At 46.4% G+C, this 122,409-nt stretch overlaps 2 protein-coding genes and 2 long non-coding RNA genes across 13 annotated transcripts; 2 read left to right on the forward strand and 2 right to left on the reverse strand.

Moving 5' to 3' along the window:
- Positions 1 to 60,544: 60,544 nt before the first annotated feature.
- Positions 60,545 to 68,870, reverse strand: LOC128102537 (uncharacterized). The gene is made up of 2 exons (XR_008215449.1): positions 68,593 to 68,870; positions 60,545 to 62,441 (listed from the first exon to the last, which is right to left on the reverse strand). It is a non-coding gene; the product is annotated as an uncharacterized LOC128102537 (long non-coding RNA).
- A 138-nt stretch (positions 68,871 to 69,008) lies between these two features.
- On the forward strand, positions 69,009 to 74,437 carry Srsf6 (serine and arginine rich splicing factor 6). The gene is made up of 6 exons (XM_052726388.1): positions 69,009 to 69,243; positions 69,454 to 69,602; positions 70,866 to 70,990; positions 71,094 to 71,302; positions 71,456 to 71,539; positions 71,643 to 74,437. The coding sequence occupies exons 1-6, from the start codon at positions 69,137 to 69,139 to the stop codon at positions 71,986 to 71,988; spliced, it is 1,020 nt and encodes a 339-aa protein (XP_052582348.1). The 5' UTR covers positions 69,009 to 69,136; the 3' UTR covers positions 71,989 to 74,437.
- A 110-nt stretch (positions 74,438 to 74,547) lies between these two features.
- L3mbtl1 (L3MBTL histone methyl-lysine binding protein 1) lies at positions 74,548 to 118,427 on the forward strand. 10 transcript variants are annotated; one of them, XM_052726378.1, is made up of 24 exons: positions 74,548 to 83,129; positions 84,172 to 84,406; positions 85,096 to 85,197; positions 85,770 to 85,915; positions 86,230 to 86,447; positions 86,699 to 86,831; positions 87,039 to 87,189; positions 87,358 to 87,475; positions 88,338 to 88,431; positions 100,248 to 100,336; positions 100,822 to 100,926; positions 101,667 to 101,802; positions 102,124 to 102,215; positions 104,292 to 104,443; positions 104,853 to 104,929; positions 105,622 to 105,707; positions 105,874 to 105,984; positions 106,390 to 106,504; positions 106,864 to 106,963; positions 107,138 to 107,335; positions 107,443 to 107,492; positions 110,715 to 110,872; positions 111,310 to 111,372; positions 115,558 to 118,427. In XM_052726378.1, exons 4-24 carry the CDS (start codon positions 85,780 to 85,782, stop codon positions 115,690 to 115,692), a joined length of 2,517 nt encoding a protein of 838 aa, XP_052582338.1. In that variant the 5' UTR covers positions 74,548 to 83,129; positions 84,172 to 84,406; positions 85,096 to 85,197; positions 85,770 to 85,779; the 3' UTR covers positions 115,693 to 118,427. The 10 variants fall into 10 exon arrangements, with proteins under 10 accessions (XP_052582338.1, XP_052582340.1, XP_052582346.1 ...); XM_052726380.1 differs by having other exon boundaries at positions 74,548 to 82,105; positions 82,962 to 83,129; positions 85,096 to 85,915; XM_052726386.1 differs by having other exon boundaries at positions 85,096 to 85,915; positions 115,594 to 118,427.
- LOC128102538 (uncharacterized) lies at positions 90,088 to 100,327 on the reverse strand. Its single transcript, XR_008215450.1, has 2 exons — positions 99,240 to 100,327; positions 90,088 to 98,988 (listed from the first exon to the last, which is right to left on the reverse strand). It is a non-coding gene; the product is annotated as an uncharacterized LOC128102538 (long non-coding RNA).
- Positions 118,428 to 122,409: the final 3,982 nt, after the last annotated feature.

Raw genomic sequence — 122,409 nt, forward strand, 5'->3', positions numbered from 1 at the left:
TTCAGCAACATGGAGAACCCTATCCTTGGAGACATGCAAGCAGAGGCTTCAAGACTGTGTACGTGTCCAGCATCTCCTCCCATAGTTCATCTAGTCTCTGCATATATATATATATATATATATATATATATATATATATATATATCCAATGGTAAGATGCTCATTACTTATCAAGTTAGACCATCCATTGAGCAGCATCTCAGCTACTACCTGGAATAGAATACCTAGTAAAACTTTGTCATTTCATGTAAATTACAGGGTGGGTTGTAGAATGTCTTGTGAAACTCTGATAACCCTTCAGTCCTATTCACAAGGTTTCCAGGGGTGTAAATCGAGCTCCTGCTCACACTAAGCCACCTATGGCAGCTGAAGCAATGTCCTCTACTTCACAAACAAAAAAACATTCTAGCCAACACCAAGGGCAGAGTCAGTCAGGAAAGACACTTTGCCAGATCTGCACTTAAAGCCCAGAGCTTACTCCTACTACTCCAGTTTGTCCCTGTTTGGAAGAAGACCTTATTAACATGAGCTTCCCTATAGGCTTCCTTGCCTTTGAATTGGATTTGTACTGGAATTCTACCAGCTCATCCATCCACAACCACACTCTAGGGAAATGTTAGAACCAGGACTAAAACCCACCTCTGATTCCTACATTGGAGTGTTGTGAGAATCCCTTTCTGGGGAGAAATAAACATCTCCTCTATCCTTACAAGGCCCCAGTGACAAACCCAAGTATGACTGCACTGAAGTTCACCCTAAGGACCCCATGAGTTTATTGGGCTTACCTATAGAACATGGATGAGGTGCTACTTACAAGAGCATAGGGAGCCCAAAGCAACTACACTAAAATGTCTTCACCTGACATGGATGAGGGCCTCCCCACAGTCACAGAAATGGAGCCTCCTTCCTCTAGACTTCCCAGCCTACACATTCTAGCATCTCCCAAGACTCTAAAGTCATGGGCAAATAGGGCAGAGTCGCATACAAATGGCTGGGAGCCGTGACTCAAATTTCAGGTGAGAATTCAATGACTCTCTCCACCCTCTCCTTCTCTGACACAATGGTCAATAGTCAGTCAGCAGGCCCAATGGTGACCATCTCATGCAACCAGGCATGGCTGATCTGGTGAAGTTGGCAGGTATTTTGTCCACAGAACCACATTCTACAACATGGAGCCTCTTCATTAATTCAAGAATAATTTGCTAAGAGGTAACCCTGGAGCCCTAGCACAGGTCCCTAACTGGAGTGACCTTCCTGTATCGATCTTATTGTTAGAAATGCCAAACCTACAAGTCAGAAGCACCCTGCCCCCTTTGGGGTACTTTCCTCCCAGAGACCATCTAGATCTAAGATACCATAGAAGACCAGAGAGGGCAACAGACTTACCCAGTCTCCCTCTCAGCTCGACAAGGATCAGTCTACCAACCTACCTCATCCTGGACCTCATCCCATCCTGATGACACCACTTCCAACCAAAAGAAACCAGCAGTAAATTCAAACCATAGAAGCAAACTATTTTTCTCCTGAGGAGCGAGCAACAATAAAAAATCCTGACAATATCAAGCGTTGGAGAGGATGTGAGAAAATTGTACTTTTCTAGACTCCTGGTGGAAATGTAAATCACTAAAGCTCCTTTGGAAGAGCAGTGGAAATACCCAGGAAAATTGAAAGTGTGCATACCATAGAAGCTAATGATTCCACTCCAAGAGACATGTCTGCTCAGAAACTCTCCCTCATGGGCCTGGTGAGACCCAGGGCAAGAATGATGCCTGCGGAATTGTTTGTTATGGTGAAAAATTGGAAACAATATAAATATGCAACAGGATGTAAATGAGAAACTAAACATGGCCTCTCCGCATGATAGAATACCTGGCAGCCAATTGAATGAAGGGATTAGAGCTACATACATCAACAAGAAGAGAGGTCAAAAGCAAAACAAGTAGTGTGTAAAGAGACCAGGAATAAATCTGAGCAAATGTTGAGAAATGTCCTTATAAAGCAATACCGTGCATTCTCCCTTCATCATATATATATGACTATATATGAAAATACAAAGGTTTTCTAAAGAATTATTTCAAAAGGCATAGCTATTCATGAAAATCAAGATAGCATTGACTCTGAAAAAGGGTGAAGACTCAATTTGGAGAATATATCAACATCTATGTTTGTTCTCATGTATTAAATATATAAATAAAAATATAGAGTCATCTGGGTAGTGGCTGTGTCAATTCGTTGCTTTTGTATTTTTCTTTTATTTTTAACTTCTTGATGAAAGAAATGTAGAGGCTATTCTGAGGTGCTGCCCTCTGGGAGCCCCCTGAGCCAGCGTGACTGACCAAATGGTATTTCTTGAATTTCAATAATTCATTGCCCAAGCAGGGCAGGAGTGTCCAGTGCAGGCTAAAATCTAGCTCCCTCTATCCTGACTAGAGATGACCTTGGGTTTGAACAAAAAGAGAGAGAGGGCTTAATGCACTGAATGCTTCTCCACATACTTCAGGGAGGTGCAAGGGGGCTCTCACCCGGTTCAATAATTCATCAGCACCTCAGCAAGATGGGGTGAGGATCCCTCCACAGGCCACTCTGGCTGGTGTGAGGTGAGGGCTCATCCGGAGGATAGGAAGGAATATTCCATGCCCTATAATCATGAAAGAAAAGACAAAATGGGTGCACAAATCACACAGAGACCCTGTAAATATGCAGATCTCAGTGGAAGAGTGTGTGCTTAGCACAAACAAGGGCCCTGAGTTCAACTCCCAACATAGCGGGAGTCTGCAGGCTCTTCAGCATGCCTTGGGGAGAGAAAGTGGACGGGGTGAGTGAGTACTGAAATGCTACTTTTCTTTCAAGTTATCTGATGCTGTTAGTGGTTGTGGCCCATGGACCACACTTTGAGAAGCAAGTCTCTCCACTGCTCATGTCAACTGTTACTTTGTCCTTTCGCCTCTTCATCATATCATAAACAAGGACTTGAATATTGATAGAATATGACAGTATTGGGTCAAAAGAACTAGGAACCTAACCAAGGACCAAACCTAACCTATGTGCCCCAAAGACGGTGGCTGGTTGGACTAAGGCATCGGCATCCCTTTGTTATGGGTTGTGAGCTTTGTGGAGCAAAAAAGAAAAGAACAGGGTTAAAGCATAGAGTTTGGCTGGAGTGAGCAGCCATCCCTGTTTTGGGGGTTGCATGGTTCTAAAATGGAAACTGGCCAAGTAAAGTCGAACAAGTTAGTCACTGTATTAATTTTGTGCTTCTGTGACCAAATGAGGGCAGAAACAACTTAAGAAAATGTGTCTGGTTCACAGTTTCAGGGAACTGCAGTCCACCATACAGGGAAGGTATAGCAGAAAGGCTCTGTGCATGGCAGTGGAAGACTGAGGCAGTGGCTGTTCACACTGTAGTAGACCAAGAGAGCATGGATGGAACTAGAAGTGGGTAGTAACCTTCAAAAGTGGCACCTAGGGCCAGGCGGTGGTGGCGCACGCCGGGCAGTGGTGGCACATGCCGGGCAGTGGTGGCACATGCCTTTAATCCCAGCACTCGGGAGGCAGAGCCAGGCGGATCTCTGTGAGTTCGAGGCCAGCCTGGGCTACCAAGTGAGTCCCAGGAAAGGTGCAAAGCTACACAGAGAAACCCTGTCTCGAAAAACCAAAAAAAAAAAATAATAATAAAATAAAAAAATAAATAAATGAAAAGTGGCACCTAGGGACCTACTATTGCTGGCTATGCCCCACCTGCAAAGGGTTCCATAACCCCCAAACAAGTACCCTCAGCTGGAGACAGTTGAAACTTTAAGTCATCACAGTCACGTGACAAAACACAGCTTCAAAGAACTAACTGTGGTGGCAGAAATTAGTATACCATTCTCTCCAGGAAGGAGAGTAATGGGAGGTTTGACTAGAAAGATCCTGGGAGTTGTTGGTATTGCTGGTCCAAAGGCCATGATTCCTAAGGAACAAATATTGTGGGCTGAGAGAAATACATCTTCGTCATAAAAGTCCAGGTCCCACTCATGGCCTACAGGATATCTAAGACTGCAGCTCAACCCAAGGGTATTAAACCTACTTGAAAGATTAGAATTTTTTGACTCAATTATATAGTCCTTGAGTGTAAACTTTGTAGATGACACTGTTGTGCCCAAATGTCAAATATCATATCACGACACCAAAAAGTTGAACATGCCTGGCACTCTATACCACTGTCAAAACTCAGCATACTTGGGGCTCAAGAGATGGCTCAGCAGTTAAGAGCACTTGCTGCTCTTACAGAGGAAGTGAGTTCAGCTCCAGCACCTACAGGGTAGCTTGCAACCACCCATAACTCCAGTTACAGGGGATCTGATACCCTCTTCTGACCTTTGAGGGCACCAGGCATGCTTGTGAGGCATAAATATACAGACAGGCAAAACATTCATATACATAGAATAAAAAATAAATGAACACAAAAAAATTTTAAATAAGTTTCTAAAGAAAATTCATCATACTTAAAGTATGTACATTATCCCGCACTGGGGAGACTGAGGCAGGAGGATCATAAGTTCAAGCTTAGTGGGACACTGGCTCAAAAAAATAAAACTTGAATATCTTACTGTATGCTAATTATACTGCAATATCAACATCTAAAACAAAACCAGGAGGCTGCAGCAGGAGGGTTGTGAGTTCAAAGTCAGCCTGAGTGATGTAGTAAGACCCTGTCTCAAAAAGTCTTTAAAGTCAGTCTAGCTGCTGAAAGGCAATGCAGACAACGGAAGTGTGACTAGACTGTCTTTGTTATGTGCCTTTCCCTCTCCAGTGGCTCCTGCTTGTCCGTGCCCAGGCTTTACCACAGCCTCCATCTCCTCTCTGGACCTCCACCAGACTGACTCAATCCACGTCCATCCCCAGCTCTCCTGCCCAGCATTGTGGGAACAGTTCCCAGGACCCACAGGCCTCATCTTGCCCACAGCTGCCTGGAGAACCCTTTACAGTACAGGGACCCTAAGTTTCTGTCTCACGGTTGAGCTAACTTTTCCTAGGGAGGCATAGTACACATCTATTCCCCCAAGATAGGACACCCAAGACAGCCCAAAGTCACAATTCCACCAAGGTCCAACTTGGCAAATCAATACGTTTATTAGGTTTACTCATGGAGCATGGTGCTGAGTTAGTTAAAGGAGTGCTGGTGACTCCAAAAATGCTACAATGATGATGTCCCTACAGCCCCACAGATGGAGTCCCCGTCAGTTAACCTTCCATAGCATACATACTCTAACACCCCTGAGACAACAAGACTACATGCAGCCGGGGCACGATTACATACAGCTAGCAGGACAGTGCAGGGGTGGTGTGGCTGAGAGCTCAGGAGAGGGTCTAAAAACCCCCTTACTCCCTCCTCCTTTCATGAGAGAATATCAGTCGACTTGATCTTGAGTGTCGCTGGTGGACAGTCACAGCTGCTCTGATTACTATGGTAATGGCTGCTATGCTCAGAGGACAGAGTTCTACAGCACTCAGTAGATCTGGGTGGGTCTGAGAATTTCCATTCCTAACAAGCTCCCAGACAAGGCTCCTGGGACAGCAGTTTGAGCTCCAACAAGGCACTTTCCATAGATGTTTGCTAAGCAGACAAATGGGCAGTTACGGATCAGTGGTCCAGCCTGGGTTCCCGTGCTGGGTCTACAACTCTCTTCCTGGGAGAAATGTTTCAGACCAACCTTCCTTCCTTTGGGTTCCAGCACACTCATTCATAAGATAGGTGTAATGATACCAGTCAAGCTTTGTAACTCAGACCTGCAATCCCAGCTGAAGGAGGCTGAAGCAGAGAAGCACTGAAAATTCAGCCAGTCTGGGGCTGTAGATGAGTCTCCATGCCAGCCTGGGATGCAGGTGAGACGCTTTCTCACCAAAAACAATAACAAATTAATAATATAATAAGTAATACCAACCTCACAGGACTATGATATGGGTCCAAGTTTCCCCCGAGTTCCCTGATGCAATCTGTATCTAGAAATCCATCAGATCCACAATCTCCCAAAAAGCATGGACATTTAATTCCTTCTGGAATCCCCCAGCCATGACCATTCACAAATTATCTGAAAACTGACTTTATCATGTGGTAAAGACATGCATTCCCTCAAAATATCTCTGTGTCCAGATGCTGTGCTACATCCTAGGGCCTCCAAGGTAGGGGACAGGAATTCTTAGGCTAGTGCGGGATGAATATAGCAGATGTATTAGATACACAAAATTCATTCACCAACACTGATATGAAAGCCAGAAAGGCTTCCTTTGAAGGACTGAAGGATAAGCAAGAGCTCAGATACACAAGACATCAGGTTTCCCCCAAGAGGCCCACAAACATCCCAACACGGGACTCTTCTTGTCCTTCGGAGGGCAGTTCTGCACACGCAGCAAATGCTCAAAAATGTGCCATCATCAACTTGATCAGCTGGGTTTCCACAGGGCCTCCTTGGAATAATGCTGTATCCGACCATGGCCTGAAACACGAGAATTCTCAACAGCAGCAGGTCCTGCTCTGAGGAACCAAACCTCCCTTTTGCTTACACAGCAGAATGGCAATCCATTCACACGTGCACACTGAGAATTCTCCAGTTAACTCAAAAGCACAAGAGAAAAGGCCCCACCCTCTACCTGCCATGTACCCCAGTGGGCCCCCCTGAGCCACTAGGCCTCCATGTTTGGCTTCGTGAAGCCTGGGGTCCCACATGCTTACACTGACCCTATTCTAAAACCTCCTAAACACTGTCCCTGACGGAAACCAAAGAGACGAGAAGACAAAAAGACTTCTCCAGAAACAAGCAGAGTGGCTTGCTTTATAGCCTAGCAGTGCCTAGTATACGCATGTGAGCCAAGGTCCGCTCAGCCAACTGGGGCTTCAGCTTCCTCATCTGTGACAGGATACAATGCTGTTGCAGTTTCGGTGTGCTGTTGCCCACAGGCTCCTGGGTTGAACACTTGGTCCTCAGCAGGTGGTGCTGCCTTGGAAGGCTGTGGAACTTCAGGAGTGGCTAGAGGAGGTGGATCAATCGTAGAGGGCTTGGAGCTTTCATAGCGTGGCCCTCTTTCTACTTTTTGCTTACTGATTATGGATACAATGTGGCCAGCTGCCCCCTACTCCTGCCGCCATGCCTTTCCTGAACCCCTTCTTAAACTGTAAGTCCAAAGAGACCCTCAGTTGCTTCTTCTCAGGTATTTAACCACAACAACAACAACAACAAATAACTTACACAAATGCCATCTCTCAAAAGCATGGAGAAGATTAAGGGAGAGAGTATGGAAAGAGGCCATAGTCACTGTCACCACCCCTCCTCCCTCTGCCCCCTGGCAACTGTTAGTGAAGAGACGAGGCTTGCTGGGCAGGGTACTTCATGGCGACTCCATCTCTGCCCTCCCCTCATTACCTTTCCGTGAGGCACTGGAAGCAACCTTGTGAATGCCCAAGTCTTTGTGACTCAGCCTTGAGCAATAAGCTTGAAAATACCATTCCCTGAGCCCGAAATGGTGACATTTCCAATCCAGAGCATCTCACACATCTTCCTCCTGGGTTGTGTCTGATGGAAAACTCCCAAGCCATTTCTGTCTCCTTCTCTAGGGTCCTTCCTCATGTCTCACACCGGATGGCTCATTGCCATCTTAGAGCATGGTGACTCTTCTGGTCTTATTTAATCCCCTCAGCAAACCATGCTTGGGGGTGGGGCAAGCTAACACTCCAGTCAATTCAATGGCTTGGAAGTACCTGGTAGATAAGTGGCAGAGCGGGGCTTTGAACCAGGACTTCCTGTCTCCAGAGCATAAGAGAATTATCTTCTGTACTCATCTGATGCAAGCAAGGACGAAGTCAGGCTCTCTCTGACTTCAGGCCAACCTGTCTTCTACACCAGAGAAGGTTTGGGCCAGAACCCAGACAATGCCCTGGAACTCTCCAGCATCCACCAGACACACAATTCTTGTGGTGGGGCCAGGAACTCAGGTCCCCATCCTCGGATGAGGCAGCAGGACCTCCCCAGGCAGACTTCCTACAGAGCCTGTCTACAGCACCACCAGCAGCTGTCCATTGGACATCTTTAGTTCCCCAGACCCTACCCCAGGTGGACTGACAGATTTGGATTTATATCCCAGCCACCCTCCAGCTACTGGAAGGTTACTTGAGGTGCCAAGAACAGAATCCACTCTAGTTGACTTGTTCCTAGCTGGACCCTTCTTCCTCTACTCTCTCTTGTCCAGGCTTCACCCTGTCCTCTCTGGAACCTCACTATGCTTAACTACTTCCCCCAAAGCTCAGCATCTGAGCCTATCTCTGATGAAGCTCTCAGCCCCTCAGAATATCCTTCTTTCCAGACATCTCCAGCAGGACCTGTGCCTTCCTCCCTGCCCCCAACCAGTGCACCTTAGGGTCCCAGTGTACAGTAGAGAACCTCTCTGCTCCTCACTGAAGTTCCTGGCCTCAGAGGTAACTGTCCCTTCCTCTCCTCTCTCCCCTCCTTATCACCATCACTCCACCTGAAGAACTCTCCTTGCCTGGAGTTCAGTTCCCCCCAACCCCAATAAGTCCCAGAATCTTCTAGCACAGGGATTCTCAGCCTTGGCACTTTCCACTTGTGAACGAGATCGTCAAATAGCATTCTTCGTGGTGGAGAACATCTTGTCCACTGTAGGGTGTTCCCCGACCTCCACCCACCACATGCAAACAGCAGCACATACCCCTCAGCTATACAAAGATGTTTACAGGCATTTTCCAGTGTCCTGCGAAGGACACCACTGCCCCCATAGAGGCCTGGAGCAACGTCGGCACCCATCAGGCCCCTAACCCTGGCCCCAGTGGCAGTCACCCCACCCTGAGCTGCATCCCCCTCCTGGCCCAGCCATCTGCCCTCTCCACTACCCAGGTCACGAAGTGAAACAAGGAAGGAGAGGGCTGCGCCACACAGGCTGGCTCCAGAGCCCAAGCCGGCACACACCTCACTGGCCATCGGCAGTCTGCCTCCCTCTTGGCACTCCCCCAGCCTGTGGTCAGATGACAGATGCTATCTCGTCCCCTGTGTAGCATCTTCCCTGACTCTCCTGCTGGTTTATGTGCTCCTAAAGGCAGGAACTTTACTACGCTCCTCACCACGGAAACCCTACACTACATACAGACAGCACCAACACAGAAAGTGTGTACTAAACAGAGGGATACAAAAGGGAAGGGGGAAGGGATGAATAGAGGAAGAAGGGGAGGGAAGAGTAAAATTTTCCAGAGGAGGGGCTGGAGAGGTAGGTCAGTCAATAAAGCGCTTGCTTACCTTGCAAGCATTAGGACTTGAGCCTGATCCCCAAAACCCACCTTTTATAAAAGCTAGGCATGGTGACACCCCCCTTGTAATCTCAGCACTGGGGAAGCAGAGACAGGCGAATCACTGGGACTCAGAGATGACTCAGCCTAGTGCACTTGGCAAGTGAGAGACCTAGGACAGTGGGATCCTCTAGGCCAGTGAAAGACCCTGTCTCCAAAAAGAAGGCAGACAGTGCCAGAAGAATAACCTGAAACTGTCCTCTAGCCTCCAGGTGCATGCAGACATATGCACCTACACACACTTGAACTTAAAAGGGGACAGGGACAGAGGAAGGGAGGGAAGGGAAGGGAGGGAGGAAAGAGGGAGGGAGGGGAGGAGGAGAAAGGAGGGAGAATTGATCAAATGAAACAAGAGATGTCAAACACAGCATCTGTCATGCAATAATGGCAGCTAGTAAAAGGGATAATGCATCTCTATATCCACTGACATGGAAATATCCCTAATAAAATTGAATGTCTATTTATAAGCCCATCTGTGTATTTACACCCAAAGAAATGCTCACCAAATGGTCAGAATCTTTGTCACTGAGTAGTTCCGGGGGACTTGTGCATGCCCACTTTCACTTTGCTTCAGTTTCCTAACAGCAAGTTTCAAAAAAAAAAAAAAAAGAAAAAAGAAAAGAAAAGAAAAAAAACTTTACAAATCACGCTTTCAAAGAAAAGTCTCTTGATAAAATATTAGGTGAGGGCTGGACAGAGTGGGTACAGTGTTTCCTGTGCAATCAGATCCCTAGTGACCAAGTAAAAAGCCAAGTATGGTAGTGCTTGCCTAAACCTCAGTGCTAGGAGGAGGGATAGAGACTGGAGACCTAGGGGCTCATTGGCCAGCAGTCTAGCCAATCAGCGTGTTCCAGGTTCAGTAAGAGACCATGTCTCAAAAAATAAGGTGGAGGGCAATAGAGAAAGACACCCAACATTGTTCCTATAGGAGTGTTCCACATGTGTTCTCTCTCTCTCTCTCTCTCTCTCTCTCTCTCTCTCTCTCTCTCTCTCTCTCATACACACACACACACACACACACACACACACACACACACACACACACACACACACAAATGGAGGGAAGGACAATTCACAAAGATTGGCATCCCAATCAAAGAAATTTTTTATTTTTTGTTTGAAAAGTACTAAAATCAGAAGGAAATATACCATGTGCCAACAGCAACAGTTCTGAGGGTCAGAGAACAGGTCATCAGCTGACTGTGTCTCCTTTTTCTTGGTCCTTGTTTCCCAAATCCCTTAGCTTTGCACTTTCCAGTATGGTGGGAAAGCCAGTAGCCTCACAGAACTGCTAACTCTCGACATATGGCTGAGCTGACCAGAACCTAAAATTCTTATTTTATTTTTTCTTAATGGAAATCTTTTATTTTTATTTTTATTTTATGTGCATTGGTGTTTTGCCTGTATTTATGTCTGTGTGAGACTGTCTGATCCTCCAGAACTGGAGTTACAGTTTTGAGCTGCCATGTGGGTTCTGGGAATTGAACCTGGGTCCTCTGGAAGAGCAGCCAGTGCTCTTAACTGCTGAGCTATCTCTAGCCCCTAAAATTCTTATTTCATTAATTGAAGGGAAATGAATGGAAATAAATTTGAACATGCCTCATGGCTACTGTACTTGAAAGCACCCTTTCTGATGCAAACAAGTATTTCTATGCTGAGAAAAAGAGCACAGGGAATGATTTTTAAACAGCTAAATGAAAAGCTTGATTTTTTTTTAATTTATTTGAAGAGAAAATCCAAAAGCTGCCCCAATGCCTGGCCCAGTTCCAACCCAATGCTGTAGTCTACATCTGCCTCTGATGAGCTCAATGCCCCATCCAAACTTTCTTGGCAGATGCATCAGGCTTTTTCAGTCTTTAAAACAAACTAAAGGATATGTCTTCATTTCTTATTCAGCTTCTGAAAGTGAAGCAGAGTCAATGAACTCACACATATTCCATAGACTGACTTCCTTAGACCTCGGCAGAAGGTACTTAAGTGTGCAGATGTGTGCTGGTTTCTAAAGGCGGCCTTTCTGGGTATGTGGGGTGGGGGAGGAACTCCCTGTAAGTTTTTGCTCAATTTGTTTTAAGTTGGTAATAAAATCTATGAATCTGTGCTCCCTTTCTTCAAGAAAAAATGGAATTTTGATCCCTTTTAAAACCCTGAGCGCAACAAGATAATGGAGAAATCAGACTCAATAGAGCATTTCTTATCCATTTCGGAGCTCACTGTAAACATGATGATGCTACGCTTTGGGGGTCTCTGAGATTTCTTTTGCTATAAACACAGCAGCTCAGGTGGATTCCTGGCTAATGGCTGACATTTTGGTTGATTTTTGTCAACACATAGCCTGTCTGCTCTTTTGGAATGAAGTTATGAAGTTGATACCAACTTCCATACAAAGACCACCCCACTCTGTGTGAGAGAGCCTTCACACTAATCCTTCCCTCCTGGAGAAAGCTGAAGGAGGACGAGAAAGCATTCCTTTATGGAGAACTCACAGGTGCCAGAGGCAGCCATGCACAAAAGGGGTTTGAATAAGTCTCTCCCTGTGGTCCAGGAGTGATAGGCGTGGACAGAGCACCTCTGCTCAGCCACAAAATCAATACAAACAAAGCACCGGGCATTCATGTTTAATTCAGCACTTTAATGTGTGTATTTTGTAGATTCTGCATCCAGAAATGCAGAACAAGCTAATGAAAAATAATAACAATCTCAAATCACAGCACTCAGAGACCAAGCTTACCTTTCTAGAGAGCATGCTTTAAAAATCTCTCACTGCACCAAGAATTTCAACTGACTACAGCATTGTCCCACAGAAACTGGGCAATGTCTGGACATAAAGATATTTGACTATTGCACTGGGAGGGATATGCTGGCATTCAGTAGGTAGAGGCCAGGTATGACATTAGTCACCTGCAAAGCCCCCTCTGCCCATTGCAAAAATTCTTGATGCCCAAATACCATTGTAGTGCCGAGGGCAAGAAACCCTGCCACAGACATATGGCTATGCAGTGCTATGGTCCTTAAGTCATTGAGTCCACACTGTGCTGGCTCTTTGTTGTCCTGTAAGGAAGCAAGTCTGCTGTGGTCAGGCTCTGCCTGTAGCTTGGAGAAGGCTTCACTCCACATACAGAACTCTTTAAGCAGAGAGATTATTATAAGTTCTATTGATGAAGGAAATGGGGCTCACTGAGGTGAAGCATCCTACCTCAGTTTGTACAGCAGTTGACTGAGGTACTGAGACCAAGTTCACATATGAAAAAGCCCCATCTCAGACTTTCCTTTGTCTGTCCATTTGTTCCCTTTTAAAACAGGATTCGATTTACAAAGAACAATTAGGGATCATGGAGTAAGACCCTGGATCCTGGCTTCTAGAATCTGAGGGAAGCAGGGCTTTGGTCTGCATCCACAGCATCTGAAGTATTTCATTGTTTAATACTTTTCAATACCAAAACTTAAATTTTCAAGGTTGGGGAGTTAGCACAGTCAGTTAGTGCTTTGCAAGCACAAGGACCTGATTTCAATCCCTAGAACCTAAATTTTTTTTTTTTTTTTTTTTTTTTTTTTTTTTTGGTTTTTCGAGACAGGGTTTCTCTGTGTAGCTTTGCGCCTTTCCTGGAACTCACTTGGTAGTCCAGGCTGGCCTCGAACTCACAGAGATCCGCCTGGCTCTGCCTCCCGAGTGCTGGGATTAAAGGCGTGCGCCACCACCGCCCAGCTTAGAACCTAAATTTTAAAAAGTCAAATGTGGCCAGGTGGATCTCTGTGAGTTCGAGGCCAGCCTGGGCTACAGAGTGAGTTCCAGGAAAGGCACAAAGCTACACAGACAAACCCCATCTCAAAAAACCAAAAACAAAAGTCAAATGTGGATGGTCACATTAAGAAGTGTCCCCAACCTTGAAAATTTAAGTTTTGGTATTGAAAAGTATTAAACAATGAAATACTTCAGATGCTGTGGATGCAGACCAAAGCCCTGCTTCCCTCAGATTCTAGAAGCCAGGATTGTGTTGAAGGGGCTGCAGGCTGCCCACCTCCGGCACAAGGTAGAGGTGTCAGGGAAGGGGTGACCCCACCTGACAAGTGCAGCTCTGGAAGCAACCAGGGATGTCACCCCTTCCCACTCTATGTCAGGCATCTGTCCCTCTGCCTCCCAGGTGACTTCCACTCTGGCGTCTCACCACTGCAGAGTATTAACCTGAGGTGGTTAAGGGAGAGGAAAGGAGGCACTTTTAAAAGCCAAAGATTGACCGAGTTACCTGAGGCCAGGAAGAGGCTGCACTCAACCTGATGTCACAGCGTGGTCCTCCCTGTGGGCCCTGTGGCCCGCCTTGTACCACTTACTCTCCAGATAGGTGACAGACCATTCTTCTGGGTCAGAACTGGTTGCCCTCCCTAGAACAAGCCAAAAAGTGTCCCTCCTGCCAACCCACCAGATGTGTGGATTGGGGAAGCACCCAGCGGCCTGGGCAGCCAGCCCTTGTCTCGCACAGTTCCTGTCCGGATACCATAGATCAAAGGCCTGGGCACTGCTGTGTGTCAGAAGTGACAAGCAGTTTGCTTTCTGCCAGTTTTTGTGTCTTCTAGTCACTGTCACCCTTCTCTGGGGGACAGTAACATCCTGGTTTTAAGCTGTTTTTTGGCAAGTGTGGTGTGCTTTTGTAGATCCTCACAGCCCTGTCCTGGACTGTAGTGGAATCACCTATTTAAAGACACTATGTGATCTCAGATGTATATAATGGTTTTTTGTTTTTGTTTTTTTACTATGATGGAATTGTTTCATTTCTCATATTAATGTGAGAAACGTATGCCAAATGATCAGTTGATGTATGTTTTTTTTAATTTAATATTTAAATAAAATATTTGGGAGGAAACCTTGACCTTCCCTTGGTTCAAAAAAAAAAAGTCAAATGTAGGTCTAAAGAGATGGCTCAGAGGGTAAGAGCACTACTGCTCTTCCAGAAGACCTGAGTTCCCATGCTGGGTGGCTCAATCATCTGTAACTTCAGCTACAGAGAATGTGATGCCCACTTCTGGCCTCTTGCATGCATGTACTCACATGACAAACATTCATACAAACACACATACATAAATAAAAATAACTTTTAAATTCAGGTGTAGTGGTATATGTTTATAATATCAATGCAAAGGAGGCAGAGACAGGTGGATCCCTGGGGGTTGCTTAGTGAGTTTCAGGCCGGTCAGACACCCTGTCTAGGAACATTATGGATTGCCAGTGCCTGAGAAACAACAACTGAGGTTATCCTCTGGCTTCTACATTCTCAAACATTCTTGAATATGTAATACACACACATGTCTACTTGCACACACACAACCCCAAATACATATGTACACACATGCACACACACAAAAAAAACTTTTTATCAATCTGGTCCATCAAAATTAAGCAAATAGTTTAAAGTTTCTCACTTTTCTGTCTGTTTCTCCTTGTAGTTCCAGCTACACCACACACACACACACAAAACACACACACACACACAAACACACACACAAATATATATCTATATACCTTAGTTAAGGTGTCTATTGCTGTGAAGAGACACCATGACCAAGGTAACTCTTATAAAAGAAAGCTTTTAATTGGGGCCTGGCTTAGTTCAGAGGTTTAGTCCATTGTCATCATGGCAGGAAGCATGGCAGTATGCAGACAGACAAGGTGCTGGAGAAGGAGCTGAGAGTTCTACAACCAGATCTATAGACAGCAGGAAGAGAGACCAACACTGGGCCTGGCTTGAGTATCTGAAACCTCAAAGCCCACCCCCAGTGACACGCTTCCTCCAACAAGGGCACAACTACTCCAACAAGGCCACAACTACTCCAATAAGGTCACACCTCCTAATAGTGCCACTCCCCATGAGCCTATTTGGGTCATTTTCACTCAAACCACCACACCAGATAAGCTTCATTGCATTCAGAACTGTTTCCTTGTGGTTGTGAATTAAACCCTCCATCAATTTGTTAAATGATCCTCTTAATCTCATATAATGATTCTGTCCTAGAACTCTCCTTCCTCTGGTGACCCTGTTATGGCTCCTATCACCTTTATGTTTGTGTCTGGCTAGTGTGTCTGTGACTATTCTGCCTTATAATTTAATGAAAATAGATCTCCAGTGTGTTCTTCGAAGTTAATGTAGAGTTCATTGGAGTTAGAGTTACCCAATCTGAGATTTTAAGTTTTTTATTTATATATGTTTTCAGTGGTCTTAATTTCATTTTATTTTCTCTCCCTGCCCCCTCTTCCTCTCTCAGGTGCACTATCATATTCTGCTTGTAGACCATGGTTCTCAATTTCTTAAGTCCTGATAACTGGATCCCATCCCTTTGAGATTCTGAGTAACTGACGTGAGGTGCTTCGTGGACATTGGAAAATGTAAGAGCTCCCCAGGTGATTCTAATGAATAGCAAAGTTTGGAGACAACCTGCCTAGAATGGTCTCTGCAGAGGACTTGTTCCACATCTAAGAACAGCTCTGGTTTCATCATAAAAATCAATGGCATCCCCCTTCCCCCAGCTCCAGATTTAATACACCAGAGTTGGGGCTAATAATGCTGGGATTTTTAAATACCACAGGATTCTAATACTCAGCCAGGGTTCATATAGCCCTTAGCAGAGTTTGATGAGAAGATGTCAGAAATCATGAGGGAAGTTTTCCAACGTTATATTAACATCAGGAAGGCTAACTCAGAGCTCTACACTGTATGTGAAAAATAGAGAGAAATCCAGAAAGTTGTTATCTTAGCTAAAGTTACTATTGCTGCGATGAAACACCATGCAACTTGGTGTTCCATCAAACAAAAGCAACTTAGGAAAGAATATTTATGTTGCTTACTTTTCCATATCACAGTTCATCATCAAAAGGAGTCAGAGCAGGAATCTGAAGGCAGGAGCTGATGTAGAGGCCATGGAGGGGTCCTATTAACTGGCTTGCTGCCCAGGGCTCACTCAACCTGCTTTCTTATAGAACCCAGGACCACCAGAACACGGGTGGCCCCACCCACAATAGGCTGGGCCCTCCCACATCAATCACTAATTAAGAAAATGCCAACAGGCTTACCTACAGTCTGATTTAATGGAGGCATTTTCTCAATTGAGACTCCCTCCTCTCTGATGGCTCTAGCCTGTGTCGTTGACATAAATCGAGCCAGCACGATTGTGCATGCTCTTTGGCACTCTCTCTCTCTCTCCCTTTCCCTCCTCTCCCCTCTTCTCTGTCCCCTCTCTCTCATTCACACTGTTATAGTTGAATCTGAAAGTCCTCTTCTGGTTTATCTCAATGCTTGCCCCTAGCTGGTGGTATTATTTAGGGAGCTGTGGAATGTTTAAGAGGTGGGGCCCTAGCTGGGAAAGCCACTGGAGCTTTGTGTTTCTCTGCTTTGTGGTGTGATGTGAAGAGCCTCCTTCCTTTATATGTTCCCACTGCCGTAAATCAATTCTCCATGTTTTACCTGCTCCCACCGCCACGAATTCATTCTCCATGCCTTCTCCACCATCTTCACCGACTGAAATCTTTTGCTCCAAGGAGAGAATAACACTAGAAGAACGTTTTCTTATGTGAATTGATAAGATGAACATTAAATTTCTTTGATACACTTGCAGGTGTTTCATAGCCCCCATCCAGTATCCCTCAAAGTGTAGTTGATCAATATTACCTTGGAAATTTTTCAGACACTCTTAAGTTGAGCACCAGCCGTGTGCACTTCCACAAACCTTTTAGGTGATTCTAATGCACATTCGAATTTGAGATCCATTGCCCAAAGCATTAAAAAAAACACAGCAGGAAAAAAAAAAACAAATAAGAAACAGAACACTAAAGGACTTCTGTCCCCTGTTCCCTGGGAACTTCTTAAGCAGCTGACCACAGAGAATAGCCCACTCTCCCTCAGGTGGACAACCAGCAACCATAGCAACACAGCCACTCCTGGTGGATCTCAGCTCTCCACTATGAGACCATCTTTCCTTAATAAACAGAGGAGCTTCTATGTAAACCAGACTCTGGTATCCGTCGTCCTTTCCCCTGACTGTAACAGGAACCATCTCTTGGCCTCTTGCTTCAGAGTGCTAAGAATTTGATTTGCTCTGATGTTGTTTTATCATCTCAAATCAATGCATACCCTTTCCAGATCTTGATAAGCGACCACCTAATGGCCTGGGCTTTTGCCCATTGCTGTGCATTTGATCTCCTTAATGATAGGCCTCTTGAAGTCTATTGCACCAGCTTTATGGACGGTCACTTCAAACCGGTGGCACTAAATGAGCTCGGAGTAAGCAAGAGCCACTGATTTATTCTCCACAGATGACATTTTGTCAGGTCTGCTCTAATCCTGCCTCTAAGCTGTGAGTATTGGGGGTCCAAGTATACAATTTCATGTGGTGTCATGGTAGCATACTTTGTGCCATGGTGAGCCAGTTTGCCTGGTACTGAAAGGTTTTCCAAAAGTGAGACTTTCTGCACTAAAACCAAGAAAATCCCTGGGAGTAGCTCTCAACCAATGGGAAGGAGATCTGGTGAACAAAACAGATCCATGTCTGATGGTGGGCCTCTAACATAGCCCCCCACTATGAGCCCAGCCCTAGTATTCAGGACCATGGGTAATCTCCTCCCTTGGGAGTGGGCTACATCTGTGGCTCACTTCTAATAAATAAAATGCAGGTAAAGTAAGGTTGTGTCCCTTTGAGACTACATTACAAAAAAGACAAATTTGCTGGGTCTCTCTCGTGTTTTTCTTGCTAGCTCTGTGAAACCAGCTGTACGTTGGAAGACATTCTATGGTCAAGACCATGTTCTGAGGAGCTAATATCTCCAGGCAACTGTTACGGGTTGAATTTTGCTCCACCAAAAAAAGACGTGAAGTCCCATCCCTTCCCCAAAAATGTAGTGTGAGGTCCTAAAGTCCATGCCTTTAGAAAACGACCTCATTTGAAAATGTAGTTATCAAACATAAGATTAGTTAATGTGAGATCATATAGAAATTATCCTTTAAGAGTCCTGGAGCGATGGCTCAGCGGTTAAGAGCACTGACTGCTCTCCCAGGGGATCTAAGTTCAATTCCCAGTACCCACGTGGCAGCTCACAACTGTCTGTGGCTTCAGTTCCAGGGGATCTGACACCCTCACACAGACATAGTGCAGGAAAAACACCAATGCATAAAATAAAAATAAATAAATCATCAAAAGAAATCATCCTTTAATCCAGTATGATAGGTGTCCTGTAAGAAGAGAAGAGACACACACGTGTGCACACGTGAGCACAGGGGCAGAGTGAGGATGCCATAGCTGCAATCAAATGAACACTAAGAACTGTGGCCGTTGCCAGAATCCAGGGCAACTTGTGGCACAGATTCGCCCTCCCAGTCCAAAGAAGGAACCATCCTGACAGCATTCTGAACCTGGCATCCAGAACTGTTAAAGAAGACATTTATTGTTTGAGTCCCCGATGGCGGCATTTCATTATGGCAATCCCAGACAACAATGAGAACTTTCAGAAAGAGAGCCTCCTCATCACACACTGAGATCGTGATATGCCCAGTCAACACCTCAACTGCAGCATTCTGAGGAACTCTAAGCCAGAAGACCAACTAGAAAAATGAGGGATAACTTGGTTTTCAGCAACAGATAAACAATATAGCAGAAGATTGGTGGTCAGAGCAAATCTGTCAGCCTCTTGGGCTAAGCCCTGGTGTCCTCGGTAGTACTGCTTTCTACAACTCTTGGCTTTCTTCCTTTCTAAATCAATTGTCTACTGCTGTGTAACAAAACATCCTGAAACTTGATAGAGTAGTGTTTATTTGCTCATGATTCTGCAGTTTGGCCCCGTCTCTGCTGGGCAGTTCTTCTGGTCCTGCATAGAATCACCCATGACCCATGTGGTCAGTCATCATGCAGCTCCGCTCAGGTCTCTTAAAACCTGAAGCCCCATATATGGAGATTGGTGATGCCTGTTGGTGAGGACTTACTTTCCATGTGGACTCTTACCATTTAATAGTCTGGTCTGCTCTTCCTATGTAAGGGCCAGAGTACATCATGAGGAAAGAAAGTCCTGGAAAATGCATGATTTCGCTACTGTCAATCAAGAAAGCTAAGCAGGTCAGTCCAGGTTCTAAGAGTGGGTTAATAGACTCTACTTGATGTGAGGAGCTACAAGGAATTCATGGGTGTATTTTAATGGCCACATTAAAATACTTCCTTGTCTCATTTTTCTACTTTTGAATTGGTCCTTTTGGGGATCAACTACCATGTAATAAGCTAATTGCAAATAAAATTCTTTTCTCAAGATCTATTAAAGGCATCCAACCAGAAACCACCATACTCAGGGCTTAGCTGGGAAGTTATCTTATCATTCCATCCCTGCCTTCTTCATCCCAAGTATTCAAATTTATCTAGGAAAAACTCCCAAGTCTCTACATATGGTCTCAATATCCAACTCCATTCTCCAGGTCTACTAGGGATCTTCCAGATATCTTGAATTTAATATAACAAGTCAAATTCTTTATTTGCAGTATGCCACTCAATCTCCTGAGCCAGCTACCCCATCTCACTCAGCTCCTCAAGTCTACTTGCTACTACTCAGCAGCCCCTCCATCACTGTCTTAACTGGTGTGGCAAAATACCATGACCAAGACAACTTACAGACTTTATTGGGATCTTACAGTTTCAGAGAGTTGGAGTCCATGATCATCATGGCAGGAGCACGACAGCAGGCAGGTAGGCCTGGTGCTGGAGGAGTAGCTGAGGGTTTACATCCTCATCTACAAGTAGAAGGCAGAGAGAAAGCTTTGTGCCACCCCCAGTGACACACCTCATTCAACAAGGCCACATCTCCTACCTTTTCCCCCAATAGTTCCACCAACTAGGGACCAAGTATTCAAATGTGAGTCTATTGACGCATCCTCATTCCAACCACACAATTACCCAAAGATTCATTCCCAAAGCTGCTCCTTAACCTAGCCATCTACAAGCCCTTCTCTGAATTCTTCTCAGACTCCTCATCACTATGTCTGCCACTACCCCTCTCTCTTCCAGATGATGACATTAGCCTCCTAAGGGGTTTCTCTGCTTAGCTCTGCTCTCCCTGCTCCCAGGAAGCCTATTTTTCATAATTATGCCAACAGCCAGAGTGATCTCTGTGCTAACAAAAACTTTCTGATCTTATATTCCTACAGTTTTGCCCTTCAGCCCTTTTCCCACTGACTTCATTTTAAAAATAAAGTCTCAAGCTGTAGCCTTTCGTCACACCACTCGACCCACGCCCCGGTTGTCTGTGCTCCAGCATTATCAAGCTTCTTTATATGATGACTTCCTTGTCCTTCCTCAGAGCTTTTACATAAGCTTTTGGCTGGTATGTCCCCTCTAACACGACCCCGACTTTCCTGTTAAGTCTCCCAGTCACATTCCCATTCATCTAACCATGAGTAAAACAGTCAGTTTAAGAAACACTAGACAGGAAGCAGTTTTCCTTTCCATCTGCCTGGGTCTCCTTTGAAAATCTCTTATTGATAAATTTTCTGTCTCCAGTAGGGTGATCAATTATCCATGTTTGCCCAGGACTAAGGAATATCCTTATTCCCGGGGTATAAAACAAGTGAAATCCACTGAGAATCGTAGGCGAGCAGGAAAGGGTTGTCACTCTAGCTGAGATGTCTTTTTCCCTCTAGAAGCTGCTTGGATACCAAGGACAACAGCCAAACATTTACCCCCAAAACCTGCTGTCCCTCACTGGAGATTCTTCTGCCCCTTCCACCTCAATCTGCTACTGTCAGTTAGCAGCATACAATTAATTATTGACCACAACTAATTGCAATTCATATTTTATTAATTCTCAAACAAAAGGTTGGCTTCAATTAGCCAAGTGTGAAAATTTGATTTTGGTGGGTTGCACACAGGCCCATGGTTACCATCACCAATTAGCAAGCTCGTGCCCAGAAGCCTCATTAGTGCATACATTCATGACACACAAACGAAAATAAAAAGCCATGGCATCATTTTTCTGAATTCCACCAGAGACAAGGAAGAAAACATAGTACAGTTTATGCAGATTGTAAAAGCAATCATTACACATTACAATGTAAAACCCAACCACATTTTCAGACTGCTTGCCAAGAGTAGAATCCCATGTAAGGGAATGCCTTGCATAGAAATGTTGCCATATCTTGCCTATAGCTGGTGGTTAATAAATGTTTTTTTTTCTGTGTGTGTATGTGTGGTATATGTTTGTGTGCATGGGGATGCACATGTCTGTACAGAGGTGTACATGTCTGTGTAAATATGCAAGCAAAGACCAGCGATAGACTCTGGATGTCCTCCTCAATCACTCTCCACCTTACTTTTGAGGCAGGGTCTCTCACTGAACCTAAAGTTCATTAATTCAACTAGACTGTCTGGCCAATGAATGCCAGGGATCCTCCCATTTCTACCTCCCTGGTGCTGTGTTGCAAATGTACACTGCCATGCCCAGATTTTACGTGGGTACTAGGGATCCAAATCCAGGTCCCCAAGTTTGCACAACAAGCAGTGTACCAAATGAGCCACCTCCCCAGCCCTGATAAATTTTTGTTTGTCCAAATCATAGAATATTAGAGTGGCAAAGGTCCTTAGAACTAATTCTGTGTTAGTGAGGCTCAGGGAAGGGAGACAATACGACCAGGGTTTCACATCTACAAAGGACAGCTAGGACAAGAACCTTGCAGACCAGAGTTTTCAGCTTCACCACTCCTGATATTCTGGGTTGCATTTCTATATTGTAGCTACCCTTGTACTCTGTAGTATGCTTAGCATCCCTGACCTCTACTCACCATATATATATATATAAATGGGCATCTCTCTCTCCCTCTCTCTCTCTGTCTCTCTGTCTCTATCTCTATCTCTAACACACACACACACACACACACACACACACACACACACACACACACTAGTCATGACAAACAAAATTACCTCCAAATATTGCCAAATATCTGCATAGGGAAGGGAGGTATTGATTTGGTGCCTCAGAATCCCCCTTGGCTGAGAATCATCATAAATGTAGACCAGTACTTCTCAACCTGTGGTGCCCAGATGAGCAGTACCAGCATCACTAGGAACAGGTTCAAAATGCAAACGACCAAGCCATACCACTAGAAATCATGAGGGTGGATCCTCTCCCTAACAGGATACAGATACACAGTCTGAAAGCCACTGGGACAGGTTGTCTCTGGCCTCTGCAAGGTGATTTGTTCTTGTCTCTATTTCTAAATAAGGGAATTGAGGCTCATAAAGATCAATAATGATTGGTAACAATTTAGCAATGTCAGAGCCAGAATGGGAACAGGGCTCAGTACAACCCGGAAATGAGCTTTCTGTTTTAAGGTTCCTCCTTGAAGACAAGGCAGCAGGAATGAGGAAAACCAGAATCCAGTTTCAGCCTGTCTCTGCCAGACCATGAACACCACAGAGGCAAGGCCAGCCGGGCCAGGATGCCTTATGAGGTTCTCCGGGCCCTTCGAAGTCTGAAGAACAGGACAGAAACTTGGAAAGTTCATCACACCTTCCTAGATGTTGTGGGCTCAGTGGTCAATCAGACACTGCTATCTCCAGGCCACTCCCAGGTGAGAATCCTGAATAAAAAGGATGTACACACAGCTACCATTTCCTGGGAGCTTTTCTGAGAATGTTCCCCACTGTTTGTGGGATTACTACAGAAGCTGCTGTTTTGGGTACCAGGATTCCCCTTCCCTGGACACAGCTGATTGGCTTAGAGAGGGCGCTCTAGCTAAGTTGAACCAACTGTCCCCTTCTTGAGAGTTTCAATGTGGAACAAGGTGAAAACTGAATCCCTCCCTCCCTGTGGCAGTTGAAATTGTGAGCCTAACTAAACCAGCAATCCGGAGGCAGAGGCAAGCAAATCTCTAAGTCTACAAAGTTCCAGGCCAGCCTAGTCTACAAAGTTCCAGGACAACAAAGTTCCAAGACTGTTACACAGAGAAACTCAAAAAAAAAAAAATTGCAAGCCTATAACCGCGGAAGCTCCTGGCTTCTACCACGCTTCTCTCATAACAAGAGGCTTAGATCAATGTTTTTAAAGACCTTTTGTTGTTGTTGTTTGTTTGTTTGTTGCTTTTTGTTTTTAAAACAGGGTTCCTCTGTGTGGCCCTGGATGTCCTGGAATTTGCTCTGTAGACCAGGCTGGCCTGGAACTCAGAGATCCCCCTGCCTCTGCCTCCCAAGGGCGGGGGTTAAAGGCTTGTGCCACCACTGTCTGGCAAAAAAAAAAAAAAAGAGAGACCTTTTAAGGCTGGGGAAATGTAAAATGTTTGATGTGCAAGGTAAGGACCTGAGTTCAGATCCCCAGCATCTACAAAAAAGCCAGGCACAGTAGCCTTCCTCTATAACTCCAGCACTATGGGAGAACAGGAGACAGAGACAGGTAAACCCGAGGGCTTACTGGTCAATCAGTCTAGCCTGAAACAGAGCTCCAGGCTCACTGAGAGACCCTGTCTCAAAAAACAAGGTGGAGACAACAGATGAGGACACCTGACCTTGATCTTGGACCTCCACACATGTACACAGGCAAGGACAATGGTGTACAGACATGCACACAAACAAGTATATACCACACACCGAGGGTAGGGGAGAATAGAAGGGAGGGGAGGCGCCTTTTCACTTCTAAGTCTATGCAGGAGTACAGGTAACACTTTCTACAATTTTCAGGAGCTAAAGGAAAATGTACCACTGCAACCTTTACCCTTAACTCAGAATGTTTCTTCTGAGAAGTCCTTCCCATCTTCTCCATGGCCTATGACCTCTAAAAAGCGTTCTGATCTTCCTGGAGGAACAAGAGCCACCATGGCCCCCCTTGGCACCAGAAGTAGTTACTTGGAAGCCACATTGTGCCCATCAGCAAGACCTGGGACAGACAGCAGGATCCATATTGGAAGGAAGAAAGAAAATATTGCTAGGCAAAGGGGCTGTGACTTACTGAAGGTTGACCTTAAATTAACAAAGAAATGCAACCATTTGGGAGAAAATAGAGAAGAAATTTATTAGACCAGCTGTGTGACTCCAGGCCCTCCCTGCCTCAACAGGGGTTCAAATTCATAATCCATTTGTCACTTCCAAATCCTCAGCAACAAAAGTGTCTGGTATAGAGACAATATCATGGCTTTTTTGCTAGAGACTGGATGGATGGAAGGAAGCATGGATGGATGGATGGATGGATGGATGGATGGATGGATGGATGATGGATGGATGGATGAATGGATGGATGGATAGATGGATAGATGGATGGATGATGGATGGATGGAAGGATGGGTGGATGGATGGATGGATGGATGGATGGATGGAGGATGGATGGATGGATAGATGGATGGATGAACAGATGCAATGGATGGATGGGGGTGGATGGATGGATGAACAAATGGATGGAGAAATTATTAATGAGAGCATTAAAGCTCCTTAAAGGCAGACTAGGAGTATCCAGCTGTCAGATGAGGAAAGAGTTTATATTGACCCAAGGAGACAAAAGCCTGCCTTGAAACAAACCATCCCTTTGCCTCTCTGAGCCTCAGGTTACCTCGGCTGCACAAATGCAGGGCTGTCCTAACTTTCCTTTCTGCCCCCTTCTATTTCCCAAGTCTAAGGAAAATAGAGCCATTTCCAGCTCTCTGCAGAACAGGGCTCACTGCCCATCTGCTGGTCCTGTTTGCAGAGCAACATCAGGATGGGTGGGCAGTTGGGAGGTCTCCAGTTTATCTGAGAACATGGCTGCAGATGCATCTGAAAAGGGTGAGACGTGGGCCTCAAGGCAAGTGAGAAGTCTGGAGCATTGCCACTCTGTCCTGTCCCCACATACACCAGACCAGCCCCATTCCAACGGTGAGACTCCCCACAGGCATAGGGGGTGGTAGAGTGCCATCACACAACACCCCCACTATCACTGTATCCTGGTGTCAAAGACGAATGTTCTTAGATCCCAGGAAGCAGTGGGATGGTGCTAATGAACTGATGTAACTCTCCGGCCAGTGAGACCATCCATTTGCCCGGAGGTAGTCCACTATCTGACCCTCACTGCCCAGAGCACTCTTTGACAAAGATGCCCTCACGAGGGCGTCTGAAGTCTGTAGACATGAACTCCCTTCATAGTGCAAAGTACTAACAAGTCACTCTGACTGAGTACTCACCACGTCCCTGGAACTGCTCAGAGCTGCTCTGCAGTACTCTTGCCTGTCACCAGCTGAACCATGATGAATAAACGAAGGTACAGCTGGACCCGTTCACCTTCTCAGAAGCACACGGTGAAAAGGTGGCAGAGGTCAGAGGGAATTTTACTCTGTCCATAGGCAGGGGTGTACCACCAATGGCATGGCCCAGCTCTCAAAAGCCAAAGGCTCTTCAGCTTGTGTGTGCTCTTCAGCCTCAGTATACCCTTTTCAATGCCGGCCTTTTAAATCCTGCAAAGCCTTGATCACACTTTCACACTCCAGGCTCCACTCACGGTGTCTCCTCCAGACAGACCTCCTGACTGCCCTCCCAACCCAGTGAGACAGAATTAACTCTTCACTCTCTCATGCCACATTGACCAGAGAGGTGAATCCATCCAGACAGGAAGTATCCCACCTCAGGTCTATCCCAGCCTTCTGGCTTACAGATTTCTGGCAAGCAAACGCTTCCAGTACCTTGTTCTGCGTGGCCAGGCTCAAATGCCAGGGCCACAAGGGTTCAGTGACCAGTGAATGAACAGCCAGTGAACTGAAGTCTCATCGGAAATGCAAGTTCAACTTCTGGCACCCACCTGGATGTCTAGCAACAAAGGAATGGATAAGGGAACTGCGGTGTGCATCCACAGCGGAATTGTTTCTCACATATAATGAACCAAGACGTGGTTTACAGGAAAGTGGATACAACCGGAGATAATCATATTAAGTGGATGAAGCCAATCTCAGAAAGACACATCTCATATGTTACCTGCCACTTATGGTTCCTACATTACACATAGACTCGTGTATACGGACCCGCAAGATGACCCAGCAGGGAAGTATGTTTGCCTCCAAGCCCGATGACCTGGGTTCAAAGCCCGAAGTCCACATAGTGGAAAAGGAAAAACAACTCCTGAAGACTGAAGCATAAATACACCCACTGAATAAATGTAAAACGTGTCTTTTTCATCATGTATGGACGGGACTGGAGATCTGACTCAGCAGTTAAAAGCACTTACTGCTCTCCCAGTGGACCTAAGTTCAGGTCCCAGCATCCACATTTGGGACAAAAAGTAGAAGTGAAACTGTCTAGAGGGAAAAGACACAGGAGGGGGAGGGGAGCAGAAAGCGGAGTGTATAGAGGTACAAGTTTGTACAGGTGCCAAAGGTTTTTTAATTAATTACTTTTAAACTGAAATAAAAAGAGAGTTGGAGGGCTGGAGAGATGGCTCAGAGGTTAAGAGCACTGACTGCTCTTCCAGAGGTCCTGAGTTCAATTCCCAACAACGATATGGTGGCTCACAACCATCTGTAATGAGTTCTGGTGCCCTCTTCTGGCCTGCAGTCATACATGCTGTATACATAATAAATAAATAAATCTTAAAAAAAAAATTCTAAAAAAAAAAAAGAGAGAGAGAGAGAGAGAGAGAGAGAGAGAGAGAGAGAGAGAGAGCTGGAGAGTCATCCTCAGCTCAGTTAGTAGAGCGCTTGGCTAGAATGCACAAAGGCACCACACAGACCAGTCATGGTGGGGCCACCTATAACCCCAACATCAAGAAACAGAGGCAAGAGAAATCAGCCCAGAAGTTCAAAGGGAATTAATTTAGACTCCACCTTCTGTCTACTGTTACCTGTTCCCATGGCTACATTCCCACCAGTGTCTCCAGGGCTGAGGGGACTCATCGGGCAGAAAATGGCAGGTGCCCACAAGAAGGCACTCCATGCACATCTAGGGACGACAGGTGCCACGTCCACTGTGAGCTCTCAGTGGGGGCTGCATGAAGCCTAGGGGACAGCCAGGTGTGAAAAGAGCAGTTTATCTCAATTAAGTGCTAGGCATCAGAAGCGGAAGAACATGGAGCCAGAGAGTGGGGGGCTCTTCCTATCTGCCTCTGCTTCTCTCATCCCTCAGGGCTGTGTGCCTTTCACCTCCTCTCCCTTCCCAACCTGGAATCTACTTTCTGCTCTGTATGTATCTCCCCCCACCCGATGCCCCCATATCATCACACCCACCCCTCCTGGCCCTTCGTCTCCCTTCCCGAAGGAGCCCATGACATGAAAGCGAAGGATCCTGCTTAATATTTGTTTACTTGGGAACAGTGAGTTTTATGTACACTGATCTTAATTAAATTCTCAGCAAGCTTCTATTTGTGAATAGAGAGGCATTCTGCCCATGAAGGGGGCCTTTAAAATCTTGGCATCTTATTACCATTACACCCAACACTTGGAAGCAACACCCAGGCTTCAGTCTTTCATTTGGGGCCCATGAAACTAGCTGTGTTCTTAGCAGCACAGGTTATTGGCAATTTCACTCTGGGAGGGATGTGGCTTTCCTTTCAGACGTTCTAGCGCGGCGCTTCAAATGCCATGGTGACTCGCTGCTCCATCTGTGTGGGCGCCTGATAGATAAAATGCTCCCACAAAGTGCCAGCTGGGGTATCAAGCAGAAAACACTTGATTTCCACCCAAGCCAGTCTAGAGTCCTTGCCCTTCCTGTCATTTGCATGAGTCCCCGATAAATGATTGCACTCAGAAAGCACACTTCCTCCGTCTCCTGGTGTCTCCTCTAACTCCCTCTTCTATATAGTTTTCTTTGAGAAAGTCTCCCAAGGTCACCTTCCCCAAAGAGCCCCCTCTGGCTGCCTTGAACTGCCACCTTATCTTCTATGCTCCCTGAACTTTGGAACTCCTGTTTATAAGGCATGCAATTTTCTTGCAACTTATTTGTTGAAAGAACCTGGTCATTTGTCCTGATGTGTCCCACTTTGTTGATAGACTTTGTTGATTATACCCCTGTGGTACAAAAATAAAATGTAATAATAATAATAATAATAATAATAATAATAATAATAATAATAGAATAAGAAATAAAGAAGTGTAGGTAGATGTAGGATATGGAGGAAGATGGAGGTTTTGAGCCAGAGCCTTGTTATGTAGCCCAGGCTAGCCTCAAACTCAAGATCCTCCTGCCTCCATCTCCTGAGTGCTGGAATTAAGGGAATCCTACTGCACACAGCTTGAAAACACAGTAAAAGGGACTAATTCAAGCCTGGAACTCAGTGTAAAGATCACAGCTAGAGATATAAATCTGGGAGTCATCAGGATAACCAGAGTTATCTTTCTCCAGAGTCAGCTGGAGGGAGAGTATAGACAGAACAGAGGGCATAGGCAAGCTCGCCTACACTGGCTAAAACTAGTTTGGGGTCCAGGATGTGTGAGATGCAGACATGCAGCCTCAGACCAACAAGCTCACTGAAGCCCTGTGTGTAAACCAGAACACCCAACCGGGACCATAATTATCACCATCACTGCTACCACTTTCCACATCTGTTCACGTATTCACTTATTCAACAGCTCACGAAAGTGATTTTACTGTCCCTGTTACATGAAAGGGAAAACCGAGGTTCAGCGAGGCTTAGAAACAGTTAACTAACGGCCAGGATTCAGTCTGAGATACGGATCACGGCACCACTGTCAGTACCAGGACGCTCACAGCCAAACTGCCCACAACAGCCACAGAACCTGGAAACAACCCACATTTCAAACAACTCTAAGTGTGAGGAGCAGATGGACACCATTAGGATCTCCTCTAAGGCTGGGGATGTAGGCAGTGGTAGGACACGTAACGAGTGTGCATGAGGCCCTAGGACTGATCCCTGGTAGCACAAACACGTAAAAAGGAGGTAGACAGGTGGCTCAGTGGGCAAGGTACTTGCAGTACAAGCCTGAGGACCTGAGTTCAGATCCAAGCACCCACATTAAAAATCAAGAGTGGTGGCACATGCCTGTAATCACAGCATGGGAGGCAGAGATAGAAGGATTCCTGAGTGCTTGCTAGCCAATCAGTGAGCACCAGGTTCAATAGAAACCTTGTCTCAAAAAGTAAGGAGAGTGATTGAGGAAGATACCCAACATTGACCATTGACCTCTGACCTCTAGCACAGGTACAGGTGCACAGACACATATACACTATATTACACTACACACACACACACACACACACACACACACACACACACGCACACGCACACACACACGCACACTAAACTAAAACTTCCAAAGGACGGCACGAGAAACACCATGCAGGGAGCTCACCATGGGATTCAAATCCTGCTTGATTAACTACAGTGGGGTAACTGGGGCATGGCAGTCTCCTACCTCTGAGTCTCAGCTTCCTCGCCTGGTCAGCGGGAGCTGCAACACCTTGTCCTGTGACCCACAGATCGGCAACAAGAGCCTAACAGAAACAGATGGAGTGCTTTCGTTTCAATAGAGGGCTGTGCCCATGTGAGAACTGATGGCTGCGACTGCCAGAATTCCAAACACACCTGAATCCACTCAGAAGATTCCTGAGACCCTGGAGGGCCTGTGCAGTCTTGCGGCCAGAATGACAGAGCCAGACTCCCAGAAACTTCTGCTTCTCTGTATTGCTCATATCCAGGAAAATCTCTTAGGCTAAAGATTTCCAGGCCCTTTCCTGACTTTGCTGTGGCCACACCTCTTCCCAAACAGCCAGGAAGCTGAAGGTCTCAGAGTACATACCTATCTATATACAGCCACACACACCCGGGCGAGGACCCAGGAACTCCCTGTCTAAATGGCCCTGAGCCTGCATACAGGCTTGCTCATCTTCAGTAGTATCTTTCCTGCCTAAGGTGGGCTGTCTCCAGTGTGTGCACCCCTAGCCTCACCGGGCCAGAAGGAGGTTATGGGGGAAGGGAAAGGAAGTGGAGAGGGGAAGGAGATGTGAGATGTAGGCCATCCATGCATGTTGGGGCTGGGGGAGGAAAGAAGACCCCAGCCTGAGCAGTCACTTGCACTCCGTGCCCAAGACCTCTCCTATTTAGGGTTTCACAGACGTCATAACACACATCACACCCCTCCCCTTTCCCTGGGAGGTGGCAACAAAACCCAAGGAGCAGAGACAATCGTTGCTGGAGGCCTAATTATGGCGAGCAGCCTGGCATGCTGGATATAGACTCCGCTTTGGGGGAAACGTGCTGATTTATGCAGTTTCCAACATTTAAAGGTGGAGACCAGACTGGCTGAATCAGATCAGAGTCTCCGGGACGAATCGGAACCCCAGGATGTTGAGCCAAAAAAAAAAAAACAACTCAAAATTGTAAACGATTGCCTCTGCCCCTCCCTTCTCCCCTTCTCTCCAAACCAGCTGCATTTGGGGTTCTCTGGCCATTACCCGATGCCCAAAACCCAAGTTAACCTGATGACCACTGAGGCCAAGTTAAATAAATACTGCGCATATGCTCTGTCCGCGGCTCTAGGGAAAGTGGCGCATCTCAAGGCAAGACCTCAAGAAGCCCACAAGTCAGTGAGGCGTAAAGCCACACAAGTAGGTCATCTTGTCCTGTCCCCCCTTGGACAGTTGTACAAGTGCCACCAAATTCCCTCCTCTGTGTTTCAGCACCAATACTGGCAACCAAGGAGTATTTTCCTCCCAGTCCCACAAGGACGATGGAATGAGTCACGTGATTTGTCTCAGCCAATAGAATGTTAGCACCGCAGGATCTTACAAGGCCCTCAGGCTTGGAAGGTGAGGTTTATTCTCTTTTGCAGTGCTTGGTGTTGGTGGGGGCGGGGATCCGAAGTGACTTGATGGAGGAAGGCAAACCACTCAGAGAATCCCATCCCCCATCAGCTTAGCTGGTGAGGCCATCAAACACCAACCAACCCCAGGCAGCCCTCAGACACGCAAGAACCCTGAAAACCCGTGAGCAAGCCTAGGCTAGGCCCAAAAGATCACCCCACTGAGCCCCTGTGGAACTGCCCAACTACACAATTGCAATCTAAAGTAATGGTTGCATAAAGCCCTCCACAGCAAAGCAGAGGCCAGAGCCACATCCCGGAGAGCAGGTATACGAGGCAGGGAGAGCCAGAGAGAACAGCCTACGTACCGGCAGGTGGGCCTGGAAGGCCTGCTCTTAGAGATGTGTGTATCACTCAAGAAGACTTGAACCCAGAGGGCCTCTGCAGAGATGAGGCCAGTGAGGTGGCCAGAAACCTTGCCACAGAGGACTTCCCAGACAGCATGGAGTCTGGCTTTCTCCCGTAAACAGTAGCAGCAGAAGGCAGAAAAGTGATGTGAGCAGAAGCTAGAAAGTGATCAGGTGGGAAGAGGACTCCAAAGTAGCAGTTGTGAGACTGTCCTGCTGGAGGCAGGAACACCAGGAGAGAGTTCTGGTTCCTGGTTCCCAGTTACCTCTTTCATATCCTTGTGTGGAAGCCATACCTCAGGACTTGGTGGAAACTGAAAGGAGCCACCTGGTGAAGCCACTGGACCGACCAGCTCCTCCTCCTCTACATCCCTCACCCAGTGTTTACCATAAGCCTTTTGTTTTTTTTTTTTTGTTTTTTTTTTTGTTTTTCGAGACAGGGTTTCTCTGTGTAGCTTTGTGCCTTTCCTGGAACTCACTTGGTAGCCCAGGCTGGCCTCGAACTCACAGAGATCCGCCTGGCTCTGCCTCCCGAGTGCTGGGATTAAAGGCGACCATAAGCCTTTTAAAAAGCCCAGACTAGCACCTTGATTGTATCCCATCCTCAGGACCCACTTCTTCCATGCAGAAGCTCGGCCCTCTCTCTCGCTCTCGCTCTCACTCTTATCTATGACTCTATAGCAAACCTTTTCTCTGAAACTCATCCTCCATGGCCCATGAATTCAAGATACAAGAACCCAAAAGCTGGCAGGGTGCAGTGGCACACACCTTAACCCCTGAACTTGGGAGGCGGAGACAGATGGATCTCTGTGAATTCGAGGCCAGTCTGTTCTACAGAGTGAGTTCCAGGACAGCAGGATTACACAGAGACCTGTCTTTAAAAAGAAACAAATAAACAAAAAACTCAAAAAAGCCACTTGTTCAATGGAAGTTTTGGGTAACCATAAGCACATGACACCCTAGATCCCTAAAGTCCACCTAAGGTGAGAGGAAAGGCTTCCTTCAAACTCAAAGTCACCCCAAAATTGCTTGCATCAAAGGCAAGGTGTGCATTGTAGAGAAGTCCCTCTGGCAGTGTGGAGGAGGGGGTCAGATGTCTCTCTCCACCGACCTACCCTTTCTCCTTAACCTTGATCTTGGTAGGAAGTCTAGTTGAAACCTCAGGGTAAGCCCATTTACCATAAACCCTAAGAATCAGTTTCCAGAAAGTATAAGCCTAAACCAACAGCAATGTCTCAAGAAAAGTGACAGACATGACACACTGGAGCCAAGGTGGTGGCCAGTTAAGGGTCAGTCAAGGACAGAAGCCCAGCTTTGTAAAGCTGACCTTTTGTAGACACTCAAGACCCAAGTAGCTTGGTCCCCTCTGAAGTAGGTCTCGTCTTGATAGTTCAGCAATAACAGGAGGCTCAGCGGGTCTCTGCCCCCAATGTGTCATCCCAGGCTAGCTCAACGCACCCCCTCTTCCCACAGCAGCCTTCAGAGTTGGCAAGATGCCTGTTGAAACCCACTTTTTCTCTTCTCCAGCTTAAACGTATAATTCTAGGAGTGAGTCCCTTCTTTCCCCAAACCAACTTTCCGAAAGTCGGGTGGAGATATAGTTCAGTTGGTAAAGTGTTTGTCCAGCACCCATGAGGACCAGAGAACCACATAAACCAGCCATGGTGGCGGACAGATATCTGCAATCCTGGGCACTGGGAAGATCAGAGCTCGCAGTGCCCGGGGTTACAGATATCTGTCTGACAGAAGATCAGCCCCGCCCCGCTCACCAGAAGCCCCTCTCTTGGCACAGCCAGGCCGTCCTTGGCACAGCCTTCTCTTACATCTGGTTTGCAGTGGTTTTCCCAGGTGATGAGAGGGTTGAAAAGCAATGCTTAGAGCCAGTTCCTCTTTGTTCCTTCCCTAGTCAGCCCAGCGCGGTGGCTGGCACCAAGCGTCAGCTCTCAGATACCTGCTGGCTGAACGAGCCTGTTTCTGACAGAGGCAGGACATGGTTGAGATGAGCGCAGCAGCTCAGAATCTAGACTGCTGAGGCTCCAGTACCCTTCCTTCCCACTGGTCTTTCCCTAAAGATTCACAGTTCCCAAATAGTGTACTAAGACACCTGTTACCATGTCTGTCCCCCTCATTCCTGGGGAAGCAGTTGTGACTAGACAATGTCATGAGGGTGAGGCCTCTTGCTGGGATCAATGACCTTACAAGAAGAGAAAGGGGAAAGAGATCATTCAGTCTCCACCTAAGAAACTCATGCCAGAAAGTGGCTTTGTGCAAACCAGGAACAGAGCTCTTACCAGAAACCAACCTTGCTGGTACAAAGGTCAGGCCTTCTACACTATAAAAGAATAATTTATAATCCACTGTTTGGGGTTTTTATGTGCATGTGTGCCTATGTGCACATGCCTATGTGTGCACGTGTCTGGAAGCCAGATTTTATGGAGAACAATTTCAGGTGTCAAATTCCAGAATACCTCTTGAGACTGGGTCTCTCCCTGGTCTGGAGCCAGGCTGGACTGACTGGTCAGCAGGCCCCAGTGATCACCCTGTCTCCGCCTCCTCAGTGGTAGGATTACAAGTGCATGCAACCATGCCAAGATTCCCACCACCACGTCCAGATTCTGGAGGTCAAACTCCATTCTTCTTACTTGCAAGGCAGGGGCTCTACTGCCTGAGCCATCTCTCAGCCCCTAGTCCATTGTTAAGCCACTCAGTCTAAGATAGTTTATTGTGGCAGTCCGAACAGACTCAACCGTTCAAGTAGCCAGGTCCAAGAAACTTTGGCCCAGTAAAACCAGCCCTGGGCTCTACAGCACACTCTCGGGAAGAAGGCACCATGGTCACCTTAAATATTCCAGAGAGGTAGAGCAGCATGTGTCAAGTGTCTACGAGCCACAGCTCAGGGAGGTCAGAGTTCTAGCTTCGTTGGTGCTATGTTGCTTTTGATGATGTCATATCTTTGCACAGGTGGCTTTTTGGTGATTACAGAAATTAGAAATGAGGTTAAAGTAATAAGGATTCTCTAAAGGAACAGAACGAGATGCGTGAGTGCATGTGTGTGTGTGTGTGTGTGTGTGTGTGTGTGTGTGTGTGTGTGTCATTTATTAGACTGGCCAGCAGGATGTGGTGGTGGTTAGTCTTACAATGGCTGTGTCATGACAGAAAGGCCGAGAATCTGGTGGTGGTCAGTCCAGGCAGCCAAATGTCTCTGCCATCTCATCCTGGGGCTAGAGTTCAGGAGGATTCCTGGGGAGCTGCTGGTTTTCAGCCTGCATTGGAATCCTGAAGAATTTGGATTTAATATTTGGCCACAACAGCAGGATAGATGAACTTGCCAGTGAGAGTGAGGGCAAAAAGCCAAGTTCCCTTCTTCTGTGTCTTTCTATGAAGGCTGCCACCAGAAGGTGTGGCCTAGATTTAGGGTGGAGCTTCCTGCTTCAAACAATCTGATTAAGCAAATCCATCATAACCATCCTCTGCAGCACCAGTGACCACCAGAGCCATAAGCCCACCCTGCACCAGTTGGGAACAGGTAAGGCCCCATCTCCAGACTGGGCAGACCAGGTCTCTAGCCCCTATGCCCAGGGGCATATTCCATGTCCCTCCCCCCAGCCACTGGAGTCCCAGGAACCAGGCAGCTGCCTCTTCCCCTGCCCCCTCACCAAGCCAATCATCCCCTGTGGCACCAGTGACCACCAGAGTCATAAGCCCACATTGCACCAGTTGGGAATAGCTGCTCCCTGAGATACAGAGTCCATCAACACTGATTGGACCAAGAGTCCTGATTAGATCAAGAGCTCCCATTGGACCAAGAGTATCAATCAGGCCAAGAGAGGCTCCCTCAGACACAGACAGCACTTGCACGGAGTGGAGGAAGAGATGGGTAGACGCCAGTGCAAAAATACAGTCAACAACATAAAGACCAACATGGCCCCATCAGAACCTAGTGGTTCTACAGCAGCAAGACCTGAACATCCCAAGACAGAAGAAGCAGAAGAAATAGACCTTAAACATGACTTTAAGAAGATGACAGAGGCCTTTAAAGGGGAAATGAAAAATTCCCTTTAAAGAAATCGAGGAAAAGACAAACAAAAAATTAGAAGAAATCAATAAATCCCTTAAAGAAAGCCAAGAAAAAGCAATTAAACAGGTGAAGGAAGCAGTTCAAGATTTGAAAACTGAAATAGAGGCAATGAAGAAGACACAAACTGAGGGAATGCTGGAAATGGAAAATCCCAGTAAACGAACAGGAACTACAGATGCAAATATAACAAACAGAACCCAAGAGATGGAAGAGAGAATCTCTGGCACTGAAGATACAATAGAGGAAACAGTCAAAGAAAACACTCTTGCCAAGAAAGTCATAACACAAAACGTCCAGGAAATTTGGGACACCATGAGAAGAAAATCCGTCACAAGAGTGTAGGTGGAGTTTTCCTGCCTGGCCCACAGTCAGGACAAATCTCTGTCACCTGCCAGTCCCACAGCCTTTCAAACCCAACCAAGTAAACACAGAGGCTTATTTTGCTTACAAACTGTATAGCCGTGGCAGGCTTCTTGCTAACTGTTCTTACAGCTTAAATTAACCCATTTCTATTAATCTATACCTTGCCACGTGGCTCGTGGCTTACCGGTATCTTCACATGCTGTTTCTCATCGTGGCAGCTGGCAGTGTCTCTCTTGTTCAAATCGAACCTTTATCAATTTTGATGGTACCCACAGCTCAAGAGTGCCCAGCAGCTTGGCCTTACAGATGTAGTCAGCTTGACAACCAAGATCAGCCATGATAGCAGCTAAGTTCTGAAAAGCTATGAGGATCCACGGGACACATAACCCATTACTATTGGGCTCTGGTTATTTGACATGGAATATAAATATTATTTTTTCTTTCAACTTAAGTGGGTTGATCTTTCAAATGACTGTTGATCTTTTAGGATACAGATACAAGTTATTTAGGTCTAACTACTTAATCACAAAACTATATAGGAGTTAGAGAAAAGACTCAGCAACTGAGTGCTTACTGCTCTTCCAGAGGATTCCAGTTCCATTCCCAGCACCATGTCAAGTAGCTCCAGGGGATCCAACACCCTCTTCTGGCCTCCAAAGTCACGAGCACACATGTGGCATACATTCATACACACACACACACACAAAAAAAAAAAAAAAAAAAAAAAAAAAAAACACCTTTAAAAAAAAACTTACTAGGCCTTTGTTTGGCCATGGGAGCACCAGAACTAGTATACTAAGGATATTGAGAACAAAAGAACTGTGGGAATATCTGTTAGGAATTTGTACTTCTGGGCCACAGTTTCCTTGTCGTGTAGAAACTGGAAACAAGTGTATGTCATAAGGCTATGATGGGATTAGCTAGAAGGATATACAGACAGTGCTTGGAATCTGTTGCATAATATAAGAGGCTCTCCTGGTTTGCTTCTCCATTGCTTCGATGAGCATCGCAACCAAAGGCAACTTGGGGAGAAGAGGATTTGACTTACAGGTTACAGCATCAAGGGAACCAAAGCAGGAACATGGGGGCAATGGAACACTTCTTACTGGTCTGCTTCCTCTGACTTACTCAGCTACCTTTCTTTTTTTAAAAAAAAAAAAAAAAAAAAGATTTATTTATTATGTTTACAGTGTTCTGCCTCCATGTATTCCTGCAAGTCAGAAGAGGGCACCAGATCTCACTATAGATGGTTGTGAGCCACCATGTGGTTGCTGGGAATTGAACTCAGGACCTCTGGAAGAACAGTCAGTGCTCTTAACTCTGAGTCATCTCTCCAGCCCACTCAGCTACCTTTCTTATACAGCCCAGGCTCACCTACCTAGGGATGGTACAGCCCACAATGGACTGAGCCCCTCTACCTCAATCAGCAATTAAGAAAATGCCCCACAGACCAGTCTGATGGAGGCAGTTCCTCAACTGAGGTTCCCTCTTCCCATATATGTCTAGGTTTGTGTTAAGTTGACAAAAACTAATCATGACAGAGGCCAGTCAACTCCTGGCATTGTTACAGAGAACAAATCTCAAATGCATCAGAGAGCAGTGTATTAACAGTCTCTTCAAACATGTATATATATTTTCTGCTTAGGGGGTAGAACCTAAAGCCTCATGAATGCTAGGGAGACTGCTCTAAACTGAACAATACTTCTAGCCCTTCTTGCTAGTGTTGGAATGGTTGTATGCCAAGTACGTGAGCATACATGGAAAAGAGAACTCGTCATAAAGACTCATGAGTACATGTGCATGCTAATGCATGTGTGCACATATGTGTGCTGATAGATGTGGGGATGGAGATTGTGGAAGACAACCTCAGGCATCATCCTCAGGAACACCGTCCGCCTTCTTTGAGACATTTACTGGAACTCATCAACAGGAGTCATGGAGAACTGGGTTCAGCCCTGAAACCTTGGCCAAAGCTCCCCCAAGCCTCAATCTCCACATTCATCCCTCCATCTAAGAGTTCAGAGAATGAGGTCATTTCATCCGATGTACAAACACCAGCAGGGACCAGACAATGACAGAGAAGTGTACCCCCTGCCCCCCTCCCCCCCCAAAAACAGGACCGACATTAGGAGGTGGTGAAACTGATCTGCTGATGACAAACTTCCTCTATCAGCTTGTCACGTGACATCCCAGACTCCGGAGGTAAATGAATTTCTCAGCTCACTTTGCGTCGAAGGTAATTAAGCGTGTCAGAGTTACATAACCATCCTTTCAAACTGATTCAGACCTTTCACTAAATTGGACCAACTCAGACTGTGTGGTATACCGAGTCTTCGCCAGCTGTGGAGTCAGTGCTGCATTCAATGCCTTAAATAGAGATTTGTTGATAAATCCACCTACGGTTTTTAAAATGGAGTTTTGTGTTGGGAGTGTAAAAATAAGAAAAGCCTTCTTTTAAAATAAATAAATAAAAGATCTGCTTCTATCAGATCAAATTTCCTTTCCATTTGCCTCTAGGACTCCTAGAGATCCTGGGATTTTTTTAATGCTGAATTTAGCCCTTTATTAGATAGTCATTGAAATCGACCTCATTCCCATAGAGGGGTGATTATGGATTCATTCCTCCTGCAGAGCTGGTGGCTGGCAGAAGTGATTCTGCTAGTAGCTTCAGGGAAATGTTGTGTTCTATAAAATGAAGGCCGAGATGGTTGTGAAGCTGATTTTGGCATGTTTTCCTAAATTAAAAAAGAAAGTGAGGGGCTAAGGACGCAGTTCAGTTGGTAGCAGGCTTGTCTAGCATGCACTGTGCCCTGGTTTGATCCCCAACACTTCGTAAACAGGTGATGCATACTTGTGATCCCAGCACTTACTAAAACACTTTTAAAGTGACCTTTTTAGTGCACAGGGTAGTTTAACAAGCACTTAAATGAAAAGAAAAGTAAACAGTGGACAAGCTTAAACACAGGCCAATAGAAATTATCCAATCTGGATAATTATCTGGAGCCAGGTATGATGGCACACATATAAACCCAGCACTTAGGAAGCTGAGACAGGAGGGTCGCCAGTTCAAGGCCAACCTGGGTTACATAGCAAGTTCTAAGGTGGCATACGGAAAGAAAAAGAGGGAGAGAAAGAGGAAGGAAGCAAGAGAGATGAAGGAAGAAGGAGGAGTAAAGGGAGGAAGTTTTGCTCACTCTTTGGTTAGTTAAATCTTTGACTCATGCTCACTCTGCAAGAAATGTTTAATATTCAGGTAACTACTTTGATGAAAAGTCGCTGCCGAGCACGCTAGGGCGGGACTGCATTCCTTTCTTCCGACCCGCTTCCATCCAGTTCCAGGCTGCTGCCTTCGAGACCCAGTTCCTGCAGAAAGCACCGCTGAGGGGCTTGCAGCTTCTTAGACAATTAACCAGTGAGTAACTCCAAGTAACAGAGAAAGTGGCCGGTTCAGCAAAAAGGCTGGGCTCTCTGGATTCACAGGCCCTGCAGGAGACTTAGGGCCTTCCTGGCCCTTAGAAAGCTGACAAGTTGCCAACACAGTCTGAATAACCCACCAGCAAGTCTGGGATTATGAAGAGACAGAGGCAGAGAGGCTTCCTGTGGGCACCTTGGCAAGAGGCACTCACGACGGTCCCTACCAAGCCTTGGCTCCCAGCTAATCTGGAATACATGGTACAGTAGAAATCACAAGGGGGAAGAATCAACTCCTAAAAGTTGCCTTTTGAGCTCCATACAGGCTGTGACCAAACACACACACACACACACACACACACACACACACACACACACACACACCACACACCACACACACCACACACACACACACACACACACACATACACACACACACACACACACACACACACACACACACACCACACACCACACACACCACACACACACACACACACACACACACACATACACACACACACACACACACACACACACACACACACACACGGGGGGGGGGGGCGGGGGACACAATAACACAACTATTGTTATTACTATTATTATAAATTATAAAAAAGAAAATATGCCTCAACTTACTGAACAAATAAGATTTCAAATGATTCAAAAACTACACAAAATAAACAAATGGACAGTTTTAATTTATTTAAAAAAAAAAACTTTAAAAGTCAGGAAGTTGTGGTACATGGGAGGCAGAGGCAGGCAGATCTCTGTGAGCTCGAGGCCAGCCTGGAAGGGACAACATCTCTGCAGTACAGTCACCTTTAGAAGGACTGAAGATGTTTGTCAGGAATTTGGGGGTAGCCTACCCTAGCTCAAGCTAGATGAGACCATCAACCCTTTACCTGGACCTGCTAAGGTGTCTGATGATGAGTGACAGAATGCCCCAAACTCCACACTCAGCCCATAACAGTGCCACCTTCTGAACACATGTTCCATGAAGCTTGTTTGCTCAAGCATGCACAAAGTGTCTGTAGTGTACTCTGCCCTGCCTCCAATCACCTTTCCCCATACCTCAAGGCCACTGTCCTTCCTTGTCCCAGAACATCCCTAAACTTATCCTTGAGAAGGCCTGTTTGAGAGCTGGATCTCCCTCCTCCTCATGTTTGGCAGCCTTAGGAATAAAGTCCCTCTCCTTGTAAAACTCTTCTCTGCAGTGACTAGCTAGCACTCTGCACAGAAGACATTAGGTATCCATCTAAAACCTGGGGAGCAGGCTGCAAATGACACCATCTCAGCAGAGGGGTGCCAAAGGTGGATGAAATTGTAGCTTGAAGGGGCAAATCAACACCTAAATTTAAAAAAAAAAAAAAATTAGTTAGCTTTAAGAATTTCCAATTCCCATCACAAAAAGAACTTTTGAAACTTAAAACAAGAACTTTAGCCAGATGGCGGTGGTGGCAGCACCACATACCTTTAATCCCAGTGCTCGGGAGGCAGAGACAGGCAGATCTTTGTGAGTTCGAGGCCAGCCTGGTCTATAGAGCGAGTTCTAGGACAGCCAGGGCTACACAGAGAAATCCTGTCACAAAACAAAACAAAACAAACAAAAACAAAAAACCCAAGAACTTTAAGCTTTGAAAAAAAATAGGAAAATTAAAGACAAGACAACGGTGGTGTTGAACCCTGAATCAGAAACCTGGAAGATCAAGTATAAATACCTTAAAGCTCAGAGAAGAAAGATAATGAAGAAGAAAGACTGAGAGGGAAGATTCAGGAATCCTAACACAGTGAGCAGATGTTCCAGGTGGAGACAAAGTAAAGTCAGAGGACAGACACTAATCAAACACACGACAGGAGAACAGCCCCCGAACTAAGGGAAGATTTGAATAGCTTGTTCAGTCTGTGGAGAAGAAAGGGTCTGCCTAGCAGAAAGTCATTCACACGGTAGATGGCGAAAGACACCAAGGGTACGCAAGGACTCAAAGGTGAGCCTGCAGATAAGAGGCCGCGTGTGAACTACAAATGGTTTCTGCTTCACCTCTGCCCTCCAAATCTCCCACCAGAGCCTCCCTTGCAGCTCACTCCAGCAAGAAATCTATAGGTAAGGCAATCTGTGAAATGTAGTTCAGCCTAGCCAAGTTCACACATTTCAAAGCCACAGTGCCAGCTAAGGAGAAGGGGACCCAACAGCTATTTTCAGCTCCATTTTCTCTGGGTGGCTTCAAGTCTCCGAACAAGAGAGAGACCCAGGAGCTGAGCCAACTCTGCAAGCTGGGGCTTTCCTTTGCTGGGGAACCGCTGCTCGGAGCTCCACAGGCAGGAGTCATCGTCTTCAAATGTGTCATTGTGCGGTGGCTCCTCCCGCCCAGCCCTACTCTGTCACATTTCTTGGCGCAGGTGTTATTCCACAATAAATCTTTTGTACCTTCCAACACATCTCAACATCTACATCTCAGAATTCTAACCGAGGGAAATAATTTTGAGGCAAATATCACATCTATTCACAGGGATTCAAAAGAAAATATGGGGTCAGCTAAGTGAGTAAAAAGGCTTGCTGCACAAATCTGAAAATCTGAGTTCAATCCCTGGAACTCTCTTAAGTAGAGGAATATGGTGGTTGGAATCTGTAATCCCCGGAGAATCACCAGGCCACTTGCCTGGACACAGCGTGCGGTAGAAACAACATGAACGAAGATAATCAGCTCCTAAAAGTTGCCCTCTGATCCCCACATGGGCACATGCTCATACACATAATTAACAATAATGATAACAATAGTAATGATGATGGTAATAGATTTTAAGCACCTCAGTTAAATGAATAAATGAGAAATTTCAACAGACAAAATATGTTTATGAGCAGGTTCTCTGGAAGTGCTTCTAACTGCTGAGCCATCTCTCCAATCCCTTTTTTTTCTTTTTTTTCCCCCAAACGCTTTTTAACTTCTATTTTTATTTTGTGTGAACAAATGTTCTGCCTAAGTGTGTATCTGTACACCATATGTGTGTGGCATCCCCTGGAACTGGAGTCACAGACAGTTGTGAGCTGCCCTGTGGGTGCTGGGAATGGAACCTGGGTCCTCTGGAAGAGCTGTCAGTGCTCTTAACCCCTGAGCTGTCTCTTCCGCCCTTCAGTTTCAGTGTCCAAATGGACACTTTTTAACTTCAAAAACTACGTTAAAATTTAACCTTATTCCTTTCCCAGATGTAAACCTATTCACTTTGTGAAGATCTCACAGTTGAGACTGGGAACCTTATTAATGGCAGAGCATGTCTTCAGTCCCCTGTGACCTTCTACCCCATGGTCTTTGATCACATCTTTCCAACCTGTACTCAAGTCAGTCACCTCAGAAACCACCATAGGGTCCAATTTTAAAAAAGAAACTGAAGGGCGGAAGAGACAGCTCAGGGGTTAAGAGCACTGACAGCTCTTCCAGAGGACCCAGGTTCCATTCCCAGCACCCACAGGGCAGCTCACAACTGTCTGTGACTCCAGTTCCAGGGGATGCCACACACATATGGTGTACAGATACACACTTAGGCAGAACATTTGTTCACACAAAATAAAAATAGAAGTTAAAAAGCGTTTGGGGGAAAAAAAAGAAAAAAAAGGGGTTGGAGAGATGGCTCAGCAGTTAGAAGCACTTCCAGAGAACCTGCTCATAAACATCTATAACTCCAGGCTCAGGGGATCTGATGGCCTCTGTGAGCACTGCGTGCTTGTGGTCCACAGACATACATGCAGGCAAACACCCGTACACATACAATAAAAACAAATAAATAAAAACAAAAGATAAAAGGAGGTTCTTTAGAAAAACAGTAAATAATGCAACATCAGAAGCCACCAAACTTATCAAGCCTTAGTGGTATGTGTATCCCTGCAGCCCCATCGCTTGGGAGGTAAAAGCAGAAGAATCAGGAGTTCAAGGCCCATCCTTGGCTACAGGCAGTTTGAGTCCAGCTTTGACTACTGAGACTGGGGGGGGGGGGGGAGTGAGACAGAAGTGCAGTAAATAAAGGCACTTACCCCTCAGAACCCACATAAAAATGAAAGAGTAAACCAACTCCACGAAGTTGTTTTCTGACCTCTGACCTCCACATGTGCCATGCATGTGCCCCACACACACATGTGAGAGATTAAATAGTTTTTTGGTTTTGGGTTTTTTGGGGTTTTTTTTGGTTTTTTGAGACAGGGTTTCTCTGTGTAGTTTTGGTACCTGTCCTGGGTCTTGCTTTGTAGACCAGGCTGGCCTTGAACTCACAGAGATCCGCCTGGCTCTGCCTCCTGAGTACTGGGATTAAAGATGTGCACCACCACCGACCGGCAAGATTAAATAGTTTTTAAACAGGAAGCAGCAGCCACCAAAGTCAAATACACAGCTATTGTTAGGACACTGAGTATCTTGGGTGTGTAGTGTCCTTTTCCTAAGTGACTCCCTCACTTGATACCAGTACTATGTCAAAACTTAGTCTGAATAAAGCCCAGCTTTGTGTCAGGGAGGTGGAGGGTGGCTCATTAACCCCAGCATTTGGGAGACTCAGGCAGGAGAAATATCAGCTTGGGCCATACAGTCCCCTCCACACACCAAAACCAGCTAGTTAGTTAATTAAATAATAAAAATAAAATAGGTGGTGTTTTATCATATTCAACTAGCTCATTTCAGTCAGAAAGACATTTTTTTAAAAATCCTAATTCTACCTAATAATAGCTTCAATATTAATGGAACCAAAACTGACAAATTATAGAGCACCTCTCTCAACAACTGACAAGATAAATAAATTTATCAAAATCATTAAAGATGTAGAAAATTAGACAATACCATAAACCACTTTGATCTAATATAAACTTACAGAGTACTCAACAGTAAAAGGCATATTTGCTTCAAAAACTCATGACATATTTATTCATCAAGAAGGACCATATTCTGGACCATAAAAGAAGTCTCGAGAAGTTCAATCGAAATAATTCAGATATTATGTTCAGATCACTATGGAACTAAATTGAAAATTAATAGTGAATACTTAGTGGGGAGGAATAATTGAATAGTGTTTCAATACCCACTACTGTAATAAATAAATAATCCTTATCTCAACTGACCAAAAGGAGAAAGAACACAGATTACGAACATCAGGGAAGACAGACAGGAGAGCCTGTTTTGAGTAGTATGTGTTTTTGTATGCCCCCTTTCTCCAAGATTCATGTGATTAAAACCCTGGTCTGTGGGCAATACTTCAAGGTTGAAAAACCTCTAAGAGGTAAGCATACAACCAGAGAGCCTGCACAGGACTGATCTAGGCCCTCTACACACACGTTACAGTTGTGTAGCTTGGTCTTTTTGTGGGACTCCTAACAGTGGGAGCAGGGGCTGTCTCTGACTCTGTTGACTGCTTTTAAGTGCCTTTCCTCCTTCTGCGTTGCCTTGTCCAGCCTTAATAGAAGAGGAGATGCCTAGTCTCACTGCATCTTGACAGACCATGGGTAGTTGATATCCATGGGAGGCCTGCCCTTTCCTGAAGAGAAAGGGAGGAGGCGTGGATGGGGGTGAGGGAGGGACTGGGAGAAGAAGAGAAAGAGGAAACTGGTCAGGATGTAAAAATAAATAAAAATAAATAAATAAATAAATAAATAAATAAATAAATAAATAAATGTGAGGCATAGATTTAAAAAAAAAATGAGCCCAACTACACCCAGGTCTCTCTGCTTACTGTACAGAGATCACATCTGCTTTTTGTTCCTACCACTGTTATCCACCATGACACCATGCAACCAACGGCAACCCTCTCTGAGCTGCAATATGCCCTTTGGTCTCCCAAACTGTGAGCTAAATAAACCTTTCTTCTGCATAAGCAGCTTCTCTCTGCTAATTTCCTATAGTGATGAAGATCCGACTCCTCCACAGCCTTACAAACTCCATAGCTATTGAAGAATAATAACAATAATTTAAATAACTTTACACAAACACAGCAAATGTCTCACAAAGAAAACCCTATGTGGTTTCAACACACAAACTCACAAAATGAAAAGAATACATCCCAACCCATTTCATGAGATTTAACATGATCTTAATGACAAACCCAATATTAAAGTCTTAAAAATAAATTTCTTTATGTTCTTTATGAACATCAGTGGGAAAAAATCCTACAGAATTTGTCAAATAGAAATCAATAATATAGCTAGTGGTGGTACGTGCCTTTAAACCCAGCACTCAGGAGACAGAGGCTGTCGGGTCTTTGTGAGTTCAAGGCCAGCTTGGTCTACAAAGTGAGTTCTAGGACAGCCAGAGCAACACAGAGAAACCCTGTCTTGAAAAAAAAAAAATCCATACTATATAAAGTCAAAATGTTCATGACCGAGTTGGGTATACCATGGGCTCTGAGGTGGATTTAACTGACTAAGAAGCCAAAGTGATGTCATGAGCCTTATTAACAGACTGAAGATCTGGGGGTGCAGCTCAGTGACAGAGTGTCTGCCTAGCACATGCAAGGGCCTGAGTGCAATACCAGGAGAGGAAAGAACCCCTATATTAGCAGATATTTTTAAAGTTGTACACTCATTGGAATAGAAGTAGAAAAATCGGGTGCTGGAGAGATGGCCCAGTGTTTAAGAGTTGGTGCTGCTCTTGCCGAGACCAGGTTCCATTCCCAGCACCCGTCACGTGGCTCACCTGGCACTCCAGCTCCAGGGCATCTGATGCCCTCTTCTGGCTCCACAGGCACTCACGTTTCCACACACAGACACATAATTTTTTTTTAAAGATTTATTTATTTATTATGTATACAGAAGAGGGTGCCAGATCTCATTACAGATGGTTGTGAGCCACCATGTGGGTGCTGGGAATTGAACTCAGGACCTCTGGAAGAGCAATCGGTGCTCTTAACCTCTGAGCCATCTCTCCAGGCCCCAGACACATAATTTTACATTTCTTCTTTGTTTTGGTTTGGTTTTTTTGTTTTTCAAGACAGGGTTTCTCTGGGTAGCTTTGGCGCCTTTCCTGGATCTCGCTCTGTAGCCCAGGCTGGCCTCACAGAGATCCGCCTGCCTCTGCCTCCGGAGTGCTGGGATTAAAGGCGTGGGCCACCACCGCCCGGCTAATTTTACATTTCTTAAAATCTTTTATTTTTTAAGAAGTAGGAAAATAATTTAGAAAGGAAATCAACAGTTACTCATTTATAAACAAAAGCTGGAAGAAAAAAAAAAAAAAAGATGGCCCGATGAAGTGTCCTACGCCATCTTGTCCTGATCTTACCCTAACACCTCTTTCTGTCTGCTTGGGAGCTTTTCAGGCCCTGAGCGCCCGGAACAGTCACATCCTGGTTAACACGTTCGGGACTTTGCATGACCCTGACCATAGCACAGATGTATAACCAAAACAACTGCTAAATGTAAAACCAGAACACATGTTCTAAGGCTCCCCTGACAGACCCCTGGCAGTGACGTCACTGAGGGTGTTGCCCTTGTAAAGCTGTACCCCTGAGATTCTGCAGTGAGAGTTCTTTGTGTCGGGAGCCTATTCTTGGTTACTGTCTTAAATAAAGGACTCTTATCTGGCCTCATATTTGTGGTGCCTCTAACTGTCTCTCAAGGATTATTTTACAACAACCATTTTCCCAACTACTTAGGAGGCTGCGGGAGGAGAATTGCTGGAGCCCAGGAATTTGAAGCTAGCCTGAGTATAATAAAACCCTATCTCAAAACAGAAAGAGAAACTTCCATCAAGCCAAAATTAAAAGAGAACATTCTTGATCTGATTAATGACATCATCAAAAGACGACAGTTAACATTACACTTAGAAGTTAAATATCAAATTTTCCTGCTAAGATTTAAAACGCGGCAAGGCTATCCATTTCCCCCAGTTCTGTTTGACGCTGCATTGAGATCTTAGCAAGGGAAGAAAGAAGTACATGGCATGGGAATTAGAAGGAAAATGGTCCTTCTGCACAGATGAAATGGTTGTTTATACAGAAAATCTTAAGGCGTCTATAAAACATCTTTGAAAACTCGTAAGTAAAAAAGAAAACTTGTGCCGGGCGGTGGTGGCGCATGCCTTTAATCCCAGCACTCGGGAGGCAGAGCCAGGCGGATCTCTGTGAGTTCGAGGCCAGCCTGGGCTACCAAGTGAGTCCCAGGAAAGGCGCAAAGCTACACAGAGAAACCCTGTCTCGAAAAACCAAAAAAAAAAAAAAAAAAAAAAAAAAAAAAAAAAAAAAAGAAAACTTGTAACTACAATAACAATATACCAAAATCAATCATATTTATATTCTAATGGTGAAAAAATTGGAAAGTGAAATAAGAAAAACAATTTCATTTATTGTATTGTCAAAAACCATGAGATAGTTAGAAATAAATATAACAAATGGCATTCCCTCTATTGAAAATAAAAACTACATTAAAACCCACAAGATATTACAGAGAATTAAAGACTCTCTAAATAAATCGAGAAATATACCAAGCTCATTGACTGGAATAGTCAGTGTTATTGACGTCAACCACCTGCAGGTTTAAAACTTCCAGTCCTACTTAGCCCAACCATTTTGTAAGATTTGTCAAATTGGTTCTAAAATGTATAAAGAAATGCCAATATACAAAACGATCTTGGGAAAGGACACATTTGTGGGCTCCCTCAATGTGACAAATTCTCCGTAATGCTGCCGTGACTGAGGCGTGACAGCAGGGGATTAAGGACAGAAGACTCCAGAGTCTAGAACAGAGAGCTCAGAAGCACAGGCTGCCTCAGGGAGACTGGATTGTTAACAAAAAACAACCCAATAAAGAAGGGTCTGTTTCCCACACAGGGTTCCAGAACAACTAGAGATCTATATGGAAAAAAGAAATGATCCTCAACCCCTTCCCCCTCCTCACCACACTCCAAAGTTGAATTGATGGGCTCAGCTGGTAAAGGCGCTTGCTACACAGGCCTGACATTATGAGTTTAACCCCCAGAGCTAACAGGAAGGTGAAAGGAGCGTGCCAATTCCAGAAAACGATGACCTTCTACACACATGCCGTAGAACATGCACTGATCCTTGACAAATGCACAGATAAACACACACACATACACACACACACACACACACACACACACACACACACACACACGTATGAGTTCATACACAAATGCACACACACACACACAAATGCACACTCAAATATACCCACACACAAACACAAATGTGTGTGCACATACGCACACGAACATACACATGCACACACAGGCTGGAGAAGGTCACTCAGGCTCCCTGTTTCTGCTATCACCCTCTACTCCTACTACCATACACTCTCTCTTAAGTTGTCTTAGGTCGTAGTGTTTTATGAAAACTACAGAACAGTAACTAATACAGTCGCCTGGTCAAGGATGAGGCTCACTGAAGTGTAGGCCGAAGGAAACTTCCTCTTGCCATCCCAAACTGGCTAGAAACTTCGGGAAGAAGAAAGGAGAGTGAGGCTGTGGCTTGTGCTGAGGGCTCCATCCTCTTGAGATGTCCCTCAAAATGGCCAAGGACTGGCATGGGGTCACCTATGGGCCTTAAGTCCTGGTCCTCCACATTATTTAGTGTGCTACCTCAGGCATCAGACTCTGTGATAGTTAATATCGTCAACTTGACAGGACACAAGCCTGCCGTACATCCATGAGGGATCATCTAGATGAGGTTAGCCCAGGGCATGCCTGTGAGGGATCATCTAGATGAGGTTAGTCCAAGGAATGCCTGTGAGGGATTGACTAGATTAGGTTTATTAAGGTAAGAAGACTCACATTAACCACAGTCAGAAACATTCTAGGACGGGGGTCCTGGGCGAATAACCAGGAAGTGAAGTGACCAACAGCATTCATCTCTCTCTCCTGACTGAGGATACAAAGTGACCAGTAACTTCAAGCTCCTGCCAACATGCCCTTAACCCCTACCTCCAACTCCAACCCCCCAACCTTTAACCCCCACCCCCCACCCCCACCCATTCCACCCCACCTTCCACCCCTCCCCCTGCTATGATGGATGACACACTGGAACTATGAGGCCACATAAACCCTTCCTTCCTTCCTTCCTTCCTTCCTTAAGAACCTTCTCACAGGATATTTTTGTGGTAATAACTAGACAACTAATGCAGTCTCCTTTTGAGTGAAGTCAAGGAGATACACCTCAGAGTTGGCAGAGGGGTCTTGCAATTTCCAGAGCTCCTGTGTGGACCAAAGATGCTGATTCAAACTTTCCAGAAGGTCCCAACTTGATTGCTTGCTAAAGAACAAGAGGCAAATCTTTCTTTGGCAACTTGCACATTTACATAGAAATTGCTACCTAATGGCTCTGCCCTCCTTTATCTTAGCTCCTGATTCTAATGAGCTGGAAAAATGTCCTGTGCCAGGGAATAATGGCGCTTCTAGGCTAAGGAAGAGACAGAATGTGGTTCCTCGCTTGTTGTGCCTTGAGGAATGTAAGAAGAGGAGGAGGACACAATGCCCCATGCCCACTGGGACCCATGGCCTACTGTTTCAAAGGGAGGGAAAGAAAACATTTTGTAAGTTGAAAACAGGATGAAAATCAGGCGTGGAAGTATGTGGAATGCCTGACACGATTTGTGGAAAGTGAGTCATAATGCTATTTGTTCTGCCCCGTGTATGCATTACAACACAAATCTTTCATCCAGACAAACCGAAAGCGAAGATGAGCCCAGGGCGCCCCCTGGTATGTGCTCTGTCACCAGCCTTAGCTGTTCGAAGGCAGAGATCTCTGTAGACACTGAGAGATGCTGTGAGTAAAGTACCTCCATCCCAAAGCATGCACAAGAGTGGGTGCCAGGCTGGTGTCACAGCACGTTTATCACATCCTTTGGGATCAGGGTGTAGTCCTGAGGTAGAGTGCAGTTCTAGGATGCACAAGGCCCTGGGAATGATCCTCAGCACCTCCATAAACTAATATACCCTTTGATTTTATTCCCACCACAATGTGTGAGAATTTAAAGAGTTGAGAAAACTACTCCTTGTCCTTCTAAGTGACTTACAACTTGCCATCCGAGCAGTGACTGTCTAATTTCCACGTCAGATGTGGCCACCAGTCCTCGAACAAGCTAGACAAGCACTCTACCGGTGAACTAGATCACCCAGCCCTCTTCCCACTTCTCTCTTTCTTTTTTCTTTTTTAAAATCAGGTCTTGCTCTATAGCCCTGGCTGGACTTAAACTCACCCTGTAGCCCAGGCACGCTTTGTTATCCTCCTGCCTCAGCCTCCAAGTTCTTGGAATTACAGGCCTGCACCACCAGGACTAGCTCAGAGCAGAAACTCTTTTTTTTTTTTTTTTTTGTTTTTTCAAGACAGGGTTTCTCTGTGTAGCTTTGTGCCTTCCCAGGCTGCCCTCAAACTCACAGAGATCCCCCTGGCTCTGCCTCCCGAGTGCTGGGATTAAAGGCATGTGCCACCACCACCCGGCTTCCTTTTTTTCTTAAGCTAACACTTTTTAACTTATTTATTGGAGAGGGGGAGCATGAGCACACATGTACCACAGGGCATGTATGGAGGTCAGAGGACAACCTTTGGGACCTGGTTCTTTCCTTCCATCATGCAGATCCTAAGAATCGAACCTTTAGCAACCGAGCCATCTTGCTGGCCCTCAGAACAGAAAATCTTACCTGAGGTCCATCAGTAGAATTGGGCAAGGGGGTCCATAAAGTTTTTTTAAATGTTTTCTGCTACTTCAAAAGGAAATTCAATATTTCTATCAAATTGGAATGTGGGCAACAAACCAGTACCTGTGATGTGTCCACCAGTATAAACCACGGGTTTTGATACTATATCCCAGTTGGTTCTGTTGGGAGATGACCTATGATAGCCACACTTCGGGATTTGAATGAGTGAGCTTATTAATCATGTATCAAGCAAAAGTAAAAGAACAAATAGCAAGCAGCCGAAAGAGAGCAAAACATCAAAGCAGTCAGCATCCAGCAGAAACTGCTCAGGAGCCCTGCAGAAACAGTCATGCTAGAGCTCCCCGTGGGGAGCTTGCGGGGCAAGTGCGTTCTCCCCACAGATGAGCTTCCAGCTCCTCTTCCCCGCCGTAGACACTTTTACATCATGGGATAAACAATAGCAACCTCGGTTGTAAATGGCCTGTCTTCCAGCTGTTCTCAAGGGCGCACTGCTTTTAACACCCAGAGCTGTTTCTTGTTCTCCTTCCCCTGTTACAAAGTCAAAGGGCCAGCCTGCCCCAGGAAAAGGAGTCTCTGAGGACACTTGAGGTGGATGTGCTTGAGTCTGAGACAAGAGGACCCATGTTGTCCTCAGAGTCAGCCTCCAACAGATGCAAACAGCACATGACAATTTATAATTCTATCATGTTTATCAGTCTTTCCAAACGCCAATAGTCAAGAGACCTACCACTGCATCTTCTCATTTCGTGATTAAGCAGTACACCACCCACCAGGCCTGGTGGTGCACACCTCAGGAGGCTGAGGCAGGAGGATCAGGAGTTCATGGTCAGCCTGAGCTACATGAGACTCTGTCTCAAAAAAGAAAAGAAAAAGCACTGCACTAGCCAGGCAGCCTCTAAACTCCAGCCCTGCTACGCAGTCTTTGCAATTCTTGGAGTGTGAACACTCCTACATTGTTATTGCCAAGTTCAAGGACGGCTATGTTTAACAACTTGTTTGCATGTTTCCTGAAAATGGAACCATCGGTATCATCTAGAAGTGTGGAGAAGGTGACTACTGCACACCCATGGTACCACAGCGGCTTCTCCTGGGCTCTCCTGCATCCTGTGTGGACCCCTACCATTCAACCCCTACAGCCTTCGGTGTGATAATACTAATAATAGGAATAAATCTTACCTGTGCATCCTAAATCCTTATTCTATTCCAGCTGTAACCAGAAGCACTTTCCATGGCCTGCCTCACACTACCAACAACGGTATAAGGTGGGTATTACTGGAGCTGTTTCCAGAGAAGGGTGAGGGAAGATGTGGATTTGCCACCTGGAAACATTTGGTGAAGTCTAAAGACCTTATGGTTGTCATAACTGGGTTTGCTACTGGCATCTAGTGGGTAGATGTTGTTAAGCACCCTAGAACACACGAGATACTCGCACTACCCAATCCAGAATTATCCAGCCCCAAACACCCAAAGTGCAAGACCGAAACCCCTGTGTTGCTGTTATTTCCACTAAAGATGAGGAAATGTAGCACTTGGTAACTGCAGAGATAACTCTCTTTGTGTCCGCTCAGTCTTCCAGTTCTGGGAGCAGAACAATTCTGTATTAGTTCCTTTCCTCAGTGCTGTGATGAGACACCTGACTTGAGTAGGGAAGGGTTTATCTGGGCTCACAGTTCAAGGAAACAGTCTGTTGTGGCAGGGAGGTCACAGCATGGCGGCAGGGGCTCACACTGTGGTCACACAGCTGCTCACACTGTGGTCAGAAAGCAGAGTAATGCATGCTGCAGCTGGCTGTCTCCTTTTTATTCAGTCCGGGACTCCAGCCCATGGAATGGTGCTGTCCACAGTTCAGGAGGGTCTTCCCACCTCAACCTAATCCAGAGAATCCCTCACAGGCAGGCCCAGAAGCTAGACTAGTCACGGTAACTCACGGGCATGTCTGCAGGCTTGTTTTCTAAGTGATTCTGGATCTTGTCACCTTGACAATCAGCATCAACCATCACAAGGTCCTACCCCTGACCCTCCACAGAGGAAGGATCACTCACCAAGAAAGAAGAGGAGGGGGAAGGAGGAGGAGGAGGAGGGAGGAAGGAGGAGGAGGGAGGAAAAGAGGGAGGGGGAGGAGGAAGGAGAGAGAGGAGGGAGGGGAAGGAAGGAGGGAAGAGGAGGAGGGAGGAGGAGGAAGGAGGAGGGAGGACAGAGAGGAGGAAGGGGAGGAGGAGGAAGAAGGAAGAAAGAAAGAAGAAAGAGCACCGGCTGGAATTATCCCGGCCATGGTATGTGAGATTTCATAGCCCAGAGTCTTTATACTCTGGAGATTCTAACCCCAGATGCTTCTAAAGATTGAGGAAACATAGCCCCAGAAACTATTCCCAAAAGGGCTCAATCAGATGTCTCTCAGGCTGTCTGTGAAATTTATAAGGATCACAGTACATGCTATGTATGTACCGAAATGCCACAATGAAATCTGTCACATGTACAACCAACATATGCTAATAACTAAAATGGGGCCGGCAAGACCACTCAGTGGACAAAAGAGCTTGCTGAGCAAGACTGACAACCCAAATTCAATCCCTACACCATGGTGGAAGGAGAGAATTACCCCTAAAAATTGTTCTGTGAGCTCCACACAGCATTGTGGGGTGTGCATACATGTGCACATTCATGAATGTGCACATATGCACACAGGCACTCATCATCATCATCAGTTAAATGGAGAGAAGTTAAGATCATGCATTCCACAAATACTTATTGAGTGTGTAGCATGTACCAGCACTATTCCAGGTTTGGGGGACAGAGTAATAAACAAAACAAAAATGACTCCTACCTTGGCGAGTGTACAATCTGGTGGGAAGGACCAAAAAATGCAGAGAAATGGCTGTAATGCAGAGTTTAATTTTAAAAACTGTCTTTCTACAAACACAATGAGAATGAAAGTTTCTGTGTTGATCCAAGAATATACACAGATGTGGGAGGACTTGGACACATGGAGGAAAGAGTCACAGAAGTGTCACTGATGTCTGCTGGGAGCTCTGGTGTGAATGGACACACCTGAGCCTGTGGGAAAGGCAAAGGCCACTTAGGACTGCCGAAGAGAGGCCATGGGTACTATAGACAAGAACCTATCAGAAGATCCGGCCACTTAGGACTGCCGAAGAGAGGCCATGGGTACTATAGACAAGAACCTATCAGAAGATCCAGCAGCTGTCTCCAATGAGCTCCTTCACCTTATGACACCTTGTGCCACCTCATGACTCCGTAGAAAGTCACTAACAGCATGAAGGCCCTTGCCAGAAGTGGGTACTGTGCTCTTGAACTCAGCCTCCAGAACAATCAACTAAATAATCCTCTATTCTTTGTGATTTACCCTGTCTGCAGTATTCCATTATAGTCACAGAAAGCAGACTAAGACATGAGGGTGTGGGGGAAAGGTTAGTAATCAAGACAATGTTTTAATGCAATAACTTTCTAAAAATTAGACCGAGTACAAAACAATCCATCAGAAACACAATCAGTAGTACTGATTTTTCCTTTTGCCTCAGGCTCCAATGTAGTTCAGCTCTGCAAGGTTACTGATCCTGTTGATTAAAAGTTTTAATAGTTTGTTCATCATGGATTTTTTTATTATTTCTCTTCTTTTTTCATATTGCATTAAAAACTATTTGATTGCTAGGTTGTTGGTGAGGTTTGTTTATTTGTTTTGATGCCCCCTTAAATTTTGCCCAAGGGTAAAATATTGAGTTAACCTACCCAACCTCATTGCTGAAGAACAGGTCTAGGGAGAGAGGATCAACCAAGATTCAGCCTTGGATACACATGTAGGTAAAGTAAGATCACAGGTGCTCAGTGCCTGGACGAGAGTCTGTAGTAGGTAGCTGGTCCAGCTTTGACCCCCATTGAGGTTTTGGTGACTGTCACGCCTACAAGGCAGGGCTGAGACAGGAGCCCTTAAGACCCGAGATCCGGATGGGCCGGCTTTCTTGGTTCCTGGATCCTGGACGCTGGAGATAGATTGAGCAGAGTTCACCAGAGAACACCGCTGGACTGCGCTACACCTTTCCCAGACCCTGTAACCTCTCCCTTTACTTGTAAGTTACCCCACAAAATAAACCTCCCTTTTAACTACATGGGGTTGCCTTAATACTACAACCAATAAGAGTCGACCTTCTGGGGCTGGAGAGATGACTCAGAGGTTAAGAGCACCGACTGCTCTTCCAGAGGTCCTGAGTTCAATTCCCAGCACCCACATGGTGGCTCACAACCATCTGTAATGAGATCTGGCACCCTCTTCTGTATACATAATAAATAAATAAAAATCTTTAAAAAAAAAAAAAAGAGTCGACCTTCACCGGGCGGTGGTGGCGCACACCTTTAATCCCAGCACTTGGGAGGCAGAGGCAGGCAGATCTCTGTGAGACCATGGTATGCTGTTTCCTGGGCACACCAGCTGTCAACAATGTGTTTCCTGTGTGAGGACTTTTTTGACCCCCAAACAAAATAGGTTAGAAGGGCAAGGTGATGAACACACCTGAGAGAGTCCCCAACTAGTGACACTCAGGACACAGCATATCTCAGTTGCCTTGTCTCTCAGATGGGATGATTCCAAGATAGAATTTCAAGATTCATTTCCCAGAGTCCCTGGGTGAGATTTCAGTTACCCATGGTTTAAGTGGATTGATAATACACCAGCTTGCTGGATCCCTTCCCCATCTTACATTCCTTCCCATCGAAGGGTCTCTTGGGATACCTCCCAGGTCTTTGAATACACTTGAATCCTTGACCTACTTCTTGAACAATCCAAACCAAGACATACATTCATTCTTCACTTTCCTGACCCTCTTCTTCGTGGGGAAAAAAGAAGAAGAATATTCTGCCTCTTGACAGGCATCCTAATTAACCTAACATGATCTTTAAACTTCATGCTTGGCAATTCCTAACACACTCTCATGATTTCCAAGCAGGGTTTAACAATGATGGGGGCAGGGGTGGAAGCTGGAAATACAACTACTCCCTTAAGATCTTCCAACTTGTGGATGATTATCCAAAATGCTCCACTGTTGGGACAGACCGTGTGGCCTCCTGACAGGTGCAGCAGGTCTGAACGTCCCTACAGGGAAGGCTATGGTGCTTGTGGGGCAAGAACACCATTGTGCTAGTTATGTTTCTGTTGCTGTGACAAAATCACATGACAAAAGCAACTCAAGGGAGAAAGGGTTTAACTCACAGAGGCAGCTTACAGTCCATCGCCACCATGAAGTCACAGCAGCAGCTTACATCACCTCTATGACAGGGAAGTCACAGCAGCAGGGACTTGAGGGAGCTGGTCACATTGCATCTGTAGTCAAAAAGCAGAGAGGAATGAATGAATGTATGTGCTCAGCTCCATTTCTCCTTTTTATACATTCCAGAACCTAAGCAGAGGGAATGGTTGCACCCACAAAGGGCAGGTCTTCCCACATCAATCAACGTGATTGAGATGATCCTTAGATTCTTAGAAGCTAACCTTAATTTAGATAACCAACAAGCAGTATGCCCAGAGGATTATCTCGTGGGTGATTCTGGATCCTGTCAAGTTGGCAGTTGAGATTAACCAGCACAGCCCTGGTGTACCATGCCTGCACAGGACATCTGAAAAATAATCCAGGTCTGGAGAAATTGTTGCCTTGTATCTGAGAGCAGGGGAGCTTCTTGTCCACCAAGGAGGACCTCCCTGAAATCAGGGACGTGCTTCTGGCCAATAAGGTAGCAACTGTTATCCACACTGGTGTCATTGCCCCATGTGAGGTCATTGTGCCAGCCCAAAACATTGGTGTGGAGCCCCAGAAGACCTCCTTCCTCCAGTCTTTAGGCCTCACCACTAACGTCTCCACAGGCACCATTGAAATTCTGAGTGATGTTCAACTGATAGAGACAAAGTGGGAACCAGTGAAGCTAAGCTGGTGAATATCCCTTCTCCTCTGAGCTGATCATCCAGCAAGGTAGATCTGTGCCAATGGCAATGTCCACAACCGGGAAGTGCTTGCCATCACAGAGGCAACTGGATTCTTACTTCCTGGCGGCTGCCCAGGATGCTGAGAGTGTTTGCACATTGGCCGCCTGACTACTGTCTGGTGTCACATTCTGTCAGTGGACACCAGAGGGCTCTGGGAAGACTGAGTACATCGTCCAAGCTGGTGAGAAAGTCAAAGCCTTCTTCGCTGGCCCATCTGCATTGGTGACTGCTGTCCCGTAACCTCGCTGCTACGGCTGATGCTCTTACTGCATCTGCTCTGCAACCCCAAAATAACGCTGAAGCCAGGGAAGCATCGGAGGAATCAGACAGGGACAGAGGATCTGGTTTCTTTGACCGACCACCAAAAAGCAACCAGCTCCGCCAGCTTTCTGTGAGAAACATAGAGACCTGCACGCGTGTGGAGTCTGAGCATCCCCTAATAGGCGAGACCCTGACTCCCAGAGCTCTCCAGAGATGGATGTCTGTCTCCTGGGTGATTGCCGGCCAGCACTGGGAGCCAGCCTGGATCTGAGATGGGCTCTACTGAGTGTCTATAATCTCTGCACCCTGAGTGCAAAAATAATTGGCAGACACCTTTCCCGGCCATTCATTCTTTATGGCCAGCAGAGCCCTTAGGGGCAATGGCTGATGGTTTGCCGTTACGGCCAGCCTGGCCCTGAATTCAGAGCAGGGAGCTTGGCTCTCCCCTAACCTTCTTTATACACTTCTTCTCCTGGTGCCCTCCCAGAGCCCCAGAGGGGCCAGAAAAAGCTGCTTGTGCAGAGTGGAAGAGGCAAGAAATGGTCTTCTGTGCAGAGAAGCTAAGGTGTAGAGGCCATGGGGTTAAACACTCACAGAAGAGAGTGGACTCGCGCTTCTCTTAGAAAGGATTTCTCAGCACACGTACTCTTTAACCGCAGTCTCCATCAATGCCTGCACCACCTTACATGGTGAGTCTTAGTATTAAGCCCAGAAGACAAATTGAGGATATGGTAAGTGGATTTGAACTCCAGAGCTATTCTCCTCCAATGCCATGGGCTTCTATCTGTAGCAGGCTTTTTTTCTTTGGGGCCACCAACCAGCCCCAAATCATGACACAGAGATTTTATTACTAGTTATGAATGCTTGGCCTTAGCTTATGCTCAATTCTGGCTAGCTTTTTTTTTCTTTAACTTAAATTAACCTATTTCTCTTCATCCATGTTTTGCCTTGGGACTTTTTACCTTTTCTTTCTGTATGTCCTACTTTTCCTGTTTCTTCTGTGTCTGGCTGGCGGCTGCCCGGATGGCTGGCCTCAGGCATCTCCCTCTCTTTCTCCCTCGGTCTCCTAGATTTCTCATCCTATTTATTCTCCCTGCCTGCTAGCCCCACCTATCCCTCCTCTGCCTAGCTAGTGGCTGTTTAGTTCTTTAGTAGACCAAACAGGTGCCTTAGTCAGGCAAGGTGAAACAAATGCAACACACCTTTACATCATTAAACAAATGCAGCATAAACAAAGGTAACACAACTTTACATAGAGTAATATTCCACAACACTAACAAAGGTAACAAATCTTTACATGGTTAAAATAGTATTTCACAGTTATATCCCTTCAGTAAATGTTTCCTATTACATGCATACTGGCACCAGAAGAAAATAAAAAGCAAGCGACATTTCCTCCCCACCACACCCCACCAAAGAGAGAAACAAAATTTCCCCCAGTCCATCCATTCCAGCTAAACCATCATCAGTACATGCTTTCAGGACATTTACTCATCACCTGCCAGTGTGTGGTTTTTCATGGGGAGGCATGAACAAGGGTCTATTCACCCAAACAGAGCGCCAAAGGCCAACCAAAGAGACTAGTCCACCCAAATCTAGCTTTACTTAAAACAAGCATAGGTGAAGGGTTACTTGCAGGAATGTGTGTGATTCAATGGCGACTCCGCTACCAAAACGAAAAAGCCCGCCCCAGGATGGGCAACAATTCAAGAAAGTTTCATCCCTGGAGCTCCCTGCCCGACTTGCAGTTTCCTGTGACCAGCCATCGTCCACTGCTTTTGTAACCTTGGGAGAGGGCAGTGGAAGTGAGTGCTGACAGTGTCAGAATGCTGACAGCTGCTTCCTGTCCTAGTTAGCTTTAACTGTCGATTTGACGCAGCCTAGAGTCATCTGAGAAGGGAGTCTCAGTTGAGGGATTGCCCCGCTCGGATTGGCCTGTGGAGGGTTGTCTTGATGGTTCATTGATGTAGAAAGGCCCTGCCCACTGTGGGAAGCACCATTCCCTAGGCAGGTGGTCCTGGAAGAAGCTAGCCAGGCATGAGCCTGTAAGCCAGCTAGCATGCAGCATCCTTCAAGGTTTCTGCTGTCTTAGGGTTCCCTATTACTGTGAAGAGACTCCATGACCATAGCAATTTTTATAAAGGAAAACATTTCATTGGAGTGGCTCGCTTACAGTTCAGAGGTTCAGTCCATTATCATCGTGATGGGAAGCAAGGCAGCATGCACGCAGACATGGTGCTGGGGAAGGAGCTGAGAGTTCTACATCTTCATCCGCAGGCAACAGGAAATGGTCTGACTCACTGGACTTGGCTTGACTATATATGTAACCTCAAAGCCCGCCTCTACAGTGACACACTTCCTCCAAAAACACCAACCTACTCCAACACGGCCACACCTCCTAATAGTGCCACTCCCTTTGGGGGCCATTTTCTCTCACACCACCACACCGGCTGTACTTCCTTGACTGTGTAGTGGGTTCCTCAATCAGAAATAACGTTGTATGGGAAGGCAAGCAAGCCTGCTTTGAGTTTCTACCCTGATGTCCCTCAGCGATGGAGTGCAATCCACAAGGTGAAATTAACCCTTTCCTCTTCTAAGTCACTTGGTTGGAGTGTTCTCATTTCTCCTGCACCTTTGTGCTCTTCCCTGGATACAAGTCCACCTAAGACTTTCTCCTTCAGCATCTCTGTCAACCCGCTACCCCTGAACCTGAACAATTTTCCTGAGCCTACCACCCACAAGAACCTACTTCTAACCCTGCCACCTAATCATCTACAACTCTAAAATGAAGCTTCTGGGCCACAGCCGGCTACTCTGGTGACATCTTGATCCCTGTTTGGGCCACTGAACAACTGTTTGGCCAAGGGAAGAGTTTGAACAACCAGCCGCCATCTATGCTCGTTAGTGGCTCTGAGTAGTGGACAGTATAGCTCCAGCAGCAGCAGTCACACCCATATATGTGTAGGAGAGTTGAGGCCTGAGGGTCACATCAGAGATGTCATACATACGTGATAGATGCCAACGTGAAAAAAAAAATGGACTTGAAATCGGGTCAAAGGAGAAATAATTGGGAGGACAGTGGGCAACAAGAAAGGACATTTAAAAAGAGGGTCTGAGTGCTGAGTCCAAACATCTGGAAGATTTGTTTGTGGTAAACAGATGTAGTATTTTATTTGCACAGCTTTGGGCACACTAGGACCCACAGAGGTAACAATTGGAGACAGTGGTTTATTTATATAAAGAATAATTTAAAGACAGTGAAAGACGCCCAGAAATGACCTTTTAAGCAACGGCATGAAATCCTCAGAGGAATAAGAGATCGGACAACCAGATTTCAATTTCAGAACTTCAAAACTTTTCCGACTCTGTTTTATTCGAAACCCGCGTAAATTCTCTACTACTGCAATCCCACATGCAGCCACTTGGTGGCGACAAAGGCATATTTTCAGAGTCAGTCTTCGCTTCTAACTGGAATACAAAAACAAAACAAATGATTGATTCAGATAAATTGACATTCGTGATCAGACACCCAGAACGACCCAAAGGGTTTCATCACAAGCAATCTGATTTTTTGTTCGTTTTGTTTGTTTGTTTGGTTGGTTTTTTAGTTTGTTTGTTTTGAAACAGTCTTACTCTGTGTCCCAGCCGCCTGAAATTCACTGTGTAGTCCAGGCTAGTTTCAAACTCCTGGTGATCCTGACTCAGCCTCCTAAGAATTGTGATCATAGGCACGAGCCACCATACCCAGACTGGAATTTTTCTTGAGATTACTTTTTTTTTTAATTTTTCTATTAAAACACACACACAGAGGAGAGAGAGAGAGAGAGAGAGAGAGAGAGAGAGAGAGAGAGAGAGAGAGAGAGAGGCTAATGCAAAATATTCAAATCATAAGTAACCAAGTAACAGATGTCTGTGAGCAGAATTTACTTGTGTAGTCAGCACCTGGCAGATTCCACCGGGACCAGAACCCCAGAAGCCCTGCAGGCCTCTTCCGGCCACTCCCCCACCAGACCGAAGGTGCCTCCCTGCATCCAGCACCCTTACTCAGTTTTGCCGGTTTCTTGTCTGTGTGTTTGTGGAATAACACTGTGGGGGGAGGGGTGGCCCTGTTTCCTCTGCATCACAGTGGCTCGCTCAGTCTCACTGTTGTGTGGTGGTCCCTGGGGTGAATATTCCACAGTTCAATCCTCCACTCTACTGGGGGGTGGCATCCGCATGTTTTCCAGCTTGAAGGGTGTATTAGTCAGGGTTCTCTAGAATCACAGAACTTACAGAATAAATATATACAATACATATATATATTATATATATGGGGGATTCATACAGAATGAATATATAGATATATATAGGAATTTATTAAAATGGCTTACAGGCTGCATTCCAACTATGGCTAGTTATGAATGGAAAGTCCAAGAATCTAGTAGCTGCTGCTCTGTCCCACAAGGCTGGGTGTCTCAGCTGGTCTGCTGGGATCCAAAAGAAGGAATGGATGTGCTGACCAGGTGAGGGCAAGCAGGTGAAGAACAGACCCTTCCTTCTTCCATTGTCTTTCCATAGGCTTCCCCCAGAAGGTGTGGCCCAGACTAAAGGTGTGCCATCCAGCCTCAAGGTCTGGATTAAAGGAGTGTCCCTTCTAGCCTCAAGATCCGGATCAAAGGCGTGTTGTCTTCTTGCCTCAAGATCCGGATCACAAGTGTGCCCTCCATTTCTGGATTATAGTTCATTCCAGTCATAGTCAAGTCGACAATCAAGAATAGCCATCATAAGGGATTTGCCTATACTGCTGTTCTGCATTTCCAGCACTTTCCCTTGCAAGCTTGTGAACTCATCTCTGCAGGATGTGGAATGGCTCAGCCACGGAATGACCACTTCCAGACTTTGGTAGCAGAAGAGATTAGGTGCACTTTTGAACCCCAAGGCGACTGTTAAAAAATTTACACTTCGAGAAATGATGTCTGACTGCTCTATGGCTTCCTCACCGAACCTGAATTTTCTGTTCAGATGTGTTTTGGTGGAAGGGAGGAGAGAGGGCATTCCTGCAGATCTTTATCATTCCCTCCAGGGCATCCGAGCAGCGCAAACAGGTGATCACAAACAGAAGTTGGAAAATCTCCTCCCACCTGCATATCCCAATGAATCCGTGGACGAGTGAGACTCTCTTGCAGACTTCCATGCCCTGGGTTCTGAAAAGCCCAGAATGGCGTCCCACCTGCTGAGACATCACAGGGTGCCTCTGGCTCTTCTAGGTACTTCTCAGTACCTAGAAACATGACATCAGTGCACTGATGAAGCTGCGGTAAATGTGACAAGGGGTGTAAATGTGACAAGGAAAAAGAAAACAGAAGAGAATGCAGAGTTCAGAGGGCGTGGTTGGGAGAGGAGACAGAGTGCAGGGGGCGTGGTTGGGAGAGGAGACAGAGTGCAGGGGGCGTGGTTGGGAGAGGAGACAGAGTGCAGGGGGCGTGGTTGGGAGAGGGGACAGAGTGCAGGGGGCGTGGTTGGGAGAGGAGACAGAGTGCAGGGAGCATGGTTGGAAGAGGACACTGTCAGGGGAAGATGCATGGGTATAAAGAGGCTCCCCTGGTAACTTTGAGCAGAAAGCAGAAGCCAGGAAGCAAGCCAGAAGACAGAATGTTCCAGAAAGGGAGAGCTGTTAATGAAAAGGGGCTGGGGTGGGTGTATGTTGTCACATTCAAGAGAGAAGCTGGTGGAATAAGGGCAGGGAAGGCTGTGAGATTTGATGGAGCACAGCTGTATGTAGAACCTGTCCAACTGCTGTTAAAAAGTAGTCAAGGGCCAAAGCAGAGTGGTTGTCTAGCATGCTCAAAGCCCTGGGGGAGCTCCATGCCCAGAATTCATATGCAACACACACACACACACACACACACACACACACACACACACACACACACGGAGGGGGAGGGGGCGGGCATCTAACACCCGTACAAAAATGGTCATAAAAAGAGTTTGAGTTTTCAGAATTTTAAGTGGTCTACAAAAATGGTCTCAGGTATATATTAAAGCCATTTGTTTTGTTACTAAACAATACAGAATCAAAGACAGTAGCATACTCAGGCCAGGCACTCTCCTAACTTAGTGCAGTACACTCTCCTAGCATGTTCAAGGGAGGCGGCTTGTGGTTAGGAGGGCTTGCTGCTCTTCCAGAAGACCTGAGTGTGGTTTCCAGCACCCACAGTAGACTGTTCATAACTGCCTGTGACTTCAGCTCCAGAGAACATGATGCCCTCTTTTGGCCTCCATGGGCATCTACACACATGGCACACACATACACAGTGCGCAAGCACAATTAAAAGAGAGAGAAATCTTTAAAAAATAAAGTGGAACTTGGTGGTGCACACACCTTTATTCCCAGCAACTAGGAAGCAGAAGCAGGTGAATCTCTGTTTGAAGCTAGCCTGATCTACACAGCAAGTTTCAGACCAGCCAGGGCTGCATAGTGAAATCCTGACCCCAAAATTAACTAATTTAATTAAATAAATTTTTAAAGTTTTTCAGACCAGTCTTTGTAGCAACTACTCCAACACAATAACTATGCAATACTTTTACAACTTGAGAGAAGCCATAGACCCTATGTAAGTGAATGGATGTGTCTGCATGCCAATAAAACTTTATTTACAAAACAAGTAGCGGACCAGTTGTGGCTAAGGCTCTAGTTTGCCGGGATACATGCATAGTTGAATCCTCAATGGTGAGAATAGTTCACACAATCACCATTTGGTGAATGAATGAGCTGTGTTCTCTTTAACAGAGAGTATCCCAGAGCTGGGACAAGCATACTGTACTCCAGTCGACAAACTGGACCTCTTATTCGTCACCTAGATGTCTAGGTGTGAGGTTGCTAAATCAAAGCTTATGAACTTAGTAACACTAGTTCCTTGAAGTCCTTCCCGTTTCTACCATCTGTGCTACGCATTCTTGAGAGCTGGGTTCTTCTTCTGCCTCCTTAGCCACCACCCCCTACTTGTTTTTCCTGAATTCGACTCAGTTTCAGAGTTCCCATGTTAAGCAAAATGTTCCCTCCCTTAAAGATGTCTACATCCTAATCCCTGGAACGTGCAGAAGTCACCCTATGTAGCAAAGGGAACTTTGCCTTTACCTTAGGCAACTTCAGGTGGGGAGTTAGTCTTGATTTACGTCCATGAGCCCGATGTCATCACCAGGGTCCACACAGAGAGAACTGGCTCAGAGAGGGACAAGTGGGAAGCTGGGGTTGGAGTCCAAGTGACATGTGTAATAGATTCCATCAAGTCAATAGCTTTGAAAACAGCAGGAGCCACACGCCAGAGAAGGCAAATAGCCTCTGGACACTGGAGAAGGCGAAAGGGATAGATTCTCCCCCTGGAGCCTCCAGAAGACAAGGTCACAATGTCGCCCTTGTTTTTGCCCTGGAAATCAGAGCAGACTTCTGATCTCCAGACCTGAAGATAACAGATTTGGAATGCTTTAAGCCACTGAATTGCTGGTACTTTGCTACAGCACCCTTAAGATGTGTACAGAGGAGTTGATGGCTGAGGGTAGAGCTTGGTGGAAGAGCACTTGCCTCGGATTCACAAAGCCCTGGGTTCAGTCCCCAGCAGCACACAAATTGTACAGACAGGAATCGAACTCTCAGAACATGATGCTTGGATCTGCTCTGCAGTTCATCCTCTTCGGAGTTTTCATCCTCCTTATAACAACTCCCGCAGACTTGTCTATCAGGTCCCCCATACTTTCCCATGTAGCACTGACAGAGCTTGTTAACAAGTTCATATTGGAAGCATTTTTCCAGGTATGGGCTTGGGTGCTGTAGGTCCAGATTTGTGTTTAGTATGACAAAAATGTATGTTTACACTGTAACCATTAAATGCCCTCAGCATAGCTAGATAATATCAAATCTTTAACTAGTTCAGCATACGTCTGCTCTTAGGCAAGGCAACCTCACTGTCCAGTGACATCTTATTGAAAACTGCGGTTAATCCTTAACCACACAAACACAAGCAAAGCAGGTCGGGTCCTCCGTCAGAACACTGGTTCTGTACAGGGGGCAATTCTGTCCCTCGGCGGCGGCGGCGGCGGTGGCGGCGGCATCTGTCACTATCTGAAGGTTTGAGACTTTTTATTTTTTCAGTCACACTGGAGATGGAAGGAAGCTAATGGCAGCGAGTGGGCAGAGCTCAGGCAGCCTGCTGAATGTCACACAGCACAAAGGACAGCCCACGACAAAAAATGATCAGTCCCAAACGCCAGCAGTGTGGAGTCTGAGGAACCCAGCTCTAAATGGATCTTGTACAGATGTTTTGAACTTTTTATTTTACTTAGGGATGTTTGTTTGGTTGAGAAAGGATCTCAGTATGTAGCCCTGGGTGACCTGGAACTCACCAAGCTGCCCTCGAACTCACAGAGATGGCCCTACCTGTGCCACCTGAGTGCTGGGGCATATTTGGAGCTTTTTTTTTTTTTTTTTTTTAACAGACTTAATTCACTTTCTTTTTCTTGTATAAAAACCCTTATATGGTGGCCACAGGTGGAGCCTAGGTCCTCTGAACTCTGGTGTGGGTTTTCACAAGATGGTCAGTGAATTCCTGATAAGGAGACTTGGTGAACACAGTCTCTTTCCAGAGGTCAGGGGTCAGGCAGCTGTAGGTCTTAGAGATAACATCAAAGGTGGCCTTGGCAAAGCTGCCCAGGGTGGCAGTGCAGCCCCTGGCTGATGTGTAGCAGTCATCAATGCCAGCCATCACCAGTAGCTTCTTGGGCACAGGAGCAGAGACGATTTTTAATAAATATTTATTTTTATCTAAAAGCGTGTGTGTGTGTGTGTGTGTGTGTGTGTGTGTGTGTGTGTGTGTAGGTATGTGCTTGTGTGTGCAGAGGCCCACAGGAGCTAGAGGCATTGGATCCCGCTGGAGCTAGAGTTACAGGCAATTGTGAGCCGTTTGCCTTTTGTTCTAGGAAATGAACTTAGTATGCCCTCCTCACCATTGACCCATATCCCAGTACATTGCTAAGTAGACTGATCCTCTTGCCAGGAAGCCTGATCCTGCTGGCATTACAGGTGTGCACCCCCATACCTGGCTCACATGTCTTTAAACAAGTGTTTGGACTGGCTTGGCAATGCTTACCCCTGTCTCCCAGTCAGACAACCCTCAGAAGCCTACCTGACTAGTCATTCTTCCTAACTCTGTCACAGACACCTTCTGGATGGTGTGCCCAGAGCAGCCAGTTACATTCACTCCATTCCACACAATACTCTTGGGTAGCTTCGTTGGTTGGGATTCCACATGGGAACAGAATCAATGGGTGAGCTTGGGAGCTGGGGGGTACACCTGTAGGGATTGGTTCTCATCAGTATGGAGGCTCTGATGTTCCATACTAGACTGTCCAAAAGCTGCAGAAACAGCAAACACAGTAAAGAGTTTCCATCCAACTCTGATTTTATTTGGCATTTTGGTTTTGTGTATGTGTGCACAAGTGTACATATGAGAGCACTTGTGAACATGTGCATCAAGTGTGGGGGCCGAGGGTCACTTTAGGTGTCATTCTTCTGGAGGGGATCGAACACGGGTCCTCAAGCTCCTGCGGCTAGCACTTTCCCAACTGCCCCCTCCCTTCCTGGTTGTTAAGACAATGTCTCACTGTAACCAGCGCTGATCTAGAACCCACAGCAATCCTCCCAGCTCAGCTCCTTTTCCCTCCCCATAAGCCACTAAACGGGAAATAATAAATCCTCATGTCGCACACTTGCCCTCACCTTTACACTGTTCCTCCAAAGTACCAAGTTAAGTCACAGCAAGCCCCCACAGTGCTGCTCATCTAACGAGGTGCTGTAGAAAAGTATCCCGCGTTTGCTCTTATATTCAGAAACGAGGTGTGTGTGTGGGGGGGGGTCATGAATGTAGAAAGGGCACTATGTGGACGGAACAAAGGATGGTAATAGGATGAACTGACAAATACTTCTTTCCTCACATGGAATCCAGATATTCATATCTATGTCCGTGTGTGTATGTATATAGATATAGATATAGATATATTCGCTGTTACAAATAGTAAATTTAAATGTGTTATCACATTTAATTATTTATTGGGAACATGATACACATGTGGAGGTCACAGGATAGCTTGAGTTGGTTTTTTTCCTTCTACAGTATGGTCTCTAGAATCAAACTCGGGTCCTCAAGCTTGGCACCATGCACTTTTAGCTGCTTCGGTCATCTCACCAGCCCACAAATAATAAGTTCTAACACATTTTTAGAAAGTGACCATTTGACCTGGCGGTGGTGGCTCAGCCTTTAATCCCATCACTTGGGAGGTAGAGGCAAGCGAATCTCTGTGTGTTAAGGCCAGCCTGGTCTATAGAGCGAGTTCCAGGACAGGCAGAACTAGACAGAGAAACTGTTTCGAAAAACCAAATAATAATGATAATGATGATGATAAAAGAAATTGACAATTTGATAACGAGAAAAGTTATTTGAATTCACTGTAACTACGTTGCATGAATATTTTCTTTTTAAAAACTGTCTACCCATATTTTTTATATATATAATTTTTTTTAAGATTTCTTTATTTATGTATACAGTGTTCTAGCTGCATGCATGCCTGCACGCCATAAGATGGCACCAGATCTCATTATAAATGGTTGTGAGCCACCATGTGGTTGCTGGGAGTTGAACTCAGGACCTCTGGAAGAACAGGCAGTGTTCTTAACCTCTGAGCCATCTCTCCAGCCCTTATTTTATTTTTTTATTTCTAATGTTATTTAAGAACCACTCCCCACTAGATACTAGTATTAACTCACCCCCCATTCGCTACAATCAACGTTGCCTGTCCCTAGAGGGGACGCTCCTTCCCACCTTAGCTGAAAAGACTGGGGATGCCCTGCTTCGAGAGCAGGTAGTAACTCAGTGACAGTCTGTTCTCCCAGCTTCCATCACACCATGCCATGCTTTCAGTTTCCTAACCTCTCTAGTCACTCCTTTGCTGCACTTTAGTAAATTTCTGAGTATCCCCAAGGCATGCTCCTCGATAGTTAAATTTACTCCGGAACGGGGGTGTTTTATCTAGCTCTACAGCGTTATAAACTCCTAAGTGCGTATTTCTGCCACATAAATACCGTGCCTTCCGAGGCAACCTGGTTAAGGATAGTGTGCGTAGGGAAGGGGCTCGGTGTTCTTGGGGGACCGCCAGGTCGGACTCAACCCTGAGGGCACCCGCCTGTTGGTGCGCGGGGCCCTGCCACGCTCCCTTTGTGAGCAGCCGCGGTAGGCGCGGGATTCAGAGCTGTCAGCGTTCGGAGCAGGATGAAGGATGGCACCGAGACCCGCCGCCACACAGCACCTGCCTCGCTGGTCACGACGATCTCCCCGGCCGGATCTCCCGCGGCTGAAAAACTAAGGAACTGACCGAGTCCAAGAGCACGTTCCCACCGAAACCTGTGCGAGCCAACCGCTGAAGGGAAAGCGCAACCTCTTTTTTTAGGAAACCAATCAGAGGCGAAAATGGCCTAGACGGACGGCCCTGGGAACCAATGAGAAACAGAGACCGCTCTCCGCGTGCTTGGGCACGCGAGCAGTTTCTTCAAAGGCACCAGTCAAAGGCCCCGGCCTCGGCTCTGCACGGAGATGGGTACCGAGGGCCAGGGGAACCTTACGGAAGCGAGGTCGGCTGGCACCAAGCCCCCGCACGCGCCGCAGCAGTGCCAATCTCCCGGGAGCCGGCCGCGGCGCGGGAGGGGGACGTGCTGCGCGCCGACGTCACGCGCCGCGCCCCGCCCCCGGACGCTTATAGCGTAGGCCGGCGCGCGCGCGCACCATTGTGTGGCTGACTCGGCCGCCGCTGCGGTGTGAGGCGCGTGTTCGGGCCTTCGCCGTCCCCGCACCCGCACCGCAGCCCTGCCCCGCGGCCCGCCGCACCTCAGCTAGCCTCCGGGAGCCCACCCGCCACGGCCATGCCGCGCGTCTACATAGGACGCCTGAGCTACAACGTCCGCGAGAAGGACATCCAGCGCTTTTTCAGCGGCTACGGCCGCCTCCTCGAAATCGACCTCAAAAATGGGTGAGTCGGGTCTGGGGGTCCGCGCCCCGTGGCGGAGGGAGCCCCCAAGGACCGAGTCGACCAAGGCCGCGGCGCCGCGTGGCAGGGCCTCCAAAATGGCGGCGGCGCCTCGAGCGCGCGCGCGCGCGGGGGGGGGGAGGACGCGGGAGCGCGCAGCGCCGGCTAACGACACGCCCGCCGGTGCGCGGCCCGCGCTCCGCCCCTCCTCAGGTACGGTTTCGTGGAGTTCGAGGACTCCCGCGACGCCGACGACGCCGTTTACGAGCTGAACAGCAAGGAACTGTGCGGCGAGCGCGTGATCGTAGAGCACGCCCGGGGCCCGCGCCGCGACCGCGATGGCTACAGCTACGGAAGCCGCAGTGAGTTCTACCCCCGCGCGCTCCGCGTCCTGGGTACCGGGAGCGGGCGGCGGGTGCAGACGCGGGGGGCGGGTGCAGGGTGGGACCTCCCCAACCCGGGCAGGCGCGGAGGCAGGGGGTCGTTGGCCCTGGGTCTTCCCGGGCCCCTCTGCCTCCACGCATGCTCGGGTAGCCATGGGACACCGGAGCGCGGGGATCGGGTCGGGTGGCCGGTTGGCTAAGTTTGGAAGGGGTGGCTTCAGTTGGCCCTCGTTGGCACTGACGTGGGTTCTGCCCGCGTTGAAAGCGAGGGTTGCTTGTATTTGTAGTATTCCCCCTTGCTTATCTGTCAGTGCTTTAGCTAGCATTGAGGAAGTTTCCAGGAAAGCTGGGGTGGAGGTGGGGCAGGGGGGCGGGGAAAGGGGCGGAGCCTGAAGCCTAAGTCTTAGGAGATGGGAGATTTGGCGAGGGCCAAAGAAAATGCCATTTTAAACTAATGTGGTAGAACACCACAAAGTAAATGTAAATGAGCTTTATGCTGTATTTGAATTAGTTGGGGCATGTTACTGGGAGGGGGTTGGGGGGATTTTGGTTATGTGAAATGTTTATTGTTGAAATTGTTGCATGTTGAATTCAAACTTTTTAACAAGTCCTTGATGTTTCAATTTAAAAGTGACCAATGGGGCTGAGGCTGTGTCCACTGAGGCTAAGATGACTGCCTTTCCTGATTGGCCTTGGCTTTTCCATACATTGTGTGACCCTTGCCCTATGACCCTTTGGCTGACCTTACCGGAAGCCATGACGACAGCAGCCTTTTGCCATTAGACGCAGGGTGATGGTGAGGATTCCAAGGGTTAGACAAAACTGGTTAATCTGAACTAGGTGACTGTTACCTTGCGTGTTTTGTGGCCAAACCACCACCAAAAACCTCACACTGTGATGTAAGTACTTAGTGTAACTAGTAAACATTTTTGTAAAATGTAGAAATGCATGTAATCAGTTAAGTTTTATATTTTACAATGTTCTGTAAAATAAAACTTAGCGAGGTAAATTGAATAAAGGAGCAGTCACTCTCTAACAGATTGTAGGAGAGGGTTAGTTGGATTTAGTCTATTTGACTTGCCCTTAATTTAATTTGTGGCAAATCACAAATGTATCGAGGGTTTAGCAGTATAATAGCAAAGTCCTACTCCAGTAATAAACGTTGCTATGTTTGTACTAACTTTCAAAAACATGCGTACCTGTCATTGCAATGCATCTAATTACTCCCTCCGTGTGATAAAGGTGGTGGAGGTGGATACAGCAGTCGGAGAACTTCTGGCAGAGACAAATATGGACCACCTGTTCGTACAGAATACAGGCTTATTGTAGAAAATCTGTCTAGTCGCTGCAGTTGGCAGGACTTAAAGGTATGGCCTGGGTTGAAATGACAGTGGGAAGTCATTTCCTTAAGAGTTAGTGCTACATAGATGTGCTTTAGATTCCTGGGGCTTATCAGTCTTACTGTTTTAGGATTTCATGCGGCAAGCAGGAGAGGTGACTTATGCAGATGCTCACAAAGAACGCACAAATGAGGGTGTAATTGAATTTAGATCCTACTCCGACATGAAGCGTGCTTTGGATAAACTGGATGGCACAGAAATAAATGGCAGAAATATTAGGCTTATTGAAGATAAACCACGAACAAGCCATAGGCGCTCTTACTCTGGAAGTAGATCCAGGTAACATGAGACACTGGGGTGGCTTGTAGTTTTCAGTTGTTGCTTAATTGAACTTGCAGCTTTTCTTGGTTGTAGTAAGCAGATACTTCAGCCACAGCTGAGTAGTACAAATGCATTCTTAAAGAGATTAAAATGTCACTCTCTTGTGTGTAGATCACGGTCTAGAAGACGGTCACGGAGTAGGAGTCGCAGGAGCAGCCGCAGTAGATCTCGAAGTATCTCAAAAAGTCGCTCCCGGTAAATAATGTGGTGTTGGGTCTCTCTCTTTAATTTTACCTGTTGGTGGAGTACATGTGTTTTCTGACAAGATACTGAAAGAAATCTGGCTTTTCTTACACAGATCTAGGTCGCGGAGCAAAGGTCGATCCCGGTCCCGCTCAAAAGGCAGGAAATCCAGATCAAAGAGCAAATCTAAGCCCAAGTCTGATCGGGGTTCCCATTCACACTCAAGAAGCAGATCTAAGGATGAGTATGGGAAGTCCCGAAGTAGGTCACGTTCTCGGTCCCCCAAAGAAAATGGAAAAGGAGATATAAAGTCAAAATCCAGATCCCGAAGCCAGTCTCGATCCCATTCACCTCTGCCTGCTCCACCTTCAAAGGCTCGTTCCATGTCCCCTCCGCCAAAAAGAGCTTCCAGGTCCCGTTCTAGATCTCGTTCAAGGTCCAGATCAAGTTCCAGAGATTAACCCTGAACTCTATGTTCTTTGCACACTATAACGGAACACTTTCCTACTTGCTTAGGCAGTTACTCTTCCGAGTTTGTACTTGGCCTCTTCTTCAAGAGGATTTCCTGAAAAGGGAACACAGGAATTTAATTTGTGGCCAAATTTAATGAGAAACAGATGAGGTTCTAAAATGGTGGTATGACGCCCTCTCCCTTCTTTTTAGAATTAAGATAATTTTGATTTTATAGCCTTTGAGCCTAAAATAACTTTTGTAAAGATTAAGCTCATTTAGATTTTTTTTTTTTTAAATATTGCAGCAGAATCTGCTGCAGGGTTCTGTTTTGTTTGTTTATTTTTAAATTAACTGTTTGAAGCTTTGGATACTGCAGGCTTTAGAGGGAGAACCCAATTTTTCAATTATGTTGGCTTTTTATGAAGCTCATTAAATAAAAGTTTGCTACCAAGATGATTGCCTTATTGAATAGGTCACTACTAGGGCCCTTTAAGTGTTGATACCTGCCATTTCTGGAGACAGTGTAAATTCCACTGAAGTGTAAAACTAAGGCAAGCCTCAGACCAGCAATAAATTAATCAGTTTGGATAACCTTATTTTGTGCTGTTAATCAAATCTACCAAAGTTTTTTTTATCTGCCCCTTTAATAAGTTGAGTTAAAAGTAAAAGGGACTTTGTAGTTAGTGTCACAAGATTTTGTCTAATTAATAGGTTTTTAAATAAATGAAACTAAAGGATTACAATTTGAACTCAAGAAGTAGGTCCTAGTACTTGGGATCTTGTTATCCTGTGTTCTGGAAGTGGTCATCGTGATTAGTGTTAGTGTATATGGTTTGGTGGTCTTTAATGTTTGGAAAACAGAAGTAGCCTTTCTTTGATTAGAAATTTAGTTACCTTATTCAAAGTGGAAAAGCGCATATGCTGTGTTTCTGCTGAAAAGTGATTATATTTTAACAGGTGCTTAGCAGACTATTTGGTAAGATATTTGCTGGTTAAAATTCTTTCCAGCAATCAGTCCTCACCGTATTGGTGGGGCATTTGTGGTTGGTTTGAAAAAACAGTGACATGGATAAGCTAAAATGCTTTGTACTTTGTAAGTAAAGTATAATGAATACTGTGGAAACCAAGTTAAAATGAATAGTGCAAACTTGTAGGAATAACTGGAGTCACAGTTTCCATGCATCCAAATGCCCAGTTAGTTGAGACTGCAATCCATAAGTGAATTACCTTACAACCCTTTTCATTGTTTGGACATGTTAAAGTCATTTCATCCTAAATACTTAACCTCAAGTCTTTAGTCAAGGTGTAGATGAATTGGCTAAGGTTTAATACCTTCCTCAGCTGTTGCTACATAACCTAGCAAAGGTTGGATTATAATAAAACATAGTGTTGTGGGGATGGTGTGTGGGACTAAATAATCAGAAGACATGGCAATAAAATGAGGCTGAGTGGAAAAAATGGATATTCAAGGACCTAGATAGGTGTCAGTAGCTGGGAATACTTGGCAACAGGGAAAGGAGAATGTTTTCAAGAAATGTCTTTCTGTTACAGAATCTTAGAGACTTAACTTTAGGATATAGTGTCAAATAAAGCTGCTGCTTCAGTCAGTCATCTTTCCTTTGATGCTTTGTTTAGATAAGTTTATAAGAAATAGGTTTATTTTTCCAGTGTACATTTCAGAAGTTAAAATTGTTTCTGGTTGTAGTTTACTATTTTGCCTGTTCAAAGACGGAAGTGATGGCTCTTTAAGAATTGGATTTGACCAAAGTTCTTTGTTTTCAGGGAAAAATATAATAAAAGCTTTCTGAGCCACAGCCTTTTAAAGAGGAAAGGCTATCAGTAAAATTTGACTCTTCTGACTGCACGCATCTTCAGCTGGGCTTGCCGTCTGTTAATGTAGTACATGATGGAGGCATTTGACTATTTCTAGCTGCCCCAATAAGTAATATAACGTATAGGTAAATGCTAACGCCCGTATAATTTTCCTAGTGGGGGCAAAGGCTGTTTTATTAAAACTCTAGGCCTATTTCATACCTGTAGACCCTAGTTATTAAATGCACTAAACAAACCACTGCATTTCAAGTGTTGGCCTTAGCAGAATTGACTGACTTAAAATGTTTAGTTCCTTACTGACTAGTGAATTCAGTTCCCTGCCAACCTAATGCGCAGAATCTAAGAGTCCCATCTTGCACACATTGGTTGATGCCCTGGGTGGAGTATCAGCAGCACCAACTGATAAAAGAGCACAAGAGAAGTGGGGAACATCTTGAGTCCAGTTGGACGTGATAGCGTTTCTTGATATGCCACAGTGCCTTTATGGCCAGTTTGAGTCCTGCCTACTTCAGTCTTTATGTTCCCACTCCTCCTGTGTTGACATTGCTTTCATCTTGGATATTCTTTTTTTCTACTTTGTTAACCTATTTTATGCATACTCAATAAAATGCTTACCAAGGGAAAGACTTGTTCTGAATTTATTGTGTTGTCCCTTGGCACAAAGTACTTGGCCAGTAGTTTTTTTTGAATTGTAGTTACCATTGGCTAGCCATTGATGTGTGTTCTTGTTTTAGCTCTAGAAAGCAGGGTTTGGGGACCGACAGTAGATGGTTTGTCTTGTGTTCCTAATAACTTGCTTCATTTTACTCTTGTCCATTTTTTCTTGTGGTTGATATTTTTCAACACAGTTTCTCAAATTAAGTTTAAAATACCTTGCAAATCCTTAACCTATGTCCTTAATCTTGGGCACTCTAGGCATTCCTTCAATACCATTGCTCTCCTATTGCTTAATCTTGTTCTTAAAAGCTTCACCTGTGGTTGATCTGATTTCAGACACATGGTGGGAACCTAGTGTGGAGCTTCATTTTCTTGTTTTTATAAGAATAATCTAGGGCTGTAAGTATAGTTCAGGATGAGCGTTTAATTTCAGTATGTGTAGTGCCCTGCATTCAGTACTCATTGTGCAAGTAGCTCTTACATATACACAGGGACTGATTGTAGTGTGGTACTCGCTCTTAATCTTAGCATGGTAGGCTCTAAGGCAGAAAGATTGCTCTGAATCTGAGGCCAGCCAGTGATAATTAGCAAGGTAGCTTTCAGGGGAGGGGCACTTAGAGTATAAAATAATTTTGTGCGTCCAGTTACTAAGGTAGGCACTACTTAAGTATCTTTTTATATGTTAGGCTGGTCTCTCAAACTGTAGCTAAGGATGACTTTGGACTTGTGATCTTCAGGCAGTATCAATGGCATGTACTATCATGCTTGTACATGTGCTTATCGCCTTTTTCTTGACACTATGCATTTAGGGCTGGCCTCCAACTCAACAATCCTACCACCTCAGACTCTTGAGTACTGGGATTATAGGCATGAGCCACCACACCACATCTGTCTTGTTTTTAACAGTTTGTTCACACCTTGAGTAATACGTAACTTGATTTTACACAATACGTGGCAGTGAGTTATAATGAATATTCTGTTGAATGTACAGCATACATTCCTCAAAATTGAAAATTTTATTTCGTGTAACATGAATTACAACACATATTCACAAGGCTACTTCAAGCTTATGTATTTTCAGTCCATGACTGTATCTTGAATAGGAAGTATATTTATAAATGCCTAACCACAGTAAATGTACCAGTTTGCTGAAAGGGTGGCTTAATACAGTTGTCTTCCAGATCCTAAATAAATAGCTTTTGTAGGTAGACCTGACTCTTAGTAATTTACAGGCTTCTATTGCGTTTAGTAAAGTGATTGACACTGGTTTTACCAGAAAGGAATTTCAATTCCAAAATAAAATGTAAACAAAAGGTAATGCAGCAAAATCCCCTATGATTCCTTGGAGAAAGTAGGACATGCTAGTATTATACTCCTTTGGAGATGCTTCTTGACTGCCTGAGTAATAGATCATACATATAGTAATATCCCAGGGCACTGATTCCAGTGCACTAGTCCTCAGCCAACAAAACCCCCAACCATTTTTAGGTTACTATATATAATAACCATTAGGCCATTATTTGGGAAATGACAATCTGCAAGAGGAAGTTTTGAAGGGTTAAGAGGATACCAGCACAGTTGGTAAATGTACCGAATCCATTTTGTTCATTCATGAATGGCCTTTGTGTACTAAGTATGTGTTGAATTCATGTTTTGAGACAGTGCTCTGACCTAGGTGGTCTCAAACTCACACAACAGTCTTGCCTCGGCCTGAGAGCTAGGATTACAGGTTGTTACTTTTATAGTGAATTTAAAACACAAGAATAGTGGGATGAGCTACCACCCACTTATATACCTATGCACTTCCAATTTTGAAGGTAACCCTAGGCATTTAATAATGGTAATAATATAGTACATAATTCTAGAGGGCATCTAAAATGTGGTGGCAAAAGCCTGTAATCCATCACAAGATGATTTTTGAGATCAGGGTGTACCTGGGCTAAATAGGTAAGATTGTCCCAAAAAGGAGGATGGGTTTCTAAATCCATTTTCCCATTGCTCCATCTTGATTGAAGAAGCTGGGTCATTGTATATTTTCCTAATCTTGATTTTGCTCTAGTTAAGTATATTCTGTGCCTTACATTTGCTGTAAATGGATAGGTTTAAGATTGTTTTCACACATGTTTACCTAAACCACCACCTGGGGACGTGTTTGAAATGCAGCATCTCGGGTCCCCCAACCCACCCCCAGACACACTGACCCAGAAATACTGGATGGAATCCAGCCTTACATGTCCCAATAAGCTCTCAAGTGGTTCTAATGTGAAATTTTGAAAAGGGTGTGGGTTTAGACCGTCAGTACCAGGCCCAACCAAGCAGAGAGAAACCATTCATGCTGAAGTTTGAAGTCATGCAGAAAGCAAAGTTGTTTAGTAGCCTTCCAAGAAATGAGAAAGGCCAATAGGTAGAGCCTCACTTAGGCCCGTCCTGCTTGGCCTGAAAAGGAAGACCTTCTGCTTTGGCCTTTATAAGAAAAGGAACACTGAAATGAAGGACCCCACCTTCTGTTCCTTCAACCTTCCTCTGCCTGTGAAGCCAATCTGCTCAGTTCATCAGAGCACTTGATTTCTAAGGTAGATGGTGCCTGATTCTAGAAGCAGAAAAGACAATATTATCTTTAGATTTACTAATTATTTGTAGTTTCGTGGTAGTTGTGACTACACTCAGTTCTGAGTTCCCCTAACAGAATGGTTACCTTAATACAATGTTGTGGATCTGGGTTGTATTTAAGTTAGCTGTGGGTTTGATACCTTGCACTTCAAAACACACCACTGCCATCACAGATGAGCTCCACATGTTCAGTCACTTCCTCATCAAGTTCCACTGGCCCTGCCACCCAGAGCCTGCTCTGGACCTGTGTGTGGCACCTGCCTATAATTTCAGTACATTTGAGTCACAGCCAGGCCAGGAAAGTTAACAGCTGTAATGTTAGAGCACATACAAGGCCCCAGCTAGTACAGTGCCTGCCACTGCAAAAAGCTGGAGAAAATGGAGCCACACCCAGGTTTTCAGGAAAGTGTTTATGCAGCTAGTAACAATCTGCATTCCAAACCTCTGGACTCCTGAGAACTCAGTGCTTTGTGGTGTTCTGTAGTAGGGAGCAAAGCTGCTGGGACTTTGTGCGTTCCAGGCAGGTATTCCACCACAGCTATATTCCCAACTCATAATGGTATTTTTTCTTATTACTGTTACATTTGTGGATGTTAAAAGACTGCGTTCAGAAGCCCTCTCCTGCCATGTGGGTCCTGGAAATCAAACTCAAGTGACCAGAATTGGCAGCAAGTGCTTTTAGCAACTGGGCCTCCCGGCCACCTCAGTGGTATTTTGATTAGGAATTGGAGGATTGTAATCCTTCAGCAGTACACATCGTTTCTTCTCCTCCACCATAGTTTCCATTTGATGACTACTGTACTTCAACTCTAAAGGCATGAAGAGCAAGCAAGCTGTCAGTATAGTTGAGTGTTGGGACCTGTAGGTTCAAGAGGTGATGGAGCATCTGTAGTCTTAGGGTGGGCTCACAAGCCCAAAAGAGTGAGCTTCCTTCCTGTGTGAAAGCTTACAGGAGGCCATTGTTTGGGATTTAGCTCCAGCAGTAGACCCTAAAAGAACAGACCAAAAAGGGGGTAAAAGAGATGGTTCAACAGGTCAAAGCGCCTTCCACCAAGTCTGACAACCTGAGTCCAGTCCTTGGGACCCACATGGTCAAAGAACTTCGCAAGTTGTCCTCTAGACCTGTAAGCATGTTGCATGCATACACAAAACATAGAATGTGTAAACACCACAATAGACCAACGTGGAGCAGTTATTTCTGGTAAAAGTTCTGTTACCAACCCAAATTAAGCTATTTGGGTGACTTTCCAAGAAATCAAGTGAAAGCAAAATTTCAAAAACCAGTCTCAGCAGGATAGGGAGGTCCCCTCTGCCCTATTAATTTCAAAGAAAGCAGTGTGCGGGCTAGAGAGAGATGACTCAGTCAGTGGTTAAGAGCACTGGCTGCCCTTTGAGAGGACCCGGGTTCAAATCCCAGCGCCACATGGTAACTCCAATCCCAGAGGATCCAGACACACAAGAGGAACACAGATGTAACATGCAGGCAGAACATCCTTATAAAGCAGTCTGAAGGTAACCTGTTAACAGTATGGTACCTTGTTATGTTGCCCAGGCAAGTCCAGAACTGGGCTCAAGAAATCTTGCCTCAATCACCAGAACTACTACATGAACGTGCCTTTGTGCCGATACTCTTCAAATTGTACTGGTATCTCAAGTCAGTGTGGCTACTGCTCTTCCCTACTTAACAAGTCTGATGGTTAAATGAGCAGGTTGTTCCCATGACTCTGGTGTTTTGTCTCTTTGGAGTAGTACATTTAATTGTACAAGTGAATCACTTGCCCAGAACAGATTTTGTTTTGCCTTTCTGGCTTCAGTATGAGTGCCAAGAGGGTAGGCCCAGGGAGATGGCTCACCAGGAAAAGCTTTGCCACACAAGCTTGCCATCAGGAGTTTGATCCTTGGAACCCATGGTGAAAGAAAAGAACTGACGCCCAAAAGGTGTTCTCTGACCTCCGTTCATGAGCCTTGGCACACACATACCTGCACTCACACATCATACAATACTTTTTAAAGGGTGGGATGAACTTAGAGTCCCAGTGCATGTGGTATGAGCTTAGGGATTCGATCCTCCTCACATGACTTGTCTCCATTAAGCACTGAGCATCCAAACAAGGGAAAACACTTCCTGAGCCCCACCCCAAATGGCCTGTGAGGTAGTTGCCAGAGGCCTGATTCTTGGTCTCTAAAGACCAAATTTGGCTATCTGCCTTAAGAATCATAATAGTGACTAAATTGGGCCCGTTATACCTGTGATCCCAACTACTTGGGAGGCTGTCAAAGGATTATATTAGACTGTCTCAATATGACTTTTTTTTTTTTTTTTTTTTTTTTTAAATAAAAGAAGGGGTTTGGTCTAGCATGCATGAATCCTTAGGTTCTGTACCTAGTAAAGAATTTAGTATGGCTGGTCTGGAAGGAATGGGACCAGTGCCATAAGCTCCTTCAAGGTACTAACGGAAGCTTGACCCAAAGAAGAGACAGAACTCAGGGCAAGAAATACACATAGCCTGGTCATACAGGGCTAGTTCTATGGAGTTATTTCTGCCACCTGGGAAATCATTGAGTGGGCACTTAAGTTCTGACATAAGATTACCAGCCTGCAGGGCTGTTTCTGGAAGTCAGTATGAGCTGAGGGGAAATGACTTAGAACAAACCAGAGGTAAAAAATGGAGTCAGTCGGTAATGACTGTTTACTCCGGTGAAGGAAGCAAAGGACAATTTCAAAGGGGCCCCCATTCTGAAGTGAGTGAGTGGTCTTTAGGGAATTTCAGTCCCAAGTCCACAATACCACAGGGCTTAATGTCCCATCTGCTGTCACTGAGTGATAAAACCCAAGACTGGCCACTTGGGCTTTGCCCAACCCCAAAACTACCTCCACAAGAAGAGATGCCAGGGCAGAGTTGCTGCTTCCCTGTGTGCTGCTGCTCCTGACAATTTCCCCTTACAAGTTCAGCGAATTTACTTCCAATCCTTCTGTTTTGCTTGCTTCTTGTAATACTTTTAATTTATGTGTATGAATGTTTTGCTTGCATGTCTGTATATAGTATGTATGTATGCATGCATGCATGCATGCATGCATGTGTACCACAGAAGTTGGCATCAGAGCCTCTGGAACTAGAGTTACAGATGGTTATGAGCCACATGGCAAACCTAGGTTCTCAGCAACAGCAACAAGTGCTCTAAACCACTGAACCACCTCTCCAAGCCCCCTTGTGATATTTTTTATGTAGCCTTTTTAGGTGTCTGTTAGAAGGGTTCCAGATTTGCACAGTCTGATGTGTCTGTGGAAGCAGAAATGTTTCCACATGTGAAGGGCAAAACGCTGTTATTCTGAGACCCTTGGACTACTGCAACAGTGACTTCAACTCCTAATGAAACAGAAGTGTGGGCTACTTCCAAACTACAGTTTCCTCCATGCTTCTCTATGCAACACCATCTGGGCCCATTCTTGGGAAGGGGGTGGAATGTGAAGGAAGCAATGGACTTGCTCACTCTCTCCTAAAGGCAAGCTGGGACCAGAGGGTAAAGTGAGCATAAGAACAGAGCTGCCCACATCACATCAGCTTGGAAGCGGCTCTCCATCCCTGAAGGTGTTGGGAATGAACAACAGGTATTAAAACTGATGAGGATGTAAATGGGCAGAAAATAGCAACTGAAGTCTATATGGGCTGTTTCTGGATCCCACCTGCTCAAATTCTGTGCATCTGTTTGAATCACTAAAAGATGGATTTGTAATTAAGAAACCATGTGTTCTAATAGGTTTACCCCTTTAATACTTAGCCATCTTGGAATCTTAGAGTCTGAATAGAGATAAAAGACAACTGAGCGATGGTTGTGTGTGTGTTGGTGTATATAAAGAGGCTTCTATGATTATGGCAATCTCCTTCCTTTTTCTGACTAATCTTGACCCTATGAACACAAAATGTGATTAAAACCGTCGAGGCCAGACAGAACACATGAAAAGAACAGTTAAAATCTGCATAAATTTAAACTGTTAGTCACAGCAATTGGGAGAATTTACCATTTAAGTAAACTATTTTTCATCTAGTATGGGAGTCTAAGGATTTGGCTGATAGCTACCACCTAAGAGTCAAATAGACCTGTTTCTTTTTCTGTGAAATAAGGGGGTAAAATTAAAAACCAGTGTGTAAGGGAAAAGTGGGCCACTGAAGAGCCAATCAGAAGACATTTATTAATTAGTACCCACTCTGCTAGGAACTGGGAATACTAAAAACTGGTGGGTTTCCTTCATCCTAGAGTGCAGGCCCTCCTTAACTCTTGAATTACTCAAGTCTCTGTGACGTTACAGCCCTGGGGCTAGAATAAGAACCAATGAAAGTAGAGGTCTGGTAGAGACTGTGAGTTAGGGAAATGGATGACAAAAGAGGAGCCGGTGACTTGTTGGAATCAACACCACAGGAACCATTATCAAACTCTAGAACACAGCATGACAGTCTTCCAGTATTGACTGTAATGTTGCCAGGACACATCAGCCAGTGGCAGTGGGTCACCCAAACCCTGGCACGGCTGGGGTCCTTCATGCCAGGCAAGCTCAAGGCCAGACCCGCCTGGTGCCAGGCTTCCTTGCTCTTGCTGTGCGTGCTTTTCACCCGTCCTAGGAGAGTTGCCCAAAACTCCTGAAGTCCCCTTCTCCAAATGTGGGACCCGGGTGTATGCAGGAGTGCGGTTTGCCTGGTACAGACCATTCAGCTGGAGGTCCATCAGGCTGGGTGCTGCTCCAGGCTCTGTGATTCCCAGAATACTGTAAGAATCTCCACCCACTTCTCCCGAGAAGCTAGCGGGTCCCGTGGGGAAGCGGCAGTTAAGCCTGCACCCCCATCCCACCCCCGGGCTCCGACCGAAAGCAAAAGCGGCAACATGGGTCCATGGCCGCTCAGACCAGGCGGCTAAGGAGCTCCGCGCTGCGCTCTGCAGGGAACGGGCCCGCCCCCCTGTGTGCGCAGGCGCGCGCCGCACCGGGCTCCCACGGTCACTTGGCGCGGGCTGCACCCGGTAGCCTTGCAGGTAAGCACGGGTCGGTGGGCTCCGGCTGGGTGCTCTCGGAACATCACACCCCGGTCACGGCCGGCCGGCACGGCGAGTGTTGGTGTCCTGTGGGCCCCGCCCCAGGTCCTTTCCCAGCTCCTGCCGCACCGACCGCGGGCTGGGGGGGTGGCTCCGCAGACCGAGGGATGGGCGCTGCCTGTGGGGGCTGCGGGATGCCGGGCGAACGAGCCCACGGGCACCGCTATCTGCATCCAGAGCGGCGGGGAGGACAGAGGTTCGGCCTTGCAAAGAGATGTAATCGATTAAGAGTTTCCATTAATGAGAGGGTGTGGAGGGCGAGTTTGGGGTTTCCATAGGCCATTTGGCAAACTTTCCGCTGTCATTAATTTTCAATATTTTTAACAGAAAATGAGATTTTTTTTTAAAAAAAAAAATTGGCTATGGAGCGGGAAAGAAAAAGCTAAAGAATTCCGCCATTTTGGCGTTTAAAAAAAGTAACCCTTCTGCAGAGCGGATGGATCAGTGACCGCCCCGCCCGAGACTGTCTGCATTAGTTAGTCTAGGAAGGCTGGTGGCGGGTTTGGACACTCCAACCGCTCAGGGCCGCTTCCACCCGCTAGCGTCACGTTGCAGCTTTGGCGGGAGCGAGCTAGGGGACCCCCCAAGTTTTCTGTGTGCCTCCAGCACTATCTCCCCTCTCTCCAACAGTTACCACCAGGGCATTTATTGGGTGTCTACTGTATACAAGGCCTCAAAGGGCTCTGGGTGGAGTGTGTGTGGAAAGCTTGACAGACAGCAAGAGACAGCAGCGTGGACACGTTCAAAAATTGTTTATTGAACATCTGCTATGTGCAACTACTCTCATTTTAAGTAGGATTCCCTGGAAACACAGATTTAAGTGTAGGTTTATGGGAGTAGCCTTTGAAGCCAGCAAGATGGAACAGAGACGGTAAAATGCTGGTGGAATCTCAACAGAGGCCTCAGCCTGGGGAGCAGGACGCCCTAAACCTGAGACGACCCTACAGAGATGCCTTGAATGAAGGTAAAGCGGTGGGGCTTTTCTAGCCCTCTGTCATCTGGTCATCTAGAGCTGATTTGGGGAGAGAACATTTGAATGAGAGTCCCCTGGCCAATTCCGGGAGAACCTGAGGCTGATGGCTGCCGGTTATCTCCATTAGTCTCCAGAAGGGGGCCTCCTCTGACTCTCCTCCCCCCTCACTGCTGCCCGTCACTGCAGGCTTTCCTCACACTGGCACTGCATCTCCCTTGCCCTCCCAACCTGTAATTGTTTTGGTGCTCCAAGGCTCCACTCCTTTCTCCGCATTCCCTTCTGTGTCTTAAATATCATCTGTGTACAACAACTTTCAAGTATGTTTCCAGCTCCACCCTCATCCTTTTACCTTTAAAGTATAAGCCTCGTGAGAGCCCTTTGTCCTGGTAGCACCAGTGTCCCCAGAGCATAGAGCAGTGCTGGCACTTCATTGGTTCTCCAGGACTTGCTGAGAGCAGACAGCAAGCCCTGTCAGAAAGGGCATCTTCAGCTGCTTCTCTGAGACACCTGCCACATGGGACTGGTTTTTGAAGGAGTTCTTTGAATAAGCAGCCACTTTTCATGATCATCAGTATTTTAAATAAAGAATTTATTCTATTTAAAATAATTAAAAGTGGTACAAAGGCATGGGTGGAGAGATGGCTCAGGGTTAAGAGCACCTGTGACTCTTTCAGAGGACCCAGGTTCAGTTCCCAGCACCCACATATTGTCTGACAACTATCTGGAGCTCCATTTTCAGGGGGATCAGAAGCCCTCTTCTGGTCCCAGCAGGTACTGCATGCACGTGGTGCCCAGACACATTCCAGTAAAAGCAACTGTACACATAAAATAAAAGTAAATATTTCTAAGTGGTATAAACACTTAAGCTGTGAAAAGCAAAATAAATTGGATTGAAATTTGGGGGATTCTGGAATATAAATTCATCTTGTTTGGCTTGAATGCTTCTTTAATTAGGTCACATATCTGACCTTATCTGTTTATACCATGGCTTTATACTTGCAATGATAGACATCTATAATATATTCCATTTTAGGAAGGAAACTCTTGGAAATAAATGAGCACACAAGAACAGCAAGAGAAAGAGAGAGGGAGGGTAGGCACAAGACAGCAGCCATTGCAACCTGATTTTGCAAGTGGGCAGTGCCCATGGTATTGGCTGGAAGCTGCCAACCAACCTGGAGTGTCTGTCTAAAGGGAGAGGAGTTCTATTTGTGAAAGACTTGCTGGTATCACTATCTCACAGCCAGCATTCACCAGAGCCCCTTCAGGTAGGTGCCATTACCACCTTTATTTTATTTTACAGTTAAGAAAACAGAGGCTCACCGGGCAGTGGTGGCGCACGCCTTTAATTCCAGCACTCAGGAGGCAGAGGCAGGCAGATCTCTGTGAGTTCGAGGCCAGCCTGATCTAGAGAATGAGTTCCAGGACAGACAGAGCTACACAAAGAAACCCTGTCTCAAACAATAAACAAAAAAAGGCAAAGAAAAGGGGACTGGAGAGATCACTCAGAGGTTAAGAGTACTGGCTGCTCTTCCAGAGGTCCTGAGTTCAATTTCCAGCATCCACATAGTGGCTCACAACCATCTGTAATGAGATCTAGTGCCCCCTTCTGGCCTGCAGGGATGCACACAGACAGAACATTGTATATATAATAAATAAATAAATCTATAAAAAAATCCTATGTGTTTAAAAAAAAAAAAAAAAACAAAGAAAAGAAAACTGAGGCCCAGAGTGGGAAAGCTGCTGTCTGGAGTCACAGGTGAAAATATAGAGAAGTTGAGCATCTAACTCAAGACTCCGTCCTGGACTCAGCCTCATGCTCCTTCCTTACCATTTAAGCCATGGCTGCTAAGGGACAGCTGAGTAGCAACCATGCTACAGAATACTGTTCTCTCTCCTTTCCTCCCCTCCCCTCCTCTTCTCCATCCCCCAACCCCTCTGCTGGATTTGAACACAGGATTCATGCATGCTAGTCAAGTGCTTTGCCAATAAGCTTATACCTCCAGCTTCTGGACCTTGTGCTAACTGGGTTTTCATATGCTACACTTTTGCTATTCAGGTACGTGCATTTGTTCAAGAGAGGCTTCCACCGAGGCATTATACCCCTCTTTCAACTAATCATTCATGGCTGGGTTTGGTGGGAGTAGTGCATGGGGAAACACGAAAGAACAAGATCAGGAAAGATGTCACCTTCCACAAAGACCGACCTTGTTTGGATAGAGGAGAATGTGGTACCTGAAGACTCTGAGTTCTCAAAGAAAGGGAATGGAAGTGGGGGATCAAGAAAGAGATTATTTGGACTTAGTCTGGGCTTTGTCACCGGCCAAAACAACCTTGGCCTGAATCACACTTCCTATAAGCCATTTCTACACGCAGTGTGTATGTTATCCTCACACATGCCATTAGGCCACAAATTATGGGCAGGGGCAGATGCAGGGCCTGGCCAGAGTTCTGTATAACCTGGGTGAAGGCCAGGAGTCAGACCTGACGCTGGTGTGCTAGGACATTCTACTCCTCTCAGAGATGAGACCTTTCTCAGCATGTTGCTGATGTGAAAGTGACCAGTTTCTCCTCCAAAAAGCCCCTTCCCTCCCCATCCTCATCATCCTGGTGGCTGTGTTTGATTTGTAGACTCTTCTGGATGGAGGGGCACATGGAAATGGAGATACTAAGGACACTGAAGGGATCTTCCACAGGGGAGGTCAGTGTGCACCTGGTGGCCAGAGACAGCACAGGTTCCCGTCCTCACCTGCCTGCAACTGCCTTTATTATTCCTAGTAAGTCAAAGTCAGAGGTCTGGAGGTCACATACTTCCTCAAGAGGGTGTGGATAGAGGGCAGATGAGGATGACAATTTTCCATCTTTTTATTATTGTGTTTTGTTTTGTTTTGTTTGCGACAGGGTTTCTCTATGTAGCCCTGGCTGTCCTGGAACTCGCTCTGTAGACCAGGCTGACCTCGAACTCAGTGGTCTGCCTGCCTTTGCCTCCTGAGTGCAGGGATTAAAGGCATGTGCCACCACGCTCTGCTTTTCACCTGCATGGGTCACCAGGCTCATCTGTGCCCTGTTTTATCTGTGTATCTGTTTCTAGCCAATGCAGCTACCCTTGGTCTGCCCAGCACAGCCCTGGATGTGTCCTATCCCCGGGAGCCAGTCCATGTGGGCACCCTGGAGCGGGTGACTAGCACCAGCGAACCAGTTACTGCCACCATTCTGCCACAGCTAAGCACCGGGCCGGGGACCAATAGCACAGTCAGGCTTCTGGATTGGACAGGGGTTTCCACACCTTCAGCTGGGAGTGGCCTGCGGGTTAGTGCCCAAGAGGATTGGCAGCTGTGGGGCGGGGCATGTGGGCTTGAAGGCGGGGCTTGAGGAGGAAAGGCTGAGGGTGGTGGGCGTGGTTTAAACTGGCTCCGTAGGTGGGGGCGTGGTTGGGGAGAAGTGGGCGGAGTCTATAGGCCTGAAGTGTAGCTGGCAGAGCAAAATGAAGTGTGGGTGACCCAAGGTGGGTAGAGAGCTAGTGCAGAAGTCACAGTCCTCAGAATTTTCTGCATCCTTAGTTCCGGATAAACGAGTATGCGCCACTGAATATGATGGGAGTAGAACGACCACCATGCCCGGAACGACAGCAAGAAGGGCTGGTCAGACATGAAGGTGGCCCTACTGGAGGCGATACGGGCACCCAGCACCCCGGTAGGATCCTGCTCCCCAGGGCAATGCGTGGGTGGGTGAGACTTGAGCTCCCTGAGGACTCTTGGATGGGAATGTAACCAGAGGCAGTCCTAAGCGGAGAAGGCTTACAGGATGCTGTCCAGTAGGAGATGCTCTGTAGGGACGTGGGCGGAGCCTGGATGTGGTTGTCCAGGGATGGGAAGACTAAGGCCCAGTGGGCTCCCACAGAAGATGTCCACCGGAACCCTCAAGAAGTCAACTCTCAGGAACCCCCAAAGGACGCGAGCTCCTGCGAGTGCCAGACTTGTGGGCCTCAACAAGGCACTGCCCCAGACCTGGGTTCTTCAGGCGACTGCTGCCCTCCGCCTTTTCAGAAGCGGTGAGAACGACGGGTTACAGCCTTTCTCGCCCGGTTTTTAGCCCTTAAGGTCTGGCTCCGTGCTTAGGAAAATGTGGATACACCATATACTACAAACTGTATAGGGGTTTTGGGGATTTTTTGTTGTTGTTGTTTTGTTTTTCTCAAATGAGACCGTTCCTTTTGTAGGTCAGTCATAGTAGAGAACTCAGGCTGTACCATCGCTTCTGAGCTCCTAAAACCCATGAAGAAGAGGAAACATAGGGAGTACCAGAGCCCATCAGAGGAGTCGGAGCCAGAGGCCATGGTAAAAAGAGGGGCTCAGGGGGAGAAATGTAAAGCTGGAGCCTCAGTTTTGTAGTCTTGTCAATCAAAGATGGGGGGGGGGGTTGGCGCTCCTGTTGTGACTTACTCCCATATTTTCTGGTTCCATTTTGAATCAGGTATTAGACATAATTAAAGGAAGGAAGGAAGGAGGAAGGGATGGAGGGAGGGAGGAAGGGAGGGAAAGAAGGAAGGAAGGAAGGAAGGAAGGAAGGAAGGAAGGAAGGAAGGAAAGAAAGAAGGAAAGAAGGAAGGAATCATTTAGTATATAGCCCAGGCTGGATTTGAACTTACTCAGTAGATGTGACTGGCCTTAACCCCTATCTTTCTGCCTCTACCTCCTGACCACACCTCCTACAAATCACTCCTAATTTTCTGTGGCTCCCATCCTGGCCTGGTGTCAGGGTTACAGCACACACAAGGGAACTGGCACCCGAAGTAGATGTGTGGCGGTGGAAAAAGAAATCTCTGGAGTTTAGTACTGAAATGAGAGGTCAGGAAATACAGGGCTGAAGCTGTAGATGCAGGAAGGTTCTCTTAGGCAGGTAAAATCAGCACAGAGCAGATGTTCATATACTCAGTTTCCCCATCTGGGAATGAAAGTTGTAGTCAGGCTGTGTGACAAGGGTATGTGTACTCACACGAGTCTATACCCTCCCCCAATGGTACAGACCCAAGCAATGACTGACTGCAAGAGCAGAGATCTTGCAGTACCCTAGAGGAAACGCTTCCAATTTCGGGCATAACATTGGACCAGACACCCAGGCAGGGTCCAGGGACCAGAGGCTGAACTTACATCCCAACCCCTGAGGGCAGGAAGCTGGAGTCAGGCTTTCTTTCTGCAGAAGCAAGGAGAAGGAAAAGATGCAGAGAGACAGCCTACTGCCAACACCCCAGAGAGTGAAGAGTGGAGCAGGAGCCAGCTGGGTATGGTGGCCTGTGTGTATTTATTTATGTAAAGTGTTTATATACTTTTAGGGGTGTGGGACTGAAATGTGGGTCATGGTTGTGGTTGTATACATACAGTACATGTGAGCACAGGTTAGTGGATGTGAAAGAGACTGAGTGAGACTGCTGGTGGTTTGTGCATGACTATATGTTTATTCTTGGGGTTGTTTATCTTGCATTATTCAGCTGTGAGGAGGCCCTACTGGGAAGTCTGGGCTTGGTTTCTGAAGACTTGAGGCGCGTGTAGTATTACTTCCCCTTGGTGGTATTGGTAAGCCCACACTGTTCGCTGGCCTGACCTTCCTTTTTGGGCCCCTTTCCTGATCTTCTGGTTCTAAGAAAGAGGTCCTTCATAGCTAGCTTTAGCCCTCAGGCCTGCGGTTAGTATTTCTATAGTCCAGGTGACAGCTGTCAGCTGGATCTAAGCAGAGCTTATCATACTGGTAATCATCTGTGTAGCAGTTTTATGTCTTCCTCCCCAAACACTTAAATTTATCAACACAGGGCCTGAATTTATTTATCTGTTTATTTATAGTTTTATTACATTTATCTGTTGGGGGGAGGCACATGTGCCTCGGAGCCTGTTGGAGGTCAGATGACAATTTTCCTGAGTCAGTTCTCTCCTTCCACCACATGGGTCCTGGGGAATCACTGATTGGTCAGGTTTGGCAGCGAGTGCCTTTACACATTGAGCCATCTTGCCAGCCGAGACTTAGGTTATTAATCACTGTGTCTTGGACATTTAGCCTAGAGCCTGGTATAGAGTGGGTTCTCAAAGAATGCCTGTTCGGTGGGTGAATTGTGCCCACCAGTGGTCATCTCCACAAACCACCTTTCCCCCCCCAAATAACCAACAGTTTGCCTTCTGCATATAGATTTGCCTGTTTGGGCCATTTCATTCACATGGCATCATGCGTGTTGTCCTGTGTGGCTGACTTCATTCGCTTTAGCATGGTGGTATCAAGGTCTAACCATATTTTAGTGTCCGTGGGGACTTGATTCCCTTTTGTTTAATGACATCCATACTGTGGTTATCCATCAATTGATGGGCAGATTGCTTCTGTTTTGGACTGTTATGTTCTCTTATCTGAATTATTGTACGAAGTTTTGTGTAGATTTATGCTTCATTTCTATTGGGCATATACCTAGGAGTGAATTTTTCTTTCACATAATAACTCTGTGTTTATCATTTGGATACATTACTAGGCTGTTTTCCAAAGTGACTATACTGTAGTCTTACATCCCCGACAGAATGTGCAGGATTCTAGCTTATCCCTGTCCTCAACACTTAGTGACACCTCTTTGTTTTTCCCATTTTAACCATCCTGTGGGGGTGGCGTGCTATCTCCCTGTTGTTTGGATTTGTGTTTTCCTAATGACTAGTAGTAAGTGATATGTTGAACATCTTTTTTATGAATTTATTGGCCATCTATATATTTTCTTTGGAGAAACTCAGACCCTTGCTTATTTTTAAATTGAATGTAAGCAGCTGACTCTATGTTAAAATGCTATAGTGACATACGGAATTGGGAGGGGCCTGAGAATATGAGTGTAGTTCAGTATAGACACCAGTCAGGAATCAACTTCAGGAACTCTCCTGCTTCTCACTTGCCTTCTCTTCCTCTCTTCTTCTTCCTCCCCAACCCCTTTCTTTTTTTTTTTCAAAGATTTATTTATTTATTATTTATTATGTATACAGTGTTCTGCCTACATGCATGCTTGCAGGCCAGAAGAGGGCACCAGATCTCATTACAGATGGTTGTGAGCCACCATGTGGTTGCTGGGAATTGAACTCAGGACCTCTGGAAGAACAGGCAGTGCTCTTAACCACTGAGCCATCTCTCCAGCCCCAACCCAACCCCTTTCTTTCAGAATTCCTTTTGGCTTTTTAGGATGATTTTCTGTTTTGTTTTGAAACAGGGCCTCACTATGTAGCTCTGGCTGGCCTGGAACTTGCTACATAGACCAGACTGGCCTCAAATTCAGAGGTCCATCTGCCTCTGTTTCCCTGGTACTGGAATTAAAGATGTGTGTCACCACTCCTGGGCCTTTTGTTTTTTGATTCAGAGTCTCACTATACAACCTAGGTTGGCCTCAAAGGAATGATTCTCCTGCTTCAGCCAAGCACTAAGATTATAAGGCATGTACCATCCCATCTGGTTTAGTGAGGTATTTTTGTTTTTTGAGACAAGGTCTTAACCTTTGGCTCCAGCTAGACTCCAGTTTACAGTCTTCTTGCCTCTGCTTTGCAGATCCTAAGTTATAGGCCCGAGCCACCTCACCCAGCTTAGAAATGCGTTCTGATTCTTGTTTGTTTGTTTGTTTGTTTGTTTGTTTGTTTGTTTGTTTGAGACATCTTCTCATTCGATAAGCCCAAGCTGGCCTGGAACTCATGATGCATCTCAGGCTGACCTTGCCTTTGCCTCTATAGAGCTGATATTACAAGCATATGCCACCATGCTCAACTATAGAAACACTTTTTTGACTGAAGTTCCTAATTCAAATATCCATGCAAAATTCTACAAACCCTTAACTTGGAGGGGGAAGATGGTCCCTGCCTTTCGTTAGCTTTTCAGAATATTTCCTCAATAGCAGCATGTTCATGAGGGCACTGCCCTCATGACCTAGTCATCTCTCCCTACTCCACCTGTCTTTTAGACAGGATCTCACTATGTAGCCTTAGATGGCTCATGAATGTTGGCATCCTGTTTGCTACATTTTCTCCCTCTTTCTCTAGATATTGTCCACTGTGTATGGAGCTGAGCATTCAGAGTGAGCTAGACACTAGGACTCACCTAAGGAGCTCACAGTTGCAGAGATGGATATGTAGACAAGTAGCTGTCATATAACAGTATGATGTATTATATATCACATAACAGTATGTTATATATCATATAACAGGTATCATGTGTGAAATATGTAAACACAAAGCCATTTCACAGGACAACTGCCACATGCAGTCAGCCATTTCATGACTTGGTACACCCGTCTTTTCTCTAGTCATATACTGAACACTTGTTGAACACCTACTCCTTGTAAAGCCTTAGCTAGATGCTGTAGCTGGGTCTGGGTCTTAGAGGGTGAGGAAAAGATAGGAGGATGGAAGAAAAGTGTGGAGCAGGATACCTGAGCTAGAGGGCTGGGCCTGTTCAAAGCCACAGACAGGTCCAGAGGTGGAGAGGCTCGTGGTGAAGCATGGGCAGGAAGGAGTGGCTCACTCACAGAGGGCTTTGCTGGTTTTGTGTGTGATATTGCTCTTTAGTTGGAAATGAGAAGATACTGTAGGACTTAAAAAAAAAAAGAACTCTTTACTTCAGAGATGTTTTGGAAGTGTAATAAGTTTGGAACAGAAAGATCAAGAAGGGGGATCTTGGACTGGTTCAGAGCAAGAACTAAATGAGGAGATGTGGAGAGAGACTCAGCAGACACAGGAGTTGGAATCAGCAGGACTAGAGGATTCTGGGGAACAGAGAAGCACACAGGTCAGTGCCAGGTCCCTGGCTAGATGACTGGATGGACGTGCCACTATCTGGGATACACAGCACCAAAAGGGCCACAAGCTTTGGTGTCGTAGTTTCCAGGTTGGTTTTGATCAGGCTAAGCTTGCCAAGGGCATCTGATGAAGCAGGAACAAGCAAAGGAGCATTTCTGGAAGCCAGAGGGGATCCGTTTACAGCTGGCCTCTGTGATGCCTTCACACAAATCATGTAAAGATGCCTCTTATTTGCAGACCAGTCAGAAGAGGGCTCCTTCTTCACTGTAGACAGTTGTAGTTGGACTTTCTTGTCGGACTTTCTTTTGGGACCACCAGCCCCCAAATAATGACACAAAGACTTATTAATTATGAAAGTTTGGCCTTAGCTTAGGCTTGTTTCCAGCTAGCTCTCATAACTTAAATTAACCAGTTTCTATTAATCTACATTTTGCCACATGGCTTTCTACCTCTCCTCTATTCTGTATGTCCGACTCCCTCTGTGTCTCACTGGCATCTCTCATGTGCCTAGATTCATCCCTTTAGTTTCTCTCTCTGCCCAGAAGTCCAGCCTAACCTCTTCTGCTTAGTTTTTGGCCATTCAGCTTTTTATTAAACCAATCACAACAACACATCTTCACACACTGTACAAATATCCCACAACATTTCCCCCCTTTTGTCTAAATAAAAAGGAGAGGTTTTAACTCTGACATAGTAAAACTATATACAATAAGAACAATTATCAGGTAAGAATTACATTTACAATACTCAGTCCATTTGTAATTGGCAATTCGGAGAAATTGCTCTATTTTCTATCTCTCTTGATAAGTCCAAAGTTTTATATATAACCGCTTTCTATTATAACTTGTATTACCAATCTAAAAGTATCTTTTTAGACCTAAAAACATTTTCTTAGATGGATGACTTAAACTTTTATGTCTCTCAACCTTATAAACTTTATATCTCTTTTGTAAGTTTCTCTTTTGAACTTGGTAACAAAGAAAACAGTATAACTATCTAGTCTTCAACCCCATCAAACACCTGAGAAGGATATACTATTACCTGAGTAAACAGGAAGTACAGAGAAAACAACTTCCAAAACTATAGAAATGACAGAAACAGCTGGCTGCCTGGACAGTCACCCAAGATTCCTCTGCAACGTTGGGGCATCTATCTTGGACCTACAGGCCTAGAATATCTGACAGACTTTTTTGTAAAGCAGGAAATTTTTGAAGAACTGTCCTACCCTGTCTTGGCAAAGTTTGACAGTCGCCTTCTTTTGTGTTCTGCTTGTCCAGTGTGGACAGCATACTGTCAGCAATTGAGTCAAGGGCAGTTTCTTGCCCAATGGCTGGCTTTGCCACATTGAAAGCAAACTCCATATGGAGGTTCTTCAATGCCCATCATCTTCTCTGAAGTAAATTGATGCTGCCAGGAACAGATATACCTCACTGTCATGAAAAGTCTTATGTTATTAAAACATCTTAAATGCTATATTTGGTAGGTCTCTGAAGTGGTGAAGAGCATCGCGGTATCTAAAAATGTCTCTGTTTGACCTTGAAAACATACCTAACATGACTACAAGTTTGATTGTTATAGATAACTACTAACCTGCATTTTTAAATTATCCTAAATAGTTTATAATAATAGCTTTCAAGAACTAGAACTTTACATTACATTTTTAAATGAGCCTCATAGGTACATTACCTTACAGTATGTTATAACAAAAATAACTTTAAATTTTTATCAATATACAAAAATACCTTAAACAAGAGTAGAAACATATATACAGCATGTTATAACAAAATAATCTTAAATTTGTATAAATATACAAAAATCCATACCAATGTAAAATATTTGAGATTGATAGTTACTTTTTAGTTTAAAAGTAGATTTAATAATCTATCCTTTTATCCTGTCATTTATGTATCACCACTTCTTCTTTTGAGAAACAGATCCTTGAATCTAACCTCCCTTGCTTTTTTCCTCCCTTACCACAACCAGTAACAATTTACAACCAATACCTGTAGCACAAATCTTAAAGGTATTTATTAATAAAATCAGCCGGGCAGTGGTGGCGCACATCTTTAATCCCAGCACTTGGGAGGCAGAGGCAGGCGGATCTCTGTGAGTTCGAGGCCAGCCTGGTCTACAGAGTGAGATCCAGGACAGGCACCAAAGCTACACAGAGAAGCCCTGTCTCAAAAAACCAAAATAATAATAATAATAATAATAATAATAATAATAATAATAATAAAAAATAAAATAAAATCAAACCTGAGGCCAGTTATTGGGGTGAATGCTGGAAGATCAGAGAAGCAGAACAAGCCACAGCTAACCTCACCTGGCCAACTTCTCAGCTGATCTTGTTTCCTCAGACTGGAAGCCTCTGTGTCCTCATATCTGAATGGCTCTCAGCTGAACTGCTGCTAGAAGCCTGAAAGCTTAACCAGCCAAAATGCTGCTAGTTTCTGGTCTTCACGCCTTATGTATCTTTTTGCTTTCTGTCATCACTCCCTGGGATTAAAGGCTCACTTCTTGGAATTAAAGGCTGTGTCACCATGCCTGGCTGTTTCCAATGTGGCTTTGAACTCACAGAGATCCAGAGGGATTTCTACCTCTTGAATGCTAGGATTAAAGACGTGTGCTACCACTGCCTATCCTCTATGTTTAATATTGTGGCTGTTCTCTTCTCTGACCCCAGATAAGTTTATTAGCATGCACAATATTTTGGGGAACACAATACCACCACAAATACCTCTAAACAATGACAAATATCCCAAACCATCCACCCCACCTCTCAGGAATGTAGGCATCATGTTCTTAAAATTACTTCCTGTTGTCTGGGGGTGATAGCATCTTTAGGGGACTCTGAGAAAATTGGGATAATGGTCAAGTCCTGGGAGAGCTAGCGGTATCATTTGTTGTCCAGTCTCTGTGTGGTGGGAAAGTGCAGGGCTTAACTGAAGTCCTGGCTGGAGCAGTCTGTGAGGCTGGACCATCTCAGCCAGCTGCTTTGAAGTTGTTCTGGATACAGATTGTTGAGGAAGCTGCAACAGAGGCATTCTGAGAGGCTGGATCACCTAGGCTACTTGTCTCCATTGATGTCTGGTCCTTTTTTTTTTTTCCTGACAACACAGAAACTTTTAAAGGTAACATGCATATCTGCATTAACACAAGTATGGAATGTGCAGTGTGCACAAATCAACTAAAGATGATTCTCTGTTCCATGTTTGAGCAGGTAAAAGACGTCTGTCAACTTTATAAGTCCATTTGGACTGTATAATCAAACTGTAATATAAATCTCATTCCATGCCATATGAAAATATGGCATGTAATAATAAGTCATGAGAACTCTGTAGCTAACAAGATTTATCATGTCTCATCCAGTCTCAGAGCTGTGCCCATGTCCAGGGATCAACTTTATACATCACCTGTCTTATTGTTTTTCTTGGTTTCTTCCTTCATGTCTGCAGCCAAGATTTTCAGGAGGTTTCCCAATTAAATCTCATCTTTATTAATTTTGAAGGAATCCATAGCTTTTTGTTTCCTGTGGAAACAAAGGCACACCTCTCCCCCAACACAGCACATTTTTTTACTTCCATTCTAAAGTTAAGACATTCTTAAAATATATAGACTCGTTTAATTCAGTAGTTTTTCCCACAATCCAATATCTCTCAGCAGCTGCCATTTTTTGTTCATTAGCATTTAAAAAATTTAAAGTTGCTAAAGTGCTATACAGGATCCAGACATCCTGTGTTATATTTCCCATCCTTTTGTGGCTTATTTATTTTATATTACTTTACTCTCTCTTTAAAGACTTTAATTTTTAAACTATTTTTTCTATGACTTTACCCATTTTCTTTTCTTTCTTCAGCATCTAAGCACATTTTCTTTTCTTTCTTTCTTTTTTTTTTTTTTTCTGAGACAGGGTTTCTCTGTGTAGTTTTGGTGCCTGTCCTGGATCTCGCTCTGTAGACCAGGCTGGCCTCGAACTCACAAAGATCCGCCTGGCTCTGCCTCCCGAGTGCTGGGATTAAAGGCATGCGCCACCACCGCCCAGCTATCAAAACACATTTTCAAGCATACTCTACCTATTCAGAGGTTTTCTCAGCATGGACCTGACTTTTTGCAGTCTGTAGCTGGAGTTTTCTCCCCAGGTCCCGCCAAGCCCCGGCAGTCCCTTAGCCCACTTATAAAATAAACACACAGACTCTTACATTATTTAAACTGCTTGGCCATTAGCTCAGGCCTATCATTGTCTAGCTCTTACTCTTATATTCAGCCCATTTCTATTAATCTATACTTTGCCACATGGCTCGTGGCTTACTGGTACCTTACATCTTCCTTGTCCTGGCGGCGGCTGCAGGCAGTCTCCTCCTTCCCTTCCTGTTCCCTCAATTCTCCTCTCTGTTAGTCCCGCCTATACTTCCTGTCTGGCTACTGGCCAATCAGTGTTTATTTATTAACATATTTGCCATACAGAACATTCCACAGCAGCAGTCTTCTCTGCAAAGTCTGCAGCCTCCTCTGACTATGGAAAACAAACTGTAAATGGCCAGGCACTCCACTGTGTGGCTGGCTAAGCACATGGTGCTGGCGGCTGACTCTGTCCTCTTCAGGTCCACAGGCAGTGATGGGAGCCACACCTGACTGTCCCAGCCACACCTCGCCTAACCATCTCAGTTCTGGAAGGTTGTGTCTGTGCTGCAGTCTGTACCTAGTGCTGAGTAGTGTGCAGGCTTTCAAGTGCTCAGCTGCACAGCAAGGCCTCTCAAAAGAGCCGCATCTCTGTACACTGCTAGCATTGGGCCTGCTTAGGAGATGCAGTTACTAAGAAGTCATGTCTGGCTCCATGTTCGGAACTTTTTTTTTTTTTTCAGCTTTCTTGGGCCCTATGTGGATATACATGATCCTATGTTGGGTGCCAAAGTAGTTGTACTTTCTTGTCAGACTTTCTTTGGGGACTGCCAGCCCCCAAATAATGACACAGAAACTTATTATTAATTATGAATGCTTGTCCTTAGCTTAGGCTTGTTTCCAACTAGCTCTTATAACTTAAATTAACCAGTTTCTATTAATCATCTGATTTTGCCACGTGGTATTTTACCTCTCCTCCATTCTGTATGTCCAACTCCGTGTCTCAATGACATCTCTCATGTGCCTCAATTCATCCCCTCAGTTTCTCTCTCTGCCTGAAAGTCCCACCTAACTTCTCCTGTCTAGCTATTGGCTGTTCAGCTTTTTATTAAACCGGTCACAATGACTCATCTTCACACAGTGTACAAATACCCAGCAACAGACAGCCACATGACTTGGCGAGGAACCCAGTCTGGACATCAGCCCCCTGCAGCCCCTTGCCTGGGTGTCAGTGTGGAGTATATAGATTGTGCAACCACACAGAAGAGCTTTAGGACTGACTTGAGCTTGGAGATGAGACTAAAAGTTTACCAGGAGAAAGGATGCAGGAAACTGGAGGGAGCAAGGGGCTTGTCCATGGGAGGAATCCAGGTATTACAGAGAAGTGTGGGAGCCAGACCTCTTTTCAGTGGAAGATACACAATACAAGATCTCCTTTTCGCATCTGTATAAGAGGTACCTACCAGTCCTTCCTGTCACCTCAAGGCATTGAGAGCTCTAAAAGAGATGATGTATATGAAATCCTTGAGGCATCTCTGAACTCTCAATTGCTGGCAGCAGACGTGGCATACAGATGGTTCCACTAAATGGTAAAAGGAATAGTTAAGGTAAAACAAGGTGGTGTGTGATAGGAGACAGAAGGCTGAAGACCTGTTACATGTTATGTTCAGTGAGAGCATCACGATAGCATTGGTGGAGGCTATAGAGATGGCTCAATGGTTAAGATCACTGGCTGCTTTTCAGAGGACCTGGGTTCAATTCCCAGCATCCACATGGCGGCTCACAACCATTTGTAACTCCAGTTCCAGAGGGATCTGATGCCCTCTTCTGGCCTCCATGGGCACTGCATATACATGGTGCATAGACAGACATGCAGGTAAGACACCATATACATTTTTAAAAAATTAAAAGTTAAGTACTGGCGCAGGGAAGGCAGTGATGTGAAGGAGGACTGGTGGTGTAAGAGCAAACAGATCACCAAAGTGCCTGTGAGAAACGTCTGCTACGGCGTCGGGTGTGTGTCTTACAGCTTGGCTGTGTTAGAGGAGGGGTAAAGGGGAGTGAACTCAGGACCGAAGGGCCTAGGAGCAATAAAGGTGCCTGAGATGAGAATGCTGGCAAGCTCTCAGCTGCTGACTGAGCTTGTGCCACAGCTTGGGGAAGGGAAGGCAAACGGGGTGTTATCCAGGGAGAAAGACCTGGATGTTGCTTGGCCATAGCAGTGGTCATCTGGATAAAATAAAGAGTCAGATAGGGTGGTGTGGTATCCCAGCGGCCAAAAAAAAAAAAAAAAAAAAACACCAACATGAATAGCCTGGCATCCTGAGCTCTGATTTTGTTTCTCTGTGCCCCTGCTCAGTGAGTATTTATGAAGCTGTATAAAGCTGTGTAAAGAGCTAGGGGAGAAGACGGGCGGCGGTGGCGCACACCTTAATCCCAGCACTCGAGAGGTAGAGTCAGGCGCATCTCTGTGAGTTCAAGGCCAGCCTGGTCTACAGAGCGAGCTCCAGGACATGCACCAAAGCAACACAGAGAAACCCTGTCTCGAAAAACCAAATGAAACAAAAAGAGCTAGGGGAGTTCTGGAGGAGTGTAGTAGAAGTCTTACTCGGGACAAAGGATGCCCTGAAGAGATGTTCACTAGATATTTGGCATTGACATCAATCTCCGAGAGAGTTTGATAGCTTGATTGATCAGTTGATGAACTGATCAATATTTGTCTTAGCCCAGTTGGGTCAGGTCATTGGGAGCTCAAGGTTTGGTACAGTGACTGAGGAATTTAGGCAGCTGTAGAACAAACTTGAGTTCCACTGAGGAACAAACCATCTTCCTGAGCAACACACCACCACAAGCTTGAATGACCCAACGCTGAGTGAACCAGAGCAAGGAGGAGCTGGCTCAGTCAGTCTTGAGTAAGAGCAGAAAGAATCAGTAACCTGGGGCTGGAGAGATGACTCAGAGGTTAAGAGCACTGACTGCTCTTCCAGAGGTCCTGAGTTCAATTCCCAGCATCCACATGGTGGCTCACAACCATCTGTAATGCGATCTGGCACCCTCTTCTGTGTACATAATAAATAAATAAATCTTAAAGAAAGAAAGAAAAAGAAAGAAAGAAAGAAAGAAAGAGTCTCAGCTAAAATTGCACAAGAAATAAAGTTATTAAAAAAAAAAAAAAAGAATCAGTAACCTGACTCTAGTCTTGGTATTTCATAAGGTATTTCTGGACCACATGTTACAGAATCCTCACAAGCGCTCTATAGTAGATAGCATCACAAAACTGAGTCCATTTCCAGAAATTAGAGCTGTTTCCACCCAAAATATAAGCCAATTCTTATACAGTGTTGAGTCTCTGATTGTCTGTGGCCTTCAGTGGAAAGCAGCTCAGCTGAGCAGGTCAGCCTACCTTCTGGGTGACTGGTAGTCATAGCCTTTAAGGTGTCCTGTGCATGGAGGCCAGGAATCTACCAGCAGGAAAACTTCCCATCCCTCCTGCCCCAGGCACTCATAAGGGTATGAACAGGACCTGAACTGTAGTATTTGTGTGTGTGTGTGTGTGTGTGTGTGTGTGTGTGTGTGTGTGTGTGTGTGTGTGTTTGCACACGCTCATGTCCATGAATGCATGTACCCATCACACACATATATGCTCACCCTAAGCACGTACATGTCTGGGAAGACTAGAATTGGTCCACGTACTGGAGCACATTAGGCTCACACCCACATGTATGTCTATGCCTGTAAGTACTTAAGAAAACAATCTTTAGAAAGGTTTATTTCTGTGTGTTCTCGCCTTCACTTTTTCCGACCTGTTCTCCCTCTGACTCTCTACTTCCTCTTCCCTTTGTGAGCTTAGGTAGCGGTATGATTAAGTCCTCTGGCTTAGGTTTCATCACTAATCCTCACCCTGCATGTTTCCAAGGACAGAGTGGCTGAGACTTTGTGACCTTAGTTGCTGTATAATCCAAAGAGCTTCTGCTGACAGTGGCTTGGCGGTGGAGGAAGAACAAACAGAATCTGAGCCCCCCTGTGCCCGGCACTGTCATAGCTGAGTGTGATAAGAGGTACACATGTGGACAAATAAAGGTTTGCTTGGAGATTAAGATAGAGGTTAAGACAGAGCTCAATCTGGGAAACCGAGGAAGATTGTCCATGTCTTGGAGGTAACCCAGGAGCCAGCCTGGCTGTCTTGTCTCTGCAGTGTCGCGGGAGAAGAAGGAAGGCTGGTCCTGGGAGTCCTACTTGGAGGAGCAGAAGGCCGTCACTGCCCCAGTCGGCCTCTTCCTGGACGTGAGTTGGGCAATTTCAGTCTAAGGAAATGTTATCTTCTCAGTTCAGGAACTCACCCCCAAGCACAGGCCTTCTGGTATTTTCTTCTGGACAATCCTTGACATACTAGCAGAATGAAGATGTCCAGAGTTGAAAAGGGCATCCTGTAAGGGACTTCCTGGGTGTGAAGAAATAAGGAGGTGCCCTTCAGACTCACCCCTCACCTGCTGACTTGTGGATTCTGGTACATTTTCCCCGGTTCAGCATTGACCTCACCGTGAGGTAGATGAGAGAGCCCTTGACTCTAGCCCTGACCCAGCCCTTCAGAATAGTCCTGCAGCTCTCTTGCCCTCTGGGAACCTCTTGCAGAACAGAACCCTAATAAGTCACCCCTATGAGACCAGCAGGCACATGGGGCCTCTAAAGGCAGCTCCTTCACCCCAAGCCCACTAGGCAAGGATAAGGCTGCATGGAAGCTGGGTCCTCTCCACTCTGTGCATTGACAGTCCCAGGCAGTCACCCATCACAAGAATGGCTTCAAACTGAGCATGAAGCTGGAAGGCATTGACCCTCAACACCCATCCATGTACTTCATCCTCACTGTGGCTGAGGTGAGCTGGAAATACCCTCCAATGTCTTAGTGTAGAGTGACAGAGCCAGTGGGGGTGGGGGTGGGGGTGGGAGGGAGGCACTGCTTTGCCTCAGGAAGCCCAGACTACAAGAGGATTCATTGGAATATAGGGAAAGCTAAAAGCAAAATCTGGAAAGCAGATGAGGAGCAGTGGGACCCTGGTATTACTGAATAGTATAAATTGCCTATGCTGGGGCTGGGGGTAGGTATGAACGGTTCAAAAGGTGGGGATGCTGTCTCCAATCAGACAGGGCCCTTGTCCTCTGGGAAGGGAATCTGTGAGGTAAGCACAGCAGTGATGGGCCATGGGCTTGCAGATCAAGGAATATCCCATTTGGCCTGAGGGGGTAGGAAAAGTGTAGGCAGGTCTACCTGCCATGTCCTGCGTTTGAGCAGGAAAGTCCAAGCAGATGCAGCAAAATGGGTCCTGGGGCATGAGATAGAGTGTGACCATATCAGGGTGTACTGAGAATGGATAGTGAGAGCAGGTGGCTGGAGGAAAGACCCCAGGGGCACAGGACAACCTATAGTACTTTCCACATCATTTCCGGGGCTCAGGAGGGCAGCAGGCTGCCATAGTCTACCCACCTTACACTCAGCACTCAGGGCACCTGCTAGCGTTGGATCCTGAGATTGCGGGCTGGACCAGGAGAAGGGAAGGAGTGGGAAGAAGGTGGCATCTGATGGCACTGACGTGCCTCTGATTGTTTTCATGGCCAGGTGTGTGGCTTCCGGCTGCGCCTGCACTTTGATGGGTATTCTGAGTGCCACGACTTCTGGGTCAATGCCAACTCCCCTGACATTCATCCTGCTGGCTGGTCTGAGAAGACTGGACACAAGCTGCAGCCTCCCAAAGGTAAGACCTCCCTGGGTTGGTCCATGGAAGGCAGTGAGTCCCCGGACCCGTTCCTTACTCCCTTCAGGTCACCCTGCATCCCACATGTTTTGTTTTTTTATTAAAAACAAAACAAAACAAAAGTTTGGTCAGTTTCTGTCCCATTCTGATACAGCTCCACTCTGAGGCTTCTAAACCCTTTGAGTATTCACCAGGTCCTGTCTTCCTTCAGCAGAAGGGCCCCGAGGGTTTAGGGTCCTGCCTGTTTCTGCTTCATTACTGGGGCCCTCACCTTGGCCCAGCCTCTGCACAGCGCTCTGTTCATTCCCCCGAGGGGCCCAGGTTACAAGGCAGAAGAGTTCAGCTGGAGCCAGTACCTGCGCAGCACGAGAGCTCAGGCAGCCCCCAAGCATCTGTTTGCAAGCCAAGGCCACGTGAGTATCCAAGTAAAAGTGAACATCACCCTCAGGCCAAAGTCACTGCAGCCCGCCCAGGGGATCTGACGAGGCACAATGGAGCGACTGCTCAGCTCTATCTGGTCTCTTCTGGCTCCAGAGGCATGTCTGGGGAAAGGCCAAAGCCCAAATGGGGGATGCTGGTTATACATTCCTGTTTCCTCCTTCCATCTTCCCTCCATCCATTTTCTTTTAAATTACTTTTTTTTTTAATTTATTTTGTGTGTGTGATGCACATGCCACATAGCACTCCTGGAGTAGGTCAGAGGACAACTTGGAGTGGGTTTTCCACTTCCACCGTGTGGATCCAGGGATTCAAACTCAGATAGTTTGGCTTGATGGCAGGTGCCTCCACCCCCTGAACCATCTCAGCAGTCCTCATTCATTTTGTTGCTATAACAAAGTATCTAAACCTGACTAATACAGAAAGAAAAGAGCTTATTTTACCCTGCAGCTTTAGAAGCAGGAAGTCCATGATTAGGCAACCCTTTCTGTCGAAGCTCTGAGGAGACTTCCTGGCAGATGACCCCACACTGGTGAAGGCCTGTATGGAAGAGATCACAGGAAGTCAGAGGGATTTAAGCACAAGCGTGCTTGCTTTTTTTCTTTTTCCTCTTTGCTTTTTTTTTGAGACAGGGTCTCTCTGGATAGCCCTTGACTGTCCTGGAACTCACTCTGTAGACCAGGCTGGCCTTGAACTCAGAGATCCTCCTGCCTCTAAAGGTGTGCACCACCTCTGCCTAGCTCAAGCTTTATTTCTTTTTACGATTTATTTTATGAGTGTGTGTGTGTGTGTGTGTGTGTGTGTGTGTGTGTGTGTGTGTGTGCACATGTGCACATGCCAGTGCCTATGTGCTGCAGAGCCCAGAAGAGGGCATCAGAACCTGGAGCCGAAGTTAGAACATTTGCAGGTCATGGGTGCTGGGATCTGAACTCCAGTCCTTACAGTCGAGCAGCAAGCACTCTTAATCACTGAGCCATCTCTCCAGCCTGCTTCCTCTTCTTTAAATAAGGATTCAGTCTCTTATTCCAGCACAGGACCCTTCGGGGGACACACAAACCCTAGCATTCTCTGCTGCTGCAGAATTCTCCGCCATCTGGGCCCCAGAGGCTCTAGCTGACTGGGGCAGCCTGGACATTAACCTGTCACGTCTCACATGTTCTTGTTTTGGTTTACTCTGCGGCTCATTGGTCTAAGGTCAATGCCTATTCTGGCAGCCTTTCCCTTTTTGTCTGCTAACAGTCCCCCGAGCTCACCTCCTGTTTTTAATCTGTTCAGAGGCAGGTGGCAGCTTGAAGAGTTAAGTATCCCATAATCCCAAGCAAAGGGTCTGAGAGATACGGAGCTCCCATTGAAAATACTTCCACACTGGGAGCTGGATGTGCAGCTTAGTAATAGAGTGTCCCTCACCCCCCGATCATATTCAAGGGCCAGGGACTCCGTTATGCTGTTCACAGGAATAGTTACTCTCCCATTCCTGTCTGGCTCCAGAGACTATATTTGGGGTTAACAGGTGATTAATAGGGGCCCACCTCCTAGTGACAGGAAATGCAGATTTTTTTAAGTCAACTATTTGACTTCTGGCCCTGCCATTAACTGGCACTGTGTTCTGGGTCACGGATGTCACTTCTGAGAGGAGAATAACTATCTTAGGCATGTAGAGATGAGGAGGTGCTGTCTTCTGAAGCGTCTGCCTGCTGTGGTGACTACCCAGCCAGTACTAGTCCCTCCCACTCTGTACCCCCCTTCAGGGGTGGAACATCACTTCGTTCCCTACCACCCCACTACTGCCCCAGCTGCCTCAGGCAAGGCTGGCAAGGCTTGTCCGGGTAGGGAAGACTTGTCCTCAGTAAATACATAGCACTTGGAGGACAGAAGTCCCTGAGGGGCCCAGTCAACCCTCATTCCCAGCCTGTTTCTCCCTTATGCCCATTTCCCACTCCCAGGCCATCCATGTATGCCCACACCCCCACCGGCTCCTGCATTTGCCAGTGGCTCTGGGCTAGCTCCAGCCACCCTGGCCTTGCCTGTGACAGCCCTCTTCTTACTCCTAGAGCTCTCCACCCGTGGGCTTCCAGGTGGGCATGAAGCTGGAGGCTGTGGACCGCATGAACCCATCCCTCGTCTGTGTGGCCAGTGTGACTGATGTGGTGGACGGCCGTTTCCTGGTGCACTTTGACGACTGGGATGACACTTATGACTACTGGTACTGGGACCTGCAGGGGAAGAGGCACCAGGAGCAGGAAGCATCCCCGCTAGGACCTCAGACACCATGTGGCCCCACCCAGTTCTTCAGCTATTAGTCCAGATTTGGGGTGGGCGGGTAGTGAGCTGCCCTGTGGATCTGAGCTGAGTACCAGGTTGCATAACTCAGTTTTTCCTATTTCATCAGGAAATACCCGGTTAAGATATGCACCCACACGCCCCATAGATCTTCATTAGCTATTATGATGTGATAGAGTTTGCAGTTAATGTGGCAGTTTTCTGACCCAATGTTAGTCACTCATCTCCCTCTCACCAAGAAGACTGAGGAAGTCCCTGGTGCCATGCTGTGGGGACAGCAGACTCAGTCCTCCCCACTTCTCCTGGGACAATGACACACTCTTGGGTTTCAGGTGTGATCCCAGCAGCCCCTACATCCACCCGGTAGGCTGGTGCCAGAAGCAAGGAAAGCCCCTGACCCCTCCACAAGGTGAGGCTGCTGCCTGAGCATGCACCTTTCCCAGGCCTGTCTCTCACACCCTCCTGGTCTCTTAGCGTGTTAGACATGTTCCCTGTACCTCATTAGCAGGCCCTCTGGGATCAGAGCAGGGAACAGTTAGGAGCCTTGACACTTTGAGGTTTAGGAAAAGAAAGTTAGATAGCTACCTCAAGCATGCAGGGGTCTCAAGCAAAGGACATATATCCTTCCTCTTGGGACTACCACTGGCCCAAATGTAGCAGAGGTTTGGATAAGACTAAGTAAGGGCAATCGGGTCATATGTGATGGGAGCTAGGATTCCAACAGTCCTGAGCTCTTGAGGTCTTATGTGCTTGGTTCTCACCAGGATGGACCTATCTGCCCCAGGATATAATGCAAGCGTCTAATTGTGGTCACATGGGGGAAGTTTCTTCTCCAAGAGTCTCTGCCCCCTCTGTGTTCTTTTGTTTGTTTTGTTGCTGTTGTTTTCCGAGACAGGGTCTTTCTGTGTAGCTCTGGCTGTCTTGAAACTGGCTTTGTAGACCAGGCTGGCCTCAAACTCACAGAGATCCTCCTGCCACTGCCTCCCAAGTGCTAGAATTAAAGGTGGGCACTACCACTCCATATTCTTGATCCCAACTGGAGACAGAGAGTTCCCTCAGCCACCTGGCTGGCTCAGATATTGCTCTCACTCTCTTTTCCAGACTATCCAGACCCTGATAGCTTCTGCTGGGAGAAATATCTAGAAGAAACTGGGACCTCAGCTGTGCCTACTTGGGCCTTCAAAGTGGTAAGTTGTCTCTTGCCTTCTCCAGAGCTGAGCTTAGGAAGATGTGATCCTGTCAGTAAGCCAGAGGAGGGCCTTGGCCAAGACATAGTCTCCCTTGCGGCTCTCTTCTTGGAGCCTCAGCTCTTCAGAACTGGGCCTTATCCTGAAAGCATCTATCTCCCCACAGAGACCCCCTCACAGCTTCTTGGTCAACATGAAGCTGGAGGCTGTAGACCGCAGGAACCCAGCACTGATTCGGGTAGCCAGCGTGGAAGATGTGGAGGACCATCGGATAAAGGTGGCTCTGGGACTCTAGGCCTGGGGGAGTGGACAGGTCAGTGGGACAGGAATTCTGTAGAATGCTTAGAGGTCAAAGGCATGGCATGAAATAGGAAGCTGAAGACCCCAGATCTCATTTTTTCCTTATCTGTGATTCACTGTTGTGGGCTTAGAAGGGTCCCTTTTCCTCTACAAGCCTTAATCTTAGCACCTGTAAAATGGGTCTAATTATCCTTGTCCTACGCAAGGACTTAATGGAGATGATAACACGTGGCTAAGAGCAGTTACTGTGTAGATGGCCCCTGTATTAGTCTTCTCCAAGACCTTGGCCTAGGCATAGAGGGCACCTCGGAGCCCAGAGGACCTCCTGACTGAGCTGGGCTCCAAGAACAACACTTGACCCCCAAGGGCCTTTCTTTCCCAGCTCCACTTTGAAGGCTGGAGTCACAGCTATGACTTCTGGATTGATGCTGACCACCCGGACATCCACCCCGCCGGCTGGTGCTCCAAAACAGGACATCCCCTGGAGCCTCCTCTCCGTGTGTACTCTCAGGACACTGCTCTTTCCTTTTCGACTAATCTCTGACAACCCTCCCAGGGCTCCAGTGCCCACAGTGAGCCTGGGATGCCTATCCCCCTGCTCCGCCCCCAGGACTTCCTGCTACACTAAACCAAGGCATGCCCACAGGTCCCAGTAAAGTATACAAAAGCCAAACCTTCCTTCCCCCTTGATAGCTGATACCCAATGGCAGGACTGGGCACAGCTTGGCTTAGGGCCTGGTCTCCAAGGAACTAGTCCCAAGCGCTGACCCCCCCCTCCCCCCCTGGAAACTGTCCCTTCTCTGTCCTGTTCCCCTATCTCCAAGACTCCATGCTGACTTCTCTTTCGCCCCTGTAGGACCCAGAGAATCCAGCTCTGTCTCACCTGGGGGCTGCCCCCCTCTCAGCCACAGGAGCCCGCCCCACACAAAGCCCTCCAAATACAGCTTTCATCAGCGGTAAGTAAAGTAACAGCTGAGGCCCAGAGTTAAGCAGGTGTGGTTCAGGCAGAGTCTTTTACAGCTGTTGAGTGAGACCCATCAGCATTCCCCAGGACCTAAACAGGGCCTAGGTCAGGGAGGGCTCTGTAGAGACAAGCAGGTCCACCCAACCGAAAGCCTTCATCTCCCCAGGAAGTGCCCCACTCCTGGCTGTGACGGCTCCGGCCATGTCACAGGCAAGTTCACAGCTCACCATTGCCTCTCTGGCTGCCCGCTGGCCGAGAGGAACCAGAGCCGGCTGAAAGCAGAGCTGTCCGACTCGGAGACCGCAGCCAGGAAGAAGAACCTGCCTAATTTGTCCCCAAGGAAGAAGCCCCGCCATCAAGGCCGGTGCGGAGGCCAGGGAGTCAGGTCCTGGGCTTCACGGGTGTGGGGCCTCGTGTCCTCTTGGGCCAGCCACTGATCCTCTGCTGCGGCCCTGGTCCCTCTCTCTCCAGGATTGGACGCCCTCCAAAGTATCACAAGAGTCCACAAGAAGATTTCCAAGGTGAGTGCAGGTCCCCTTGCACGGTCCTCAAGTGGGCACACTGAGTGCCCTGTGATGGATGGGATCAGACACCAGGGCACCAGGGCGAGAGCAGTCAGAAAGGAAGCTGCTGCTTGAGAACCTTTGGTAGGACGAGCACAGGATGAGGCCTTGAGTGGCCGTGGCTTCTGGGCTTCTGGTCCTAAGAGCTTGCTAGGAGTCTGTGGAAAAGAGGGGCGGGGGCTAGATTTCCACAAGGTGGAGCAATGGCCCTGCTCTGTTCTTCTGTGATTCTAGACTTCCTCAGGAGACCATGGCTGTCAGTTGTGTGTCCTTGAGCAAGTCACTTTCCTCACTTGAAAACATGGATAAAATCCACCTTTTGAGAGTCAATGGCTGAAGTGATGATGGTAGCCAGGCACTGTGGCGAGCGCTTGACAATTGCCCTCTCTAGCTCACCAGCCTCCTGCACTGTATCTAACTAAGGAGGAATGGGAGGTTCAGAGGCGAAATCATTTGCTCAGGGTCATTCACCTTGTGAGCGGTTGAGCTGGAATTCAAACTTGGACCTGATTTCTGCCACAAGGCTGTTGTTCCAATTTCTAAAGGTCTTATAATAAAAAACTCAGAGCCAGATATTGGTAAATGCTGAAAGATCAGAGAGACAAAGCAAGCCACCGCCACATCTCACCTCGCCAACTCCTCAGTCTGAAAAGGCCTCGGCCAATAGTCCTCTAGCCGCATGAGCTTCCTCTGCGAAAAGGCTTCAGCCAAAAAAGCTTCTAACTGAAAGAGACACTTCTGCTGAAAAGCCTTTAGTTCCTGTCTCCTCATGCCTCATATACCTTTCTCTGTCCAGCCATCACTTCCTGGGATTAAAGGCATGTGTGCTTCCCAGTACTGGTATTAAAGGTGTGTGCCACCACTGCCTGGCTCTGTTTTCTCTCCTAGACTGAGTCAATCTCGTATAGTCCAGGGTGGCTTTGAACTCACAGAGATCCAAGTGGATCTCTGCCTCCCGAGTGCTAGGATTAAAGGTGTGTGCCACCACTGCCTGGCCTCTATGTTTAATCTAGTGGCTTGTTCTGTCCTCTGATCTTCAGGCAAATTTATTTGGGTACACAGAATGTCACCACACGTGGCTTTAGGCTTAAAGCACTACACCCTAATGCCATGTCCATACCCATTTCCTTGGATTCATTTGCATGGATTTCCATAACAAAATGCCACAGACTGGGTGGCCTGAAGAGCAGGCATTCATTTCTCACAGTTCTGGAGGTGCAGGCAAGGTGTCTGGATTGGTATCTTCTCGGGCCTTTCTCCCTGGCTCACAGACCACTGTTTGCTTGCACCCTTGCTGGTCTGTCTTGTGTGAGCATCCCTGGTGTCTTACACCAGATTCCCTGAGCCTGGTGTCCTCAGTCAGATGCTGATAATAACAAGAGCTCACTGCATGGTGTGTCTGGGTAAAGTGTTCAGCACAAGTGCACACCAGTTGGAAGCTCATGCCTGGAAGACTCTCTCTGGCTTCTCTCATTACTGTTTCCTCCTGATGGAAACAGAAGGCAGTTCTTGTAGCCTCAGTCCTGAATGGCAAGCATCTTGGCTGACATCTGGGTCCTCCTAGGAGGCTATCTCAGGGACAGGCTGTTGCAGGCCCCTCTTCTGTCTACCATGGTGCATTGGTCAGCTCCTCTATCCACCAGAGGGCACCTTCTGACCAAATGTTGGAGAGAGAGAGAGAGAGAGAGAGAGAGAGAGAGAGAGAGAGAGAGAGAGAGAGAGAGAGAGGTGCCGTGGTGTACACGTGGAGGTCAGAGGACAACTTTGTAGGGTCAGTTCTCTCTTCCTACCTTTATATGGATTTGGGAATGTAATTCAAGTTCTCAGGCTTGCACGGCCAATACCTTAAGTACCTTTACCTACTAAGCCATCTCTCCAGCCTAGAAGTCAGTCTTCCCAGGGGTTGCAGCTATGTCCCAAAGAAGAGGAAAAGGGCTCAGGCCTCATCCAGGCCCCCTGAGGCACCTCAGGGACAGCTCAGGCCTCTCATCTCCATAGAGGGCTCTCTGCTGTACCAGCAAGATTTTACCCAAGAAGGGACACTGGCTCTGGCTGACCCTTCTAGAGGAGACTCCTCACACATCTGTGGCAGATCTCAGTGTAGGTCTAGATGTGCATGTGACCGTTCCATCAGGGAACACCACCCGGCCCTTGGCTTTGCTCATTGCCCAGATCCCACAAGGGTCACCTCTTTGGAAGAACCTTCTAACTGTGTGGATAGATGGTTAAATAAAATGTTGTGACTATGCACAAGAGTCTGGCTCTGCTCTGAGGAGTAAGATAGGACCTGGGGTATCAAAAATGGGTTTGCAAGGATGAGAACCTAAAGTATGGCCAGGTAGGGGAGGCACAGCCACTGGGTTACAGCCGGAGCTGGTCAGCAGTCAAAAGGAACAGCCCCTAGGTGATGCTTAGGTGAACAATGCACAGGCATGAGGTGAGATGCAGAGGCTGCAGCGGAGTGATGGTGGGACTGTAGTAGAATCCCAGAGGCCCGGGGTGGAGATACGAGGAGCTGAAGAAGCCACGAAGCTGAGGCTTAGGGAGTGAGATGGGGCAGGATGGTCCGTAGCAAGCCGGGGCTGCCACAGAGAGGATGGCACTGGAAGTGCTGCATTCTGCATCCAGAAAGTGCTGAAAAAGAGCGATTAGCCTGAACTATGGACCGAGGCAGAGTAGGCCCCCAGGAGAGTGGCCAAGCTGCCTGAGGCCCCCGGGCCCACTGCAGAAGATGGGGCCAGGTTGTCAGCAGCTGAATTGAGTAAAGTCCAAGGGATGAATGCCAGGCCTGCTAAAGAGGAAGCCAAGCAGAGTGGCGTCAGTCACCTGACCCATGGAACCAGGAATTCCTGAGCAGATCAGAAAGCAAAGTGATAGGCAGCCCATGGCTGGAGATCTGATAAGAACTCATTTTCTGGGCCCAGAAACACCCTAGTTGAAGAGAGTTGGTCAGAGTCCAAAAGAACTTCATGTGGGACACAGAACTCATCATCAATGTCAGGGATGAACTTTTTTTAACTTTAGGGCCTGTTTCATGCCAGCAGCTCCAAGAGAGCATGAGGCCCAGAGTGCTGGGGGTGGCTCCAGACAATGCTGGAGTCTGTGAGCAAGCAACCCGTTAGACCAGCAGCATGCCAGGTCACCCGAGTGACCCCATCATGTTCTGCTTCTGCTTTCTAGCCCTTCCTCCCAGTGTAGTGCACCAGTCCCTCTTCATGTCCACCTTGTCAACCCAACCTGACCGCTCATTCTCCATGTGCTGGGAGCAGCATTGCAAGCTCTTGCCAGGAGTGGCGGGCATCTCGGCCTCCACGGTCTCCAAGTGGACCATTGAAGAGGTACGGAGTTCTTCCTTAGCCTCCTCCCCTTCTTCTTCCTGCCCTCAGACTCCCTCTAAACCACACCCGCACAGGGGGCTAAGGCCAGGGCCACCTCAGATGGAGCCTCATACCACTCCTAACAGCCTCCAACCTTGTGTTCATCCCTCCTATCCACCGTCCCTGTAGCTGCACAGCTAGGCTGACCAAAGCAGGCCTCTTGTGGTGGATAGAGAGGGTGTGTCCTGTAAGTCAAGCTGGGAATCTAGCAGGACAGGCGTGCTTTAAGGAACAGGGGACCGTCCCTCGGGTACCACCATACAAAGACATGAGGATTTCCTAAGGCTGATAAGAGAGAAACTCCTGGCACGGTCCATGTAGTACCGAGACCATGTATGTAGACTCACCCTTCCCCTAGATCCCGTCCCCTGATCAACATATCTCCTTTGATTCCCAAGGTCTTTGGCTTCGTTCAGACCTTGACGGGCTCCGAGGACCAAGCTCGCCTCTTCAAAGATGAGGTAAGGTACAAGGGCAGAGCGACAGAGACAAAGTCACTGCCATTGAGATGACAGGAAGCCATTACCCCCACCAGCATTACCTGAGCCCAAGAGGGACCTCTGATGCCTTCTAAGGCAAGACCAATCATAGTCACCCATGTCCATGGGAGAAATCTTGTAGGGACTGTGGCCTGGCTTGGGGATACTATGTTCAGATCCCCTTTGGGAAGGAAAATGTATCCTGAAGAAGGAATCCGTTTGCTCTTGTGCTCTCTGCCCAGGGCTGTTTGAGTTGAAGCATTTCACAGTACTGGGGAGCGGACACAGCTTCAGCCAGGCTGAGCAGGTATTCCACTACTGAGCTACATCCCTGCATACCACTGAGCCCAAAGCAGATAGTGGGGGCATAGGTGTAGGTATTTGCTGCAGAGATCCTAACACACTGAAGTCAACACCCAAGCGCTTAGGAAAGACATGAAGCTGTGAGTTATAGGAAGAGGAATCTTGTATAATATTAGAGGGACCAGCCTTAATATTAATACTTCCCAGGGGCTCGGGAGAGAAACTACGAACAGCGAGGACTATTTTTGGGAAATAAAATCTCAGCACACCGAGCTCTATAGTCCACTTGCTTTAATTCCTCTGGCATAACATCCTATTTACACAGCTTCAGTTCTGTTCTCGTGCCTAGCTCCTTTCTTGCCTGATTTCTCTATGTATTTATTTACTGCTCCCTCTAAGTTCTATCTTAATTCTCTCGTCCTAACGCTGCCTCATCTAAGTCCTTCTCATCTTGTTCTTACCCAGCTAGTACTTCCCCATCTGACTCTTCCTCATCTTCCATCTCGTCCACATGTACTCTCTGGTCAAAATCCTCCTTATCCCTCTCCTTTCTCCATCTCTCTGTCCTCCCCAAGTCTCTCAGGAGTCCAGTTATAAACCCAAGCAATAGCAATCCCCTGGTCGAGCAAGGTCACCAGGCTTGAGTTCTCTGGGGTCAATAAAGGTAGATAAGAATTTTCCTCAGGCAGTGACTACCAGGCTTCCAGGGTCAAACGGAGGGGTGATAAGAATCACATAGAGGGGCAGTAATTGTTAATTATCATTTGCAACCCCAAAGGGAAGTGACTAATGAATTAACTAAAGGCTAAATTCAGGTAATATCTAAGAAGAGGGATCTTATATGCTCAACTATAATCTTAAATGTGATTGGTAGAAAATGTTAAGAATCTGTAAGTTGCTAGGTCAATGGGAGAAAATAAAACGGCCTTCTTTTTACCTGTGGCTCCTATCTGTCCAAGCTATCTGCCATTTTTTCTGCAGGGTGGAAGAAGGTGTTCTTGGTTGCTAGGCAACCTGTGTACAGCTAGATGCCTTTGGTGATAGTTAAAGGGAGATCTGGAACTAGAGGAAAGATTTGGGAAAGGCAGTAGTTAAGCTTAATTGGCACATCCGCCAGGCCTTCTCAAACAGGTAGTCTGGATGCTTAAGTCTGTTCTTAGAGAGTACAGAGGTATCTCTGATAAGGTACTTTCCTCCGTCTGGGGATGGTCCTGGCCGGATGCTGCCAATGATGATAATTACAGGGAGGCTTGAACTGGGGTTCTGGCCGTGCATAGCTGTCAGCGCAGGTTATCTAAATATTCCTTGAGTAGAGGGGAAATGGTGCCCAATAAATGATGGAAAAGCTACAACAGCACACAAGAAACTCATAGCAGGAAACAACTGATAATCAAAAGCCAAATATCACCAAGGCTCCTTGAGCCTCAGCTTGACCTCTGAAAGGCCCTTGGCTTCTTCCAGGTATTAGCTTTGTCGTAATCAGCTGAAATCCTACTTTGTATATTTTTGCGGCTTGCGGCAGAAAGACATGAAGCTGTGAGTTATAGGGAGGAGAATGCCGGGTTTGAAGGCTGGACTCCTAGCTCTCCCGATTTGAGCAGCTCATCTCTGAGCATGCATCCTACTGTTGTTAGGATGGAGGTAGAGCAAGTACGCTCAGGGCTGCCTTGCAGGTCAGTGTGAACTTTGGAAATAAGGAGTGAGTCTTCACTACAGTACAGCTACATGATCATCTCACTGGCATGTGTGTACATCTGTCTAGCAACATTATAGAGTCATATAGAAATCCCACCACTATACCCCAAGCCCCATATGGGGGAGACCTCTATAAATGGTAGTCTGACCTTTTGTGCACAGTTGCACTTAAATAAAGAACTTTATTCATGTCTCTCTTAATTTGTAGAGTTTGAAACTGGAAGGAGCCCTTGCATGTGTTTAAGTCTTCCTTCCAAAACAATAAAATCATTCCCCTGCACCAGCACAGCGTGGTCTCAGCTGCCTAAAGCTGTTCCCCATAAAACAAAAGGATTTCTTTAGACCCAGCGCAGTCCACCTCTTCTGGTCTGGGTGCTGGTCTTGCCCGCTATGTTGCTGATCTTATTTGTGCTTCTTTGGGTGTCCAGCTGGACTCCAGTTTCTAGAACCTTCTGACCAGCATGGAGCAAATGCACCTACCTATCTCCTGCTCCCTGGGTGGCTTATTGTTTTAACTTTTGTTTGTTTGGGGTTTGGTTTGGTTTGGTTTTGGTGCTGAGGACTGTGTACAGGTCTTCTTGCATGCTAAGGCTGTTCTTTGCCGCTGCTCGGTAACTATGCCTTCTGCCCCACCCTCTCCAGATGAACTGACTGACATGAACATCTAACACCACACGCTTTCTGAATTGTGTGTACTTGAGTCCACCTCCATACAGCCTCCTTCCTCCATTTTCTTCATCTCACTCCCTCCTCACGACTAACTCTTCTCCTCCTTGACTGGAATGTGCACTTAGCAGCCGGTCACACACTTACTTTGTCTGGCTTGAGATGAGGTCGTTTGAGTTAAATTACAAGCACCATCATGTTTCACCCCTGAGTACTGGGACTCGTGACTTTTTATACAGTGTTGTTATTGCGCCAGCAATCAGTGGTAGCTCCTCAGGTCATCCACACCCTGCCCGTATCTGCATTTCCTGTTACCTCAGAGCATTTTTAAAAATCCTTCTGGAGCCAAGTGAGGCCCACATAAATTATTTCAGGTGTTATATAGCCCTTAAATATCTTCCATTCTAGGATAGTACCCTTTTTTTTTCTTCCTTTTCATTTTATTTTTTCTTGTGACATTTTAAAAGTCTAGAAGTCAGGACTAGCAAGTTGTCTAAGTGGGTGAAAGTGCTTGACACCAGGCCTAGAGACCTCAGTTTGAGCCCCGGGACTCACATGATGGAAGGAGAGAGCTGACTCCCAAAAATTGTTCTCTGGCTCCCACATGCATGTAGGGACATACACACATCCACATGCACACCCACACCCATACATACACAAAATAAATGATTGTAATAGGAAAAAATTTAAACTAGAAATCAGATCCAAAGGCTTCGTTAGATTCAAGTGTTCTCTATCTCTCTGCTTTGGGGGCAGGAATAGGTCGGAGGTAGCAGTGCACCCCACGCCGTAGCCCTCAAAGTGCGGTGTCTGCCCTGCTTGCCATCAGTAGCACTCAGATGACTGGTGGGGTCCCACAGGGCTGTGATCGGGTTTCTCTTGTCTTTGTTTGCTTTGTTTTGACTTTAGGCATTTCACAAATGCTAGATCACATGTGTAGATATGGAGGCTGTTAGCCAGGTAGCAAAATGAGTCCAGGCAGCATTTTTGAAGCGGATGACTCATGGATGAAACAGCTTCGACCACAAGCCTGCCTGGTTTCCTGTGCAGCCTCCCTGGGCCCTGTGCTTAAAAGAACCTGGCGCTGGGCTTTGTGCTCAGCTGTCACTAAGTTCCTAATAACTTCCAAACAAGGAGCTCCACGTTTTTTCTAAGTACGAAGCCCCACAACTGTATAGCGGCAGCTGGTTTCTCGAAGCTACTGTCTATAAGGGCTTCAGAGAGGATTTTCCAGTATAGATACTGACACAGCACAGTCAGCAGAAAGAGAAAGGGAAACTCTGTGTGTCTGACAGGGGAGCCAGGCTATCCTGCTTTCCTTCTCCATCCCCATGGCTGTCTTCCTTTTCTCCTTTTTCCCTCCCTTGTCCTTTCTCTTTGCCCCGCCCCCTCCTTCCTTTTCCACCTGCCACATGCCCCTTCTCCCCTCCCCATACCCACCTTTCCCCCCTGCCCACCCTTTCCTCCTCCTCCGATTTCCTCCTCCCTCTCCCGCCCCCTCAGATGATTGACGGCGAGGCCTTCCTTTTGCTGACACAGGCGGACATTGTGAAGATCATGAGTGTCAAGCTGGGCCCAGCCTTGAAGATCTATAACGCCATTCTCATGTTCAAAAACACTGACGACACCTTTAAGTGACTGGCCAGGTGGGCCCTCCTCCCACCCTGGCCGGGCTCCCTCCTCAGACGGTGCTCCCCACCCCTGTCCTCTCGGTCTGACTAGGCCTGGCCCTTCCCAGAAGGTGTTTGGGAGCAGAGGAGCCTGGGCAAGGGAGTCTAGGCCCTCAGTCCTGGAGTCCATTTGTCTCCGGTTTGCCCCAGTGAGGGTGTGACGGAACTGAGGCCTGATGACAGAAAGGAATGCAGGCATCCTGGCGAGGACAGCCTGCGTCTTCAACCACCTTGGTTCTTAGGAGTTAGGAGGAGCTGGGTCCAGTAGGCATCCTCTGCTCAGACCTGGGTCCTTTGGGGCATCTCTTTGTGCTTTCTTCTCGGCCCCTCTCCTCCTACGAAGAAGTGACCATGACTTTGGCATACATATTTACACATAAAAGGTGCCTCCTCCCTTTCTGCTGTTGGCTGTGCACCCTTCCTCTGCTGCCCGGTTCTTGGGCAGCCCCCGTCATGGTCCAGCCAGACCCCATGGCTCTTCTCCTATAGATGTGTAAGTCTCGGAAATAGGAGCGCTTCCCACTGGGAGCCTCTGGCTGTCTTTCCCCTTTTACCTCTAGGCAGAGAGCCAGAGCTAAGGCACCTTCCCGACCACCACTCAGCAGTGGAGCAGCCAGTTCCGGGGCTTAGTTCCAGCAGAGGGAGCAGAGAGTTAGAGTTTATGTTAAAACAAATGGAGCCCAGGTTCTCTGATGCTGCCTACACACCAGCAGATACAGTCTGCTGGGTGTCGGGAAGATGCAGTCTGGGCTGATAGGCAGTCGGACTAGGATGTCAGGCACACTGCAGTCTTTGGCCTGAGGGGTAGCTCCAGACAGCATGGTGGCAGCAGCATCCTAGCTGTGTCTGTGGCTCTCAGCCAAGATATTACACATGCCAGTCCAGCCTCCTGCCCGGAGAGTGTAGCACTGTGTAGCACACAACCCCTGTGACATCACATTCACCCTGTCCCTTAAACATTTCTCATTTTGCCCTGGAGTCTAACAAAGACCACCTACAGCAGAGAGTTGGAAGGGTTCCTCTCCTGTCTTTGAACTCTCTGGTCTCTTATGCCCTTCTTGCCACTCTCCCCAACTGTCTCTCACTGCCAACTGGGTCCCTGCTGGGCCTCTGGGACTTGGACCTTTCTGTCCAAGTGGAAGTTCAGTCTCTACTCAATTACTGCCAAACACGCCTCCCAGCCAAAGTGGGGAGCACCAGAGCCCAGCAGGAGCCACTCTGCCCATACGTGGAAGCCAGTGCCAAGCTTCATCTGGTGCTGAGGTGGGCCTGCAGGCTGAAGAGCAGGGTCATCTCCCAGTCCAGTACACTTGTAAGTCATGTGGTGTATGTGTGTGAGTATGTGTGTGTGTACGTACATGTTGGTCACTCAGCAGTTTCTGTCAGGTGCAGGTATGAGGTACAGTGTTGGGAATATTAAGGGCTATTGTTAAGCTATGAAGCTTTATTATTTCCTCAGAAGTGAGAAATCAAAAGTTCTGTTGATTTCCTGTTTCAGCCCTTTGGGGACCTCCCCTCCCTAGTCCAGACAGCTTCTGGGAGATAGCCATTTAACATCCAGCTGGGGTGGACAGAGCCTCAGGTTACCTTTCCCTTTCAGCCCTCAAGGGTAACTCTGAGCAGAACCTTTCTGGGATGACACCCGGCAAGAGCAGCCAAGGGGGAGGGAGGGTTAGGTTGACAGATGTGACATCATTGCCCCTTTGCTGGGAGTCTCTGCTATCTCAGCTGTCTGGGTTGCTGTGGAACCTGCCACCTTCTGGTCTTCAGTCCGTGGTGTCGCTGACCAGTCTGAGAAGGCAGCACATGTTCTGTGTTCCTGGCTGGTGCTGTGAGACCACACAGCTCCCAAGGAGGGGGGCAGCAGCCTTTGCCATGCAGCTCTGCCTGTGGGAAAGGCCAGATGGACTAACGGCCTTGGAGAAGAGGACTCGCAGGCCTCCCGACTCTGAGGCCTCAGCTCTTCTGCACTAATGTCAGACTCTTTGGAAAGAAAGCAAATCCTAAAGAAATCAAAAGAAATCTGCCTTCTGACCATCCCACTACCCGCTGGGTCCCCAGATGAGACTGTTGCACCTTGACCCGGGAGCACAGGAGGAGAGGGAGTGGGTGGCTGTTTCTGGCACCCTGTGTAACATGAACCACTTACACTTTGTCCCCAGCAGGCTTGTCCAGCCTCGGCCCAGCCCTGGCCTGAGACAGGGATGAACTCTCTGTTTAATTTCTAAGACAGAGAGAATGGTTCCAGAGTTTGAAAATGAAGCCTGTTTCTACCTTCGTTTACATGCACTGTGATGGGGTTACATTTTTGTTCTTGGTGTGTGTGTGTGTGTGGTTGTGTGTGTGTGTGTGTGTGTGTGTGTCTATGTGTGTCTGTGTCTGTGCGCGCGTACATTCTTTTTTTTTTTTTTTTTTTTTGGTTTTTCGAGACAGGGTTTCTCTGTGTAGCTTTGCGCCTTTCCTGGGACTCACTTGGTAGCCCAGGCTGGCCTCGAACTCACAGAGATCTGCCTGGCTCTGCCTCCCGAGTGCTGGGATTAAAGGCGTGCGCCACCACCGCCCGGCTGCGCGCGTACATTCTTAAAGAAAATCCTCTGGTTTAAACTAAAGTGACTCTTGAGGGAGGAAACATTACAAAGAAAATGCAGTATGATTTGTCTGTGTATTGTAACAACACAAATAAATTCAAATCATTGAACAGTCTGTAGCCAGAGTCTGTGTCTCTTTTTGTGGTGAAATGCCCAGAACACACAGGCGAACATCAGTGCTGCAATGTCTGAGGAGCCCAATTCTTCCCTCTGCTGCTAGGTAGAGGTCCTAGAGCAGTGGTTCTCAACCTGTGTATCGCAACCCCCTTCGTGATTCAAAAGACCCTTTCACAGGGGTTGCCTATGACAATCAGAAAACACAGATATTTACATTGCGATTCATAACTAAGTAGAAAATTATAGTTATGAAGTAGCAATGAAAATAATTTTATGATTGGGAGTTACCACAATATGAGGAACTGTATTAAAGGGTCACAGCATTAGAATGGTTAAGAACCACTGTCCTAAAGAATCTGAATTTTGCCAGGCAGTGGTGGCACACGCCTTTAATTCCAGCACTTGGGAGGCAGAGCCAAGTGGATCTCTGTGAGTTCAAGGCTAGCCTGGTCTACAGATCGAGATCCAGGACAGGCACCAAAACTACCCAGAGAAACCCTGTCACGAAAAACCAAAAAAAAAAAAAGAGAGAATCTGAATTTTATACTTTAATAGATCCATTTTATAAAAATAAAAATGTATTGAAAGGAGAAAGCCAAATGGAGAACACTGTTGAAGGGATTCCATGCTTAGAAACACCTGCCTAGGAAAGTGTCCTCAGAGTCAGCCACCAAGGTGTACAGAGGTTGTGGTAAAAGTAGGCCAGACTGTATCTCAGGCTGACAGGGGAACTTGGCAGGATCATCCACATGGCATTGGTTTTGCAAGCGTAAGAGATGTAAGAGTGAGCCAGGTGGCAGAGGCACACGCCTTTAATCCCAGCACTCAGGAGACAGAGCCAGGTGGATCTCGGTGAGTTCGAGGCCAGCCTGGTCTATAGATCGAGATCCAGGACAGGCACCAAAACTACATAAAGAAACCCTGTCTCCAAACAAAACAAAACAGAGAGAGAGAGAGAGAGAGAGAGAGAGAGAGAGAGAGAGAGAGAGAGAGAGAGGTAGGGTCATGAAAGCTTGCTCCAAGATTCCTGAAAGCTACTGAGGCTGGGCAAAGTGCTGTAGGGCAGGTTCTTTGAAAGGAGGGCCTGATCACCATTATATGAATCTAAAAGTGTGGACCCCAAATTACAATGAAGACACCAGGATTTTTGAGGGCTGTGGGGTGTCCACCAAGGAAAGCTGCAGGTATGAAGTAGAACTAGGCTAAGAGAGAGTTTATCTGTGTTGCAGGCAGCAGAGCAGGAGAGGCCGGGGTACTGAAGGTTATAAGAGCCCTGATGATTCCAAGAGCTCCAGATTCCAGATATGGAGCTATGGGATTTGATGTTAGCTGAGGGCAGAGCTGTTCAGTAGAATGCTTGTCTAGCACACAGGAAGCCCAAGATTGATCCCCAACACCACATGAAGCTGGTCTGTGGGTGTCCCCTTGCAATTCCAGCACTGGGGAGATGGAGACAAGAAGATGAGAAGCTGAAGGCCATTTTGCTACATGGTGAGTTTGAGGCTAGTCTGAGATACATGAGATGCTAGCTCTAAGAAGAAGAAAGAGCCACTCCGTGGTGGCGCACGCCTTTAATCCTAGTATTCGAGAGGCAGAGGCAGGCAGATCTCTGTGAGTTCAAGGCTAGCCTGGTCTACAAAGCAAGTTCCAGGATAGTCAGAGCTGTTGCACGGAGAAACCTTGTCTCAAAAACAAACAAAGGAAAGAAAAAAAAAGATCAGATAACCGTTTAATGACTATACACCTGCTTGTCTTAAAAGTATAATCAACTGGGGCTGGAGAGATGGCTCAGTGGTTAAGAATACTGACTGCTCTTGCAGAAGACCCAGATTTAATTCCCAGCACCCACATGGCAACTCACAACTGTAACTCCAGTTCTAGGGGATCTGACAGCCTTTTCTGGCCCTTCAGTCACCAGGCATGCACACATCGCACAGATATACGTGCAAGGAAAACACATAAAATCACTGTTAGGCAGAGAAAAGTATGTATTCAATAAATATCTGTTGAATAAATAAATCTCCACTTTTAAAAAAAAAGTATAAACCACAGGGCTGGAGAGATGATTCAGTCAATAAAATGCCTACCTAGCAAGCTGAAGATCTAAGTTCAAGTTCCTGAAAGTTTACTGGCCAGTTCATCTAGCCTGCTTGATGAGGCCTGAGGCCTCAGGACTAACACAGGTTTTGGTTTTTGTTTTTTTTCCTCTGACTACATGTGTACAGTTCACTCACCCATCCACAAACAAATAAGCATATGCATACCTAATTTCTTTAATTAAAAAATGTAAATAAGAACTCCCAGGGCCTGATAGCTTGACATTTTATATAAATGGTCAAGGCCAGAGAATTCAGTGGCTCCTCCAGTTTTAAAATTAGCATGAAGCTTTCTGGTGCAGAAATGTCAATCTGGAGGGCTCAACTCTACAGTTACCAGAGTGTGCATGTGGGTAGAAACATGATAGGAATGTCATGGGCTCATTGTAGTCATCTCTTCAAAATCTTTCATTCCTTTGCCCGACTGCCCTTCCAAACCACTTGACTAGGAGAATCCTAACTATGGAGCTGTCCAAGACTCAGCCTCCTCCTCTGGAGCAGGAACTTGCCAGACTGGACAGACAGACTGATGTCAAGGTAGACTGATGGCCTCAGGCATCTGTGAATTGAACTCCCATGGTTCTCTAAGGGTAGCTGGGCCTTAGGGAGCTTGGCTCCAGCTCTCCTTTACATGTTCCTCAAGCCTCCTATACCATTACCGCTTTCATCATCTCCTGTATGGCCTCACCATCTACATCCCAGGAAACAAAACTTGCACCTCCCTGCCACCTCATCTACGTGGTGTCTTTCACCCACATCTGTCCTCCTTTCCTGTCACAGTGGAAAAGTTGATTCTTCTTCCTGGAAGCCAATCCTTGACCAGCTAACTGCAATAAAAGAGACGTTGACACACAAGGAAAGCCTTTGGCACTTTAAAATGTAATTGCAGGAATAAAGTTTTAATACAAGGTTCAACAGTTAGAAGTGAGGACATCTCCTAGGAAGTAGAATACAGGGAGGGGGGTGTGGTGGCTGCAATCCTATAAACCTGTAATCAGGAGGCAGAGGCAGGAAGATTGCACAAATTCAAGGCTAGCCTGTCTCCAAACAGACAAAGACAATGAGATGAAAATTGGAAAAACATTTGAAAATCAGCAGACTAGTCAAACAGGGAATTATATTCTTAAAAAAATAAACTAAGGGCTGGAGAGATGGCTTAGTGGCTAAGACACAAAGGACCTGTGTTCATGTACACAGGCATCTGTAACTCTAGTTCCAGAGGAACCAACATTCTCTTCTGGCCTCCTCAAAGTACCAGATTTGCAGACATACATGCAAGCAAAACATCCATACAATAAAAAAAAAAACTATGATATGCTAGTCTCCAAATTGAGAGGTTCCACTGAGTGGCAGGACAGAGGAATAGTACCGGACTGCATTACTGTAAAACATCAGAGTAATGAAAATCAAGACTGGAAAGCTGTCATTGAGAACAAAACCAAGGAGCATGAATAATAACACTAGGTTTCTCTACAGCAATTGCTGAAAGAACACGGTGGAACAGTGTCGTAACTATTTGAAAGGAAAAAAGAGAGAACGGGGAATGTAGTTCAGAGGTAGAATATGTGCCTATCTACCATGTGTGAGGCCCCAGAACCAATTATCAGCAAGGAAAAAAAAATGGTCAAAGGAAAGAGACTTGTGTACTCAAGTTTGAGGTTGTCATTCAACCACGAAGGCAGAATATTTACAAATAGCCAACTCTTCAAACTTTCATTGTGCACCTGTCCATGGGGTGATGCACTCCATCAAACTTCAAAAGTAGCCAGCCATGGTGGCTCACACCTTTAATCTCAGCACTAGAGAGGCAGAGGCAGACCAATCTCTATGAATTCAAGGCCAGCATGATCTACACAAAAAGTTCCAGGCCTGCTGGATTTACCT

Source organism: Peromyscus californicus, unplaced genomic scaffold (genome assembly GCF_007827085.1).
Source record: "Peromyscus californicus insignis strain IS unplaced genomic scaffold, ASM782708v3 Scaffold_7__1_contigs__length_154581171, whole genome shotgun sequence".
In the NCBI taxonomy this organism is placed as follows: Eukaryota; Metazoa; Chordata; class Mammalia; order Rodentia; family Cricetidae; genus Peromyscus; species Peromyscus californicus.

What these genes read in the sequence shown, in the direction of transcription:
- Srsf6 (XM_052726388.1), top strand. Translation starts at nt 69,137, where the DNA reads ATGCCGCGCGTCTACATAGGACGCCTGAGCTACAACGTCCGCGAGAAG. An exon ending in CTACAGCTACGGAAGCCGCA is followed by an intron (nt 69,603 to 70,865) that starts GTGAGTTCTACC and finishes CGTGTGATAAAG; the next exon opens with GTGGTGGAGGTGGATACAGC. An exon ending in GCAGTTGGCAGGACTTAAAG is followed by an intron (nt 70,991 to 71,093) that starts GTATGGCCTGGG and finishes TTACTGTTTTAG; the next exon opens with GATTTCATGCGGCAAGCAGG.
- L3mbtl1 (XM_052726378.1), top strand. Translation starts at nt 85,780, where the DNA reads ATGGAGGGGCACATGGAAATGGAGATACTAAGGACACTGAAGGGATCT. An exon ending in AAGCCCCGCCATCAAGGCCG is followed by an intron (nt 107,336 to 107,442) that starts GTGCGGAGGCCA and finishes CTCTCTCTCCAG; the next exon opens with GATTGGACGCCCTCCAAAGT. An exon ending in CTCGCCTCTTCAAAGATGAG is followed by an intron (nt 111,373 to 115,557) that starts GTAAGGTACAAG and finishes CCGCCCCCTCAG; the next exon opens with ATGATTGACGGCGAGGCCTT.